Below are 144,179 nucleotides of genomic sequence, written 5' to 3'. Positions count from 1 at the left end.
ATTCAATATATCTATTCTGTTGGGAGTTGAAGAAGAAACAGTAAATGTTTACTCCTTACGTAACCTCCATACATACAGTACACACACACACACACACACACATATATATATATATATATATATATATATATATATATACATATACATATATAAAATTTGTCCAAACAATTTGTTGTTTGTGAAATGAACTGAGAATGAGAAAAAGGGAGGGAGAGACAGAGAGACAGAGAGATGGGGAGCGAGATGGAGACTCAATCACGACGTTTCTCTTCCCTTTTTTCTCTGTGGCCTTCACTGCACTAACAGCATTCCGAAGTACAAATGAACAGAAAGGGAAATTGAATCTCAGCACATTTCCCAGAATTGAAAGCAGTCCTTCATAACAGTATGCTATGCCTGTGAGAGTGTTTTCCATCAGACTAATTCATCTGTCGGTTCATAAAAATACCACATCCAACAACATACCATACAGTAACTTACCATATTAGACCAAATCTCTGCACTGCACCATCCCATCTGATGCTGGTTGTTTGACAGAACAACATTTATTTACTGCAACACATTTTACAACCAGGGTTCTCAAAAAGCGCTGTGCAGAGATTTTCTAGAGGGAATCAAAACAGAAAAAATACAGGGCAAATCTGGGAAAATTTTAAAATTATTCTCTGACCCCAAGCAAAGAGGCAATAGAGTAAATCCCCTGACAAATATTTCAGTGCAAACATAAACACTATACACTTATACAGTGAGGTAAGTGTTAGTGATCAGAAATGAATTAGTAGTCTATTAGGCAGTGGGCTAATCTCTCTTGTTCATCGGTGGTGTAGTTTTCAGGATAGCCCCATGGCTTCTGTCAGGTCAACTTTAGTACAGACATATAAAATCGGGTGTGTAACATTTGGGAGAACTGTTTTCATCTCTGTTAATGTTAGATGTCAGTAAGGCAAGAGCCCAAATGAGAATTTCACCCTGTTAGGATGCAGTGCAATCAGCATGGCGACCAATACAGCTTGGGACTCAATAAGTGTAGGGACCAATCATCAGTTCGCAAAGATAACTCGGTCCATGAGTAACAGTGCTTGGAAAGATGGCCATCTGAAATCGAAGGCAGACCTAGAGGAGGAAACAGGAGACAATCTAAAATGCAACTTTTCTTCGTATTCTGTATTCTCTGTTAAATTACCAGGTAATTTTAAAAATGTACAGGAAAAAAGAGGTGTGGGCGAGGGCGTACAGTGCACAAATCCCACGTAAATGGATTGATAATACCTTAAACCCTTAAAGTAAAAATGTGCTCTGGACAGCTAAAGTTCATCTGAATGAAGGAAATCTCTGTTTTCACTTCCTCTTGACATTGAAGGAATCTATTTTAGTTAATTTCACTCTAACTTCAGTCTGGTTGCTGTGGAAACCTGCTGTGCTGCATTACATAGCGGAATGGTAGAGACCTATGATTTGAATGCGTGTACCTTGGCAGACACTGGCTGCTGAAAGCTTCTTTGTGAAATATTCTTTGGAGAGAATAGTCAGGCCTCTGTGATGGCATTCTTTTAGCATTTCTATGCTGGACATAGCTGCCCAACGGGCCCCCTCCTTAGCCCCTCCATAGTAAACTATTCTCAGAAATAAACCAAATCTTTACAGCCATCCCGCCCTTGTCCTCTTTGCCCTTCCTGTGAGGCTGTTTATTCCTTAGAAGAGTCCAGACAGAAGCGTGTCCTTGGAATCATAATTTCAACAGGAAGAGTCATCAGGATCAATAGTAATAGTCATAACAAAAATGGATCAAATGATTACCTCTGACGTTAAAGGTGTCTTTGAAAATGCAGGAATGAAGGATTTAAAAAAAATTAAACAGGTGAGCGGGCGCAAGTAAAAGGACTTAACTAGTGTAAACTTTCCAAAGAGGCCTCTTGCTCTGTCCTCATGCTGCCTTCCTACCATACGCCACTCACATACACACCACCTGATCCTCTTAATTAGGAAATGTGGACAATTACCAGATCAAACAACTGTCAAATGTCTGCACAGACATATTTGCATGTACACAGCAATGCCAGGTGAAAATGATGAAGAAATGGTTCTCAAAACCATCTGAAAATAGGGGAGCCCTTAAAACAACTCACACTCCACAATAACTAAACTACAAACAGCGAGGGAAGCATTTGTCCATGACAGTGCAGACTGCATCATCTTCCGAGATAGCATTCATTTATTGCCTTTGATCTTAAAAGCACTACAGAATGAAGAGGAAATGATTCACCTCAACCACTAGCAGTGTGGATTCCTGGCATTCACATGAGGTCTACCACCCAAGTGCGAATTGAGCCCAGCCCCACTTAGCCTCAGTGAAAGGCAGGAGAACCACAACATTACCATACCATACCAAATGCCACCCAGTAAGAGGACAGATTTATTGTGTCTCCAAATAATAAACTCTGTATTTTTCCCTTTCAAAAAAGTGGGGTTGGGTTTTAGCCAGCATTATTTAAAAGGACAGTACAATTTAGTTTTGGACAACACTGTTTAAAAGAACAATATGGTTGGATTTTGGCCAGCATTGTTTAAGAGGAAAGTGTGTCTTGGGTTTTAAAAATCAGGAGTCCAGAAGCAAAAGCCTGCCATTCAATCACTGATGTTTCCATATGCATGCTGAGTGAAAAGAGGTTGTTATTCCAATTCCATTTGGCTGAACTTCAAGCAGGAGGCTGCAAAGGGCAAAGTCAGATGAATGGAAATTACCTTAAGGTTTTGCTTGATCTGCATGTCATTGCTGCTCAGACGCTCAGGAATAGGGGGTGGATTTTTTTTTTTACTGGGTCTAAAACCAGATCATTCACAGACAAGCCCATCAGTGTGTGAACAAGCTGATGTAAGCGGGAAGAAGGGGCAGATGTGTATTTGTTCCCTGACTGACAGAACCCATTGAGTAATCATTCAGGCCACTCTGCTGTAGTTACAGCAGAGTCCATCAGAGAGACAAATTACCTCCTGTTCTTTATATACATGACATACAGGGACTACACTAGTATGACATCCAATTGTTCCACCACACACACACACACATTGCACAAACATGTGCATGACAGACAGTTATGAATTGAAAATACAGAATAGTCACTTCATATGAGTTCCATCTGGAATTTGAAGATTCCATAATGTGTGAATAATGTGTGCTTTTATTATAATGTAATGTATAACCCTGCCAGTACAACAAAGACCATACCTGAACCTTTCTATGGTTCCTACATCTCCTCTCATCAGCTGACAACAGCGAATACAGGATGACCTGACCTTTACCCTATGCTTATGTCAAAATAAGAACAATGACATGAAACATGGTATCAAAACCACCACCAACAACATTAGTTTTCTCAACCATACCACCACCAAAAACAACAAAAACACAAACATCATCACTAGGAACAACACCACAATATCAACGCCAACCATACCAAAGTCCCCAGCACCACCACCATCAACAACATGATCAAATACCAACCAAATACCAAGAATACCAAGAAGGACAACAACACGGATAACAACAACACTGAAATGTTCAGGCTGCACCAGACAGGAAAGACTTTGCCTTAACAGGTCAGTGGGGGCAGCCAGTTAGCTGTGGATCATCAATCTCTCAAACAACGTACCCAAATAACACTGAATAAAAATGTGCCGTGCACTTGGCAACACTCCAGGCACAAAACACGACATGAACGAGGGAGAGAGAGGGGAGAGAGAGTTACAGTGTGTGTGAGAGAGAGGGCGGGAGAGAGGCTGAGAGGAGAAGGGGAAGGAGATTCTGAGTGTTTGAAGTCTGAAGAAGCTGCACCTGTGTTCAGATCTTCCATCTCCGCCTGCCAATTGGCTGGTGGAATATGTAAATGTCATTGCTTTAGGACTGTCACCCAGATTTCATCCTCTGTCACCTATCCTTATTCGCCTCAAAGCAAATGCCTGTAAAAAAAAAACTTCCACAACAAATGACAGAGTACCAGGGTATGTGTTAATCTAGGGTACAGTTTTTGGCAACGGCCCTTATTCAATATGGAATCACATTTTGCCTGTTCTGAAATTAAATGCAGTCGCTTCCATTCATAGTAAGAGCCTCCTCCACTCTGCATAAAAGTTTGTTAAAAAACACAGTTATTTTTAATAACAACAATATAATAAGGGAGCATTATCATTATTAAATATTTTTGTGACTGAACAACACCATTCATATATTTCTATAGCTGAACACTCCTGGAAGTTAGCTGCTAACAACTCACTTTTTTCAACACAAATGTCAGCAAACCAGTAAACACACACACAACCATGTCAAACGAATGCATTCCTCCTGTTAACTGAATTTCAACAGGCCTACATGCCACAACGGACACCGAACCAATGCATGTAGCTGCAAACCAATGTATTTGCCAGCAGACCAGGTTTTGTGGCACAGGGGGACTTAACTAGGCTGGATTTATTGAAACTTGCACCTGGCCCCACCAAGCAGTATGACACTTTATGACACTTATGTGTGTGTGAGTGCGTGTGCATGTGTGTGTGAATGTGTTTGTATGCCTAGTACGTTTCACTGACCATGAAAACAATATCAGGAGAAGAATCTCTAAAGACTTATAATGTTCAAGGTCTCTTTGCAGCCAGTCACAGAGATACTTCTTTTCACATCTATTTAAAATGGAACATCTGTGGTCAGATCATCATGGATTTTTCCTCTTACTCATAGTACTGTGCCTTCATACCATATAACAATGTCATAAAATAACATGATGTGACCTGCTCATACTAATTTGTGTGGGTACTAGTAAGAGTCAGACATACAGTACGTACTTGTTTGTTTGCTCTGAAACTCTGCTATTTGTGTGCTTCTGCTGAAACAGAAGATAAAACATTAACCCAAGCTCCTCCTTTACTAATGCGATTTGAAATATTCAATGCATTTAATTTCACTTCATTTCAGGAAAAAGGATTAAAATGGCCAAATACCAAATCCACAGTGTTAAAGTAAACATGGAAATTAAAATCTTGACACCTTTCTAAGTTGTGCGACTGGTTCACAATGGGTTCCTTCACCTGCAGGAGGGAAAGAGAGAGTTGAAGATTCATGAAAGGAGGGAGAAAAGGGAATAGAGGCTGGAATAGAAATGACATGTCTAGTGTCTAAAGATAGAGGGGAGAGAAAGGAAAGGGGGTATAAGTGAATATGAAAAAAGGTGTGTGTGGTTATGTATCACTGGGCAGTAACATGTACACTTAAGAGCTGTATTGAGAAGTTTGTGTTCAGGAACAAATTTATAACGATACATTTGAGAGATGTAAGGAAAGTCAATGTCTGCACTGGCAAGGAAATGTTGTTCAAGATTCAAGTGTTACAGTAGAACAACTGTTACTCATAATTGTTTTTTTTAATGTAAAGCTATTTTTTGAATCAATGACTGCTTGTGTTATACTGTTTTGCCTTTTGAAAGACAGATGACAGAGCATAGACATATTGAAAATTGGTAGAGGAAGTTTGTTCTGTATTTGATAATAAAATTTCATGGCTGAAGACGTACAATAATTTTCATAGTTTAGTGAATTATTTTATCAAAGGGCTTGACAATGATGAGAGTGCAGTGAGAGTCTGGAGTGAATTTTTAAGGACCTACAGTACAGACACACTCTTTGATGAAGAGTGAAATCTTTTGATGTGAGAGACAGGAATGCAGTAGGGCTGAGTGGAAAAAATGATTATGCAGAGGTGAGTGGAGGAAAAAGTGAGATAAGGACAGATTTTATAACCGACAAACAGTTTCTGAATTAGTCATTCAGCGAGTTTATAAATAATGAGGTTTGTAAGCCAGATGTACATCAAGTAGTGCTCCTAAATATTTGCAAACATTGATTATAGTGAATGGGTCATCCTTTAGTTGTGAGGGCAAGAGTGGTTCAGGAGTGAAAGTACATGCACTCAGTTTTTTTTCTTTTTATTTGCATTTATGCTCAAGTGATTGCCCTGAAACCAAACATCAAAGAAACTGAGATTGAGATAGAGTTCAGAATTTATCTTGTCTATGTTACTGTTGAAAGTGAAAATAATGTGATCGTCTGCATATAAAACAACATTAGATGCAGTGCAAACAGAAGGTGAGCCATTAATATAAGTTAGAAAAAGCAAAGGACCTGAAATACAACCTTGGGGTACCCCAGTGTTACTGGGGGAGAAAGTGGACTGTGCTTGTTCTATTTGCACAAGCTGAAATCTTTGTGACAAGTATGAGGCCAACAGAGAAATAGTTGACACTAAAAAAATCAACAGAGCAGAGTTTATCAAGAAAAAAGGAATGATTCTAAAGTATATAAATGAAGAGTTTCATTCCAAAATGTGATGTTAATTCTTCTACATTTGTATTTTTTCATCTGATATAAACACCTTTTTTATGTATATAAAATATATATGTATTTTTGCATACATTGACACATTCATTTTTTATCATAATGTGCTATATGCGTTGTTGAGGGTTGAATTGATATTGGTCTCAATTACAGATAGCAGTGTAATTGTCAGATATATCTCAGTGTGAGTTGAAACATCTTCCATTATGAGGGAAATTTGATTTTGAGAAGTATAGGTTAATTAAATGATGAAATAATGGTAAAAAAAAAAAAAGAATTTATGTGGGTAGTATGGAACTGTAGATTAATGCTGTAGAATTGGACTGATTAAGAGAATTAATAATGTTTAAATAGAATGCCCTGGATTGTTTCAGAAAAGAAAAAGGTTTTGATTTTAAACAAGGACCTCTACAATGTAACATGGGAGTGCATAAACAGTTCAATAGACAAAATGTAACATTTATTAAAAGTACAGGCAAGTCTTTGTGGGAATAATCCATCTAAAAAAAAACACTCTTTTTTACCTAAGCTTTTTTTCTTAGATCCTCCAGTAATTGAATCTAGAGCTTCCTATAAAGTTTTAGGATTGGAAGCAGGATTTATTATGAATGACTGATAGTAGATTGCTTTAGCCTTTTGTAGCTCATAGGAACATTTATTTCTGATATCTACAAAAGCCTGTTTATCCTGTGACAATTTTGTGTGATATTATCTCATATTTTTGTCTTTTAGTTGCAAAAATATCTTGGTTAATCCAAGGAAAAGAGGTTTGCTGTGCTTGTTTTTTTTTTGTGTCTTTATTGTGTATTTTGTCATTTCAGTGATTATTTTTGTAAATATCTGAGAAAACCCAGGGTTACCCAAATTTATCTCATCAGCCCAGGTTACATTATCAATATTATTTTCAAAGGCGATTAGTTTGGTTTTGGTATACTACTTGCATAAATATTGCATTCATTATCTGTAGGCTGTCTTATGCAATGGGGGGGGGGGGGGGGTGGGGGGGGGGGGGTATTACGCCAAAATGTAATTGGGTACAAATATCCCAAGACGTTTGAAAAGTATGACAATGTTACAAAATGATTAAATACACAACAATAAAGGAATCCCTTCAGCATAAACAATAATAAAACTATATAACTACAAACATTTACACATTTACACATACACATTACAAACATTTATAAAAATTGAATTTACTTCATTCTTTGAATTAAATACTGACAGCATTGAAGATAACAAAAGGAACTTAAAGACCTACAGGAAGAACCTTTAGATCTTTGATTTTTCATTTTGAAAACCTTATACGTCATCTGCCCTTAAATAATTACATTATTGTCTTAAAACTCCATTATGATATTGACTGATGTAGTGCATTATTGATTAGCTGTCATACTCCCGTCTTTCAAGAGTGAATCATCAATATTTTCATTTTGAAACCAGAAGAAATGCATAGGTCAAGAATTTCAAGATCAGATGTAACTTCCTTTCTTATGTGCATTGCAAGATCCTTGTCAATATGTTAAATGGGTGTGAGAAGTCATTATTATAAATATCCTAAATTCTAGAATCCAACTGTACTATACAAATTCTACAAGCCCTACAATATGAACACCCTGTTTGTATACTGACAAATTCAATGAAACATACCATGGAATGTCAAATCTGGTTGAGGTAACTCCAGTTCCTTTGAAATTATGCAATTGGTCTTCTCTGTCCCAGTACTCTCTTGCATCTCCATCCTTTCATCCTCTCCCTCCACTAGCTTCCAGTCTCTCTCTCTCTCTACACACACACACACACACACACACACTGAGAGAGAGAGAGAGAGAGAGAGAGAGAGAGAGAGAGAGAGAGAGAGAGAGAGAGCAGATTCATACTATACTCTCTGTACTCCCTATCACAAACACTTAGTTAATGAAATGAATTTTCATAGATATCAGGCAATGTCGTCTGGAGCAATCTGCGCCAATCATGTGGTGTTTTCAACGATAAAATGTATTCAGGTCTTCCTTTTCGAAGCCTGTTCACGCAAAAGAACAAAATGCAAAAAGAGTAATTTCTACAATATTTGTTTTCTTTGTAGATATAGGGCTCATTTGAAGAATGCAATTTCCATTACGTTCAACTGAACACTGAAAGACAGTGTTAACAGACTGATTATTGGATCGAGCCTGCGTCGCTCCTCAAGGACACAAGCCCCCCCACACGTGAGATATAAAAGCAGAGTGGGACTTCTTCAGGAAGCAGATGCGCGCATGCATTTGGACACCTTACCTGGCTCTCCATATCCTTCTTTCCCTTTTACTCCCCCTCTCCTTCCCCTCACCTGACCGAGTTCTATAAACGACAGAAACGAACGGTTTAATCTTTAATACTCTCTAACTAGTGATCTCTGGGAGACATGGGTTCGAATGACACGCTGCTAGTCGCGCGCAAAAACTTATTCGACTTTGGCGTCTTGGCGCAGCAACTGCTATCCCCGTGGAATCATTCTCAGTCCCCAGCCGACAATCACACGGAGCCCGAGTTGGAAGACAACCTGGACGTGAACACGGACATCTATTCTAAGGTGCTTGTCACCGTGATATATATCGCGCTGTTTGTGGTCGGCTGTTTGGGCAACTGCGTCACGCTGTACACTTTATTGAGAAAGAAATCTCTCCAGAACCTACAGAGCACTGTTCACTACCATCTGGTCAGCCTGGCGGTGTCCGACCTGCTCATCCTCGTGCTCTGCATGCCCATCGAACTCTACAACTTCATCTGGGTCCACCACCCCTGGGCGTTCGGAGGAGCCGTGTGTAAAGGGTACTACTTCCTCAGGGATGGCTGCTCCTACGCCACGGCGTTTAACATCGCCAGCCTCAGCGTGGAGCGATACATGGCAATTTGTCACCCGTTCAAAGCGAAGAGCATCATGTCCCGCAGCCGCACTAAGAAGTTGATTAGCGCCATATGGGTAGCGTCGTTCCTCCTCGCTACGCCGATGCTGATGACCATGGGACTCCAGCACGTGGGAGAGGAGAAGATCTGCACCACGACTGCGACCATTGTGACCGCCAAGACAGTGCTTCAGGTGAGGGTGTTTATTGTCTGTTAATTGTTGTTTTACTTCTTAATGGTGTCATTTTTTACTATCCATTAGCGCTAGTAAACGAGCCAACACTGAAAGTGCAGCACCTGGAGACGGAACTAATACGGTTCTAATACTTAATTACTTAAACCTTAATGTTATAATAAAGCCTTCAATCAGGTTAACAGCCAAAACACTAAATCACAGGTACATAGGTAAAGCAACATGAAGTATGTGGAAACTGAGTTATTGCATTAATAACCCCAACTTTGTTCCCTCCATTCCATAATGTTATATGAGTAAACTACAAAACAACCCTGACCACTGTACTTTCTCTCTCTCTCTTACCACACAGACACACAAAAGTACTCACGCCCACACACACAAGCACACACTCACAGGCACATACAGACTCCCACAGACATACACACATAGAAACACACACATGCACACACACAAGCATGATGTAGTGATTTAGTATTTAGTTTTATCTCTGTTCTTAGCCTACCTTTTTTGTATGCATTTTGTAAGTAGCTCTTGGTAAAAGTGCCTGATGCATGACTAAATGTAATGTAATATAAATGTAATGGTCTTCTCAACAACAGTAAGCTCTTATTGGTTGTGATATTTTCAACAGTAGTAACCTGGTAATACCAGTGCTATTTTAAACAGTTGTAGCCTGGTGATACTGTTGGTGTTTTCAATATCCATTGACCCAACAGTGAATAAAGGAGTGCAATCGATTCCTCTGCTATAGTTTTCAAACCTTTTTGTTTTCAAATTTAACTGAGAATCTCACACTGAACCAAAATCCTCACACCTCAGCTGAAGTTGTCAAATCTCAACCAGAATAATCACATATCACCCAAAATCCTCAAATCTCAAAATCCTCAGATCTTGGCTGAGAGCTGCAGACTTAAAACAAAATCATCATACCTCACTCAAAAGCCTCAAACCTAATGTAAAACTAAAATGATAGTAACTCAACTAAAAAGGCATCATTCCACATGCAGTCATGACAAAGGTCCTATTCCTGTATCAAATTCAGCTTCATCCAGAATCTTTCACATCACCTACTTGTACCTAAGGCTGGTTATGGGTGTGGGCTTTCCGTCTAGAACTATGACTGGGAATGGGTGTGGCTTTTGTCTGTCTTGCCAGGGTAGGAGATCATTCTGCTTCATATAAACCTAACATGGTTTATAACAGTTTAGGGTGTTTTGGAGGTTCAAAGGCACTTTTTTATTCATGGTTTCAGAAAACAGATACTGTTGTCTTGTTTACTACAGAGAGAAAGCCCTTACGGTTCCAGTGAGCAAGTTACCCTGGTGACCGCATTGACTCAAGGATCGAAGTCCTCACCCTTACAAAGACTATTGCCGTCACAACTGTCTTTTAAACCTGTATCTGTTGAGTACTGTTTCCCTGCTACTTTCCTTGGGGAAAATGGTGCATTTTCAGAATGTGTTAGAAGAAGCTGTTTTCTGACATCCACAGTAGTCAGTCCTTCAACGTTCATTCACACACACCAAACACACTTGCACTCTCACTTACTCTCTTACATGCACACACACTCACATACACACCCCCAACATACACATGCATGCATGCACACTCACTCACACACTCACACACTCGCACACATACTCACACACATACTCACACACACTCACACACACACACACGCGCACATGCGCACAAACAGACATATACTCACTTGCATACGCATATACATGCAGACACACAGAACCACACAATCTCACACAAGGACACAGACAGACCTTAAGATCTCTGTATGTAATATTTCTACATTGAATGGGAAACTTATGTGTCAGTAGTTGCTTCATATTTAATTGATTCTGACATTTTTGGTCATCAGAGTTTTACATTCATAGGTGAGGGATCCAACTGTGAACGAGAGCATAGTACTAGTGCAGATAGTGACACCTGTGTGATTCCCCCTACAGTTACAGCCTCTGTTCAGCCACAGACCTGTAACCATGGGTCCACACAGCCAAGAGCAGCTTTTCATCAGTGTGTTTGTGAGGCACAACAGCAAAAGCAGCAAAAACAAACCCAAATAGGGCAGAGAGGCATTGAAGAGCAGGAGACCTTACCCCAGAGGAAGGGAGAGAAAGGAACAATTAAGGCTATCAGTGGAGGACACAATGGCCTGGAGAGTGTCAAGGTGTTTCTGAGAGGTGAGGGAAATACAATTTACAAGTAAGAGTCATTAAGACACGCATGAAAGACTGACAACAATAACACAGGTGCTTGTATCCAGAACAAAACCTACTTCACTTCCCCATTCCCATCAATACCAAGATTGCCCCCCCCCCCCATCTTTCCCCACAATTTACACGTGAGGAGCATGTTTTTTCTAGGTGTACGTGACACAGCATTTGGAAAGAGCTGGAACTGGAGCTCAGTACTGGACTGCTGTGAGAGGCTAGCCCATCAGTCTGGGGACCACTGTCCTGTTGGCACTGGAAGTGTGTTTCTGTGCTCCAGCTAGAGTGACCAGATGCAAACAGACCAAATGTGGGACGAGAAGTAAGTTTGTGTGGGACAATGTGGGACATGTTACCAACGCTGAGAGGTAACCTAAAACTTTGATATAATGTCTGTCTAACTGAATAAGAAACATCTGAGGACATTGATGATCATTGGACGGTATTTTGGAACATTAAGCCACGTTAAGCCTTTTCCTTATAATGGGTATCAATGGAGAGCAAAACGCTTAATGTAAGATAACGTCCATACTTATAGGATTTCAGTTCTGATTTTTTGACAGGCGGAAGTGTTTATGAAAAGAGATGTCTGCTGCTTTTGACATGCTAGTTTTTTTTGAGTGCTATTAAAAGGAGTAGAAACTACGCCACAACGGCATAAGCAGCTCATATGCCGGGCGGGTAAAAGGAAGCATCCATGTGTTCTTATTTCTGACAATTAAAAACCGAATGACCAATGAAAATGCGGGACATTATCTCAATATGCGGGATGCGGGACAAAGGGTCAAAATGCTGTGCAGTACAGTGTAAAGTGGGACACCTGGTCACCCTAGCTCCAGTTCAGGTCCTTGCTGAAGTCTGTTTCCTTAATGTTTTGAGAGGCTTGATTGATTGAGAATTACCATCACTGTGGAGTTGAGCAGGTAAGATTAGCACTTAATTCTGTGAGCCCAAGAGGAACTAAGTGCTTAAAAGAAATGATTGGCTGGCCATGATAAAATGTAAGCAGCCACAGTAGTGGTAGTGCTGCTGAATTCAGTCTGAATTAGATGAAAGCCTTCACACACCAGATGAGCCAGACTGGTGATTGTCACACTTTACTTTGCAAGAAGCATTAAGTTGGACAGGACCAGTGGGTCTTCTTCTGAATCCACTTTGCAGGGGACACAAGGAGGTGAAGCAATTATTTTTGCTCTAATCCACACAATTTGGGATTCAAACACCACCCAAAATTCACACTTTGCACACAACAGACCTCATAATGATTCACAGGAAGAGAAAGCTATGTGCTGGATATCTGTTTAAATCCAGCTCAAATGGAGTTCGATTTACTGGGAACACCAGTCTAACCTTGTGCTCCCATTTTTATTTTAGGGCCAGTGCAAAAGCCCTACAAATAGGGTTGCTTTGATTGATTTTTAGAGTTTTTCATTGTGGCTCATTTAAAGCTGCATTCAGATGAAAGAAAATAAGAACGGCAGAGGGAAAGAAAGTAAGAGAGAGAAGGATGGGAGAGGGAAAGAGAAACTCTTGAACAAGCTACCTTCAATCAGCTTTCACACTTTCTTGTGTAGAATGACCTGCATGACCCTAATCAATCTTGCTTCAAGGCTGGCTGTTCCACTGAAATGGCTCTTCTCTCTGTCACAAACATCCATCCCTCTGCAAGGACTGCCTCCTAGTCTGCTGTCCTGATTTGGTTAGACCTTTCTACCACCTTTGGCACAGTAAATTGTGTCCACCAGTCATTTTGGGTGGTGATGGGCATCTCAGGCACACTTCTCCTCTAGAACGCACTTAGTAGGTGTCCTAGAGAGGTGATGTATCAACCCCTTGGAACCTCTCAACAGCAGTCCCTCAGTGGTCAGGCCTTGGTCCCCCTCTGTTCTCCTTGTATACAAAATCACCTGACCCTGTCATTTCTTCCCATGCCTTCTCATATCACTGTATGCCTTATGACCTGACTATCACCCTAGAAAACACCATGGTATCAGCTTCCCAGACTGCATGTGCGATAAAACTCCTGCAGCTCAATCAGAACGTTGCTGCTCAGTTAGTTTACAATGTCATCAGATTGTCTCATGTCACACCAATCATGATCTCCACCCATTTGCTACCAATGATGGCTTGCATCCGTTTCACAACATTGGTGCTAGCCCACTGCGCACAGGAGTGGAAAAAGGCCCCCTCATTATCTTCAGCTGATCATCACACCCTACACAGAAGCTGGGCCATTGCCGTCAGCACAAGCCAGGCCACTGTATTCCACTTCTTCAAGATGCTTGACTTCCCCCCTCATAATCTTGCATCCTGTTTGTGTACTCTGTCTTGGCCCCTGGGTGGTGAAAGAAGATCTCTGTTGGGGTCAGAACAGCAGAGACACTGGCCATCTTTCATCACACACTGAACACCTACCTCTTCCGGTTACACTTCAGCCCATAGAGAATGGTGCGAAAAACAAAAAACACCCAGCGAGCGGCAGTTCCGTGGGCGAAAATGCCTTGTCAATGACAGAGGTCACAGGAAAATGGCCAGACTGGTTCAAGCTGCGAGGAAGGCGACAGTAACTTAAATAACCACACGTTACAACAGTGCTATGCAGAAAAGCTTTTCTGTCGAACATTGAAGAGGATGGGCTACAGCAGCAGAAAACCCCTCCAAGTACCACTCCTGTCAGCTAAGAACAGGAAACTGAGGCTACAGTGGGCACAGGCTCACCAAAACTGGACGGTAGACAACTGGAAAAAAATCACCTGGTCTGACGAATCTCGATTTCTGCTGCGACATGCAGATGGTAGGGTCAGAATTTGACGTAAACAACATGAATCCATGGATCCATCCTGCCTTGTGTCAACTGTTCAGGCTGGAGGTCGTGGTGTAATGGTGTGGGGAACATTTTCTTGGCACCTTATTATTATTAGGCACCTTAAGACCAATTGAGCATTGTCCTGAGGATTGTTGCTGACCATGTGCATCCCTTTATGACCACGGTCTACCCATCTTCTAATGCCTACTTCCAGCAAGATAGCGCACCATGCCACAAAGCACACATCATCTCAAACTGGTTCCAGGAACATGACAATGAGTTCAGTGTACTCCAATGGCCTCCAAAGTCACCAGATCTCAATCCAATAGAGCACCTTTTGGATGTTGTGGAACGGAACATTCACAGAATGAATGTGCAGCCGACAAATCTGCAGCAACTATGTGATGCTATCAAGTCAGCACAGAGCTAAGGAATCTCTAAGGAATGATTTCAGCACCTTGTTGAACCCATGCCACGAAGAATTCAGGCTGTTCTGGGGGCAAAGGGGGCTCCTACCCAGTATTAGAGAGGTGTGCCTAATAAAGTGGTCACTGAGTGTATACCGTATGTGGAATTAATATTGCATTGGACTTATGTGTTGATCTACTGTAAACATGTACTTGTGATCTCAGCACTGTGTTTTACACTGACACTTGGGCATATGATTTGGGGATAGTAGTGTCCTGTTTGTGCAACTGTTCATGCCACTGTATGATATGAACTTTGCAAGTTACTCTGGATAAGAGTATCTATGAAATGATAATAATATGATGTAATATAATGACAAAGTGAGACAGATAGGGTGAGAGAAGGAAAATGGAGAGAGAGGAAGAGAGAGTGAGAGGAGGATTGTTAGCTGCTGTGAGTGTAGAAATGGATGAAGAGAAGCAATGAAGTACAGCTGAAGTGCCCTCCACAGCCATTAACACAGTTTATTGCCTATTGTCTCCATTTTCTGGATTAAAGTTGCCAGGCAACATTATCTCACTAGTTGTTTTTATACAGGGTAGACTCATAACGTTAATGGTGAGATGTCTGACGTACTGTACTAGATTCAATGAACAGCTCATTTCCATATGCATCCCAGGTACAGTACGACTGATGGTAAAGTCTAAGAAAGCATACTGCACATAGTGCAGAACAGTAAAGTACACAATAGCACAGTGCACTATAACACATCACATTACAGCACAATATAATACAACACAGTAAAACACAGCATGCTACAGCCCAGGTCCAAGTGAGAAGAGAGCAATAGGCCAGAACTCAGCTGTGTGACTCTCAAAGTCTGTCATTTCATGGCTATTAGAAAAGAGCACCTCTTACAGCATAGCATCCTCATCACTGTGCTGGTCCCCAGGGTTTATGAATTGAAAGGTTGTATGCATGGAGGCTAGAAGGGGTGATGTTCTGCATCTTAGGCATACTGATGGGCCAATGTCCATAAGAAGGTATGATTCGGTGCTTCTGTGACACTTGACAGGTATACCCTCTGTCTTGCTGCTGTATATAAGGACAGCAGGACGTATAAATGGCTGCATTAATTTAAATTCAATAAACACGCTACACTTCATTATTAATAATGACATTGAAAACAGCAGAAATAAAAACCTTGGAGAAGCAAAGCAGGGTAATGAGGGAGAGCGATGCGTGATGAGTGCATGCTTGTGTATGTCTATGCTTGTACTGTCTGTATATGCGCATGTTTAGCTTTGGCCAATTTGCATTTGAATTACCAGGTGAATAGCCACCCACAGCCACTATAATCCAAGCACTGTGTCAAAGGGCAATAAATAAATTCTCAAATGTCACATGGCAGGAGAGAGCTGTACAGACGCTGTCAGGTTCTACAAAAGATGAATGCACTTAAACACAAATAGGCTCCGACAGACACACAGCACCTGACCCCACACGTCCCCCTCAGCACTTCAGGTCAGACAGAAACAGAAAGCTTTCAAAAATGCGCTGTGCATAATTTAATGAGTGACTTTAATGTTTGCTGCTGAGGGTTGAGTTGTTTAAACGAGCCATATAATTAAGCGCAGAGATCAGTGGGGCCTCCAGACGGGTCTGTGGCTGTGTTCCTCGTTAGCGCAGTCTCCCTGGTTAGGCTCTCCATCAAAGGGATGATGTTTTTATGCATTTTGCAAAATTAACATACATGCGCTTTTTTTTAGATGAAGTGGCTTTAACATGTTAACACTGTAGCAAACTGCTTGGAACCAGTCAGGACTCTTCCAATCCAAATTGATAAATAAAGTCCCCTCATAGCCAGTGTCTTTACCTAGCCAGCACTCACTGATCCAGCCTTACTAATCCTTTACAGGTATTCACATTTCCAGAATTTACTGATCCAGCCCTACCTGATATACTTCATGTTTTCTTTATCCTATAAACTCTTTGAGACAAAGGGTCAGATCTCCTGTACTCCAGCGGGTTCTACACTTGGCTGTTGAAACCTGTCGAATTGTGGAGCTGGAGTGCCACATAGACATGTAAGGTGTTTCATCGCCACATGAAAGGAAATGCCTGGTCCACTTTACATGACACAGCTGTGGCAAAAACTGTTGGACATCTGCATCGTCCTCCTCATTGGAAATACTGAGGGCCACGCTGCAGTTGTGCTCTCTTGTGGGAGACCCCTTGAAATGTATTTGGAGCATTTCTACCACACTAATCTGGGTCAGGGGAGCCTTTGTTTTAATAACAGAAGCTGTTATAGGAGAAATCACTTGCAACCTAAATTCTGTGTTGCTTGATGACTCCTAATGGAGAACGATGGTTATGCATTGAATTTTTATGCGAATTGTGTTTATGCCACTTGTTCAATGTTAACAAGTTATTCTGAGAATAATCCAAAAGCGGCCTGATAAACCTTTTTGATCATTTGTTGTGCGTGTCAGAATTGTAAAACATTTTCCTGAACCATCCTCACTCTTCACTGGTTTGTAGTCCTGGGGTTGAAGTGTAATTACCATTATTATTGCATAGTTTCTTGGCATATGTCCATATACAGAGCAAATTACATACTCAAACCAGCAGCGTTTGGTTGAAAAGGGCCTATTCCTTCCATCTCAGCCCTGACGTCCTGTGTCCTTATCTCTTCTGTGTGCTTGCAGGTGAATGCCCTCCTGTCCTTTGCTGTGCCCATGGCGCTGGTCACAGCACTGAACAGCATTATCAGCAGGCAGCTGCTACGTATGTTCCTACAGGCTGCGCAGGACTGCCGAATCTGCGTTGTGGGGGGGGACCCTGCGGAGATGAGTGTTGCCATGGAGACAAACCGCGTGAGGTCACTGCGTCACGGGGTCAAAGTCCTGCGTAAGTACTGTAGTTCTCATTCTTCATGAATACATAGTCTTTACTAGAGAGATCTGTTATTCTTTATCAATACACTGTCTTTTCTGAAAAGACTACACTGTCTCTTAATAAGAGAGACACCTTTTTACTGGATACTATCTTTACTGGAAAGAAGCTTTATTTTTATGAATACACTATGAATTCACTTTTCACTAGTGAGACCCTTGTCTAAATAGTCAGCTACCATGTTTTTCCTTGCTAGTCCATCAGCATGTTCCCCTTTTGTACCTTTGTGCCTTCAGGCTATCACTGAGTAAGATGTGCCGTATGCCTTATAGAAACTTAGTGAATCAGACAGAATTACATCTTTACCAATGGCTATGCTGATAAAGGTTATCAAAGTAAAGCTGAAGGTGAGAACTGAATAAAAGCATTACTAGTAAGGCACCTATACAAAACCAGTGAAGCTCCAATACTCCAATTCTGTGGCACGTGTGAACATCCATCCACCTGGAACCTGGGGAGATAGCGTTCCCCGTTATTTGTGTGCATGTGGCTCTTTGAGCAGTGTTACAGACTACCCAACAAACCTAAAAAGTGGCATGAAGCAGACCTCCAAATCTTAGGTGATTACACTGACTCTCATGCCAACTCTGTCTTCTGGGCTGCCACAGCAGAGGTGTATTCAGTTTATTTGATGTGTAGTAAGAACAAAGACACCAAGGCAACAGTCCAACTCGAACTCCCAAAATGCTGTCTTGCGATACAAACAGCACATCAAAATGCTGTGCTAGGGTCACTGTAGGACCCCAACAAATACTGTCTACCAGGGCCCCGGGAAAAAAATAATCAGTGTTAACAAAACAACTGAAATTGCTGTAAGCCTCAAAACCGCATGCTGACTATCAGTCTCCCCATCCAGATAGTCACCAAGCCTCCCTCGAGTTCAAAGTTGCTAGCATTGTATTTTCCTCTTCCTCTTCAGGTCACCAGTTCACCTTTTTATGCTACCTGCAAAGGGCTGCCTCTTGCTGCATGGTGACGTTGTAGCATGTGCCAATTAAAAACCAAAACAAAAAAAAACCACGTGAGTGTGATATAGTCCTAATCCTAACAGCAGGTGTTTTCTTTCCCTTGAGCAAGACCCAACACTTTTTTGCAGCCATGAGTTTACATTATCACGTGAATTCTTTATGTGGGTGTGTACATCCAATTATCTGTTAATATCAGAAAATCTAAACGAGGAATGGGCATCACAATACAAGATTAGCAAACAGGGAGCGATTCTGCAACGGCTACTGTGTTTGCTTCCACAAGAATGACGCGTCTTCATCTCACTGTCCATGTTCAAACAGAACCACAGTTTGATGAATGTGCTCTTGGTATCACCGTGGTCATAAAAACAGCCATGGAATTTTTGTACGTGAGCAAGACCAAAATCAACGACCTAATCAACCACATCCATCTAAAGTTCCTCATGCGCTAAAATACACTCACTTTGTATAGAACCCAGGAAAATATCCTGTAGGATATTTATTACTGTAGGAACAGAGCTCTTTGCTTTGGGCTTGCTGTTCACTGTTACAGGATGGAAGTAATCTGCCTGACAGCTCTTTTTGGGTGTAAGCAAAGGGGGTGATAATGGCAGTGACGCCAAGGGGTTTGCTGCAGAATGTGTTTCATTAAAACTTTTCATGGGTCACTTATCAAACACACTCTCAGAATCATTATGGGCTAAATGGTTCCAGTTTAAGCACTTTTCTGAATTATGCATCATTATAAACCAAGCTTTTAAAAACATTGTGTCTTCGCAGTGTCTCATCTGTGTGCCAAATGGCCCGAGCCCATGAGACAGGCTTTTGGGGGGATAATGAAGGAGTTACTGGGGGTTCACCACTCACTTATTTTATTGTATGACTGTATTAGGGCCATGTGGGCCTTTCCTCCTGGCCTCTTCTCATAAGTACCCATTCATGGCAATACTTACTAATAAATAACTTTTTAACAACTGCAGCACTTCATGGCAGGTGGTATACAGAGGTAGAAAGCATGTTACATGCTACATGTTACATGATACATGTTACAAAAATGAATTCATGCTCATAATTGATTTTGAAAGTTGCAATGCCACAAGTGCTATGTATGTTTTTACAAGGTTCCAGTTAATATAAAGTGTGACAGTTAAAATGTTTAAATATTGTGTCAGCTGCCATGATGTACTGCAGCTGTTAATGAATGGTTTATTAAGTAGTAATGCCATATATATGCCTTATATATGCTTTTATGAATACATTATGAATACTTAATGTGTGCCCATTTTAACCACAATATACAGCCGTGAACAAGTTAAAAAATTCCCACTTTAGTGTCGCTAAATGTTGAGTGCATTCTGAAGGCATTGACGTCAGTTTTATTATGAATTCCAGTCAATGCTGATTAATTTATAGCTGGAATTGTATATGGACTTGCAATCAAATATGAAGGACCTTAAAAAATGAACCACTTTGGCTAGAGGTGGTTAAGGGAACCAGACTTATAATCGATTGGAAAGAGTCACCCCAAGTGTGAGGGTCTCCAGGGAGATTGTCGCTATGCAATCATAGCTTCCCCATTTCCTCTCTCTTGCAATTCCCTACACAGCGGGAGCCGGCAGCTCACCATGTGCCTCCATTTCATCTCATTTCCTATCATCATGGCAGCAGGCAGCTATGCTACCAGTCCCTGCTCCTATACCGCTTGGTCAGTCTGTGGTCCTTCAGTTAATCTGTTTTTTTTCACTGTTGCAGTCAACACATGGTCACTCAATCCATAATGCTTCAGACACAATCCATTCCATCCCAGAGAAAAAAAGCCAGCTGGCATATAGCAACCAGCTCCTGTCTTTAACCTTTGGAGAAATGTTTTAGAAGGCAACAAAAACCAAACACTTTTTGGAGAAGGAGCAGCTGGGCTTTTGAGGACACAGGAAATAACTGCAAATTCTAGTTATGTCGTACTGAAAGCAGTGTCCAATCCTTGATGCCAAAAACTGCTGAGATGCACTGGTTGTGGCACGAAGCACCCCCAGCCAAGGAACACTGCCAGAGGGGCATTACCCACAATACATCTCTGCAATGCTGACGGCCAAGCAGAGGCAAGCAGCAGAATGGAATGCAGGACTTGTAACTTAAGGACTATGACAGCTATGACAAATGAATCTAAGTGTTCACTTTGAATGTGAGCTGAGCTCTACAGCCCAGGTTCAGTCCCAGCTGTGTCATTTACTGAGCTGTGTCGCTTGCATTTAACCGGGGGCCCACGGACTGTAAGTCTTATCTCCACACTCAACACTGTACTTCTACGGTAGCACTTCATGCAAAATACCTCATGCACTTTGTCTGGCTGTGTTCACTTGTGTGCAAACTGAGGTTTAGTTTTGCACTGGACCTCAACTGCATTACTTTCGAACCAGTGTTGTTGCCTATGGTTACCCCTTGTTATCTGCAATGATTGTCCTTGCTATGGTGGCCTTGTATGTTGCTTTGGATAAAAGCATCTGCCTAATGAATACATGCAAACTCCAATGCTCCTTTCATCCATTTTAGGTGTGACAGCTTACTGGGAACCTGGAGGTCCATCAGAAAACAATAAAAAAGAAAAAGGTGTTGGTATGGCCAGGACTGTAGATGAAACTGGGCTCACGTGTTTTTAAAAATGGATGATATACTGCAGGATTTTAAGGAAATGGCAAAAGTATTGATTTGAATGAAAGTATGACTGATTATTAAAATAGAGCTCTCACAGGTAGAGCAATCTGTAGGGGAATAATGACTGGCCTTAAGTCAACAGGGACAATGGAGAAATCAATGAGCCACAGAAACCATCATAAGCCAGACAATCACAACAGCAAAAAAGTAAATTACAGTCATATTCATTTTACTCCACTCAGCAGAAATCTATATCCAATGCACCTGACTACATGATATCCTTATATACAGCAGCTAATTCGGGGCTGTGTTGCAAATCCTGGCCCTGACCCAGGACTCTACACTGCTGCCTGATCACAGGATGTGATGCATGCTGAAATCTCAGTTGAGTTCATATAAAACAGGTGATAAATTTCTGTTCATGTTATATTTTTATTAACGAAAAAAGTGACAGTTTTTTCCATCAATGCAGGAGGGGCTTTTATCACTGCTTGTCAGCAGTTCCTCTTTGCTCTCCATGTGTCCCCCTCCATTCCCTCGCTTTCCCTCTCATTCCCTCCCTTGCCTCTCTTTCTCTCTCTTTCCCTGCCCCTCTTAGCTTCCCTTTCAGGCCTTCCTACCCTTTCTCTCATCCTCTGCCTCCTCCATTCTCCTTCCCATGTACCTATTCAAACTGCCTTTAGTATCATGGCAGTTTATATGGTGTTGCCAGAGCACTTGATGTCATCAGCATACAAGAGTACCTCTCTCCCTTCTCCTGACAGGTGCTGTGGTCCTTGCCTTTGTGGTGTGCTGGTTGCCCTATCACGCCCGCCGGCTTATGTACTGTTATGTGACAGAGTGGACAGAGTGAGTAACACCACCCAGCGTGGTTATCAGATCACATGACTCCATTCTGTTATCCAATCACATGGTCATTTCCTACAGAAAGACAACACAGGGAAAGTGTTTATTTGGCTCAAGCCCTAATACTCTCCTGTCTAATGGCGTTATATGTGGTGTGTGCTTAGAATGTCCAACCAGTAATTTCCCTAGTGTTCAGTGTTTTTTGACAAAACAACAAATGAATAACTGGTTGACCATCATTACTTAATAAAAGTTAAAAGGAAAAAAATATATAAACATTTTTTCATGAGAAGAATTGTGATTTTGGAACTGGTCTGAAAAGTTGAAACTGGAGAAAACTGTGTGGATGATTTACCCTATGTCAAATTGACTTAATCTCAGTTTCACAATCAATGAAGGAAATTGGAAATATATATCTACTCATCTTTTCTCATACTTATTTCTTATTTGAAACATAAAAATAGAAGACAGAATGAGGAAAAACAGGCCAGCGAGCTAATCAATCACATGTTATATGGATTGAGTGGATCAGTGACAGTTTAGGCTTGAAGGATCCCACTGTCATTAACTGAGGTGTAAACCCCAGTGAGGTATTCTCTCTGTGGATTTCACACATTTAATTCGTTATTAATTTCTGTAGCATGTTTCTTTTTCCAAGACAATTTTTACAGATGATGCACTGAGACGTTCTCACACATACGGTTGGCTGTTTTTAGTGAAGCAGTCTACCTTCATTCCTTGGCTCCTCTTTCCAGCTGCAGCCTCCAGTGTGGTACTCCAGCCAGCACACAGGGGGCCAGTTCCACTTCATATCACCTTTCTCATACAGGATCGATCAGTTGTCTACATGCAATTAGGCCTCCGTGCTAAATCTTTTTCAGGGTCGCATAAGACACTAATGACAGTTGTAAATCGCAGGGGACTCTGTATAGTGTGTAAAAGAGCTCAACCACTAAGAGACAGAAATCGATACAGGTTTGGTTCAACCAAGTTGTTTGTTTGGATCTGTTCATGGCTGGAGGGATGTGTTATTTTGAGCCAGGCTGTTTAAGGAGATGCATCAAGTGTTTGTAAATAATTTAAAAACATTCACACTTACGTCATAAAAGTACAAATAAGATGTTAGGAGATTGATCGCAGCCTCCTTGCACTTTCCAAAAATAGGAGCACAAGGTGGGTAACAGGAAGCAACAGAGCTCACTCAGCTACCTTCAGATAAAGTCTGAATAAAGCCTTTAGAAATGAGGAATCAATGGAATAATGTAGCTTCTATTATTGTGAGTGCTGCAGTGCTTATTGCTGCGTCTGAAGCTGATTGGAAGAGCTGTACAAGTGTCAGATCTCAGGAACATTCAGCACTACAACCAGAAACAGCTCAATCTGCAAACACAGACGGTATTCTATTTACAAGCACAGTGAATACTCAGTTCTCAAACACAGTGAATATTCTCTTTGAAAACGTGACTGATACGACATTAGTTTTCCAGTCACTGCAAACATTGGTTAAGTAGGACTCTGCTTTTAAGGAGATGTGTAAAGCTGTGAATGTGGAGGGGCCAAACCAACAAAATCTACGGAACCATATTACAGGGTTGTTTAGAGATAAGAGCCAAGCATCATAGGGTTAGGCTGAATCTCAGCAAAAGCTGGTGTTCCTCTCTTACCATTGTACACTAGCTGGGATGCTGTGGTATGGACACATGTAGGCATTTTATGACAAACAGCTGCACCACTGAGGTGCAGGAAAGTCCCAGACTTTCTGCGTGGTGAGTGTCTAACTGAGAGTCAAGCTCTTGTGTCTATTTACCATATATAAATTATTCGGAAGGAGCTGTCAAAATTGGCTAGTCTCCTCCGACTTTATTTTTTCCATTTGAATTGGCCAAAAGTTGACAGCCATGAGTTGAAATGTAATGCAGAAACATAAATGGGTCATAAGAAATGAATAATTCATATGGGGCAATATTGTCATATTTAGAGGAACAGTGCAGCCTATTAGGGGATAATTGCAGTCTGTTCTTTCTGTGGAGATCACTTTGACTTTAAGGAGAGGGGTGAAACTGAGGTTGGAAATAGCACTGAGGTGGTATCAGTACCTGAACACAGACATTGACCTATCCAACAGCAAATCAGGTTCTGCATCCTGTCTGTAGAGTCCTCTCTTGATATTGTATAATATTACATTATAGAATTGCTGCTGTATACACAGCTGGAAAAATGTGGCAGATTTCTGGTTGCGATGGTAGAGTGAGGCTTAAAGCATCTCTGTTAAAGGGGTTGCAGCGTCAGCCATGGCTGTGACAGACACTCTGGGTTACAGATTGGGTTTAAATGTGGTTACACATAAACACATGCATATCAAAACATACAAAGAAAACCCCCTCCAGATACAAACAACCAGATACACAACCAACACATACACACACACACACACACACACAAACAGATTCCAGCACTCTGTTTACTGCCTGATGAACTATGGTGCATCACACACAATAACTGGCAGCCTTCTCTAAGATCCCAGTGAATTTGGCCTCCATAAAGAGGTGGTCGAGATTAAACCCAAAGAATCTGACAGAACTCACAGCCTATTCTGAGCGCTGCAGCTGATTCACATCCCTCCACAATTTCTACAACCCAAATTCTGCTATTGTTGTGATGAAATACTACAGTCTGTGAGCTTGCAAAATGTGGGGGCTAGGACTGGGTTGTTTACAAGCAGAGCTCACAGAGACTGTTTAATCGAAATTTTCTTTTAAAAATCATATTAATTTTACTCAGCATGATAAGATAATTAGCCAAGCTGCAAGAGACACCTTCAGCTACACACACAGAGCATCTGCTGAATGAGGGCATGTGTGACTCCATCTCCTGTGTGGTCTCTCCTCTGTGCAGCAGCCTGTATGACTTCTACCACTACTTTTACATGGTGACCAACGTGCTGTTCTACGTCAGCTCTGCCATCAACCCCGTCCTCTACAACCTGGTCTCCGCCAACTACCGCCAGATCTTCTTCTCGACACTCCACTGTTTCTGCCTGCCATGTTGCAGAACAAGTGCCGAACACAAGCGGCGGCAGCAGCAGCAGTGCCACCCCATGGCCGGGCCCTGCAACAGCACCAACAGCCACACCCTCTCCACCAACATTGTCAGGGAGACGGTCTATTGACTGGTGTCTTGATGCATGGCTACACACCCACACATTCTCCTGGACCAGGCATGGCGAGCAGCAAGTCATGGAGGCCCAAGCACTCCAGAACTTATCACAAATTCCCAAAATGGAAACTGCCAAAAGACAGAACTAACTCCAGGCAGAACATGGAACTTTGGGAAATCCCTCATATCAAAAACACCGAATGCTCCTCACGTCTGGCTCCATGAACCAGCTGGCATCACAAAGTGAATTTTTTTGCAGTTTGTAAATATTGTAATATGAATTTCCTGCATATTCATGAGTATGTATATGATAATTACAGATTACTGAGAGTATCTAGTCACAGTGGGACATGTCAGTGATTGCAGATGAATCCCTAATGTTCATTTATGATTTCAGTATGTGCATCAGCATGGGAGATTAGCGTCTCTGCTTACATCTCTGCTTCTGCTGCGGTAGAAATGAGTCAGAGCCTCATTGAGTGCCGTCCTTACAAACCTAACAGGAACCTAAGAATGAAGAGGAGGGAGGATGCATTGTGTCAATGAATGTCAATATCGTTCCCCTCATGAGGAAACCGGGACGCTAGCATAACATTAGAATAATGCTGCAGGAATGATTGAACAGTCGGCAGCGCGATTGTTGCCGAGGATGAGGAGGAGCAGGAAGGAGCTGCCGGCATCGACTCACAGCACGAAACGATGCCAATGCAGCCACACACACATGCAGGGAGGGAGGGATAGAGAGTGGGGGAGGTGGTGGCATGTAGAGACAATTACAGCACTTTGTTACATCCCCCACTGACACAAACTAAGAGACATTCTGGTAAAAAGAACTAAACTTGATAACTCACACTCACAGCTTAAACATGCTGTTTTGTTTGTGAAAGTCAGGGTGAGCATTTTGGATTTTCATTTCTGCCATCAGGCCAGCAAAGGCACTCCTTCCAGATGTTTATTACATGTCTTCTGCTGTAAAAATGACCAATACAGACGATTACCGTGGGAAAACCCCAGCGCTGGATGGCCACAGTGGCTGCAGGGCTGCAGATCTGCGCAGGGCAGAAATAACTGCCAGTTTTAGTCCCACCAAAGTACTTATCTATCTGGTTAATCAAATCACCATTACTGACTGAATCTGCTGTATCACACTAACAAGCATGAATCAAGTTTCCAGCTCTCTCCTGAGGACATTTCTACTGTAAGTCCCATCCTAATCCCATTCAATAGGCCAGACAGGAAAGCAGTTCTCCCAAAACAGAACAGCCCAGAACAGCCGTTCTCTCTCTGACTCATTCAGACAAAATGGAACTAATGCACTTTGCCTGGAAACAAGAGCCTCTTTCATTCATTTATTTGTTTGTGTAGTCATTTTAGTAAATTTTATTTATTTACAAACACCCTTAACCAGAGCGCCTTACAGAGCATTAAAAAGTGCCGTGCAGAGTGGTAAATTAGCAGGTGCTAATTACAGCCTAAAAGCCAACATGCAGCAATTTCATGCCATTAAAACCCAAATCCCTCCTGTGTTGTGTAATACCTCCAGTATTAGTAGTATTTACTGCTTTTCAGCTATCACTAAATCTAAATATAGCAGTCATCTGTGCTTAGCTCTTAGTCTAACCAGCAGATTAAGGTAGGTCAGAGGCAGGGGAACCTCCCTGTAAACTACAGCAGAGTAAGGGTTTCTGTGACTTCATTTTACAGGGGGTGGACCCACTCTGTTATTGGGAAGGGAGGGAGCTTATTTTCTTTCTTTCGTCACCCCCCCCCCCCCCCCCCCCCACCCTATAATATTGCGACCTAGCCATTCAAATTTTGAAATATTGAAATATACACACACATTCCTTCAATACAGCTAGCTGCAATGCTGACTGTTATTTTTCAATCAATTGCAGGATTCGAGCATCTGTCATGGGTGCCTGGTGAGTTGCTTCGTGGTGCAGACACAGTGGGAGACATCCTGGCAGATTTAAGGCCACCCTCTCCCGGTGGGGGAAAGCCAATCATGTCCTGTCACTGCAGACTCCCACTCAACACAGTAGGCTAGTGGCACAGCCCAGACTCAAATCTATGCTGTCAGGGTTATGTGATGTCAGCCTACACTCAGAAAGGGTGCCTAAACTTAGGGTGCCTAAAAATTTGTCATTGTATATTGAACAGAAAGTTCATCTAGCTCCATATTTCCATATTTTTCTTGCGGGTGATAGTAGTCTCATCCAGTGTATAAGTTTTTGTACTAACAGCGAAATGCACGAGATAAGGCCCCAACCTGAATAAGTTCCATTTTCCACTGAAGCAGGACTGCAATGCAAGGTGGTGTTTACTTTTTGTTTACTTTGGTAGTGTTTACATACTTTGCCAGCTGTCTGAAAGCTTTGAACTTTTGTAGAAGCTATGTCCATTCATTCTCTGTTTCATGGACAGATTGGAGGTATGCCCTCCCACCCCCAAGGGAAAACAAAAACTGCAGTGGCAAGCAGGTGAGGAGTGGAATACCTGGCTGTCAGAGTATCTGTGGAGAAGCACAGGTACTGTCTTTCTTGGACAGGGTTTCATATCTACTACATTTAAATTGCCAATGCCTTTAAGCTGTTCATGCTTTAGACTGTCAAAGCCTTTAAACTGCCAATGCCTTTTGATACTTAAGTGGATTCACCTTGTGACCCCCTGATATTATGTCTTTCTGTCTGTCCACTACAAATGATAGATAAGATGCTTTATTCTTGTTCTGGAGCTTTTGTGTTTGCTACAGTATACTGTAAGTGCAGCTCTGCTCTCTCTCTCGCTGTGTAAGTGTTAATATGACATGTGTGTAATACATTGAAATGATACTAAGCATTAAAACAAATGTAATACTCTATGTAAGCATAAAAAATAAAATATGTGGTATATGTGGATTTTGGATCAAATCCAATAAAAATAGGAGCAAATGAAATGTTTCTGGCTATATCATTCATGACAGTGACAACCTTGACTAGTGTATAAGTACTATATGACAGAATGACAGAGATGACTGTGTACAGGTGATGGGGTGATTCAACCTGTTGAACTTCAAGCCAGGTTAAAAAAATCATACAGAAAAACATAGAAAGACACAACATGTCCTGCTTCTTATGAGAACAGCACCTTGATGCCATCAGTACGACAGAGTTTAGCCTTTGTTAGTGCTTTCACTGATCTGATCTAAGAAATTAGTCAAACAGTCTGCATGCATAGACCGCAGTATAGAAGACCACAACACAGCAAATCATCTTCAACACAGCTTTATCTTCTCTGTAACCATCTTCACATCAGTTCCCCTGCATTGCATAGGCGGTTTTACAAGAAGACACAACAGACTACCCTGAGACATTTCATCTCATTAGATTGCATGGAACCTGTAGTTTGCACAAAAGTGTGTAGGTGTTTCCTAAAGGGAGGGAAGTTTGTGGGTACTGTTGGCTGTGTGAATGCATCTGGACATCTATTGCATGTTTACCTAAAGTGAATGTATCTTATTTATATTTAGTAACATATGACAGCTTATTCTTCTTTGATGTACTGCATTTTGAAGCACAATTTTACAAACTTCAGCTGTAAAATATTTGTCCCTTAACTAGACGGGAGAGGGAACTTTTTCCCCACAGGCAGCAAAACAATTATTTAAAAAAAAAAAACAAAAAAAAAACTGTAGCAGGTGATGTTGCTGATCAGGGGACACAATTTCCAGCAGTTTCGTTCATTTTTGTGGCAGGCAAAGCGGCTAATCGGCACAATTGTGGCAGTTTTGTTCATTTCTGTGGGAGGCAAAGCCACTAATCGGGGAGCACAATTCGCAGCAGTCCTCTTCATTAAAGTAGTAAGTTGTACACAGTGGCAACATTCAGAATGGTTTCATTAGAGAAGCTGGAGCATCTGTTTCAACAGTACAGTGGTGGCTCCAGCCAATTGAACACTAACACAGAGTAATTAGGCCTACCTCCACCTGTTTACGGCTACAATATATCCTGTGTATCTGCATCCAATTACTTTATACAAGTGTATTGATTGTGACTGTAGACTTTAAGTATCACCCCATTTAAAGCAGACTTGAAGAGCGAGTCACAAAAGGAACCTTTTCGCAACAGGTATCCATTAACACCACGTCACGTTTCATGCATTAATGACACAACAGAAATAATGAACAACATTTACATGCATTCAGACACTTGGAGAGGGACAGAGTTCCTCTATATGGTGAAAATAAGTGCCACTACAAATACATATGAGTGAACATTTAAGATGCTTGTCTAACTAACAACAGTCAAACTGGAGACTCCCCACTATGTAAGAAAGGATTGATTGAACGTGTCTTACCAGAGACGAACTGAGAATGGTTTCTCTTTGACATATCATTTAAACAGTTTGCAAAACAAAGAATGAGCTGGCAGGAAATGGGTGGTTAAGTTTCAAATTTAGGTTGTGCAATTATTTTCAAAGCAGCGTTTAAAACATGCACTTCTCATATCTTGACATTTTTCTTTTGTCAGGCTCTAACATTTATATTTATAGCTGAATATGATTTAGTCACTTCCTTACAATAGTGGTATTTAATAAATGGGGAAGAACAACTTTACTAAAGGTTTTGTATCAGTATAAAGAGTGGGACCCTTAATTTTATTGCAGATTATCCTTTTAAGACCTTTTAAGGGAAATGAAGGGCTTTCCCAAGATAGTCTATAACACATGGTATTTTCTGACTCTTGATATAAGATAAACAGGATTGAGAAAGAACTGTTTTAACTTTTGTCATGATTGATTAATTAATGAACTTAAAACCTTATTACATTTGTAGCAATCCTGTACTGCATGCTTCATTATTTTTCAGTCTGTCAAAATAGGAAGTTAGTAAGTGAGAGGTAAAAAATGACATGGAGCTACAGAATCATGTGCAAGATCCCATCCCTGCCCCTAACATGCATAGAAACACTAATCTACATGCAATGGGGACAAACTGATATACTTGATTCAGGGAATATAAGAACCTATCCAGATATGAATCTATACAACATCTGCGCTACATTGATCCCAATAAACAAAAAAGGCTGCACTTGGAGTTTGAGGCATTTTCAACTCTATTTTATAAGACATAAATGGAAATTCTCTATAAATGGAGATTCTGTGCTCTTCTTGTTAACAGGAAGTTCTCTTTTTTTATCACAAACAGGAAATTGTGTTTAGCTTTTGTTTTTTCATGTGATAAGTAGCCTGATACCCTTGAGAACCTTGCAGACCTCACACTGGCTAACACTGCTCTAATCACACGATCTGTCATCTCTGCTGGGAATGCACTCCCTGCTCTGAATTGTGAAAGCAATTCTGCATGAAAGCAAAGTAAATGACAACGTCTGCCAATCAAATAGTCCACAAAGTATTTTGAGCAAATCCATTCAAAGCACACACAGTACTGTAACAATATTATTAAATTACATTTACATTACATTACAGTTACATTGGGGAACGTTCTTATCTAGAAATACTTGCTTTTTTTATTAACATATTTTCCATTCATAAAGTAGGACATTTGAAGCACCTAGCTCAATGGAATAAGAGTAATGGGACAATCTTTGGCACAAGCCCTGCTCCTTCACTCTACACCACACTGCTGCCCTATAACTAGACTAAATATTCCACGAGTGCCTTCAAAGGGATGTTCCCTGAATCACAAGGCTGGCTAACTTAGGCCCTGTTCACACCTGTCATTAACATGCATCTTGGGTGATGTGATCACAAGTGGACAGCTCCAAGTACAGGTGTGAACGCACCCAAGATGCATTGAGGACGCATTGAGATCCGATCGCTCAGACCACATTCAGAGGTGGTCTGGGCCGCATATGGCCACATTCTTTCAGCAGTGTGAACGCAAATGTGTCCTGGGCCACATTGAAGGACCGCCTACTAAACTGACGTCATCTGCGTATGCAAAAGTACATACTCATTTGCACGCCAACGGCGTTCACACCGGTGTGATTAGCTGTTTAGCGCATATGCTAAAACCGGTGCGATTAGTACACGAGATTAGAAAAAATTCTAGCTAATTTTAGCTTTGAGGAAACAGCGATTTAACATTAAATATAGCAAATGCTAATTGAAAACTATGAGAAGCTTAATAATGCTAACAAAAACATAATGACTCATGTAACGTAGCCTAACACCCACGCTAAAAATAATTGCGAAAGGGTTTAAAAGTGTGACAACAGGCAACAACAACAACTAGTGTTCGCAAGCTAGCCTACCTCAAATGCTTCCAAGCCCCAAAGGTGTAATGCAATATATTACATGGAAATATGGTATCATGAATAATAAGTGAAGTGTTGTAGTTCTAGTAGTTCTGCAGTTAGATTGTGAGCGTTTTCCCATTATACTTTTTGTCTTGGTGTGGAATAATGAATAATGTATAATGGGGTACAATGAGCCAGTACTGTTTAGGTCAGAAATGGAAAAGGGGTATAATCAACCAGACTGGTTCCAGTTCTACTGTGGGAAAGTGGTGCAATGAGCTAGATCCTGCTCTACAGTGGGAAAGTGGTAGAAAGAGCCAGCCTGGTTTTGGTTCTACAGCAGAAATGGGGTATAATGAGCCAGCTAAATTCCAGCTCTATAGTGGGAAAGGGGTATAATAAGCCAGTCTGGTTCCAGCTCTACATTAGAAAAAGGGAAACTGGAGGGAAACTTTGAGTGGTCTGTGGTCAGCAGTCCTCCAGTATCTGAATGTCAATGCAGAGCTTTTGCTTTAAGCGTTTGTGTTAGACGCATATACAGTACATCATGCAGTAATCCATCTCCATAAATGCCACTCATATCGACCATCTGCAGTGCCAGTCTGTAGTTCATCTGCTAAATCAAGGCTGAGGCGAATGGGGCTTGAGCACAGGAAGCCTGTATTCTAGTGCCCTGTCTTGAGGAGAAACAGATGGCACCTTGTCATACACATTTACAGACAGCTTGAGAAGTAGGATGCTCCTCAAGTCTTTAATCCTGGAGAAACAAGTTTGACACTCAGTGGTACTGAAGATGGATTTCTGTAATATCACTCACACACATATACATGCTGGCACACAAATGCACACACAAACGTGCTCAAAGACAGAAATAGAAATACATATACAGACACAAATAGACACATACACAAACGCACATAGACAGAAATAGACAGAAACGCACAATGCTCAAAAACACACATACCCGTGCATATGACGACAAACTCACGCACAGCACATCTTTCCTTCTAAGCTCTGCGGCATGTATTTATCTGGGTTCCCCATAGCTACACTGTTAAGTATTTTTGCCTTGGCCAAAAGCCACACTAAAAGCACCATCACACACTCATCATGCAAACATAAACTCTCTGCACACTTCAAGCACACACACGCACACAAAAGCACAAACTCACCCCCAGTATCTGGCCTTTAAGTCTGGTCTCAACTCCAGTTCTCTAGGCACCTATCCATGTGGCTGATGGGCCTTTAGTTTCTATTATTTAGTGATATTTAACTAAAAGCCAGGTTTTTGGCCACAACTGCAATGATGTGTCTTAGTGAGCCTGACACCTCAAATGATGTTTGGGTCTTGATTCGAGCCTTGGTTTGGGTACTCTCAGATTCTGTCAAAGTCATGTGTAACCACACTAAAGACAGCAGAGCAGTCTCTGACACCATCATCTAATAATCCTCCAGGTTCACTCACTAAAAAATTCCCTCCTTAATTAAATCAATATAAAAAAGAAAATTGGTTCTCAGTTGACTACAAGGATATACTCACCAGAGTTCCCACAACCACATCTTCTGGAGACAGAGGAAAAGAAAAAAAGAAAGAGCATGTTGAAAATCAACTCAAAACAAAAAGACAGAACAGTCGTTATTCACATGATCCTCGTAAATATGCGCAATGCTGTGAAATGGAAGACAGGGAGGCGAGAGCAGTGCGTGTTTGACTGTAACGAGCGCTTGATTGGGTGGATGATCATAGAGAGAGGAGATGGTCCTGAAAGGTACTGTACTGAGTGGTGGTGGGGGGGTGAAATAAGATGAAAGAGAAATTAATTTCTGTGGGCTTAAGCAGTTGACATCAAAAGACCCTGGACTGAGTGAAAGAGAAGGGGTGTGTGTGCGTGTGTGTCTGTGTGTGTGCATTCGTGTGTTGGGAGGGGGGGGGATTACTGTGGTGGAATAAAACTTGGCTCTGACTCATCCTTATTTCCATCTGTGACTTCACTGTTGTTTGTTCAACAACACCCCCCCCCCCCCCCCCCAATTCTACATGACCACGTCTGATATTTTCAGATGATTTGATGTCACCATTGTTGAGTGCTACTATCCCTGTTCGTTTTGAAGCTGACATTTGGATCCAATCTTCCATGTTCCAGGGTTGCCAACACCCAAGCTTTCAGTCCCTCTCTTTCAGTCTTACTTTCAGTTTCTGAAACTCGTGTTTCCAGGCGCACTCTCACAGCCAAAAAAAATTCTTGTGGCTTTGACCAGTTATGCAGCAAGATTATCTGATGATTCTTGTTGCTTGCACAGACCCTTCAATTGTATTTCAGAATTTTCCTGTTAGCTGAACACTGAACTGCACAAAAAAGTATTGAAAGGGTGTAGCATTTTCACTGCTGACCCAAGTGTCAGATTGCAAGTATCAGTAGTACAGAACAGTCAAAACAGCTGTGGCTAGCTTCAAACTCCCACTTCTTCAGACAGCATCTGACCTCCCTGAACACAAATTCTCCTCATTCTGAGCATTGACATGCTTGACATTGCAGGTTCTTGATTACTGGAGCACTTTGTGATTGCTGCAACAGCACTTTGATTTCAGACCCGTTTTGTGCTGTCCCAATTACTATTGCACTTGTGTGACAGTATGTGAATCGTAACGTTGTCTTCGTTTTCAGTTGTGTTATGGACAATTTTTGTACCAACACATCTATCCATAATATTAAAGTCACTTCAGATGACTAAACATTAACACATACAAGTCTTTAATTGGCACGTGCATTTTGGGGACTGTTTGCTTACCGGATTAATCAATGAAAACGTAACAGATTTTTTATTTGTACTGATTTTCCTATCTTGCAGTTTCACTTAATGGATTCATGGCTATCTGATTTCCTTTTTAAATTCTTACTGCAGACGTTTACAGCATCAATGTACAACCTTCGAGTCCTTTAGTCAGACCTTAAAGCGGTTGTTCTGTCAAAGAAGAATCTAGCAATTCATTGGCATCACTCGTAAAGTTCTCACGAGTATCAGAGTTGCTGCCCCCTGCTGGCAAGTATCGCCAGGTGCAAATAGCATACTGCACAGGTCTTGAATGGTGTTAATGGGCTGGTGGCCTGCTTATTTGAGAATATGTCCTGGAGCTACAAACAACAACTCCCATTCAATCCCCCGTTAATTAAAACAGCTATCGGATTATTCTCCATGAGGACATCACCTATGGCACCGTGCGGCCGGGCACAGGGAAAGGAGCTTGGCGGGCAGCTCGGGAAGACGCCCTCGCGCATGAAATGGCGGGACGCGCAGACTCGAGCTCGCCAGCGCAGTATGAGTTATTACGCTGTCTGTCGAACTTTAGCTACTCGGCTGTAGAAGAACAGTAGGAGGTAAGTTAGCAATGTAAACTCCGCCAACCGTTCGTACGTCGTATCCTTCCGTTTGTAAAATGAACGTATTCGTGGTGACACCAAAGCCCAACATTTGTAAAAATATAAAATGAAAACTACCTTGCTATGTAAGGTAGTTAAGTGTTCAATTCTAATCTCTAGAAGACTCAGTTCAGTTCTAGAAGACTAGCTAGCTCATGTTCCTTCAAATTTATTAGCGAGCTAGCGTAATGTTAGCTACAGTATTTTGGTAGTCTCTCAAAAGACCCATTTAAAGCAATACAGTCATGAAGACTCCACTCAAGTTGTAGACACCAAGCTAGCTGACCACTCCAGAGTCTGTGTCAAGGGTACAAACCACACGAAATGAACACACATTTTTTTTCTAAAATGATACGCTAGACATAACGTTAGCTCTGTAAATGTAACTATCTGGCTGTTTTGTTTCTTCCTAGCCAGGTAGTTTAGCCAGTACTGACAAGGAGACTGTAAGCTCGTTGGCTATAGTAAATATCTTTTGTCTACTTGTTTGTTTTCTTTACGTTTACATCTTTGTTGTTTTCGCTTGCCTCGGCCGCTTCCCCTACCTTGGACCCCCAGTAGGAGCAAAGGCACACCTGTCTCGATTCACAGGAAAAGGGCTGAGAAAGAGAACGATCTCCTGGATCAATATGTTCTACACTCAGCTTTTCATGTCGAAACGCGGGCCGCTGGCTAAGATTTGGCTAGCAGCCCACTGGGAGAAAAAGATCACTAAGGCCCACGTCTTCGAGTGCAACCTGGAAACCACCATCAAAGACATAATGTCGCCACAGGTAACTGCGTCAGCGGGGCAGGTCTTTCGCTCTACTGTTACATTTTTATTACCCTAACTAATGAAGGATGTCTGACCTTTGTTAGGCAGTGAAGAATCCATCCATTATTGAAGGTGGTTTGCCTTCAGAGTGCCCGCAATTGAAACCACTAGAATAAATGAATTTAAAGTTGGTCACATGGATTGATTGATTAAAAACTGTTTTGTTTTGTTTGTTTCAGGTCACATCAGAGTTTTTCAGGCTTTGCAGTAAATAAGGAGTGTTTTGTTTGATAAGCCGGAGTCCGTTTGAGAGATGAGGTGCTGGCCTTTAAAAGCCTTTGGTGACTTTGGCTTTTTATTGGCCTACTTCTTTCCTTTGTGACGTCTTTGACAGGTCAAAATTGGATTGCGGACGTCAGGACATCTGTTGCTGGGTGTGGTGAGGATCTACTCCCGAAAAGCCAAGTACCTTCTGGCTGACTGCAATGATGCAGTGCTAAAAATCAAAGTGGCATTTCGTCCAGGTTATGTTTATATATCTTTATTCCTTACCGTTATTGCTTCTAAAATTAATTGTGCCTTTCAGTGCTTTAATGCAGGTATGTCCATGGCAACAAATGGAACATGAAATGCATTTAGTGTGTGACTCACCCAATATAATACACACACATGTTGGTTTTTATTTTGTTCCTTCTTTTCGTAGTTAAAATAGGAGTTTGGAGGGTTGGTTTGTGCATCTCTAGCTCAGCATGGTGGTCTTTGTGAAAGTTTAGAGCAGTTATTCCAACATCTTATACACTTAACACTGTAGCCTGAAAAATGACTCTCTTGTATGAATTTTTCTGTACTAAAAAGAGAGAACTGCCCCGGTGAAAACTTGTTTGTGCCGTCGTGTAGGGCCTCAAAACGACAACTCGGCTGTGTGCAGGGGAGTTCAGCTAGCTTTATGCAACTCTGGGGGTAGCTTTGTGCTAAACTGAGATAAGTATGCATGAGCTGCAGGGAGGAGCATTGTCTGTTTCCCTCTCATCCTCTCATCCCTTATGTCCTGCGTGCTGATTTAGCGGGTGGAACACTCGCTGCTTTTGGTTGCTCTGCCTTTTGCTTCACATTATGTCAGTTTACAGCATGATTGTCACCAGACAGATTCAGTCAACCCAACTTCAGTGATGACCTAAGTTATCAGACCAGGCCTGCTGCCTCCGTATTCCTCTGAGCTGGAGTTTGTAGCTAGCTGCCAAATAAAATCATGAATATTGCATAAAACTGGCTGCAAAGGCAACTTGGCTCATTCTATGACAAACTGAAATGTGTGGGAAAATTCTCAGTTGGACAAGACAAACATCCATACGTCTGTTTTGTGTAGTAACTTCAAGCAAGCGCTTTCTGCGGCGGGGTCATATTCAAACACTTTCTTTTCCAGTGAAAATTTAAGCTCCAGTTTGATATATATATGGCAGGTGACATTAAAGACAATGGCTCAGACTCTTCATCACAGTATCTGAGCTCTCAGCTCATTAGTCTTTATGTAGTATCTTTATGCTTAAGTAGCATGCAACCACTGGTGGTTAACTCCAGTGAGTTCTCTGAATTACATTCGTAATGTAATATGTTTATGTTCTAACAGTATGAAAACCACAGTGAGGTCTGGTGGGGTGTTTCTTAATTCTGGCTCTTAAGAAGCCTTAAGGGATTTTTTGTGACTGTCTCAGTTGAGCTTAATTAGTTATTCTGTTATTTAATCACATTGCCAAGTGACATGTAATTAATTGAGGGCACAGCAGAGTCAGTGCCCTGATCTCTCCCACAGGGGGGAGCCATGTCCTTCGTAACACCCCCCCTTTTCCCCCACAGGTCAAACTGATCTCCCCAGTGAAAATATGGAGGCTACCTTCAAAGCCATCACCCTGCCTGAGGAGTTCCCAGATTTTGACTCCCAGCTCCCGGACGTCAAGTACTGCACCGGCCTTTGCATCAGACGTTCCCTGTTCTCCCATTGTTCAAATGTATTTGTGCAAATGTTAATCCGACTGTCCTCTGCTGAGCACTCTGCAGATCTCTCACCAAAACATTTTCACACCGGTGGAGGTAGCCTATTCCTAGAACTTGGTGTCAGTATTCTACCCCAAGAGAGCTGTTCTACAAAGCACCGAAAAGAGCAGTGCATACTCAGTGTTCTTCTGTGGAGATGTTAAACACAGAACTAGTACGATGTCTCTGAGGCAGGCCAAGAGTTCCTGCAGCTCTACTGTTCTTCTGTTTTAGGTTTCAGGCAAATTACAGAGAACAGAGATTGATTACACCTCCAAATGTTTGTTGTTTTTTTTTCTCTTCCACATAATTCTGGGTCAGCGTTTTGGCGGTGAATGCTTTTTGTGACCGTGGCTGTCTGCTGCACCATGCCACTAATGGGAGTATGTGTACCATTGCCTAGCCTGTTTATCTTTTGAAAGTGTGTAAAACTTAACCTGGCTCTGGGTATTCTGGCTGTCGTCAGATTAAGTTACCTTAGGCTTGATTTACAGAGTGAGGTGATAAGGCTCGGACACAAGGCCAGGCTGTAGAACTCCTATATTATTGGCAGAGCTCTAAATCACTGCCCTGGTGTTTTGGTGGTGGTGTTAGCGGGGATGCATCAGTGTAAATATATGCAGATAATTAACTGATTGGGTTGTCTTTAAACATAGTAATTGGTACTACAACTAACATACAGGAAAGCTCTCCAGAAAATGAGAATGATCAAATGGTTATATTTATCTGATCTGTCCAAAAATTATGTCCTTAGTACATGCGCACACACACACACACAGAAGAGCTCCCTGGCATACCTCAATTTCAGCAGATTTACTGATTGAAATCATTCCTCTCTAGCATGGCTAGCTGCCAGACTCAGCGTGTGATTGCTGGGCTCAGAGGGATGGGCTCTAGTAACTCTGTGTGTGGACAGTTCCTATCCTTGAGGGATGATTACAGAGATCTTCTTCCCACAATAGATTGCACTCAGAGTCTGTCCAGTGAAGATTTAAAACATTGATCAGGTCCCTTTGGCCACCCAGTCTGGAAATTTGCCATGCAATTAAGTGTTCACTGTAAAAGAGAAGAGCACACAAGGAGCAGTTTCTGTCAGTTTATGTCATGCACCAGTGTATCATGCCTGTGTGTTAAACCTGTCTGGTGACTGATGGATGCTAGTGGCAGTGGTGACTCCTCCCTTGTTGCAGTGCGATTGAAGTTGCAGACCACTTTTCCCTGAACCAGTGCAGGACAGAGGACATCACTCTGAAAGAGGACTTGGGAAACAGCTTCCTCCTTCTTGAGACTGACTTTGGTAACTATTGTGGCTGCTGCTGGCGTCCATGGATTGTGTTATGGACAATACTTTTCACTGTATGGAAAAGCTAGTTTGCACACATTTTCAAGACGTATAGTCGTTGAACACACATGAACACATGCATGTACGCAGAAGTAGATATGTTTATAAACATATGTGGACATTCAGTTGAAGGGCTGAGCCTACATTAAAATGATGTGAATGATGCACAAACTGGGATTCAGTGCAAGTACTTGCAGTGAGAAGATTGTTTGTGGGCCTACTGTGGTACTGCTAACACTAATGGATATTCTCACTGGTTATATTGACAATAATACCAATCATCTGTGTGGTTTCTCTTTTTCCAGTCTTTTTATCTGCTCATTTCCTCTGCCCTCTGCAGGTGAAGAGTCACACCTGCATCAGGATGGCCTGTTTGATGTGAGCTTCCCTAGCCTGGCCACACCTGGCGATGGCTTTGGGGATGAAGAGATGGGCTTGGGACTCTTGGGTAGGGCTTTCCACACAGGCTATTCCAGTGCCATGTCCTCCCAGTGCCCTCTCAGGGCAGCATCTGAGCACCCCTCCACAGCTCCCGAGTGTTAGCCTCCCCAGCATTAGCATGCCCAGAATTAGCCTGCCATGCTGATGTCACATGTCAAAACACCTTTGTCTGGAAAGAGTGCTGCGGTTAATGTTTGGCCTTTGGCACTGTTTATATTGTAAGAGAGGTGTCCGGTGTCTGCTGTCAGTCACGCCTGCCTCTTGGCAAGGGTGGAAAAAGGCAGGGTTAAATTAAGCTGTTGTGATTGGGCTGTGGCTCAGAGAGTTAACCATATGATGGATAAACGGCATCCCGAGGCTAAACAGTGAATGTCGTTTGGCTTCCCAATCCTGATCCTGAGGCCTACTGTACTGCTGGTTTTCATCACAGGTTGTCATTCTCTTGAGCTGTTAAATGAAAAGTATTCTGTATTTGACTGCATATCTGCTATCAGATCTTTGTTATAGATATGGGTTGTTGGAAGTGAATGCTTCAACAGAAGTGTACATGTGTGATATTTATGTAAGATATTTCCATTCGGGTTCCTAAAAGAAATAAGTAATGCAAACAAGTATCCATCATAATTGATAAGGTGCAGTTAGCTGTTCAATGGGCACTAGATCAAGAAATCGAACAAATAGTTATACTTAAATGGGATAGCTGAAATAGATTTATTCAAGGAGCAGATATTCATAAATGTTGAACAAATAGTTTTCTTTATTCATATTAGAAGGAAATCTGTATCACCAGATTTCATTCATTGCGTGTACAGGTTAAATATATAGATTTAAACAAATACATGTATTTATTCAAATAAAGACTGTGATGTTCAGGTTAACAGCCCACTCAAATGTAAATAGGTCAGAGCTCAGCTGGAAGGAAAACCAACATACATGATGGTTATTGGGAAACGCTGGTCTAATTTATGATGTAATAGGCCAAACTGACACAGGCTGAGAAGTAACTGTCCTATACAACATGTCTGTCTGCTGGGCAGGGGACTCCAGCATTGCATGCCTGAAAAATACTGAGTCTTGGTTTAGTTGCATTGTGACATTTTTCCTCTTTGCGGAGTGTCATGATGCTCTGAAACACATCGGGCGACAACTTCTGTGTCACTGGCATCTTGTTAATAAATCCTGTCACATGTTCAGGCTGTGCTGTGAAGAGTGTGAGCTCCTTGAACAGGGCATTTTCTCTGACCTGCTTCCTGTAGCCCTCCTTCACCAATGATGCACAGCCCTATCTGGAGTCTGGAGTGTCATTCTCAACTCATTTATAACTAGTTTGTCTGCCTTAAACTTGTTAGTAGTTAATAAGCCACATACATTCACAGCTTTGCATTTTCCAAATGATCAGTGCATTTTGCTATTTCCTAAATGGTTGAGGCAGTTAAGTAGTTTAGAGCTGAATACGATACGATGCACATAGCCCTCAGGAGGCCACCCAGATCTTATCCGTAGGATTATTAGGTAATACCAACACCATGGCTCGTAATCCTGCTGTTTAAATACCCATGCTGTTTTTAACCATCAGATTTTATGGCATATACCACCGAAGATGCAATGCCACTCGTCTTTACTCCTGATGATGCCAAAAATGAGATACCTGCAACTCCACCTCCAACAGCTGTCAGCAAAGAGGGTAATACTGCCTTTGCTCCTTTAGTGATTTACCAGTGTTTCTTTTAATCTGTCATATATACCCCCAGTTCCCTAATGGATGAATGGTATAAAAGGGCCCACACAAACAATGATTTGTGCAGAGCTGTTTGAGGTACGCCCACTTTGATAAAACCCCCCCACCCACTCCCACTGTACGGGAGACAATCACAAATATTTAAAGGGGACTTACAAAATGGATGGACTGGTGGAGGAGTTGTGGTCTCTTCTTGTAAACTTCCTTGGATGTGCAATTCATGTAGTCCAAAAAAATAAAAAACAAGTTGGCTTTCTCTGGTTTGGGCTCTGCTGGCAGTAAGTTGTAGTACACAGGCAGGAGTCTGAGCGGTGCAGGTCAAAAGGACAATAACGGAGCACAGCAGGTGAGAATCGGGTACATCTGTAAAGCCTGCTCTCTGTTGTCTTATTTTGGTCGCGCTTCAACAATTTGAAAGCCTTCTATGGGTGATTGCTTTGCCTGTTTGATGAAGTACACATGGAAGTGGAGGCACTTTGTCTTTGTCGCGTACCCCCCATTCTGTTGAGTGTTGTAACCATGTGTTTCATGCACACCTCTAGAAGGACATCCTGACGCACCCTACCCCCAGCCCAATGCAGAAATTTCCACGCTGGATGAGACCACCTTGCTTGCGAACGAGGAGGAAGGTTTTGCTCTGGAGCCAGTATCTGTTACGCGTAAGCTCCCTCTCGCTTGTCTGCAGTGACTCAGTGTAAATCCATGACTCGGACGTGTGCTGTTTCAAACACCGTATTATTGATGGAATGATGACGGATACCTGAGTAATCCTCAGTCGGCCTTATTGACTGGGAAGCATAAGATCTATAGGAGAATGCACACGCCTGGGTGTTTCTCAGCCTCTTCAGAGAGGAAGAGGGTGAAGACGAAGAGGAGGCTGCTGGTGGACCGTGAGAAGGAGCTCTCGAACGAGGAGATCCGAAACCAGATTGCAGACTCCTCCGACCTGGTGGTCCCGCTGGACATGGCTCCACCCACTCGCCTGCTCATGGAGTGGAAGGAGACCGGAGGGGTAGAGCAGCTGCTTCGCCACCACTGCGTGCCTGTCATACACCCCTACCTGAAACAGGTAACACACACCTGTGCCAGGTAACACGTACAACTGGAACAGCTAACAACCTCACATGCAACAAACAATACACACCTCACCCTCATCTGACGGGTAACAGACACTCACAACAGGTTATACATTCAGGCAGACATGCAACAGGTAACGCACTCATACACATTTGCAACAAGAAACTCACACATGTACAACAGGTAACACACACGTCAGTGTATACGTACAGACCACCCACAATCACGTTGTGATTACTTGTGTTAATGAGTGTGTGGCCCGATCTGAATGCAGACAGTAACTGCCCGGTCACTGAATTTCTGTATGAATCAGCAGCCCTTCCTGCTTTTGCAGCTGTTCCCCAAGAACATGCTGCCGAGGAGAGGAAGAACAGAGGGGGGTGCGGAGGACCGTGAGCCAGAGAAGATGAGGACCCTACATGGTGAGGGAAGGTCCCAGTAGGTTTACATACAGAGACTGTCACTATCGTCATCATCATCATCATGTTTATCACAGCTGTCATGTCTCCTCTGTCATGCAGCGCTCCTAATATTGATGACACCTTTTATACGGCTTTGATTGTGTTGCATTCTGCTTCACTTGTAAGTCGCTTTGGATGAAAGCATCTGCCAAGTGAATAATTGTGGATGTCCCATGTGACTTGTCTAGGGCAGCTTGCATGACAATCACACAAACATGAAGACCGATTTAAAACCGCATTAATGATGGTAATAGTATTACAGGAAAAGATAAATGAGTCTGAGTATAAAGGGTGCTATATAGAGGCTGCCCTTTTGTAATGGCCACACTGCCACCTACTGCCTGCCACCATCCCATGGAAATATTTTCATCCATAGGAATTCGTCCTGTATAACCATTGTCTATGATAAGGTATGGAAAATTGTCCAAATCCATAGAGAATTTGATTGTGTTGTGTAATTACAATAAAAAAATAATCTCATCTGTGTTTCTTACTTGATTTCGTCCAGTCCAGCTGTGTCAGAGTGCTTGTGTTTCAAATTGACTGGAACATGAAGCCCGTTTCCAAAAGCTCTTGGAGACTGGTATCTTGTAGTGTTGTCTGCAAAGAATTTGTCAATGTAATGTGTTTCAAAATGTATTTAAATCACAATTCCATCCTCAAAATTGCCTACAATTTTGACTAGCAAGGCAGTAAAAAAAATGTTACTTATATATCCCCCGTAACCATGGAAAGTCACATAAAATGTTAATCTGATGTGACTGATTCCTGACCTGCACAGAGTCAGAGCAAAGCATGCTGGGAGTGGTGGACAACTCCAGCATCTTGCAGGAGACTCGGGACCGGGACTGCACGTTCTGCAGCCTGGAGGCCACACCCCTGCAGACTGCTGCTGGCAGCAAGAAACGCACCACACCCGACCGGCACAGGGAAAGTGTAAGCAAAAGGCCTCTGCCACCTTTACCCGAGTTTGGTCTCAAACAAACCACAGCAACTTCATTCATATGTGCCTGGCAACAGTGTGCCACCCTAGGTTAGTGAGTTACGTAGATGATAAACATATATTCACATGGAATACAGGGAGCTGCTCCTTCCTACACCTTCACCTCCCTCCCTCTTCCTTTCCCCACCTCTCTATGTCTGCCTTCCCCCTTTCCCTCCTCTCTGACTCTCTCTGTCTCCCTTAATATCACTCTCTCTCAGGAACAGAGCGTGACAGAGGTCTCACTTCCCCCCTCAGAAGACTCCATGTGTGTTCATCCATCTGGGCAGGAGAGAGAACCTCTGCTGAGCCAGTCTCAGGTACTGCACCTCACACTTGTCCTCACCTGCATCTGCGTGCGAGATACAGATGACAAGAAGCTGGTTCACCACAGCAAATGTTTGAGTTTTCTGAGCTACGAAGCATATGCCACAGTGTCCTTTGCAAAGCGTACTCTTCAGCAGTCTGTAGAAGGCTCTACCCACATAAACAGAGACAGGTAATAAAGATGAGTTGTACCAGCTTAGTAAAGGGATGTTTAGTGAGTTGTACTTCATTCCCACGCTTTGATGGTGTTGCTGTCTGGGGTAAGCTTTGTCAGTTAAGTATGAATTTCACCCTCCATGTTAGACTCTTGTTCATGTGGTTTCCCCATTTCGCCAGCAGAGGACACTGTTTACTACATAATCACTCACTGGGCATTAAAAATTAATTTCATATTAAATTAAATTTTCTTATAAAGTTAGCTGTGAACTGGAAAGAGCGGGGCATATCTGAAACTGTCACTAGCAGATTTCTGCAGCTGAGTCCTTCCACACTGATTGCCAAAAGTGTAGGCAGACCTGAGGCTCACACAGCAGGTGTGCTAGATAAAAATAGGCTATGAAAAATAAGCTGTTCCTCCTCTGCTTCTGTCATAAATTACCACCATGTTGGCAACTTCCTAACATTTTTCTCAGATACCCTTTTCTGTGCATGTTGGACTGTAAAAAAAAATGTGAAACAAGGGAAATGTGCCATTAATTAGGCTGTAATGTATCATCTGATACAGCAAAAGCATAATCAGACCTAGGAACAAAGGGGCCTCTGACATGGAAATGGTGTGTAATGTTTTGCACTTGTAGTATCGTTTAACAGTAGCATTTTATTCTTTTAAAGCGTCACAGAGTGAATCGGGCGCTTAAATAACATGCGGTCTGGTTTGGTTGCATATGCACTGTGGGCAGTCTGCGCTGGACAGTCAGGACTTGGAAGAGAAGAGGATCACCAGCAGGGCTCAGAACCTGCTTCACATTCTCAGAGTAAGAGCGCCTTTCAGACCACGCCCTTCTCAAAGGAAACCGAAATGCCTCGGCTCATGTTGTTTTCTTTGTTCTTTGTGCATCTTTGCTTCTACAGTGTGCTGTAACAGTGTTTAGTAAGAGTTTGTTTTTGGATTGAACCAGGAGGTTTATCAGAGGAGAGACGTTAACCCCACATCAGGTCCTTCTGTTTCCACCCACAGTGACTGATTGCTCCTTGTGTTGATATCCTGTCTGTTGATTTCAGTCTTTCTTATGAAAATTTATACTGGATCAGTGTAGCACCCATTCAGTTTAATGAGTACATTGTTACATTACATTATTGGCATTTAGGAGATGCATTTATCCAGAGCGACTTACATAGGTTACAATTTTTTACGTTACCCATTTATACAGCTGGGTATTTACTGAGGCAGTTCTGGGTTAAGTACCTTGCCCAGGGGTACAACAGCAGTGCCCCAGCAGGGAATCGAACTGGCAACCTTTCAGTTATGAGTCCTGTTCCTTACCACTGTGCTACACTGCTGTCCCAGAGTACCTTCTCAAACCTCCTGAACCTACCTTCTCAGACCTCTGCATTACTTAGTCTCCATGCTTGGGGCGGGGGGGCATTGTTTCCTGGTCCTTCCATATTTGTATGTTCCAGTCAGGGTATAAAAGGACCCACACAAACACTGATTTGTGCAGAGCTGTTTGAGGTACGCCCACTTTGATAAAACCCCGCCTACCTACTCCCACTGTAAGGGATACGATCACAAATATTTAAAGGGGACTTATAACATGGATGGACAGGTGGAGGAGTTGTGGTCTCTTCTTGTAAACCTCCTTGGATTCTGCAAGGTGGCAGTGTAGCCTCAGACTGTGGTGTGCTGCATTTCTCTTATAGGTAGAAAGGATCCTGTCGTTCAGACTCTGTTCTGCAACACTGATGGTGTTGGGAGATCAAGGGGAGGGATGCCTGCTTTAGAGCAGAGCCCAGAGATGTGTCATTGGGGACAGGGGAGTTAATCAGGAGGATTACGGATCACAAATGAAAGCCTGAGTTCTGAGAGAGAGCCACACAGTGTAAGGGATTGAGGGGGAGGGGTTCATTCTGGGATCACAGCCACCTGAATGATGCTGTTCTCCTGCAGGTCAACCTATCAAGTTAAAATAACCTCTGTGTTATTAAATTTGACTTGGTGTGTCATTTGCTCGATTGACAATCCACCCATCATATTTCTGTTCATTGTATTGAGTGAAACATCTGGGAAATATTTCCCTCAAACAGTCCCAGACTGACATCTGCACAAGCAGTAAACCCAAATTTATCCACTTTCCCAAGACTCGAAAGCCTTTTCTGGATGCGCTGAATCTGGCCTGGGACTGATACAAGGCCGTCTGTGTGATGTAGAGATGAGGGGATCCACGCAACTACATTTCAATTACACACAAGGGCACCTCCAGCACGGACGAGCAGAGCACCTGCATCTTTCTCACATGTTCACCTGCCTGTCAGTCTACCCGTTGTCTGTGCATTGTCTTTCCATCTGTGTGTCCACACGTCTGTCTGTCTGTCCACCTTGAGTGTCCTTGTGCCTGTGTGTCCATTTATCTTTCTTTCCTTCCACCTGTGTGTCGTCCTGCGTGCATGTGCAGAGTCAGAGCGCGGGCCGCAGTACCGCGTTCAGCCTGCAGGAGCTCATTGGCAGGTGCAGTCGGTCGCAGGCATCCGCTACGTTCTACTGCTTCCTGGTACTGAAGAAACAGAAGGCCCTGGATCTGCGTCAGGATGTACCCTACGCTGATATCACTGCCACACCTGGACCTGCATTTCACCTGCTGTAGAGCAGTGTTTCACATTGTTTACTGTAGGTTTTTTTAAGTTGTATTTTATAACTATTTATTGGACCTTGTTTGAACTGTGTTTTTATGTTTTGAACCGTTTTCCATTCTGTAACACTTGATTATTCTGAGAGGGATACATTTTCTTGGCAACCACTCAAATATGCTGAGGTTTCTGTTATTGAAGGCTGACCGGTTGGCTTCCTGTTCTGGCATTTCACTGCATCCCTTAAAGAAGTCCTGCACTTGTCCTGTTCTTTCTTTCTTTCACTGCAGAATGTTTCCTATTCTGCAGAAAGGCTTGCAGACATTAAGCTGACGTGTATTGTCACTGAAGGCTCTTGGCTAAATGCATCTACCTTAAGACTTCAGTAAATACACACAAGATTTTTACTTGAAAATCACCTTTTCTCCTTTACACATTCACCATATGCAGTGTTTTGGACATAAGGGATTGGTAGCACTGTATTTTCAATCATTCTGCAGGCAACATTGTGGGTGAAAAAAAATCTTTTTTGAAAAAATATAAAGTTGCATTTCTTATGCAAAACGTACATTTACACAGTTGATTCCTTTAGTCAAATTAACACATACTATTCTCTAGCATTTTGTAACTTGCTGCACTGTGTAAATGAGTTAATTTTGAGATGTTCATCACATTTCCCATCTTCTCTTACATGCACCTAAAGTAGTATGGTGCAGACTGTAGTATGGTAACTTTAATTTTAATGTGAATGCTGTTACACATTTAAAAAGGTTTGGGTTACAGATGGTGGTATACGTCAGCGTGGGTTCTGTGGATTTGTTTAAAGTTGACAAACTTGAATAATGAATAAAGTCTTTGACGCATATATATATATATATATATATATATATATATATATATATATATATAAACCCATTCTGCCTGGGCTGTGTTCCGTATTCACGAGGATCAGCACTACGCAATGCGCAGAAGACCTGAAGGAATGGTAAAGAGAGAACTGAATCTGGCAGGTGTCGAGTAGGATTGATATCAGTGGAAACGCAGAGGGTAATGATTTACAGTTCGCTGCACCAGCATCGGTTTTGTGTACTATTTTGTGGCTCCTTGCCCCACGCGTACAAAACAGTACAATAGCTAGAGCATTCCTTGAAAATTAATATTCATGAAATGACAATATTATGAATGCATGTTCTAGTGGTTATAAAGGATGCACAGAAGGAAAGTTGGAACAAACACTGAATCAAAGTCCTGAAGTTATCTGAATCCCAGAATCCATGACGTATTCCAAAAAATGCTGCCACACCGCTGTGCATCGTTTGCTACCGAAAACAAGGGCCTCAAGTCTGCTGTGCATCTGACAGACCACCGCAGAAGGACCGTGCAGATAGTATTCAATCCCATGCCAGAAAACGTGACCAAAACAATAAGACACACCCATTTTCATCTTGCCCTCACAGTGCAAAAACACTGCCGCTCTGCGCCCGTATCTCGGCATGAACGCTGCTATAATAACGTCACACGCATCTTTATCAACACTCATCTTGCAAACCCTGTCGACGCACAGGCACCGGGTGGCATCCGCAGCGCTTGGGGATTAACTCCACGAAACGGGTGGTTGAATCATGGGATCCAGGGGAAAATCGGTAAAGCTTCGCTGCGTTTTCAGTTTATGTTGTCTAGCTCACTACTCCATTTTGCCGTTTCATCCGCAGCACAGCAAAGGCTGACAAGTTAAATTCGCGGAAGATGCTTGTGTTATGTAGGGCATATTAAGGAGTAGGAGCAATCGCCGGGAGGTGCGTGCATCAATGGAATATTTTTGCGAACGAAAACAGCAATGGGACATGGCGTTCTACTGCAGCACACGGCACAACATTAGAAATGGGCATGGTAGTTTCGTTTAAGTGTAACATTTTAATTGATTGCTCTTTTTGCTGGTTTTATCCCATCACTTCACTGTATAGACTACGTCGTGTAGTCATGATTGATTCTGCACTGTAGTCCAGCACACGTTATATGAGCGGTTTACGTGTTGCGCCCCGTTTGGTGGTCTTTCTGTGGCATTCAGGTGAGTTCGGCATACTGACCAAACGTAAAATATAAGTGCGCAGACGGTTGTATGTTAAAGTGTACGTGTCGAAAAATGGGTTTTGAAGAAGGTTCGCTAAAATGGTAACCATGGAAACCTTTGGGCTATATTTTCTGTGTGATGCTCAGGGTTTGCTTGGCAATGTAGCTACAAAATCAGGACACGGTCCTCCTGCGCACAGTACTGTGAGCCTGTTACTGAAACCGATGCGACCACCAAGTAGGCTACGGCATAGCTGCACACCTGATGTTTATCATTGGCTGCCTGATTGCGGCATTCCATTTCGCGGTGCATGCATTTTAGGTTATGTCACTAAATTGTACCAGAATTATGTCTTCAGAGCTAAGGATCGTATATTTTGCATACATTCTTTCCATATGTTGAAAGGTAGGCCTACTTTAATTTTTTTCGAGGCGATCACGCATATATGGTTGATGTCATAAAATGAATGTTGGCAAATATGTCTTACCTGAAAAGGTTTTGTAAAAATGTATACATTTCGTATTAAAGCGATTATGTTTATTATTGAATACACTGCACCGTGTCCTGCGTTGGCACTCTGCATATAGGTCTCGATAAAGCTGTTCTATTTCTCAAACTGTGTGCCACCATGGGTCGCCAGCAACAGTAACGAGGTTTCCACCCCAGCGCGGTTTTAGTCACGTCCGTCGGTGTGGTCCAGTGTCCCGCTCGATCTGATCGGGCCCTGGAGACGCACGTCCGATCTTTAGTGCATAATCAGAATTTTTTTTTTTTTTTACACCTGTACCTCCGGGTTATGGTGGCAGTCTGGTCGTTTCCATTGAGACTGAACACAGTGCATTTTGTAGAGGGAGTTAAAAAAGACTGAAAACCCAAGGGCAACTGGGAAAAAAATGGAAAATTGTTCTCCTGGAAAAGGCAGCTAAAGAGACTCCTAGAAACAGTGGAACTTTTAAAATTGGGATAACATGAAAAAGGTATCTGTTCATTTTCATGGTGTTATATGTGTAGCCTACTGTATAAATATGGATGATACTTGTAAGGTGTGTGAGTGAACATTTGTTTAGGAATGTGATCAGTCTGATATTCAATAGGATGAATAATCTCCAACGTCACGTATGCGACTAACCACTCAAGTGGAAGATACAGAACTTTTCATTTTTTCACAATATAACAGGACAAATGATTTCAAACTAACAGTCAAACATAACATCTAAGAACAGTAAAACTACATAGATCAAATAAATAAATGTGTACATTATTGTATGTCAGTTTCTGTATTTATTTTTTTTGCCATGGAGAGGTAACATGAGATTAAGTACTGACACACTTTTGAATTGAATTGAATTTAATTACACCTGCTTTAAACCAGGTGTTAAAGTACTCAGGGCTGCTGTAAGGGAACGATCAATTTTTCAAGTTGGGGAGAGATTTTAACCAGGACTACATTTCCACAGTGTTGCCCCAAAACCCTCCATTGTCCAGAGTTGTAATGACCTTCCCCAATACTCTCCACTTCCCAGAAAGCTTGTGAAGGTTAAGTCAAGCACAAGTTAGTCTGCTTTTGTTTTGTATTGCCAGAGATGGGCTTTCTTTGAATGTTCTGCTCTAGTTTCAGACTTGGGCTGTCAAAATCAAAAAAGTTTTCCCTCTTCTTCATCTTACACTTGATGTCTGCCTCCATTTCAAAAAGCCTGGCATTGAGGGACCCTGTCTCCAGCCTTGATTCTCTGCCCTTTGGCTGGCATCATGGTGGTGTGGTTCAGCTATAGGGCTTGTGGTGGGAATGGTTTTTGAATGTCACAGTTCAGTCAGTGTTCAGGGCTCTTAGTGACTCTGGTGAGGCTCACGTCAGGGGTTATTGTCTCTGAGGGGTTGCTGGTCAGGTGATCATCTCCTGGAGCAGGCTGCCTTCTTCTGTTTCCTTCTTTGCTGTTCCCCAGCACATGTGTTGGGTGCCCCCTGTTCTCCCTCCAAACCCCCATCCCCCATCCCCCATCTGTGGTCCAGGGTGGCACAGTCTACTTTCTGATCCCCTGTGAAAACAAGAGGTGCTGGACTTGTCCTCCGCTTCAGCTCTGCATTTGACACGGCTCAGAAAGTCAGAAGTCAGAAGGCTCTGCTTGGAGGTTTCTGATCTGAAAGCCATTCTTGCCCCCAGTTTCCTTGCAGTGGTCTGCTGAGGATGATGCTGTCAAAAATCTAAAACTGTGAGCACTTTGGTTCTAGTGAGTCTTCTGTTGACACTTTTCCTACTGTCTCCATTTATCATCACCTTGTTCCTTAAGTATGCAAACTCTCAGTTCTGCAGTGCTGTTGCTGGAGTGCTGTTCACCCTAAGCTGGGAGTGACTGTAGAAAAGATCCCGCTGTTTTGGAGACTGTGGGTATAATCTAAGATGTGAGAGTCACGCTGGTGTATGGTCAGCAAATAATTCATCTTCTCTAATGTCGTGCCCTCCTACAAACTCTTCTGTGTCCTTACATCGCTACGGCCCTGTACGCATGTCAGTCAGCTAATAATCACATTTTGTTTGACATAGTGCATTCAAAGGCAATGTAACAGAGTGCCTCAGAAGCACACTTCATATTAAGAAATAATATTTTGTCAGATATACCTTAAATGATATTTTAACAGCATAAAGGAAGTGAGATGTGATTAATCTATGGAAAGGTTTTTTTTAGCTGTGTAAAAATTAATTTAGTAATCCTATGCGTACAGTTGTATCATATTTCACGAACTGTTGTACTGCACAGTAGAGGCAATTTGTTCCTGCAAGGTCAAAAAATCTGATACATTACTGAGGAAAAAAGAGGAAAATCCCACCTTTGTCCCCTTTAAGGCAAACAAGGTCAACTTTAAGAGTAAGCATACTCTGGATGGATATTAGAGCAGAGGGACCTGAACTTTAGTAGATGCAGACAGGATTCACAGTATTGTTGGTTTTCACAGCAGAAGCAGAGGGAAGGAGCGCTTTTGTGCTGGTCTAAGGGTTTTCAAAAGTGGAAATGAATGTATCGGTGGATGTGGGACACAGCATCTGACACAGAGAGACTGTGAAAGTGCTCATCATTAGCCCCGACCATGTGTTCTACCAGTACTTAAAACAAAATCCGGCAGTAATTGGGTGAATTCTGGTTATGAGAGTCATCTGTCTGAGGGTGAGGATGTCTTTTCCTTGTGAAAAAACTAGGACTAGTGTATGAGTATGAACACGAGTACTTTGAGTAAAAGCCTGTTGAAGCAAGTACAGATGAAAAAAAATGTTTTTAAAGGGATTACTCACTCAGTCAGCATGAATGCTGATTTGAAACCTGCAAAAAGCAGTGCTCTGTCTGCGTCAACTGCTAGATATGATTTTAAAATGTCTCCCGAATCAGGTCAAGATTTCATCAGGGCCTGTAGACAGCGGTGTGCTGCAAGTCTGCTGTGTGGTGGGTGCTGCATGTCATCCTTACAGACTAGTTATGTTCTACACAGGCAGTGAATTACTGGAGTGTACAGACTGTACCCTTCAACTGCTGCAGTGCCACCTCCTGCTCCAACACCTGAAACCAGGGGATGTGGAATATAGAGAGAATGCAGGATAACACTGAGTGCCTGATAGTGAAGAGGGAGTGTGTTTCCCCATCATAATCAGGAAATGCTCAGTTTAGTATTGTTAAAATGCTTCCCTACCCTGTGGACTGACAGCTTTCAGCTGCCACCTCATGTTTAGGATTGTCTATGCTCCATTTGTTTTCTTTTCCAGAATGATACTGTTCTGAAAGTGCTCTATGTTAGAAACTGTAGGGCTCAGAGAAATGCATGCCGGCACTGCTAGTATCACAGTGATTTTTGAGTCGATCTGCAGTCCTTCCTGTTTTAGCTCTGATAATGTCACTCTCTTTATTGACTGAACACACACACAGATAGGACTTTCGCTTATTGTCAACAGTTGTTTTTTTCTCTTCCTTCTTCCTTCTTAGTTGCACTGTGTGTGTGTGTGTGCGCGCGCGCACGTGCGATTATACTACAGTGTTGCACATTCTCTGTAATGTGGGTGCACTTTGCTGTGTTTTGCTGCAGCGTTCTCACCTGCCCAGTTTGGGATCAGTTTCATGCCTTCCTGAACCATGGTCCAATCACAGTGGCTAAATATGCTTGTGTTTGTGCCTTTCTTCGCTCTTGCCCGAGGTATTTGGTTGTTGTTCTGCCAGTCACAATCGGACACACCCCATTAAATGCAAGCACAGCGTGGAAGACTAAATTATTCGGCTCTCTAGATGGAGGTGTTCGGACACATGACATGAACAGGGCAGGTCTGCTCTGTGGGCGGTGCCTAGGTGCTCTGTTGTGTTCTATGTTGTGCCTCACTGTCCTGTTTTGTCCTGAGCTGAACCCACATAGATATCCCCTCTGACTGCTGCATCAGCGAGTCCTTCCTCATCAGGGAGGAAGAAGTGCATGATGGGAAATCAGGGCAGCATCTGTCGCTCAGCTCCATTAAATTACAGCTGTGAGGAAGAGGCGAAGGGATCATTTTCTCCCTGAGAGGAGACACACAGAAGAAGCATTTCTTGCTTGCATCTCTCTCTCCTGGGTTCCTGTTACGTTGCCATTCCAGCAGCTGTATGTGTGGTTGTGTCAATGCCTTTTATTTGCCCTGGTTTAGAAAGGCTCCTGTATATCTGTGTTTTTGCAGAGTGAAGTGCTTCAGATCTGTGGGACCTGATCGCTGGCAGATCATTTCATGTAGAAATCTTCAGGGATATTTCCACATTCGTAGAATATTCAAAACTGCCAGGCTTCATCTGTTCTCTGCCATTCATGTGCGTGTGTGCGCATGCGTGCATGAGTGTACGCATGCGTGCATGAGTGTGCTCCCCAGCTGCATGCGTTTGGTATTGGTTGGCTGCTTCGTTGTCCTGCACGTGTCTGGTCTGTTTCATGCTGCTCAGCTGTGGGTTTTGTCTTGCTTTATGCCTTTGTTCTCTGTGCATTGTGTCGGCTCGGGGGCATGCCGCACGCTGCTGTCTTTTGTCACAACGGTTTTCTGTCAGCAGCAGCAGCAGACACGTGCCGTCTGGCCTCAGAGCTTTCACTCAGGATTTTTCCTTTGTTTTACTGTGGGTGTTTTTTTTTTTTTTTTACAGAATTTGCACTGGGGGGTAGGTTGCCTAGCAACATGAAAACTGCTGATAGGGTACAGATCTCATCTTTCATTCAGAATCGGTTCTTTCATTCATTGACAAAACAATTCACATCAGACCACCAATAAGTTTCTTTACCCAACAAGGCATAACTTGTGCTTGCAACATCACAGCCAATGAGCTACAAATATAGGCAGCAGGTAACTCTCCTGTATTAGGTAATCCTCCTGGATGTGTTATGGGGTCTTTTGCGTAATTATTAACAATGTGATCAATCAGCTGCTGAAGAGGAATCCCATCCAGCCTGTTAATGTGATCATGATGTAAAGTAGGTTCTGGATCAGTATCAGTGTAAGGGGATACACTCTGCCTCCTCTGGCTCTGGCTAACTGGACTCCTCTGGCTCTCATAGCTTGAAAAACTCAGAAAATCTAAGAAAAATCAAGGCCAAAACATTTCCTTGCTAAATAGTACCAATTTAATTGAAAACCTTTGCTTTGTAACCTTGCCTTTATGTAGGAACATAAAGCTTGATAGTGTTTTGTGAGCGTTGTTGCTAGGATGGAGTAGTGGTTGCAGTGCTGAACTCTGGACTTGAGGATGTTGTGCAGAGGTGTGGAGTAGCAAATAATGCACAGTAGTGGTGCATTTATGTCCCAGGTTTTACTTCATTTACTTTTATGAAAATCCATCTACAGAAATTGGTACCGAATGTGTAAGATGTTAAACCGTTGGTGTTGTTACTTAAGGAAATAAACAGCAAGTTATGGATGTATTAATGGTGGTAATGAGGAAAACCACAGGACAGAGAGAATGACTGAAGGACTAGATAGGAGACTAGCAGACAGGAGTCTGTGGTTTTAAATAAGATGAATCACTGCATAATCAAACATGTTGCATGCTGGTAAATACAGCTCCATTGTTGGATGTTGAGATATGATGCTTCTCTGCTTGGAGGGGGATGTGACATCACAGTGGTCAGAGGAGAGTGGGTGGGGTGTGAGTGATGGAACTAAAGGATGCTGAATGAGGCTTTGTGGGCAGAGGGTCAGCTGTGCACCTGGATGTAGGGGAATGTGATTGTTGGTGTCTCTGTGGTGAATTACCCCGCTGGACAGTAAATGGTTTGGGGGATGGGATGGGGTATTGCAGATTTCACACAGGAAGAACAGTATGTGTTTGCATGCGAGAGAGAGAGAGAGAGAGAGAGACGTTGACATTGATTGATTGCATCAGGTTGCATAACAGAGCTTGAGCTTGTTCCACTATGAACACAAGGCCAAGAACTGAGGAGGTATTGTGTGTGTGTGTGTGTGTGTGTGTGTGAGATGGAGAGGGTGCGCAGTGCAGTGATTAGAAGGAGACGTGTGGGTTCTGTCTGTCTGTGGAGATGATGAGTCAGAACTGCAGCATTGTGCTGTGGCTTCCTAATACTCTAACACCTTCTCGACTCCCACCGCTACAGTACTCCACTGCCTCCCTTACCCCTACTACAACACTACTCCTACCCCTCCTCTACTCCTGCTACTACAGTACTTTTAAGTCTCCCTACCACCACCTATTGTAGCTTCAGGAGGACAGAGGCAAAGTTTATGGAGTATTGCCTAAACCGTGTATCTGACTGTTAGAAAACTGTTGAATTATACTTTTAACACAATGCTGGAACCTCTGACATATTGATGTAGCTTTGCACACCTCTGACACACTGCTGGCTGCATGATGTGGGGGTGTCCATCCTGCCCTCTCTCCCAGGCCAGGTCTCAGGCCAGTGCCAGTGTCAGCACCACACTGCAGCTCTGTCACCTGCAAAGGCCATGACCCAAAGGTTCAGGGGGCCAGAGGGTCACGGCCACATGCTGAGGGTTCTCTCACACTGTGCTGGAAATAGACTGAATACAGCGCTTCCATTCTGATTTTCAGTAGCCAGCTGATGAGTTTACTGATTTTATCAGTAAGAACCAAGAGCTGGTGTCTCTCAAGCTATGAAACACATTCAGTGCTGAGAGCTGTAAATGTGCTTGCTAATTTGCCCATAATATCAAATTCACCAGCTAATTCACCATCAACACAGCTTCAGACCACTTGGCCAGCTTTGCACATAGAATATTTTGCCTTATGACCCTGTTTGTGAATCGGCAGCTGTATCATCTCACAGGGACAATTACTGTATTAGCTTACATGTAGCCAATGGCGATTTTATCAAACTCCAAGGCATACAGTGCAGTGCAGTAGAATGGGTGCTCAAGAGAGGACAGGCGCTACTCCACTGGCGTAATTTGATCAACCCACAGGCACCTGGCGTATCTCAGGGTGCCTGAGAGCTGTGATACAGGCACAGCCTGGCCGACCTACACTCCCCCGCCCCCCCTGAAATGAAGTCAGCATGTTCTGCTGCTGTGGGCTCCCGGTCAAACCTGGGCCGTTGAGCTCAGTTTGCATTCAACGAACATCTTAACCACTGAGCTAGTCGGGAGCCTGAATATTAGCTCTTGTCATTACGTTGATGTGCATAGACTGGTTTTTATTTCTGTACAACTACCAGCAAGTGTTAACTGCATACAGTACCTGCTTGTTTAAATGAAGTTTGTGTGTGTGTGTCTGAGGATATGTTGGTTTCAAAAGCACTAAGACTAAAACTGATTGGATTATTTTCTGTCTGTGTGGCTGTGTCTGTGCTGTGTCTTCAGTCTGTCTGCGGCTGAGGTCACTGCTGTGAGTGAGAGGCTGTGCTCCCATGTCTGCTCCTGTCAACCGGAGGCCCTCTGCAGGATCTCGCAGGTACTGCACCTCTCCACCCTTCTTTTTTCCCACCATCACTCCCTTCCTTGTTAATCCCTCCATCCCCTCTCCCGCCTCCACACCCCCTCCATCTGTTCCCCTCCAGCAGCCTGTGCCTTGTTTCTTCTCTTTGTCCAGAAAAAGGAGTTCAATTTCTGCTTTTCCTCTCATATCAGGTTTGGTCCAAACCCTGTGCATTCTTTATTGAGTTCTGTTCTTGTATTAGTAGGTGACTCAGGGTAATCCAGTCCCTCTTTCCTCACCCTGGTCTCTCCTCTGTTCCCCACCCTGAGGTCAGGTGCGTGGGAGAGATTGCAGATTACCCCCATTTCTCCTCAACCACAACTTTAATCATGAGTTTCATCTCAGTTTGGGATGCTATAATTACAGAGCACTAGATTACCACCTCAATCAAAAATGGACCCGGTTTGGGGAAGAGACGGAATGGAAATGGAACAGGCAGATGTTTGTCTTCTCCTTTGTATTCCGACAGTAATTCATTCTGTGAAAGGGGGACGGAGACTGTGCTGTACCATAAATCTTCCTTGACCTCTTTTCTGCTGCGGTTCGTTTGGTTGGATTTATCAGCCGGATCCCTGCAGTGGCTCCAGCGGTAAACGTCACTCTATAATGACCTCTGACCTCTGCTCAGTTTTAATTATTGCAGGTATATAGAGCTAGACTGTGTTCCCATGGAGACAGGCTACATGGTGTCAATGCGCCCGACTCATGGACATGTGCCGCCACAAACCCCGGAGCGACACAGGCGGTTAGCATCTCTCTCTCTCTCTCTCTCTCCCCCCCCTCAATCTGTGTCTCTTCCTCTCACTGGAGCATGTATTTGATTTTGTGTTTTGTGATCTTGTGATCTGTGATTTCACTTCTGCATTTTAAGTTCTGTATGTATCCTGTATGCTTATGATATTTTTGGCTCTGTTATAAGTTTTTCCAGAGAGAGGACATTTTCAAGCTTAAATGTGTATTTTTTTTGTTTTGGGGGTTTTCTTGTTTGATTGATTCAGCAGTTCTCACCTCTCCTTCTCGATCAGATCTTCATTTCCTCCCACGTGTTTTAGTTACTGTATTGTGTTTCTAGTGGATGTTGAAGAAATGCATTTAAAGGAAGGGGGCCTAACCTTTGTGACGTCATATGTGTCTTCAGTGTGAGGGAGGCTCTGTTAGAGTGACAGTGTTGCCCCTACTGTGTCTTTGCCGCAGACGGACAGCTGTCCCAGCTAGTACCAGGGATGGCCACGGCCACTCCTCTCTCAGCAGCAGCACCTCGGGCTCATGCAGAGGCAGCGACAGCAGCCCTACAGCCAGGCCACACCCAGGCACACCCAGGTGAGACACAGCCACACCCAGGTAAGACACACTAACACTCCCAGGTAATGGACAGCCCATTCACAGGTACACCCAGGAACAACACAGTCTGCACCCGGGTAAGTCAGAAGGCACACTCATACACACCAGGTAAGACAGAACCTCACACTCATGTCACATCCTCACAGCCAGTTGAAACACAAGAAAGACTCCAATCTACAGAAGGTGTTCACCAAGCCCAGGTACCACATACCTAGTACAGGCCCAACCTCTTTAGGTATGACATGCGTATCTCCACAGGCGCACTGATCAACCCTCCCCCTCTGCAGGCGTAACGTGAAGTACACATCCTGTAGTGACAACCATGGGATCCGGCCTCCGCCCCCTGAGCAGTACCTCACGCCCCTGCAGCAGAAGGAGGTGTGCATCCGGCACCTGCGCGCCAAGCTGAAGGAGAACATCGAGAGGCTGCAGGACAGGTGGGACAGCTGCTCTGGTATCAGTTCACCTGCTGGATACTCCACTGTTAAAAGCATTACCCTTTTAATGTTACTGTAGCACATCAATTCACCCTTTTGGCACCACTGCACAGTTTTACCTCAGACAAAGCTGCAGTTTTAGTTAGGAATGTATTCCCTCACTTTGTGCTTCTGCAGGTGCTGATGTTAAGCAATGAGATACAGAGTCAGCAGCAATGCCCCCCCCCCCCCTCTCCCCGCAGGGATTCGGAGATAGAGGAGCTGCGGACACAGCTGTCACGGATGCAGGAGGACTGGATCGAGGAGGAGTGCCACCGCGTGGAGGCGCAGCTGGCTCTGAAGGAGGCGCGGCGAGAGATCAGGCAGCTCAAACAAGTGGTGGAGGTGGTCCGCACCAACCTGAGCAGCAAGGACACCAGCCAGGTGCACAAGTACTTCCAGGACATCAGCGTCCAGAACCGCAAGCTGGACACTCTGCTGCACAGCCTGGAGGACCAGGACAGGAGCATCGGGGGCGGAGGCCCGCGGGAGGAGGAGGAGGAGGGGGAAGGAGGCGGCGGCGCCGGCCCGGTTCGGCCGAGAATTTCACGGTCCTGCGAGGGCTCCCCGGCCCGCTCGCTCACCCGGAGCTCCACTTACACCAAGCTGAGCAACGATGCACTGCTAGACCAGAATGGGAACGGCGCCGACTTCCCCGGCCTGTCCGGAGAGGAGACGCAGGACAGCGGCTTTGTGTGCGGGGACAGCCGCGCCGACCTGCTCCTGGACACCCTCCTGTCAGAGGAGCCGCCCTCCGTGTCCCTGCTTGGGCCCTACGCCCCCCTGCCGCGCTCCTTCACCTACGAGAAGCTGTGCAGCCGAGAGGCGGTGCTGCCCGTGGCGCAGGTGAGCAGCAGCAGCCAGCCCTGCCTCTCCCACCACCACCTGTACCTGCACCATCTGCAGGAGCGCGCCATCCAGACGGAGCACAGTCCGCCCCGCCTGCACCCGGACCTCGACTCCAAGTCCCAGTCCTGTAGCCCCACCTTTACCTGGATCTCTGAGGAGGGCGAGGACCTAGAAACCGTCACCACGGCAACCGCCACCGAAGCCACCGAAGCCGCTGAAGCCATGAGCAGCCCCGCCCATCCCCTGCCGCCCGCATCCCCGATGGCAGGTCCTGGCGCTGTCGAGGTCCTGCCCACAGGCGGCGTTACGGAGCAGCCCAAAAGGCAAGTAGAACAGGTGGAGCCAGGTGGTGTGACAGTGGTGGTGGTGGAGGAGGAGGAGGAGGAGGAGAAGGAGGAAGAAGGAGGAGGAGCCGTGGGTGGGGCAGACGCAGGGGAGCAGTCATCATCAGCCCCCCAGAAGAGCTACTGGAGCAGGCACTTCCTGGTGGACCTGCTGGCCGTGGTGGTCCCGGTGGTGCCGGCAGTGGCCTGGCTCTGCCGCGGCCCGCGCCGACCCGGCCAGCCCATCTACAACATCAGCTCCTTGCTGCGCAGCTGCTGCGCTGTTGCCCTGCACTCTCTGCGCAGAACAGGCGCACCTGGGCGTGGCCCTGTCAGCGGGAGGGGCGGGACACAGATATGACACACCCACAAAACCTTCCACCTTGTTGTCCTGGTTTGGGGTAACCCCCCTTTCAGCAGATTGGAAGGGGAAAGTAACCTCTCATTCAGTCTCTGAACCCTGACCTTTGACCTTTACCCCTATCTCTCACCTCTCCAGGACCGACAGACATCATGTGATTGTGTTTCTGACACTGATTGTAACTTCTTCGCATTATGCAGCAAGGAGAGACTGTCTTATCACTCCCTTCATCCATGTATTTGTCAGAGATAGTGGTTAAGGTAAGAGGGTTTAATGTTTGGCGTGCGGGTGCGTGTGTGAGACTTCAGTGCTGTGCAGCCAAAGCACTTGGGTGAGGACAGCAGGTATATGTGATACTGTCAGTCAGGCAAAGGCTTACACCTGACATCATCTCCAGGTCTGCCTCACAACACATTGGCTGTCACTGTTCCTAATTTAGGATCAGATTTTAATCATATCTTCATCACAAATCCCACAATGTATCAGTGCATTTCTGCAGAATCTGTCAGCTCAACTATGTCTTAAGGCAAGATCTGGAGTAAGATATGTGTTTTTTGGTGCCTAATATTAATACTTTTATCATTGATCAGGAAATGAAACGGTGGATATAAAAGGACAAAGCTGATGATGATGATGATAATGATGATGATAAAGGTGATGAAGCTTAGAAAGTTAATTTCTGAGTTTTAACAACCTTGATCTTTGCTGTTGCACTTTTTCTGGAATAAAATACATAAAATTATAGCTGAGAGTAAATTGTAAGTGAAGATGGCCAATTCCCTTCTCTGTAACTCTTTTCTGAATTGGTGTTGCCATATTTATAGCCATGTTTCATTGTGAAAATGCTGTCCCAAACCAACCCATGTTATGTTGAGGAATGAAGATGTCACAGGAGGTTAAAACAAACCCAGGAAGTCTTGAAATACAGAATGATTATTATTTTCTGTTTATTTATTCATTTTTACCAAGTGTCCATTTCAATGGGACACAAATCTGACAAAATAAAGCTTGGATGTGGAACAAATGTTATTTACCTTAAGTAAGAAAATGATTTTATTTATGTTTTGTTTTTTGGTTGCACTGTAATTCACTTTATGAGGTGAGGTTACTACTTGAAGTTTAGATGGCTTTGCATGTTTCTAAATTCACACCTCATGGGAGCAAATATTCTTACTTGGAATATAGTTCCAGACCAAGATGTCAGTCCATATGCATAATTGTAAAACTAGTAAAAACAAAGTAATAATAGATAAATTTATCTGATAGCTGTCATGGCACACAGTCTATATCGTGCTATACAGTACGTTGTCAATGTGAATTGTGGGTAAGACAGTTTAAAGCTTTGTCTCTAAACTCTAAAATAGCAACTGCCTTGTTTGTTTTTCTTTTTGTAAATGTCTGCTGCTGTTTTTTTGTGCTTGACAATCCTTTTTGAGAGCCGTGTTGTAGAAGTATGACTGTTTATCAATGGTGTGTGCTTCCTCGCTGTGGAAATACAAGCACTTGGCTTGTACAAGTCAAAAATCCTAAACCATAAAAAATGAATGAATGAATAAAGATTGTAAGAAAATTAAAAAAAAAAAAAGATGAATCAAGTTAGAATGTAATAAAAATGGATGGATGAATGAATGAATAAAGAATCTAAATAAAGATATGAATGAATTAATCATTGTCTAGGAAGCCTCAATCTGAGGAAATTTCCTGCAAAATGTTTCCATTGCCAAAATCCTCAACAGAATAGTGCAAAAAATCCATTAAAATGAGCTTTCAGGGAGACTAAGATGTCATTGCATTAAATGAAGATCGCAAAACTGTCCTCTGCTCATTAATTACTGCTATTTGTCCAGTTTGATTTTCAGGTAGTTTATTCAAATTTTAAGAGGTGAACAAAAATGCAAATGTGAGTTTTCTCAGATCTGATGTGTGGGAACCTTTGGGCATTTATTTTCATTGTAGCTCCAATCATTTTAAGTAAATTCACCATCATCCATGTGAGTCGAGCTCACTCTGGGTGTGGCTGTGGTGGCGTTTGCTTCCCTGATTCATCTATTTTGTGCCTGATCCGCAAACAAGGCAGTGGGTTTTCTAAAAGGATAATTTACTAATTATGTTGTTCCTCACCTTAACTGAAGTAAAAGCAATAAAAAATGCAATAAATCAAGCTACCATGACATTCTTCCATGGCTCCATAACGAAGTCCATCACAGCAGCCAGGTTCCATACCCCAGAATGCACTGTGTTCTTTCTGTTGTGTACAACCTCACTGTGCATGCTGGGCGTGGAAGGCAGAGAGGAGCCATGCTGAAGGCATCACTGCCTGTGCAGTAGTAATTCAGATGTTAGAAAACCAGAGAAATTAGAATCAGAGAAACTGAAGTCTAACCATATTAGATGGAAAAAAAACCAACTCAACCCACAGGCCTAGATGAAAGGTGCTACCATGTAGAACTGTTCTGATAGGAAAGGACCGCACCTCTGCAACACACAGCTGACACAAGCAGCCAGCAACAGTAGCACTGAGTGCATTTCTACCCTTTCATTCACGTTCACCTGTTGCACCAGCTTTAATCAGGTGCATTCACTTTATGACAAAACTTCCTGCAGCGAAGGAATGAGCTCAAAGTCACATGACCAGTGGCAAGCGGGATGCCAGATGTGTAGTCAGTACTGCTCCCCACCAAAAGCCCTACCAAGCACTTACCAAAGCTCATCCAACGGAGTCCAGGATAGGGTCCATCGGCTCTAACGAGATCCATATTTCAATGGAAGTGTAATCTTTTCCTGCCTTTAGTTTGTATCCCTCATGAGACTTGAATGCTCTGGGTACACCTTTACGTACAATAGGTAATGTAACAGCCAATGACACAAGTGGTCACCTCTACTTTGGCAAGCACTGCGAGCCTGCATCTATCGGGATTATAACTCAGACCAGCAGTTCACCAGTTCACTACAGCTGTTCTAGTGTTACAAAGGTGATAGCACACATTACATTTATCTTAAGAGCAGGGATACAATCACTCTATTACTTTGATCCACAGGGAAATTCTGATAAAGAAGTCAGTTTCATTCTTAACAGTATCCATTCAAGTTTTTCAATAAAAAAGAACCTAATATTGGAAGTTCAGCTACCACAGTGCCATTGAGAAAAAGCAAATGCCCACCCAAGGAGTAGAACGGAAGTATTGGATACAATACAAAAGCAGATTTTTTTTGTTGGTCTGTCAATCTCTTAGAAAAAAATGGCATGTTTCCTCAATAGTTTTTATTGCTAAAGCACAATTACGCATGGTCTGACTGGAATTTTCCCACGTTTTATGCTAGACTGGAGTCTGATGGAGAGCAGTGATGACCAGCACTCACTTCCGTTTCCTACTGCTTGGGTTCACATTTCCCCAGAGCATCTCTCCAGTTCAGGGTTAAAACAGCCACCTCTGGCGTCCCTACAAGAAGCCCCCAAGCAACAAGGGCCACACTACAAGCAACATTAAGCAAGACTAGAACACAGCCCACTGCAGGGTTTAAGGATTTATTTGAGCTCAAAAGTTGGCATCTGAAAAATATAGACCACAGCATTGGAGACACGTGTAGGTGTGCAGGGAGGGTGAGGGTTAAGAACTGATCATTTATGAGGTCCACAGTCCCAGGTTTTTTTTTTTTTTTAAGATGCAATTCTTGAATAAAAACCTTGCATTTTAATGTGTGTGCGTGCACACGCATTCATTACAGGGACCAATCCATCTGTGGTCTCCGATTCAAGGCTGTCAAAACTAAAAAGAACAGGAAGGATGACTCAAACCAGGTTTTTAACCTGTGCAAGCTGACAATCCTGCATCTCCCTCACTTTGGCAAGGACATGTAGTAGTGGTGCTGACCCTGGATCAGTCAGACATGACTAAGGCTGTACATCACTTTACTGCAGCTGGATATATTAGGTTGCCTAGTAACGAGTTCCAAGCGTAAACACAGACTGTGAAATGTGGTAATTCATATGCAATTTAACTGCTGCTTTGATGCAAAGAATGAGGGAATTCAGTGTTTTCACTGGAATTCCATACCAATAAGACAACCCATAATTCTTCTAGTACATATTAAATTATAATTTTAGACCTTCATAGACTAATCAATGAATTTCCCCTCATTGCCAAACTGGGAGAGAATGAAAGCCCATGCATGCGCTTTTATCTTTGTTTTTTTTTGAAGTCAGGTTTGTGGTTTGGTATCACAGTGATGCCAATGTGTGCGTGGCAGGGACAAGGATTTGCTAGTGTGCCTTCACTCGCTGTTTCTGTTAAATTCATTCGATTTCATTTGGTACTCTTGATCATGCACAACTTAGATACTCTACACAAAAAAACAAACAAAAAGCACAGTTTAAAGTTCAAGATGAAAGAACATCACCAGGTTTGGAAGGTTATGGCCCATAGTTTAAGGAAGGTTGTGTGGAGAAGGAAAAAAAAAAAAGGTCACTAACAAGTACAGATTTTTTTTTTCAATATGGAGAAGATAGTGACCAAAGTGGTGGAACTATAGACTCAAGTCCCTTGTAGAATCAGGTGCATCTCCCCAAGGTTGGAGTCAACCTGCAAGAAGAAGGAAGGAGAGAGTCTGAAAGTGAATCAGCAGACGCAAGACAACCATTTAGCTTTGATCTCACCTCTAACCGTCTAAATTGCCTTTTTAGCTTGCCTTAGCTAAGACAGAACCTGTAGGGCTCAAATTTTAAAACAAATTTCAGCATTTCTGACTTACCAAAGAATATCGGTTTTTCTTACCATTTCAAAAGCGAATGTAAAAATGATTACTGACAATACAGGACCATTCTAAAGTAACCAGGAGATAAACCACCTCAACTGACTCAGTCCCTCACAGAGTAGGCCACCAGACACCCAGCATGGTTTCTCATGCTCATTCATTAACACTGAAACAATGAAGTCATTTAACTCAGCTCCAGTGGCAACAGAGCTTCAAGAGAGGACTTAATGTGCCATTCTGACTACGAAACAGAGGTTTAAAACTACAAAGTTGCAGGTTTGAACCTCAGTAGGCCACTGCTGTAGTACACTTTGAAAAGAGACTTGTGTTCCGATTCAGTTATTTATTCAGTATGTGTTCAAAACATAAATGACTAAGCAAAGTCATTTAGACAACGAGAGGCAATGTCTACTCTTTAGACTCTCACACACACGGGAACATACCCAGAATTCAAAGTGTGGTGGGGCGTGTCATTCGATGCTCAGTAGCTCCACGTCAAAGATGAGGGTGGCGTTGGGTGGGATGATCCCGGGGTGACCCTTGCTCCCGTAGGCAAAATCGGGCGAGCAGGTCAGTTTGGCTCGCTGACCCACACTCATCTGAAAGGGAACAAGGGCAAAATGGAGGGAAGGATCAAAAGGTCAGTGTGCTGAAACCCTGAATCTTCTAATTCCACCTCCTGCAAGGGAATTCTCTTGGCCAGCCAGATTTTACACTGCCAATCATACTTCTCTAAACAAAGCTCCAGTCTTACAGAAACATGACCATGGTGTATCATTGACCACATTTTAGCACCTTACAGCTGTAGGTGAGGAAACCACCGGCCACTAGGGATGTAACGATATCAAATTTTGCGATATCGCGATAAAAAAAAAAAGTGTCGATACTGTCGTGGGACTGTGACGACATCTACCAGGATATTACATGGTTATTTCGCTAGTATAGCTGCGTTCTACTCTCTCTCCTTTACCATTTGTCTTTGAGGAAATGCATCATTTCTGCACAAGATCTCTTGACCTGTTTCAGCTGAGCTGGAGCACAAAGACACCCAGAGGAAATCCAGAGCAGAGCTTCCACTAAGCCATGCCCATCACTATCACGGGCTGGAGGCCAGCTTTCACTTAGCCAGACCCATCACTATCATGTATAGCTAGGCAGCTTTCACTAAGCCACCCGTATCAGTACCACAAAGACACTGCCATACCTGTGAAATGCATCTGGTGCTTTGGCTTCTAATTTATCAATGATTTGTTTTGAGCACTTCATATTAAAAGAGGAGAGGCTTTTATACCAAAAATTCATAAAATGTACATAGAAAATACAAACAAACTGGCTGTTCCCAAGATGGGTTCCAGAGTTATTCCCCACATTCTCTCTGGAGCAATGTGGGTTGTCATTCCAGTGTCCATGAGAGGGAGCGGCTCTGGAACCTTAAAAATCATCATCCTCTCAGCGGGTTTGCCCTCTCCTTTACCATCCAATGGTGCACCTGTGTTTCAACACCATTTTCACCAGTTGATCAGAGTGTAATCTCCTGATATGTATCCCAAATCTAAGTTTATCTGTGACATTTAGCATTGCTACCACTGCTGCATTACAATGCACCAGGTCATACAGCTGACAATCTGCTGTGAGGTTTGTGGGCTGGAATGAAGGGCCACTGTCTGGGTCCTACCTATGGGGTCCTATTTTTGTCCCACCAGCAGGGTACAAAATCAGAAGTCATAGCAAGTTGAGAGACCTTAGAAAATGATCTCAGAAAAGGTCATGGGAAAAGCAAGAGGTGTACAAATCACCACTGAATTACCATTTTTAACCACATGAAAATTTCTGCCATTGGTGTAGAAATCCTGAAATGTCATTGTGGTCTCTGACATTGTAAAGAATCCGTAAACTAATATACATGCGCAAAAAAAAAAAAAATCACTCAATACCTATCCCATTAATAAATACATAGAAATCAATTGTTATTGTGATTTCATGTATTGTGTTTTAATTATGTTCATTTAATCAGACTGAAACAGCAGTTAAGCACACTACTGCCACCTCCTGTTTGGGAGGTCGATCTGAAACGAGTTCCCATTGGATGTGGGATTTCATTTCAAAGACCCCTTCCCACAGTTCTGCTTACTTTACCTCCATTGGCCATTTATTTGAGAGTAGGCCGTCAACTCCCTCCCTTCATTAAGGTGCTGACTGAGGGAATCACTTGGAAATGGTATTCCACCCCCACACTGTCATCCCAGACTATACCTGGCCAACTCCTTCCTCCCAACCACGAATCACTTCCTGCTTTCCTATCTTGAATTTGAATGGCTTGTCTCTGTCACGGGAGGAGTCAAACTTCTGTCCATTTGTCAGGGAGCCTGTGTGGAGACAATGGGACAGTCAGTCAGAAGGAGGACATCACTGACAAAGAAATACATCCCGCTTTTCCTAATGCCAGGGCACCGACAGGAGAGAACATTTAGCAAATACTTATCTAAATGCAGCCAGACACTTCAATTCCCCCCAGTCCCGTTTATATTTGGAAAAGCTATGAAGAGATTCCAGGAAGCGCAGGAATAGGTGCAGCAGCTGTCTTTAAGCGGGACAAGCCGTGGGAACGGGACGGAGTGTGGGGGGACACCACACTCGCGTCAGTAATCAGGGTGATGTAAGCGTCGGAGATCGCGCCGCTGGGCCAAGAACAAGGACAGCTCAAAAAAGGGAAGAGCACTGGGACAGAGGAAACAATCTATGCGAGACCAGAATGATACGCTTAGCCATAAACCGAAAAAAAGAAAGAGATACAAGTGTAATTATTTTTCAACAAACCTATGACACCGTGTCCCTGTTGGTAGTGCATTACCTACAGCAAACCATCAATTTGAAGAGAAATCTAAAAGGTGCATTTCCTTGTGAGAAGGTAACTGCATCCAGCAGCATCTCAAGCCGTTTTGTTTGCTTATACTTAACTGCACTGCCTTGGGCAGACCATGGGAGGGTCAGCGTGCTTAAATGTTGCGGCAGAATTTCCCTGCATCGAACGCTCTACTGAGCGCACTGCAATCCCCCCTTCAAAAAAAGGACAGGATGTGAAGGAGAAAGGGCTGCTGCCAGGCAGTGATGGTGGGAGAACACCATGCATGCGCATGCATCTTACTCAGAGCTGCCAAGTCCCACGCAACACTCATTATGTCAGGTCCACTCTCACAGCCTCAGCGGTCCAAGTGACTTTGAACGATTTGGCCCAGTTGCACAGCACGATTATCTACCGCTCACAGCCATTTGCACAGATCCACAGATCTTTACATTATCTGGATGGTCACATTCTGGACATTGATGTGGAAACAGCTCATCCACAAAACAGGAATTGATGTAGCTGTTAGCAAGTAAGTAGTGCCTGTGTGACATGAAAATAAGTGATGCGATTGGCTCCAAGACCTGGAGATCTCTTTACGCAAGGCTTATTTTTCATATGCATGGACAAGCCATTGAGGATATCTGCTTTCATCGTAATGGGAGGGGTGCATTTTAAATAAAAGAAATTATGAATGAACATTACAATTTTGCAACTTCATCATTGTTTTCCTGAAGACCCCATTCCACAATCGCTTAGAAATAATATGGTACTTTCTGGATAAATTGTCAATTAATGAAGGGTTACAAGCCTCTGTGAAGGATTTCATTTTCAGATTATCTGGTTATCCTTTCAAAATTTTGCCTGGTTCATGACTGCAGGGACAACAAGAGGTTCCTCAGACTTGTAGCTTGCAAGTGCAACTACTGCACTGATTTTATTCACTGTATCACCAATATCAAAATCTCACTCCTGCCATTTCAGGCATATCTTCTTTCAGCAATTAGTCTGCACAATCTCAGGCATTATTATTTATCCTTTATTTAATTGGGGGGGGGGGGGGGGGTCAACTTAGAACAAGTTCTCGTTCACAGTGACAACGTGACAAATAACTAGAATAAGTTCATAAGTAAGGACAGGATGAAATTAGCCGACTTAAACTGCTAGCTGGGTGATTAGCTGGCTAACCAAACGAAATAAAATCTGGTTTGACTGTAACAGCTGGAAAGTGCATTAATGTTACACAAGTATTACAAGGATTTCTGACTTGCTACAAGATCAACACAAAGCCAGGCTAAGCTAATCACAACCCATTAGCTACGCAATATAACATTAGCTAGCTAATCAGCCTTACAAACCTTGGCAAAAGCGTCAGATCTGTTGAAACGCCATTTCGCTATTACACGAATGAAAGTACAGCTAAAAATCAGACACCAATGCTCTTGCGAGCTCATGTGTTGAGAATACAAGTAGCTTGTCCAATAGCAACGTTAGCTTTTATAGAGAAAATACAAATGTATTGCTCCCACTTTAGATCCTGGTGATTCGCTCTATTGGTAAACGAACTGTTTTGTTAACAAGTGAAATGAGAGTCTGCTGTCTGATCAGATGAGCTTTACGGCGAAAACGGGACACTGTGTTTAAAAGCTACTTCGCTAGCTTACTAGCTAGCTGGCTCACCATTGACTTGACTGGCGAGCTGCCCTTCAACCAGCACCCCCAGCCCCCACCCCCGCCCGCCCAACAAAGAGAGGAAATGAGATGAGCCATTAGCCAAATTCCTCACCATCCCGTCTGTCTCGGCCTGTTCACAAGAGTGAATCCGGCGGCCTCGTTTCAATCCCTGTGCCGTTCACTTCATCAACCCACGCAAAGCAGACACCAAGACGTTATGTCCATTTGTTACACATAATCCTCCCACTGATCAGCCAGCAAAAATTTCCGGCGGGAGTAGCATTAGCGAACGTTGTGGTTTGCGCGACAGTTTAGCTAGTTATCTGAATTTACCAAGCCAGATACTTGGGTTGAAACATGACAAATGCATGCAAGGCGCCGAGTGGTGGCGGATACCCGTTTTATACGCAAGGTTAGCTCAGGGGCTATCCTGCTAATGGCTTAGCTAAATGGCTAGCTACATGACAGCGAGCCACCGAGATCGGTTTGCTCTTCGACCCTTTCCCCAAATTACACGAATCCACCCCTAAACGCATAAAGGCAAGCTGGATTGTTAAGAAGCTCACTCACCAACATAATGCACCACGCACGTCTGTCCTTTTTTGGGGAAAGTCCTTCCTGTGAAAACAGAGGAAAGCGAAGGCGGCCGCTCACAAAAAAAGCTTTGTAAAGGCAGCAAGTGAGCTGACTTAAAACATATAGAATTTACATCAACTATTGATTGCACATCGGAAAAAAATTAGTAGCGAAACAAATTGTTAATGTTCTCCTACCGTCGCCCGGGGTAATTGTCTCAATCTCGACTCCCATTTTGTTCGTTAGTATGTTTCTCCGCTCCCTCCGTGCTGAAGTCTGCTCCGCGCCCCGGCTCCCTTCATAAACCAGCAGCGGAAGCTGCATTTACGTCCCATGTCGGAAAAAGGAAAAAAGAAAAAAAGCTAGTGGGGGTGGTATTTTGAAATTTAACCCATTAGCCCCCACCTTTGCAAGACAAGCAATCAGGAAGTATATGAATATAATTATCCAAACAAAGAATATGAATACATAACTACCTATCGTTCAGACATTTGTTGTTTACATGTTTTTAGTTCCTGATTTTAACTTCTCATCCGCGCGTTTTTTTTTTGTTTCACTTTTACTTTTAGTAGCAGCATTTTACAAAACAATACAAAATCTGCACTTTACATACCAAGAAATATCAACATACTTCCACACACAATTTGACAGAATCGAGACATTTCACACACTTGAAGTAAAACTATGAAAAATAATACAGAAATAATGAAATATATCTTAAGGGATACTGATGCATTCTAGATACTGTTGTACTGTCTGATTGCAGTATGCAGACATGAACACTTGAGTGTTACTGTTCTGCAGGACAATGATTAGATGTATAACCTGTGCCTCATTGTGCCAGTCCCTTTCTGGATGAGACAGTGTGGAGGATGGGAGGTGTCGAGCAAGTCTGAGCAGCGACACTGCAGCATCCACTCATCACTCCTTCAGACATGGGAGAGTGAGAACTGTGTGGGATCCTTGTGACTGAATGATCCACACAGCCATGTGCTGTTTTCTCTCCAGCCTCTCTTCTTGATGTTCAGTGCAGTTCACAGACAGAATGTGCCCATACCCTGACAGGGACCTCATCAAAGCATAGAGTACAAGTAAAGAGTCACCCAAGACCTGCTAGTGTGAGCCAGCACTGGAACAGCAGTCTCTTTCATGATACCATTTACTGATTTTCCTATGAACAATACAGACTGGAGTCCAGTACCACCCTAGATATCAGGCCTGAGCAACTACAGGGACTTCCTGCTCAGATATGGAGGGCTTATCACTAGAAGTGTTTTTTCAGTGAGTGACACATACAAGTTTTTTCCATTTAGAATCTTTTCTTTTTTCCCACCTACCAAGGTACTGGGCCGGGACATTAGTAGCCAGATCTGGCTGTGGATATTTGGCAGACAGATATGTTGACAAGCTGATACCATTGGCACAACTAATGTTAACTGTACCGTTGAGAAGCAGGTACCTTGAACTCATGTATTCAAGAGATAAGTATAGAGAGAAAACACCCTACCACAACCCTCTTGCACCTGGATTTCATTGCATTCAAGTGGATTTCAAACTTTGGAGGGAATGATCTGGGTAAAAATCAGTGAAAATCTGAAAAAAAATCAGGATCAGTTTAACTATGGTGGAAAACCTATTTTTACATACTAATCTTTCACAGCAGAAACCCTTTCATAACTTGTATAATAACATACTTTTCACATAGTTTGACCAATACTTGCTAGTTTAGTTGCATACCACGTAATCCCCTAGGTATAGGTACCGCTTTTGCACTCTTACAGATGTTTGGCAAACGTGCCTTAGCATGTGATTGGCTGGAAAGGTGGCAGATGACAGGGGATATGGGATGCCATGTGGATCACCTGCCTACCTGCAGTTTATTTCTATGTCGCTTTGTAGATATTTTGCATCTTTCAGATATTGCTTCTTGTGTCCATATGCTTCACACCTGATTGTGCACAGATGTCTCTATGAATGGTGTACATACAGTATACAGCCATTGCCCTAAGATTTTTTGTTCTGCTCTTCTCTCATTTTTTGCTGTTTATTATGGAGTATTTTCTATTGTTTGCCTTTCCCTTACCTATGATTGGTAACTGTCTGTTACTGCAGACTTGATTTTTTTTCTGTCATCCAGATGCTTATCTGACTTTTGTAAGGATATACTTGTATCCAACATTGGTATTGCTGATGTGTTGAAAACCTCAGCCTTATTAGGGGGAAATGATGAGGGGAAAATTACTTGCATAGATGTCTATGACAGAATCGTTCTGGTGTGGCTTGGTTTTCATGTTTTATGGATGCAAAAAGTGACTACAGTGACAGTACTGCAGGAAATATTGCTGGAGCTATAGATTTTCATGCATAACCTCATTCTAGAGATAAATAATCCTAGCAATGACAATACAATAAAGCATAATGTGTTCACTAGCTTCCAGTGGGGACAATGTGCAACAAAAGGAAATGTTTCAGTTTTTTCATCCAGTTTTCCTTCATCTTATTACTATCCATTTGATAAGAACATCAAAGTGAAATAAATACACAAAGATCAACAAGTCATCAGAACAGGAGTAAAATAAATCCATACAGTTCTATATGATATTTAACAATATTTATTTATTCAACAATATTTATTTTAATATTAAACCATATTTATTAAACAATAAATCAGGTAACAAAATCAGACAAGAAAAAGCAAACCAATGGCATTACACATTGGAAACAATCAAGTTGTGAAACACATTTAGTTGCTATAAAACCCTCTGTCATTTAGCATTTAACAGAGATCAATATTGCCAACCAATTAATGAGCTAACAGGCTTAAAGAAAAAGAGGAAGTTATTTTGACAGAGCACATTATTTTGACAGTCTGCGATGTAATAGACTGAACAAATTTTTCAACTCATCAGGATATGATACTCAGTAATACATAGCTTTCTTTGTGTGTGTGTGTGTGAGAGTGTGTGTGTTCTATACACAGACATATCTTACCAGATGTTAGGGGACATTCCATCTGACTGCAGAAAAATGGGTGTGATTATCTGTGCCACTGTACATGGTTTGAAGAGAATAACATTGGAACATTCAAGTGGCCTGCACAGAGCCCTGACCTCAACCCAACATAATATCTTTGGGATCAAATGGAATGCAAAATTGGGGCAAGGCCTGGGTACCCCTCTTCACTTGTGGAGCTTGCTAATGTTTTAATGGAGGAGTGTAGCACAGTACCACCAGGTAAGGCCTTAAGGGCAGTGATGTGGAGCTTCAGTTGAGTGGCTAGATCCAAGTGACTTCAGATTTGTGATTTGTTTTGGACTCATGTGATTGGTAACTGGAAGCATGTGACTGGTGACTAGACCTCATGCCAGGTAAAGTGAGAGCAGCTAAGTTGATGTTCTCCTCTCTGTCAAGACAGAAGAATGCAAAGACAATTATTTTACACAGCATACAGTGCATACATACAATACCTGTATTGTATTGTATATTACCTGTAACATGCACACACTCCCACACATTCACACACACACACACACACACACACACACGCACACACACACACACACACACACACACACACACACACACACACACACACTTGCACACATTACATTACATTCATTTAGCAGACATTCTTATCCAGAGTGACTTCCAGCACAAAAGAACAGATATGTATCCCTTCAAGTTGAATGAGCAACAGTGTCAGACCAGGCTACCAACACTCCATTCTAGTGAATTTGAGCACAACACAACACACACTTACAGAAATGCTCGCCATGAAGACAAGAAGTTCATGTGCAATTATATATGGGGAAATGTTTTTCAGAGTTTTATGTAATTGGGTATGTGGAGGTTTACTTGCATGTGTGTGGTATGTGTCAGCATTATATTTGGAATGGTATAGTCCTTAAGTTGTACATATTGCTTTGCATTTACATATCAATCTAGGCACACATTTGTGATCTCAGCACTATGTTTGGTACTGATGCTCATTCATGTGTGGGTAGTGGTGTCCTGTCCGTGCAACTTTTTATACCACTTTATTAGATGCACCATGTAAGTTGCTCTGGATAAGAACATCTACTAAATGACCATAATGTAATGTAATTCAATACAAGGAAATGCTGTCCAAACCACCTTTTCCTGAGGTCAAGGAATCATTTCCCAGCTTCTCTCCAATTGGCTTAGGCTTTTCTGTTTTTGTGATTTCTTCTGGAAATGTGCTCTATTCAGAGCAATTTGTGATAATAAGAACAGTTTTGTAGACCCCATCATTGATTGATTGGTTGGTAAATTTTTGGATTACTTGATTTCTTGACTTACTTAAGTGTGCATTTTCTCAAAGGGTGACTCACCCAGTCTTCTCCAGCTCCCTCTGGTCCTGGCAGTGGTGTTCCTCACGGATGGGGTAGAGATAGAAGAACACCATTCCTGTGAACAGCAGGGCAAGGGGCACAGGGCCCAACAACACACGCAGGGTGGTGACCACGTCTGATCCATGGCTGCAGGCACCCGGCTCATACCCTGCAAAGCTTGGGGGCAGGACGGACATACTGAGTCACTCAGAGGAGATGGATCTGGGTGGATAGCAGACGTGCATGGGGTGGTAGCACGGCACAGTGTTTTGGTTTTAATACTATTCAGGACAATCAGAACAAGCTGAAGCTCGTACCTGATGTTGACAAAAGTAAAGTCATGTTATTCCGTTGATCTAAATTCCTGCCTGAGGCTCCCATAATTACCCTGGATAATAAATAAATTGAAACAGTGATGCAGTCCCATGGGCTTTGGCACAGTAACAACCTTTAGTAAAACAACTCATGTAGAAAATGTTAATATGAAGCTTACGGTAAAGCTGGGGCTTTACTTTCAGAATAAATCTTGCTTCTCGTTTTGGGGTCAAGAGGAAAAAGTCTTGGCCGCATTCCTTCTGACTTAGTTTCAGATAATTAAATAAATTATACACGATGGCAGATTATGGCAATATCATGTATATACATGTAGCTTTCTCAGCTTTATCAGCCAAGTCCTCTGACTGCATGGCTATCTGTCATCACATCAAGTCACTTTGGGAATGTTCACTGTTTACCTGCCCTGCTGTAGCAATTGATAATTATTTCATACATACTCCAAATCTCCATATACTAGAAAATCAAGTGGGGGGGGGGGGGGGGGGGTTGTGAGTAGCCTTGAGGTAACAAATCAGACATGGTAGGAGGAATATATGTCTGTCTTGTGCATTGATTTTTGTCTTGGAAGAGTGTTTCAGCCAATTGAATAATATACAATAAATTTTTACATTTTTGTCATTTGGTTGATGCGCTTATCCAGAGCCACTTACAAAGAACCAAATGTATTTAATAAACTATCGTTAAATGTACATACAGGACATTGCTGATGACATTTGAACATCCACCAGCCTCTTCCACAGTGCTGTGATAACTAATATATTCATGTTTCACTAAAATATATGTGCTACACATACGTTAAATAAAACTATATAAATAAGGGGAAGGTGAGTTATGCTTTGGTGTGGATGAGATTGCTTGGATGAAAATGCATTTTTTAGACAAATCTGTGGGTGTGTGTGCACCTCTCCCTTCAATATTCCATTCCATTCCATTTACTTAGCAGATCTTCTTCTTAGCAGAGCAACTGACAAAGCTTATGATCACAGCCATCATGTTCAGTCTTGGTGAGTGATCCTCTGTAGAGGAATTATGATAGCAAGATGCTTATAAATGCAACAAACACAGGTGAGGTAGAGCAGGGTAAGAGTGGGGCTGAATGGAGTGGTTGAGATAGGTGAAATGGAGGGGTGGGTCAGACTTACTGCAAGGCCAGGGTGGAGATCCCAACAGAGAGCCCTCCTCCAAGCTTGCTGCAGAAGACATAACAGGAGAAGAACAGGGGCTCCAGATCTTTGTAGCTGGGGTTCCTCACCTTAAAGTCATCCACTGCATCTGGCAGCATGGACCTGAACAGGACACGATGACCAATCAGAGCACGTCACAGCCAAGAGAGAACCAATCACAGTACATCAGGACAGCCAATCAGAGCACACCTCTGTGCAGAAAGCCAGCAACATTATAAAGTCTTGACTTGAGAGTCAGCCTAAGAGTTTATTTTCAGGTCTCCTGAAGGTTTTTTTTGCACCTTATTATAGTACCACTATTACTACTACTAGTAATAATAATCATCATCATCATCATCATCATCATCATCAATAACATCAATAAAGCTGTGCAACTACAGCCTCTTGCAGTGGTATGACTGAACATTGCAGCAGAGGCTGAGTGTGTTGGCTCCTCCCCTGCTGGGGTCTCACCATGGCAGCAGGAACAGTGCAGCTAGGCTGGAGCCGCACAGCACAGACATGGCCATGTACACTGGTAGGCTGCTGGGAATGGAGGGAATCAGCACCAGAGGAGGGAGAAACACCTACAGGAACACAGACAATGCCCACACCACAAACATTAATCTTCCCATTATTATGAGCTTAGCAGAGGCTTACACATGCTGTCCGTTTATATAAATGGATATTTACTGAGGCAATTCAGGCAAAGCACCTTGCCTCAGGGACACAGTAGCAGTGCTCCTTCAAGGGCTCAAACCTGCAAACCTGCCCAGCTCCATAACCACACTGCTGTTTGTGCAATAACAGGTGTGAAGAGCATAATTACATCTAAGGCAGCAATTATGTACTCGTCTAATCTATTCATTAATTCCATTGTTCATTTGTTATTAAAGCACTCATTGTGGTTTCAAAACAGGGGCATTGTAGTAAAAAATTGAATGACCTCATTGCTGTTCATGGATAAGCTCAAATGACCTTTTACCTCTGAAGGTCAGAGAGAGGTTGCTCATAATCAAGAGTGTAGTGAACTCATCATCAGTCCTATGGACAGTGCAGTGAACTCACCATCAGCCCGACTAACAGTGTGGTCTTCTTCCCAATCCGCACCTGAAGCATCTGCCACACCGGTACAGAGAAGGTGGCTACCACCTACAAAAACAAGATCTGGGTGAAAGGTCAACGATCAGCAAGTTGTATTCCATTCTTCCTGTCTAAGCAACATGCCACCTGGTAGTATACTGCTGGGTTTACTGAAGGCAGTGGCCTGTACTTACCAGTGCATTGGTGCTTACAAAAAAGCACCAATTGTGTGAAATTTTTTATAATTCTGCAGGGAGACTTTCATGGGTGGGGGGCAGATAGTTCTCTTGAAATTAAATGGTATGAAAAATGAAAATGGAGTGAGAGATTGCTTTGTGCTTGGAAACGGGCAGGGGTGGGATTTAGTGATATCTGCTGTGCAGTGGGATTCAGGGGTACAGTATGTTTACAATACAAAAGGCCAATTAAAGTACCTGTTTACCAGAGCTCAGCTGACGATGTACTCAAAGACTAACATTCCCATAAGCTTATGTGAGCATTACAGTCCTGCTACTGATGTACAACAATGGGATGATACCTCACTCACCAGCAGAACGAGGATGAAGTACTGGAAGTCGGCACCCAGCCCAGCAGCATGGGTAAAGAACAGAGCTAGGTTCCCCAGTGACGTCTGCAGAAGGAACAGGTGGAGGTAAGAATTATGGGAGACTGACCACAACAATTCCAATTGATGTGCCCTGTGCTGCTCCTGAACAGATACACAGGCAGCAAACAGCTCATGCCAGTAGGCTCTTCTGTTCCTGATGCAAAAAGGACATGCAGTTCTCCCCCCTTTCATGCTTCATTGCTTTTACTCATCACTTTTGCCCACTGGATGGGACCTGTCTAAATTTTCTGTGATATTTTTCCACTTAGTCTGTGATATAATGTTGGTACTCATGAACATATGGACCTGAGTGGTCTTTTTCCACTGATACACTGATAGATCTGATGAGAGACAGATGAATAAACTGTTCTCATTTGGCCACTGCAATTCTCTCCATTGTATTATCCAATGAGCAGTCAAGGTCTGAGTCTGTGGGCATACGGGGTTGAAAGGCTTATGAGTATTATCTGTTTAGTATTTGACTGTGCCAGCTCTACCACAGATTCTATAATGGTGTCCACCCATCTGACTGGGTGAAGGTGAAATTTGTCCCTTAAAGGCACCATATTACTGAAGTCAAAAGAGCAGTGTGGTGAGCTGGTCAGGACAAACCACATGCACCTGGAAGGCCAGTGAGGTGAAGAGGAATCCGAGAACAAGCCACAGGTAAGGGACGTGTCTGAGCAGTTTCTTCAGGCCGGCCAGGTAAGGCGTACGTGTCAACCCCAAGGAGCTAAGGGGAGCTTAGGGGGTGCAAATGAAAACATTTTAAAGCAAAAAGTGAACACAACCAGAGAAAAAGCTGCCTCTCATATCCTAATGAACAAGGGAGTCACGCCATCTGCAAACACCCCCCCCCCCCATCCCCCTTCCTGTCACTCACCTATCTGCTCCTTCACCCCCAGGAAGAGCAGCAGGCAGCACAGGGAGTAGAGCCCCCCCAGAACCAGTGCTGACATCAGGAAGGCCATTCGCTGGAGTATACACACACACATACACACATGCAAACACACATACATGCATATACACACACCACACACACACATGCAAGCACATTTACACACATACACACACCACGCACACACACACATACATACATACACACATGCAAGCACATTTATGCGCATACACACACCACACACACACACACACACCATACACACACATGTGAGCACATTTACGTGCATACACATGACACACACACATGCAAGCACATTTATGCACATACACACACCACACACACGAGCGCACGCCAGCACATTTACACATGTGCACACACTACACATACATACACATACACGCAAATATACACACAAAAGCCCATTTACACACATACACACACAACACAGAGAGTTTCACACACATACACATACACACACACACACACAAGCACACAAAAGAAGCTTTAGATTACTATGCATTGAACAAAGAACAACAAATTAGTGGGAAATTGGAGATCCCTGAGGCTGACAGGGAAATGCAGTTTAACCACTTTGACTTTCGCAGTGTGGGTTTGAAAAGCATTTTTCTTTTATCCTGCACTGCGCACCATGAACAGAACAGGTCGTTTCAGGTATCAGTTAAGCGGAAGGTGTTTGAGGCAGACTATACCGTGTCACGCAGGGTGCCAGGCTGGGGCGGTAGGGTGTGTTGGAAGAGGTATTCGTTCCTGTCCGGCTGGTTGCAGGCCTGATCCCTCTCAGTGTTTAGAACAGCCATGACCTGACCCTGTATTAGCGCCCCCACCAGCATGGCAAAGACTTCCACCCCCATTCCTAAGACAATGGGGGGGGGTTTGCAAATGGAGACAGACAGAACAGGTGGGTGAAATACATAATGAGAGAAAGACAGAGAGGGAAGCAGAAAGAAGGAACAGATCATCAGGAAACAGAGCAAGTACACAATGCAAAGGAATGTTAAAAACCGAAATATTAAAGCCTTTCACAGAAGGACTGCTTCTTGAGAGTACCTGGAAGTGCAATGTGGCATGATGGTTACGGAGCAGGGTTTGTAACACAAAGATTGTCCATTTAATTCGTAGACAGGCCACTGCTGTTGTAACCTTGGGATAGGCACCTAACCTGAATTGCCTCAGTAAACACCCAGCTGTATGAATGGATAACATGTTAATAGTGTAGGCTGTGTGAGTCACTCTGGATAAGAGTGTCTGCTTGGCAACTGTAATATAATGTAAATGTGGGCTGAGCTACTCATTCCTCCCTGACTACACTTCCTCCTTTCTGCACGGCTGACACTTCAACCTCCAAACATTACATACATTATAGTTCACATTTCCCCTTTACTGAAACACTGCTAATCTGAGATGACAGGTTAAAGATAATTATTATAGGGGATGGAGACTAAGAGGACTGTGTGTCTTACTGTAGGCTGTGGCTGAATCTCTGTCCCTCTGGTCTCCCCCCAGGAACATGTTGAGTGAAGAGTATGGTACATGGTAACACTGCAGAGCAAAGATTAGGGGATGCGGTAACCATGGTAACACTGCATGGAGTGAGAAACATAGTAACCATTGCAGGGAAGGACATGTAGAGACATTGTGGTAACACTACAAGCACAGGAAAAAGACTGAACCCAACAGCCTGGCCCGAAGACAGGAAGAATGAGGATGAGGGTGAGTGAGACAGATGAATACATGAAGAAGATGAATACTTGAATACAGATGAATACGCGATTCTTACGCTCATGAAGGTCTCAAACAGGCAGCTCATTGTGAGGTGCCAGAAGAAGCTGAAGACTGGAGATGTGGCGCCCTGTGGTGTGAACCACAACATGATGTAGGAGAACACGCCAAATGGCATGGAGAGCACTATCCTGAGGACAACAATCCACCAATGATTACAACAGCCCCTACAACAAACCTTTACAGTGATTACAACAACCCCTACAATAAACCTTTACAGTGATTACAACAGCCCCTACAACAAACCTTACAGTGATTACAACAACCCCTACAACAAACCTTTACAGTGATTACAACAGCCCCTACAACAAACCTTACAGTGATTACAACCCCTACAACAAACCTTTACAGTGATTACAACAACCCCTAAAATAAACCTTTACAGTGATTACAACAGCCCCTACAACAAACATTTACAGTGATTACAACAACCCCTACAGCAAACCTTTACAGTGATTACAACAGCCCCTACAACAAACCTTTACAGTGATTACAACAACCCCTACAATAAACCTTTACAGTGATTACAACAACCCCTACAATAAACCTTTACAGTGATTACAACCCCTACAACAAACCTTTACAGTGATTACAACAACCCCTACAATAAACCTTTACAGTGATTACAACAGCCCCTACAACAAACCACAGAATTTACATTAGTCCTTACAACAAACCACAGCGACTGCAACAGCTTCTGCAACAGCCACAGCTTTTACAGCAGCCAATAGAACAGACCTTACAGTGATTAGAACAGCCCCTACAACAAACCACAGAGACTGCAACAGACCATACAACAATCACTGAGATTACAACGGCACCAATAACCACACTGATTTCAAAAGACCCTCCAGGAGCCCAAGCACTGATAACAGCTACAGCTATTGGCCCCAACTGCAAACAATACCATGGCTGAAAGCAGTTGTAGTTTGCTCTCAGTACCACACCACATCCTATTTGCCACCCCCCACAACCCATTTCCCCCAACCCACCATGGGAGGAGCTTTCCAATGTGAGTCCTCGCACTCCTGCTGACCAGGTAGCCTACCAGGGGATCAGTGACAGCATCCCAGGCCCGACCCAGGAAGAGGATGAGGGAGACATAGAAGGCGTCCAGCTGTATAGACAGAGATGGCAAAAACACTGGTCATTGATTGGCCAAATAAAAGCTTGGCTATAAATTCCTCTAAATTCATTATGTATTGCAGATATTGTAAGATCTCTTATGAGAGAAAATGGGATAAGGCCTAGACAACAGTTAGGAAGCAGAAGAACATATTGTTCAGAGTGCTGGATTTTGAATATGATGGTTGTGTGCTGGGCATCTCTGTATCTTCCCTGGCTAAGGTGCAACGTTTTAAATGTGCTGGGGAATCTTCAGCATCTTGTAGGATACAAAAATACAATAGCTTACCTTGGATAACAGAGTCAGTTCAGAAAACAAGCAACAAAACAACTCAAAACCCAGCTCTGCTCCATGAGTCATACAGATATATCATAAAGTTATGAAAAGGGATTAAAGAGTCATGAAACATTCCCCTACCACCTGCAGAATATGTGAAGATCAGGACCTAATTAGGATCAATATCTTACTTTGTATATTTTTCTAAGAGTGTCTTCAACAATCTGGGACATTTTGAAAAAAGTAAATAGCTGAATCTTGTACCTTGGAGAAGCATACCAACCTTTCATAGGGACAGGACAGGTGTCTCAGGTAAACAGAGGCAGGTGAGGAAAGTGGGGGTGACTAGGCCTAAACACTCACCTGTACCACATCCAGCAGAAAAATCTGCAAGGAGAAGCCCAGGGCAATATTTGTCATTTGATATGGCGCACCCCCTATAGCATAGCACAGCTTTCTGGACAAGGGTATTATGGCAGGTTTCTACAGAGAGAAGAGAGAATGACAGGGGGAGAGAGTGGGAGGGACAGGATAGGAGGGAGAGAGAGGGAGGAAAGAAGGGGAGGAGAGAGAGAAAATTGCATTGTTTCATTTCCCCTACATGTGCCCAGAAATCTCAACAGGAAACAATTTTAAAAACAAGGAATCAAACCAGAACAGAATATATTGAGCCCTCAAAAGGACAAAAAGAAAAAAAACAATTTCTTCTACAGAGTAGATAGAAAATAGTTGTCTTCATATGTAAAACAGAAAAAAACATCAAATAATCTACCAAATAATCAAAGTTTTGAACTTTAGGACCTCACAGGAATTGTGGCCCCATGGGCGTCTTCAGCAGTGCCTGTTTCCAGATCCCCAGTGCACTGTGTTTCCACAGGGCCCCCCCGAGCCATGGTCCCCGCTCTTCTCTCTGTATCCCCCTGACCTGGCATGAGGCCTGCTCTGCCACAGCTCAGACAACCAACGCCACGCCCGCCGATTCCTTTTGAACCATTCCTGTTCTGCTGTTCAGCATTAACCTGCTCTTCAATGTGGCGACAGCCAAATGAACACACAGGAACGCCACCAAAAGAAATACGACAACTACAGCTCCACCCAAACCCCTAAACCTGTGACACTGGCCCTCCTCAGAGAGTTTTGTCCAATCAGGAAGAGGAACAGACATCTGAGGCACACCCAGAGTGGTACTATATGTATATGGAGTCGCTCGCCCAGGTTTAGAGAGCTCACACAGGGGTATTGCTCACCTTGCCAGACTACGCCTGCGCAGGGCAGGTTACATTTAATGTCTCACACTCAGGAAACCGTCACCATGGAACCGCAACCTGACAACGACACGGCCAGTGTGGGACCTGACTACAGGTAAGGTAAGCTCCAGCTATCCATCATCCAGCAACATGGCCATCCCCATCTCCAAGCAGGTGACTAGAGTGCACCTCCCCCCCAACCAAGACCTCCAACTCAATGTATAAATTTGAACTCAGGGTGGAGGAAAAATAACTCAAACTAATAAAGGTAATTGCTCAACCAGCCTAAAAACTTGATATTGAACGAAACATTTTGTAATTTTTGTGTGCTATAAAGGAAACAAAAAAGACCACCAACTAAAAAGTGTTATGTGATGTGCGCTAGGACAGCAGATTTTCATGTGTAATGTGGAGGACAGAGCCACATCTTCCACAGCCAACACAATAATTGTCCCTCTGTAGTGCCACCTAGTGGTAAGGGGCATTTTTAGTGCCCTTCATTGATGAGAGCCTCTTCAGCGTCTTAGCCTTCCAGTTCTTGCAACACTGCAGAGGAGTTTATACAGTTCAGCTGTGAAAGCAAAATTACTATGCATGGCTGTAAACAACTTAATTGTTCTTTTTTGACAATATCGTGATTGATCACGACTGAAGAAAATGAGTAAGCTTACTCATTTTCTTACCCTCATCATATCCATGCATTGTTACTAACAACCCTGTACACATGAGAGATTAGAAACTCACTGAGCTGTTACTTTAATTCTGTCTGGGCCTCTCCACCTGCCCTTAAAGCAAGCTATAATGCTAATGACATGGGGTGTGTGTGTGTGTGTGTGTGTGTGTGTGTGTGTGTGGGGGGGGGGGGGGGGGGGCACTATTGTGACCAGATGAAAGAATGCTTCAGGTAAAAACCAATCCAATTTCTTTAAAAATGTTTTATTTAACTAGCAATCATTTCAACCAAAATTATTCACACCATTTATTCCTTATACCATCATCTTCCTCCACTGTTGCCACCATCGGCATTAAAGTATTCACGACAGCCCACCCTCCTCCACCTGGAAGAAAACATATTGTTTTGCAAGCCACTGAGGAGGGAAATGCATCACTAAAAAGGTAACAAAAAAGGAAGTGCAAGTCCGCCAGTCCATGTCTCCTTGGTAAGGACTGGATGCTATGGTTCAGCCCGGCCAGCAGGGGGGCGCCTTCACTTCAGCCGTTGCACAATGACAGCGTTGAGCAGATTGGCGTCCTTCAGTGTCTGACTCTCGTCTGTTAGCTCCTTGTTGGGAAATGTGGTCATCAGCACAAACTCCACAGCAGCCATTGCAGGACGAGCACCCACTATAAACTGACGCACGTCTGACACTCTGGGGGAGGAAAAGAGGGAGGAGAGAGAAAGATGATGGCTGTCATCTTCTCTAGACTGTTAAAGCTTCTCCTTCAGCTTTATCCAATTCATAGTGTTTGAAATTAAAACTGACAATGTAGCTGCAATGACTGGATCAAAAAGAAGCCAGGCCCCATGTGCACACAATCCAAGACGGCAGCTGAGATGTATGGCCTATAGATATGGTGCCATCTGCTGGAGACTGGCAGGTTAACAAACAGGAAAAAACCTTAGGGGAGCTTGTCTGAAGTGAAGAATGGTTTTCAAAAGTCTGTCATTCATTCATGTCATTTGAGATTGTCTTATAGCTGATTACCATGGGTAAAGCCATGGAAGACGACTGACGTCCGTGTTTGCGCACATGAATTTAAATGAGAGGTGCAAGGCACCGACAAACATGTCCTGAGTGAGTGGAACATGTGGAGGAGGAGGGTGTGCCGAGGTGGGGCTCACCTGTGGCTGTTGTTAAACTTCTGCACCAGTCGGCCTCCATCAGCCAGCCGGATCTGGATGCTCGTTGTCGGTTGCGTGTCGTCAAGAGCAACGGAGGCGCTGGCCTGGGATTCATTAGCCACCTGGTCCTGTTGCCCGCCAAAGACTCCAGTGGCTGATACCAAATTGGGGGTTGCACTGGAGGTGGGGTGTCATAAAGAGACACACAAAGCATGTAAAAACAACTTGTATACAATGTAAAGACAACTTGTAATGTTTCCAAATCCACCTAAACCACCACACCCTCTACCTGTCCAGTCCTGTCCCACCCCGCCCTGCCCTCACCTCCCCAGCTTCTGCCCTTCTCCTGCGAAGGCTTTGAAGGCAGACTTTGGTTTGTTGAACTCCTCGTCACGGTGATCCTCCATGTCAAGATTAACCTGGCCCCCCCGGGACAGCTGCCTCAACTCCAGCGGGATCTCCCTGAATGGGGTGATCAAGACAGATTGGGGGGGGGCTCATAATTACTCACATCATACAGGGTACTGTAGCCACTCTAATACCAAACACCATCACATTGCATTATTTTCATTTCGCAGGTGCTCTTATCCAGAGCGACTTTATATTGGTTATAGGTTTTTTTTTATCCATTTATACAGCTGGATATTTACTGAGGCAATTGTGGATTAAGTACCTTGCCCAAGGGTACTGCAGCAGTGCCCAAGTAGGGAATCGAACCGGAAACCTATCGGTTACAAGTCTTGCTCCTTAACCACTATGCTACACTGTTGCCCTATGATAGCTATTTGTCAGCTTTTACCCTTCAGACACTGATGCAGCCTAAATACTATCAAATTACGTGTAACATCTAACTGAGGTTTCCCGATAATGCAGGCCCACAATTCCGCCCTTCCTCTCCCTGCACACTTGCCCTTTGCGGATGGACTCCAGGAAGAGGGAATTGTTAGGGTCTGAGTAGCTCCGGAGGTCTCCATCATCCAGGCTGAACCCTGTCTTCCACAGCTTCAGGACCACGTGCACCTGTTTCCATGACAATGATTCATGGTTCACACAGAATAATCATTGACAGTACTGCCAGTGCTACAATGCATTTTATTTGACAGATATGTGCTTATTATTACTAAAACTGCAGTCAAATTTATATTTACTTTGTAAATTAGTGTTTGTCAATTACTGTTATCACTAAAGATATTTCACATTTAGGCAATACAGTACTGCATGTGAAGTCTTGCCAATTTAACATACTTTGAATATGCCTTTGAATTTGAGAGAGGAGAGGTGAGGAGGGTAGGAGAAGAAGTGAAAGAATACAGTGAGAGACAAAATAAATAAAGAGGAGTAGAAAGATAGGTGACACAAGAGACAGGGGAAGTGAGAGTGAGAGAGAGAGAGAGAAGGGAACACACAGGGAGAAAGACAGAAGTGGAGAGGGGCAGGACTTACATCCTGTGCTGCATCAGAACGCCGTCTCTCTCCAGCCACATAGGCAGACTGCTCCTCCGGGGCAGCGCCCAGCCGATAGCCCCCACCTACAAATGGCTGAACACAGACAGGTACATACATTCATGTACGGCAGTGTAGCCTAGTGGTTAAGGAGCAGGACTCGTAACCGAAAGGTTGCCGGTTCGATCCCCGCTGGGACACTGCTGCTGTACCCTTGGGCAAGGTACTTAACCCACAGTTGCCTCAGTAAATATCCAGCTGTATAAATGGATAACATTGTAAAGAACTGTAACCTATGTAAGTCGCTTTGGACAAAAGCGTCTGCTAAATGAATAAATGTAAATGTAAATGTAAAATGTACAAACACACACACACATGCACACGCACAAATACAGAGAGCGAGAGGAACAGAGAGACAAAGGACAACCCTGCCTCCCAGGGACATTACCCACAAACCACCTCTTCTGCTAAGACGAAAGCACAGAAACCTGTTTGTGTGAGAGAATGCAGAGAAGGCGTGGCCTCGTACCTGCGCCCTGCTGGGCTCCCCGGGGCCCCTGCCTGCCTTCTCCACAGGCACAGCCCCATGCTCCTTCGCACCCTTGAACAGGTCCTCCACCACCTCATGGGAGCTTTTCTTCTTAGGGGGACCCACGATCTGCTGCCCACTGCGCTCTGATCCGCCAGCATAAAACCTGCGGGGGGCAGCACTGAGTCAAATCCATTGCACAGGCACAGTAAAAAGCACAAATGACCTGGTAATAACTTACTTTTAACAAAAACTTTCTGCTCTCCACCGCAAAACAATGATTGGTCCGGTACAACGAGTCACAGATAACTAATCTCAGAAAATCAGGCCTGAGCCACAGCAAACACTTCAGTGACACAAGATATCCAAGTTTGTTGGATATTAGCAAGTCAATTCTTGATGCAACACAATCTTCTTTCATCTCCTTTTCAAAACCAAAAGAGAATTTAATGAACTTTAGAAGACAGATATTTTGGTAACTGGACACACACTCACACATGTATGCACACATCTGTGGAACCTGCTGGCACAGCAGATTTGGACAGGACCCTACCACCCCCATTGTGTAAGGGTATGTTCCAGAACAGCAGCATGACAAACATACAATACACTGAAATGGCCACTTGAGGGCAGCATAAAGCCAGGAACATACAATCCTCCTACATTCTCTGACTGGCATCACCTTGTATTAGGTCCTTGTACTTAGTCACACTGACTCCACATATCAAACTCCAGCTGTCAAATTCATTTTTCAATTAGCAAGAATCTACTAAATGAAAACTAAGGAAAAAAAAGTACAGCATCCATGAAAAGACTTCCCAACAACTCTCAACATCTAAATTGTGTTAAATCTGTGCCCGCTTTACCTAAACCAGGACTCTACCATGTTATACTCTGCACGTCACCCTGCAAAAGTGTTTAAGAAAATTTTCACACAAATACCAAACATAACAATGACAACAGACCTATTAATGTAGTGTAGCCAAAAGAGTGAAGATGTTAGAGCAAGTGAAGGGAATGGACACACAGATAAACCACTCAAACCCACTGATCCTTTTTTCCAGCAGATGCATGAATATTCTGACCTTTGCCCCTCCTCATCACCGTCCTCCTCCTCTTGCTCCTGCACCAGATCCCTGAAGGAAGTCACTCTGGGTTGGCTCCTAGACACAACGAAAGATAATGCTCCACAAGTGCACCACAAACATGCTACTTTCACATCACAAATCAGTTTTCTTCCATCTGCTTGTGCCAAAAAAAAGATAGTGAACATACTGTGAACACATTATATTCAAAATATATTACAGAGTGGGGGCTCCTGTCTCTTGGTGCTGTGCTGTCATAACAAAAATGTTACTCAATGCCGCATCAGATTAACTCTGAACAGAACTGGAATGCGCTGCATTCACCTGCAAGCACAGCTCCATCAAAATGCCTGGCCTGGGGCCACTGCATCTCACTTACAAAGACTGCACCCACAGTCAGCAGACTGATCCTGGCACTTGTCTCTGCTCAGCTCCACGTTAAGTAAGATACAACGCCTGAATGGCTTCAACACAAAGTGTACAAATGGATGATATGCAAGTCTTCCATGTAAATAATATAATGATATACTCAGGTGGCTGCTGGAATTCAGTTTTAATTGTGTGTTAATACTGTAAATGTGACATTAGTCAAAATCAAAAAATGCAGCTGGAGATTAACCTATTTTTAACATAACTAATTAAAAAGGTAAAACATTGTTGGGTCTGTGTCCCGTGTAATGCTGGAAAACAGACAGAGATACTTCTCTGCCACATGCAATACTCTAACCCTGGGACAACAGTTGAGGTGTGTATCTATCATAACCACAGCATGTTCAGATGATGATGATGCTGGTAAGGATGATACAATAATGAGTACCTTGGACCAGCAGGGCGTGACACTGAGGCGCTTTCTGGCTGAGGTAGGGTCACAATGTCATCGTCAGCGCCATCTTCATAGAAACTGGCTAAGGCAAGCTGGGGAGAGAGAGGACACGACAAAATCACAGGGCTGTGATTATCCGCACTGCTCAACAAACCTGGTAATACAAGACAAGACTGACCTCACTACAAATCAACTGACACAGAAAACCCCCACAAGCGTTTTTTAAAACTGAGATAACAGCTCAGTTGTTCTATTTTAGGCATTTTGCCCTTTTTCATATTGACTTCGGAATCTCCACTTGTACAAATATTAAGCTTATTGAGCTGGTAGAGGGGGCCGGTGGGATGTGGAAAGAGGGGACCCTAGGTGATATAACCCAAGCTATCCAGATGGAATGGAGACAATTATGCTCCACCGCAGCAGACTCCAGACTCAGACATCTTTGTGTTGTCCTTTCCCCCATACCTTTCCATACATGCCTCTCTCATTCCACTCCAGTCTGTTCATCCAAACACTATGACAACCACTCTCATCACTGCAACCCCACCAAACTGGTGCACCAAAGTTACTCAAGCCTCTCCACTCTCAGCCCATCTACGGGCACTCAACTAAACATGGATATTTGACCCCAAACAGTGTTGATGCTCTCGTATGCCAATACTTCTCTCTATCCCATAGACCTGCTGAACGAGGCGGTGCACTGTTCTCTCCTGGTACCACTCTCCCCGGGGTCTACCGTCTTACCCTCTCTGGGCCAACTCACAAGCCCTTCTCCACCAGCCCGGTGGCTTCAGTATCATAATGCAAGAGCAGTCTGCTGGCTTGCTCTCTCTGCTTCACTCTCCTCCCAAACATAGGATTAGCAGGAAGGTTTTTCCTGTGTTGCCAACATGCTGCAGCATTCAGCCGCGTTTACCCTCTGTGTGCACTAGCACTGTTTTTCTTAATTTATATGCCTCGCTTTACTGAATCTCTGGCGGTTATGTTTCTACATTGTTGTTAGAGTTAGGGTTAGGGTTAGGATTATGGCTGCCACATTAACCAGGAAGCTAAGCATTGTAGCCCTGGAAATGAACTTCAGACAAATAAATAATAAACATACTAAGTTCAACGGAGGCACGAATACCGGTATAGGCATAACTGGATTAATCAACCTCGCTAACGTCACAAGAGGAAAGAAAGCTAGCAAACTAACAAGAAGGGCCTTGAATACGCTAGAAATCTGTTGATACTTCGCAGTAACAACATTCCCAGTGAGGTCATGTTAGAACATTATAAACGTATAGCTGGCTAGTCACTGTGATGGAGGTATGCCTTATAGCCAAGCCACGGTAACTGTAGGCTAAGGTTAGCCACATTAACTTATTCTGGAAAGGTAACTGCCACTAACGGCTAACGGGTCACTGGTTTCAGCTAACTGTTAACCAGCTATAACACAAGAGTGATTCTTTAGCTGGCTGATAAATCTAAAAATCCAGGTACCGACATTAATAAAGTTTGAACAAATCACATAACTGACAAATGACTCCTTCTCCCGATGCGCAAATTTTCAGTGCACTACTGCGGCTCACTATCTGACGTTAGCAGGCCAAAACGGTTCCCAAGCAACTGATTACAGAAAGATGGATGTGACGTTACATTTCAATTCATACTAGCTAGTTAAATGCACGCCACATTTAAAACGTTAGCTACAAAGACACAAGGATGAACAATTCTTATTGTATTTGCTAGCTAGCTAAATAATTTGCCGGTATGGTGCTGTGACGATGGTCAAAGCAGCTATGTGCCCACCGTCAGCTAGCACTGCTTGCTAGGTAGTGTTTCAGTAGCTGCCTAAGAGACGGTTGTTGTCATCGCTGTTGTCATTCATGTTTTTTGACTCTGAAGGATCGGCACATTTAATTTTCCTCAAAAGACGATGCCACTATCACCCACCTGTAAATCCCACCTGGCGGACTCTAAGAAAAAGCGGGCTCTTTCCTCATCTACATCGGTGACAGCAACAAACTGCTTCACTGCCTCCTCCTTGTCCGCCATTTTGAAATGACACAGCAAGTGTATTCCTCCTTGCTCAGAGGGAAACCAGCGTTAGGTAGCAATCTTAGTTCCGATCAAATATTTTGACTCGAACACAACTAAAATCCGAATGTATGACAGGTTTTTGAAAAAAAAAAAACATCAACACTATAATATTCAATGATATAACTAGATAACACTAACGCATATATGTTTTTACCAAGTTCAATTTATTGATTATGGACCACTCAGGTTACTCAAAGGAGGACCGTATTACAACGTCCCTTCTTGGGAAGTGTAGTTCAGACTGAGAGGTATGTGCGGTACCTGTTGTCCAACTGACATAATATCGAAGAAAATATAACTCTTTTGTTTAAAAATGTAATCGTAGGGTAAGTCACGCTGGATAAGATAATCCTTTAAACATGGAAGTAATGTAAAATAGTTGTACCACTCCAACACTGTGTCTGTTGTGAAAACAAAGCAAGCTCTTGTAGTAATCAGTTTGTCTGTATGTCTGGCCTATGAAAATGTGAAGTGAACTGGGTTTGTTTTCACACAACAATAGTTGGCCATCATCTAGAAAATAAAGTTGTGGGTTCTTGTAGCTATTTTTATAAGGTTATGATTTTTAGTTCATTTTTTGTACAAATTGATTACCTTCAGCTGAATAGCAAGTCAGCATATTTTTCAGCATAGGCCTATAACTGCAACTTCCATATAGACTCAAATGCTGTCATATCCTCAAAGAGGGTGCACTGACATATGGAGTATCTTAGGTTTCTTTTTCATTTGTCAAGTGAAAGTTGCAACTCAGCATCAATGATCAGTGTGTGGGGGAGGGCACTTCTGCCAGGTTCACACTCAGTGGCTAATCTGGCTATTTCAAGCTGACTGGGAACCAGTGAAAAGCCTCCTGGTACATATGTATGAGGCTGAGAGGTACAAACTGGCATCTCTGTCTGCTGCAAAAATCTATATAATAAATGTAAGATATTAACATTGGGCTGAAATAGAACAATGGAGAGAGGAAAGCACAACAAAGAAACCAGTGAGCTCTGTCTTCCTACCTGGCTAATATGGAGCACTAATTAGAGGTTCTGAGTTGCTCAATCAACAAAGCACTGGTCTTGAGCTCCCACTGTGGCCTAGGTTAAAAACTTGCCCTGCCATCTGCCAGCAATGGCCAGTGTTTTGCTGGATATGTTGGTCATCGTTGCCTTGCCTACCATGCTGTGATTCATTCACAAAAAATGTTAAAGAGAAAGACGTGGTCCATTTGAAGTCTGTCAATTCAGGAAATGAACTGAAATTCAACTGAATTTTATTTATAACTGAAATTCTTTATAGTAAATGATGCCCGATTCTCAATCCATTAATTAAATTTCAATTCATTTCCTGAATTAACGGAATTGAAACTGAATTGATCCCACACACACACGCACACACACATACAAATATTCACACACACACACACATATACAAGTGCAAATATGCACATACATATGCATATGCACACACATACCCACATACACTCACATTCATGCGCATGCACAAACACACCTGCTGGATAAAAGGAAGACAGCTGCTACTACTGTTTACAAATAACACACTGAACTCTGTAGTGCAATTCTAACATATATGGACACAGCTTAGTTATCTTTGTATCTCCTGCAGATGAAAAAAAAAACACTTTGATTAATAGGCCTCCCTCTGTAGGCATGCTGTAAACATGCTCCCTCTGTGAGCAAAGCACAGCAGAGGTGGGCTATGGTGGTATTGGGGGTGGGGTGGGCCGGGGGACAGGTGCTGTGGTTACAGTCTGATTCTAGAGCAGACCCTCAGTGTCACAGTCAGTTATGTCACATGATCATTTTGAAGTTTGTTATCTGTGAACTGCAGGCAACCACAGTGAATCTCTCAGAGGGAAAAAACTCACTTTCTCTAAATAAGCAATAAGCTGTCATGTGAAGTACAATCTTTCAGTTCAATCTCTGTGTGATTGTGAGCTGTTTTTTTTTTTAACCAAGATGTAGATGATGGGGTTCAGCAGAATCCTAAGCAGTATTTGACTGATTTAATTAGTATGGATGATTAATATTTGTATAGACTGTATATATTTTTCCTTTTCTCCATTATGGATTATGGAACCTATTTTGGAAGTCGTACAATAGGCCTGTCTGTTGTGAAAACTTTTACTGTCATGCAAGAGCTTTGAAGCGAAACAAATGCAATCATCCAGTACACAAGTATGCAGCCAGCAGCCTTTTTCAAACCACATGTCCCACAGTGCATTGCAAGTTAAGTAAGGACCAATTGGAGTATGTGGACAGCTTCACTGAGGCTGTCTGAGTGTCACCCGATAAGTTGCAAGGTGCCTGGGAGTGATGTAACAGAGGGACCCTGCTGATATACCCAACCCTACCCCAGCAAAATGAGGCCAATATGTGCCCCTCTGGGCTGCTGGTCATTGTCAGCTGATAACATAGATGAAGATGAGATAAGACCTAGGTCTTTGGACTCAACCTGCACTCAAGATGAGTGCCTTACCAGCTGAACCACTCAGGAGCCCTAGATGGTGTAATTTTAATAACGTTTGTGCATACAGGTATATTTGTCCTGTTTCTGTCTCATTTTAGAAATTTATCTCTATTTTAAAAATAATTAAAAAAAAAAAAAAAAAAAGAATATATATATATATATATATATTTTTTTTTTTAAATAGAGATATCTGTATTGACTTCTGTGCACTAGCTATTTCTCTACACCAGAGAGAGAACCATGTAAAGAAAGAGAACCACTACTTTTAGTCAAACAATACTTTATTTGACAATATATGTCATACATATCATGGATTTAATAATGATGCTGTCATAATAGAAAATAATGGTATTTTAAAACACTGAAAAACAAGGCAACAAGGCTAACAATCTTACATTAAGAACATTCCAGCAAAATATCAAATGTCATATCCATGAACATCTAGTTGTCTAAGGCTCTATAAAACTGCATTATTGCTAGGGCATTGCTCTTATAAAAATAATTAAAATATTCTGAAACATAAACTAAAAAGCTGAACAATGAAAGGTTGAATATAGATATGTGCACTGTCTACTACTAGTAACCACTATACAGTTACTCTCTTGCTCATCTTCTGTATAGACAAAAAGAATTTTAAAAAAGTAAACAAGCTAGAAGTAATTTTAAAAAGGAATGAAAAGATTTAAGGTAGAAGCAAGAGGAGATAGTAGCAGTGCTGAGTAGGTGCTCTCTGGCCCTGGAATAGCACACCTCCGATCCATACCTGGAAGAGATGCGGCCCAAACCATGTAACTACCAAAGACAGCAAAGTCAGACGAGTATATGTGACTTCACACTGAACTAGACCAGAGACACACTGTCACAAAGCTTCTATATCTCATTTATATGCATTGCCTCATGGATTTTGTCCATGTATTTTATTCATCAGAGGACTGTGCTAACTGTGGTTAGTTTCAATTTTTAAAAAAAAAATCTGATCTGATTAGCATCAAAAAAGCAGATTATTTGCTTTTTTGCTTCAGTGCCAGCTGTAGCTGTGGTATCAACTCTACACAAATACTAGTATTTCCAGTGTTAAGATATATACACTAGCTAAGAAACCTACATTCACAAAGTCCATGATTAATTGCACTGGTTGTTGAAGGGCTTGTCTGTTAAGATGTGGTTTCTATCGTGTTGTATCAAGTAAGGTACCACACAGTCAGCAAATAATATCAAAGTTTAGCAGAACGTTTTATTTCTGTCTGTTAACCATACTCTGTCTATTGATGGACTGATGCATTTTTTAAAATTACTACAGAAGATTAGTTGCTCATATATCACAGTTTAACAACTAGATCACCTGAATGATTGGCAAGTTTAGCAGCAGATCAAAAATGACTGAGGGTCTGATGGTTTGAAAGGATGTGATGCGAAACCTCTTATCTAGCTATTCTTAGAATATGAGAGAGTGCTTGGTTATCTACACCTTTCTGATTGTTAATGTTGGTTAAGTTCAGATTAATCAGTTGTTTTTGTACTGCATGCTGTATGCTGTCCCCTGCACTTCCTGTTTAGTTTGGTGCAGAAGGTGAAGTGATAAATCATATATGTATATAGCTGTATTCTGTAGTCACATGGTTTGGGTCAGAACCACACTTATCTGCTCTATAGTCTTCCTCAGACAGAATTGTCACTATTAAAATGCCCCTCCCCCTTCAAGAAGCCCCTCCCCCACATTATCTCATAGTCCGTCCCCTCAGAATCTGGAGTTGCCAGGAGTCTCTCCACTACAAAGATAATGTAGGGGATACAAGTTAGAGACACAGCCACAGACAGGTTAAAATACAGTACAGGCATGATACTGACATGAATGTCATTATTTAATTATTGAAAGTCATTGATTGCATTTCAGAAGATATAAAGAGATGAAGCAACATGGATATATAACATCTGTGTGTGTAGTTTGACCTACATTGTACAGGAAGCATTGCAGGAGAGTAGTTAAGGATGGTCTAAAATTATCTAGCAATTGCTATATCTCTACAAAAAAATTCACAGTAGAGGTGACACAAGATGGTGACTGTCAATCAGGATATTTGCTGTGATGGCTAGTATAAATAGGCTGATGGACTACATGGAATATAACTGCAATCTAAACCCATAAGCTAAAAATTAGCTTTCCAGCTTTGATGTTTGTGTTACCTATAAAAAACATTGAGAGTCTAGTGGTTCACTCCAACAATCACAGGTAAAGACAGAGTCTACCTGAAACAGGGTCTGGGCTCTGTTCCATAGGGATGACATCATCATAGTACTCTGTGGCATCTCCCTTCAGCAGCTCCCCTTAAAGAGAAACAGAGAAGCAGTGGTTTTAGATGTAATACTAGTTATACTACATATACTAGTCAAATTGCTTATACTGCCTATACTAGTCAAACAAATACTTCTAATAGTAGTTACACTGGTTATTCTGGTTATGCTTATTAAATCCGAAATAGCAATGCAGTGAAACTCTGTTATGACTCCAACTCCAAAGCAAGTAATATTCAATATTCAAAAACAAGAGATGCTCTTTGTAATTGAAATATTTCATGCATGTAAAACCTCTACTCCTCCAAAAAGCATACTACACTATAAAAAGCAGTTTCACCACCATAGAAGAGCAAAAGATTTCTAATACCTTACTAAATGTTCAATAAGGAGAAAGTATTGACCCATCCCCACATACAAGCCAAACAGACACTCACCTGCCACACTGCCTGGACTGTGATCTACAGTGATGACATCATCATAGTTGTCAGGTGTGTCCTCCATCAGCACATCCCCTGAAACAGACACAGGAAAGCAAGGAGCCTGCTGGGTCATGGCTGTAATTCACAACAGCTCTTGAGCATTCAGTGATAATATATTTGTCTCATTTACATTAGAAGATACCAGTTTTTCAGCATTTTTGCCATGCAGAGATGCCTTCAAAGACCTTGATACTCAGCTGTTATTCACACAACAGACTACCCCCACCTGACAGACTGCCCTTGCTTTCCTCCATGTTGACATCATCATAGTCTTCTCCCCTCTGTTCTTTCCAAGACTCTCCTGAACACAACAGAACACCACCACCAATCAGAAACACACTGAGTAACACTTCAACCATGGATTCACACTACTTTCAAAGCAGACCAGAAGAACGCAATGTTATTTATACAATGGAGGTGGAAATTCAAATCTTTGAATTTGGGCCTTTGGTTAGCAATCCAGCTAGTTGCTAGTAAATGACCAGACCAGATGCAACTAGCAGTTGCACTGGTTGGCGTTTTTACATCATCGTGAGAGAGGCTGTAAAGGGTTTCACACATGATGACCTTTATGGAGCTGACAGCACCTCAAAATAATGCATTGTTTTAGATGAACCCACAAGCGCTGGGGCCATGGAGACATGGTTAAATGTGAAGAATTGAAGCAGGGCTTTTAATAACAGAAAAACCCTGTAAGCATTAGGGACATTATTATAATGATTCCAATAAAACAGATGAAACATATGATCCTGTAACTTAACCCCCATAGTAACCAGGAACTGATAGCAGCACCGCGCAGTCCCCTATTACCTGAGAGAGCATCTGCCTCACTGCCCTCAATGTCTTCATACGCAGAGGGAGGGTCCTCAGACAGAACAGCTCCTGTAAACCAGAGAGAAGATCAGTCCTGAGTCTTCTCACACCACGCTAAGATGGCTACACTGACACACACATGCTCACATATAAGCACACACACATGCACATACATATACATTCAGGAGCTGTTCTCACCTCTTGTGAGATTTCTGTGCATTGATCAGATGCTTTCAGAGGGAAGCAAAGCTCAAAGCACTGATATTCTTGTCCGTAGGAGATACTCAGATAAGTAAAAGGTGGCCAAATATTTTAGAATTGCCCAGCAGAGCTCAGCTTGTGATTTATACTAGCTGTCTTCCTCCTCTTCTTCCACAGGTATGTGTGTGTGTGTGTGAGCGCACATGTGTCTGTGTGTATGTGTGTGTGCTCAATTTTGTATTGCTGAGTGACTGTGTGAATATTTCAAGAGTTGTAAGGTCAGAATGTTTGTAAGGGGTTTTCATTGTTGTTCTAAGAATGTGGAGGAATGATCGGACCAACTCACTCCTCTGTGGGGCAGCATAGGTTCCTCTGGCCAGATTGTACTCAATCTCCTCATAGACGGCCTCCTGCAGAGGGGCGTGGTCTCCCTCAGACAGGGCTGCAGGAGAGGAGTAACAGAGTCACAGAGTCATCTCTCAGGATCAGCTCTCTCTCTTCATAAGGTCAACACAGGTATATTGCACAGGAGGCTACACATGTATCTGTCACCTCTCCCAGCCCAGGTATCCGATTCACTCATGAAAAACAGGGCACAGAATGGCAGTCAGTTATTGTAACTTATACTTTGGATTACTGTTGGCTTTCTCAAGAGATTGATTAAATAAAAGAGTCAGTCATGGGTCTGCATCAGCCCAAATATCCCAGTGATTATGATTCTCCCACCGTCTGTCTCTACCTCTCTTCAGCATTCTGTTCTGGGACACCAGCACAACCAGCCCCACCAGCAGCAGGAAGGACAGCGCCCCCAGCACCAGGAAGGCCACTGCAGGAACGGACAGAGTCTGTGTGGGGAGCCTCGTCTCACCCGGGGAGCGAGGGGGGCTGCTTTCACCTGAGGGGCAAGAGAGCTGTACTGACTTTCTCCCCTTTACAACAGTTCTAAGATCACATTTCTCACCCGCAATCCTAACCCCAACCATTAAGGCTGAAACTGTGAGTCTGATCCAAGATCAGGTTTCAAATGGAAGTAACTGCCTACACCACGACACAGGAAGGAGCAGTAATTGGTTAGGTCAGTGGAAGCTGATGAGCATCCTGCTCTCTATAATGTGGTGTCAGGGGGGAGAACATACAGGTGTAGTCGTCGAGATGGTATTTGTGCCTGGAGTGGTCTTACCCGTGCAGGTGACCCCGGCGTCCTCCTTGTGGGAGCAGTCACTTTGGTTCAGAGGGGAGCGGCAGCAGTTCCACAGGTGGAGTTCATCTCCGCTACAGTCCAAGTCGTCCAGCCAGATGGTGCCGTTGCCCCTCCCGAATGTGGCGTTGCCCTCCACGCTCACGGCCGCCCCACAGCCCAGCTGTCTGCAGACCACCTGGGCCTCCCGCATGTCCCAGGAGTCATCACACACGGTCCCCCAGGAGCCCTCAATCCGCACCTCCACCCTCCCTGAGCACTTACTGGGGCCGACCAATCGCAACGCTGGAGGCTCTGGAAGAAAACAAGGGAGCAGGGATCACTGATTCTCCTAAGCTGAGGGTTGGTAGTATACTGGAGAACTGACAGACGAAACTCACCTGGGCAATGCTGCACCTGTCTCTGACTGCGCTGAGCTGATCCATCATTTGGGAGTTCCTTCCTGGGACCTTCCAAAAGAGACCACTGTTTTGTTTAAGGGTATTACTATCTCCTGCCAAAGCTAGTGTTAATTGGATTTAATTGTGCTACCCTGTGACTTTGGCAAAAGATTGTTTTTTCTTTCTAGCTTTCATTAAAAAAAAAATCAAGCAGACTGTACAGATCTTTACCTGTGCAGGTGACTTCAGCAGCCTCTGTGGACTCGCATTTGTTGTGACCCCATGTAGAGGAGGGACATTGCCAAAGCAGCGTATTGTGGCGTCTGCAGTCAATGTTGTCGATCCATCAGGGAGATCCAGCCGGAAGAGAAGTGGGTCCCATATCAAAAGTACCCCTGTCCCCACACCCTAACTGGCAACAGATAACGGTGGCAGTGTTTCCTGACATGTCATTGGCACAGACGGTCCCCCAGGTGCCGTTGTAGTAAACCTCTGCCAGTCCTGAGCAGGCGCTGGTGTTTCCTCCCATTCTCAGTCTCAGCTGCTTGAACTCTGTTGCAGAAACAGGAAACTGTCAGTTTGACAGAGGAACCTTAATGTTTAAACCTGGTGAAGAAAGTTCTCCTGTGATGGAGAGGAACTGACAGAGGAGTTAAGAATATCCAACTGGAACACTGACTTTCCCAAGATGCCAGAAATGGAAAATGTGTGAGAAACCTGATTTGACCTATATTTGAGTATGAAGGGCAGACTAGCACAACCTGGGTGTAGTATGTCCCTCTTATCATGTAAATCATGGAATATAGTAAAAATGGCATGTTGTTTTTGCCTTGCAAACCTCAGAAAAGAACCAACTCACATGCCACCTTTGACCCTGGGTACATTAAGAACCATTGGATAACGTTCAACATTCTAAATATATTATCTGAGGATCTTTACTCTTCTCATTGTAAATGCTGCCAGTGATGCCTGCATCTTTGCTCTAAATGTGCTATAAATAGCCAGTAGAATTCACAGATGTCATTAGAGTAGTGAGAGTAGCAATATTCATCACAGGCCAAGACCAACAGGTGAAGAATCCAGTAGGATTATGACACAATGTTGTCAGATCTCATGTGTTGATCTGTTTTATTCGAGTCTAATAAGCTTCGTGATTATTCATGCTTGGTTTCGTCTCTGAACTGTGTGCCCTCAGCTGGATATCTATGTATTTCACCTTCCCTGTAAATGTTTAATTTTCATCTAATATTTGCATAAATATTATTTTGTTACTTAATTCAGATCGAAGGCAATGAAACAGACAACGTTCATTTCAATTTAAATTTCAATTTTCATTTTATCTGTTGTCAATATTATAATTCATAACTACAATATGAATTTCCTGTTTTAAAATAAAACTAGTAGTCTAACCAGTCGTGCATTATGTACTTCTGACCTGGTGACTCCTTCATTGTGCTGATGTAGCATTGTTGCCTCTGAGCTAAAGATCACCCTCTGGATTACTGCAGAGCAGATTGACATTGAGCACATTCTTCTGTACCTGAGCAATGGACCCCCACGTCCTCCTTGTGCACACAGTCATGCTGTCCCCACTCTGCTGAGGGACACTCCCACAGGGACGTCTCGTTCCCCACGCAGTCCACCTCATCAATCCAGATAGCTCCAGTTCCTGACTCGTACTGGAAGGGTGGTGAGACACTGAGGGCCGTCCCACACTGGAGCTGCCTGCACACCACCTGAGCGTCCTCCAGGTCCCAGGAATCATCACACACCGTCCCCCAGGAGCCCCTGTGGAACACCTCCAGCCTTCCTGCACAGTCCCCCCCTCCCCCCACCAGCCTGAGGGACCTGTGCTCTGAGAGGGAGGGAGGGAAGGAGAGGGATGTGATACAGTCAGTAAATGTGTAATACATTTATGAAATGTACGAAATATATTTTAAAAGAAACATACAAAAACATTTGACAAATGGTAAATGTTATACATTCACTAAATTTTTAGTACATCTGAATTTTGAAAACTGATACCACTAAAACATTGATCTTAAATATTTCAGAATACCACTGGGGTGTTTGTCAGCATATTTTATCTTTTTCTCATGTTTCCTAACTAGGAAAACATTCATAGACATATCACTAATTAAGTTGTTACATATATTTTGCCAAATAGGGCTTTGTGAGGAAGTGGAAAGCTTCATTGGTAGTGCCTAAATACAGTCCCTAAAGTCAGTATGTTGAAATGATGGCAGTTCATTCAAACATCAAATAATCTGAGATGGATGTTTCTATAAAAATGAAAAGCTGAATGCCACAACGGTCCCTGCTATTGACCTCTTACTAATCTGTACTCACTGGAACAGACAATGGACAACTGTTGCCTGGAGCCACAGGTGAGATTATGTGGAATACTGCAGTTCCCCAGGTGAGACTCTCTCCCGGAGCACTGAAAACCAGTTAGACACACGCCACTTTCCCCTGTCCCAGACAGAGAGGAGCTATAGAAGCTCACAGCAGAGCCACAGCCCAGCTGTCTGCAGAGCACAGAGGTCTCACTAAAGCCCCAGGAGTCCGGGAGAACTCTCCTCCAGGTCTGCTGGTAGTACACCTCCACCTGGCCTTCACACTGACTCTCCCCAGACAGCTGCACCCTCCCATAAAGACCTGAGAGTGTAGAGCCTGCAGATGTCAAAAACACCCACAATGTGTTTTAGTAAAACAGGCAGTTTATGCTCGGATTACCCTTGCTGTGTTTTACCAATACACATTTAAAATGGCAAAAGGTTTACACTGAAAATACCGGCTTTATGTATTTTACTAGCAAACATAAAAACAGGCCAACAGTTTATACTCACGTGATTCACAAAAGATTCACTTTAAGTGCTTTGCTAATACGCAATTAAACAGGCTAACAGTTCATATACAAAACCAAACGCACGTAAATGGTGAATATAAGTGGTGATGTTTTTCACTTGTGCCCACCCAAAAACACACCTGAAGGATGTCGGTCCTCATCAGAACAGATGACTCCAACATCCTGTCTGTGTGAGCATTTGACTCGGCTCCATGGAGACACAGCACACTGTGAGAGGTGCGTCTCGTTCCCCTTGCAATTAAACACATCAGCCCAGACTGGCCCATCCCCCTCTCCAAACCAGGCCTGCCCCAGCAGTGCCACTGCACTCCCACACTTCAGCTGCCGACAGAGGACATTGGAGGCTTTCATATCCCAGCATGCATCACACACTGTGCCCCAGATACTGAGGTACTTCAGCTCCACTCGACCAGAGCATCTGTCAGAGGCATTAACCAGTCTGGACTCTGTGTAACCTACAGACACGAGAGTAGGGTTAGCATTTCACTAATGTTTGTACTTCAGTGTCATGATGACATCAACGCAGCACAAATTACTTCTTCTCAGGTGAATCTGGCAGCCACTGTATGATATGTAAAAGTCAGAATACTGAAACATAGAGTGTCCTGGTCTGATTATTTATCTCAGAAATCTACCCATCTCTAAATAAGGGGAGAGTTCTAGAACTGCCAACACAGCAGCCAGAATGCATGTCTTTGGACTGCTGAAAGGAAACTGGAGTTCTGTTATCTAACATTTGCGGACCCAGGGAGAATACACAATTGAACCCAGTAACCTGGAGCCCCTGATAGCTCTGTGTTCTACCTCTTCATGACTACAGCATGTTGTCTGGTTAGAGAGTTATAAGATGTTCTATCAACTTTTCTCATGATATACAGCCTTATGACCAATGACCAATTTTCCGCTATATGTTTTACTTACACCTTATATATTGCTAACACTACAATATTACAACATTAATGTTACCACTATCTTACAGCGTTTAACCAAATAAAAATGTAATTTTGGCCAGACAAGGGAAATTTTACTGGTATTTTCTGAATTAACAAAAATCAGGAGACTCTTACCAGAACACACCAGTCCTACGTCGTTCTCATGGCGACAGTTCTGTTTTGTTTTGGGTGATTTTGGACAGAAGTTAATTTCAGATTCACTGCCATTGCACTTTAGCTCCTCTGGCCACACCTCCCCCCCACCTTCACCAAATGCTGCTGCCCCCCGCACCTCTACAGGAACCCCACAGCCCAGCTCCCGACACACAAGCATTGCGTCCTGCAGGTCGAAGTCAGCATCACACACTGTGCCCCAGGTTTTCCCCTGGAGCATCTCTACCCTCCCAGAGCACAGGTGAGTACCTTCCACCAGCCTGACCTTTCGATGGCCTGGGGTTCAACAGGGAATAACCAGTGAAAATCGGTAATGAATTGCACCTCATTCCATATACAGCATCCAGTACAACATTTTTCAGCAAGGGAATGTTTAATTTAACATTAATATTTTATTTAAAATATTCCAACCATTTAAAATCAATTAATCAAAACAGTCTCTCATTGAGACAAGCACAATAAATTAATAACTGAAGTGATGTGCCTACCTGAACAGATGACTCCAGCATCATTATTGTGATTGCAGTAGCTCAGATCCCAATCTGGTGAGTGACAGTGCCTCAATGCAGACTCTGTCCCAGTACACTCCATGTAAGTTCTGACAATGGGCACTGATCCGGGTCCAAAATGAGCATAATTCAGTGCTTCTGCAGCAGCCCCACAGCCCATCTCTCTACAAACAACAGTAGCATCATTCATATCCCAGCCATCGCCACACACTGTCCCCCAGCGTCTTCTATGGTGAACCTCCACTCTCCCAGCACAGGGACTGTCACCATCCACCAGCCTCAAATCACCACTGCCTGGACACACCAGGGAGAAAAGCAAATTGCTAAAGGTCAGTTCTCATCGGCAGTGTAATGTTTCTGTCACTACAACCTGTGTCACAAAGCATAGACAACACCCATGGACCTGAGTCAAAGGACACTTCATGTGCAGCTACATGCAGGGAGACTTGGTGGTGCCTGATTGGCCAGCAGGGATCACTGATGAGCAACAGAGTGGACTGAGCCGCTGGCCAACCTACCCTCCCCTGTATCCCTCAGCAGAAAGAAGCCCATTTATTCTGCTGCTGTCATCTCCCAGTCATTGCTGGCTGATGACATGGCGGGGATGGAAACCTGGCCACAGCACTTAGTGATACTAAATATTTATATATAATTGAGCAAATGCATACATCCAGGACAAGTTAAAGCATGAGGTACAGAAAACAAGTAGAATATATATAGACTGTACACCAGCCGGAAAGAAGGGGGTCGGGGCTTAGTGACCGTCAAGGCCACTGTCCTGGATGAAACAAGAGGCATCCACAAGTATATCAGTGAAACATCTCCCAAGGATGAACTGCTAAGAGAATAACTCCAGCAGCAGCAGATCCCAAATGACAGTAACATCAAGAGGAAGGAATACGAGAAGCTGGAGAAATGTCAGGGATTGAAGGAGAAACTAGAGCGGAAGTGGAATGTAAGAGCCAAAGTCATCCCAGTAGTGTTGGATGCCCTCAGAGCTGTGACACCTAAGTTGGGAGAGTGGCTAGAACAGATCCCAGGAACAACATCGGAGCTCTCAGTCCAGAAGAGCACGGTACTAGGAACAGCGAACATACCCGAAGAACAGCGAAGATGTGCAGAACCCTCAAGCTCCCAGGCCTATATATATATATATATATATATATATATATATATATATATATATATATATGTATGTGTGTGTATGTGTGTGTGTGTGTGCGCGCGCAGCCACCACAACCATGTAAAGACATTAATACCCTAATACATAACAGTAAACCTATCAGCAGTGCTGTGGACCTCTGGGTTGCTTTCAGAAGGAAGACAGTTTCACTGTAGCTGCTGCCACCAGAGGTGTGTGCGTACACACACACACACACACACACACACACTATTTACTGGCATTAATGTCTCTACGTATATTCTGAGTTCATCTGCAATCCAACCAAAGGTACCACTCTATGAAGACTATGTCACGTTTCCTTTGTGTTAAATCCGAAAAGAGATGAAAAATGACTAAAATTTCAAGATGCATCTTACTATTCCAAAAAATACAGTTTTAAGCACACAGTGTTAAAAAATGAAAATAACATCCATGAAAATAGCTGTTTTACGTTATTATTGAGGATACATTTAGGAGCAACGGATATTATCTGCTCATTGCTCATGGCCATCAAGTGCTAATTTACGAATGCATGGAAAAGCAGACAAATTATGCAATATTTCCAAAGAACCTAAACAAACGCTCCAATATTGTTTCACTAATATATTCATTCTAACCCTTTCAGACATTCACAATTTTTATCTTTCACACAGTGCTAATCTTGTAGCTTTACTATGTCTGAAATTCCTCCATGTTTGACAGTAATAGTGTTAACAATTTAAACAGCTATTGAAAAACACTTTAAAACCAGTTCAGCTCTAAAAAAAAACACCAAATGCTTTGATTTGTCTTGACTGCACAATTCCAACAGAGATGATTCTACACATGACAAAATTAAAGACTAATTTCCAAAACAAACTGCAAATTCAAGGCTGTTTTAATTGTAACCCAGACTGGAGAGCACCACTTTGACCACTTTGTCCCTTCGACCCCTAGTTTGGAAGCCCAGAACAGATGGAGAAGAGGATGAAGTGAGTACTTACTGGCTTTGGAGAGCAGCAGCAGGGAGGAAAGAGAGAAGAAGAGCAGACAGCTCTCCATCTTCACCAGCAAAGGTAAATCCAACTCAGAGTCAAGCAGAGAGCCAAACCTTCACCTCTGAGATCTCACAGCAACTGAGTCCCTGTGCATCACCCTGCCCCACCAGAGAGAGCACACTCACCCCACCCACCAATCACACTCACTGCTGCCTTATAAGACTGACAGCAGGAAAACTTCAAACAGATACTATGACAAATCAGCGCACGCCATTAACATTTTCTCCATATATTTCTATTTTGCGTCAATGCTGCCTGTCAGGACTCCTCCTGCCAGCTGAAGTCCCCACCCAGGTGACAAACAGCACACGCAACATGCAGTGCGGGGAGAAACGCAGAACTAACCAGACATGTTTCTGCAAAGGAGAAAGGTTTTTGTGTAGAAATTGGGCTGTAAATGGAAGTACACTGAAGCTCTAATATCTCACATGAGTCAAACCGAAGGCTGAAATAATATTGTGCAAAGTCAGTGCATTAATTATTCGATTTTTAAAAGCGTTACATTTAATTCTGAAAAATTGCCTTTCATATAAATACCCGACATGTTCCTGGAAGTCCATCTCAGGTGTTTTGATCTACCAAGACCAGACTTGCATGTCAGCATGTCAGCCATTGCATGATGTGTGAGCAGGACTGAACTTCAGAAAGGTGATGGAGTTTAGCCCATAGAGACAGCACAGCTCCCACATCAACACCTGCCAACTGCACAGACATGCAAAGTAGCTCCCTCTAGTGTCTGGAATATTGTACAACTAGCACAGTCTCAGACTTGGCAACTTGGAGGATGTCAGAAGTTCAAGTGGAATACCGGTAAGGATACACTTTTTAGTACAACATGTAGAGGATTCAAAAAAGCATGCTACCTGTCTGTGTGACTCCCTGATGGACAACAACAACACAATTCACAGACTATTACAATTGCCAGTCATGGAGCTCCACTGGTTCATATTTATGGTCAAGTCCAATTGTGTTTTACTGCAAGTAAGTGTGCAATCATTAACTCTGGACATCAGCATATTCTTAGTCATTGTGTCATTGGTCAGTATGCCCAGATGGGCTGCAGTGCATCTTAGCTGAAGTGTGAAAACAGCAGAAGATCAAGCATCAACTGGAGTAATGGCAAATTACTCCAGTGTGAGCCTGTGTGAGCCTGCCCAGATACTTAAAATCAAATCTAAACAAAGAAAAATGTATGCCTTTTGGGTGGAGTTGAGAGCAGCGAATGTGCTGCATCCCTGGTCCCACAAATACAACAAACACTCAGCCAACCTTAGGCCCAGAGTGCAGGTCACAGCTGGTCATGTGACTCCAGCCCTGGGACTGCTGCATCAGCCAGGGTGCCCTCATCACTCTGCTCTCAGCTCCCTGGCACTCACCTGAGCACCCATGAGTTCAGAAAACTTGGTCATTGCTGTAGAAACAAGTTTAAATATAAAATTGGCAATTTTTAAACAGCTGTGCGAAAACGGGAGAAATGCAAAAATGCAAACAACAAATAAAAGACACAAAAAAGGAGCTCCTAAACCTCACAAAAGCACTTCAGCAAGAGCATTTTAGTTTACTGACCAAATCTTATTATGACAAAAATTATTATATTATAATATAATACGTAATGTTAAAAAGGAAATGGTTTTTATGGATTTTGAGCTAAATCAGAATATATATAATGCATGTGGGAGTATCTGCATTCACATGCACACACATATGAACACGCAGAGATATACATGCACATGCACATACATACATACACACACACACACACACGTGCGCACATACACAATCTCACACACACACACACACACACACACACACACACACAGGCCAACAAAGGAAAATCAGTACTGCTGTTTACAAATTGCAAAATGCATATTGAGTGCTGTTGTACCATGCTTAAGTATATGGGCACAGTTTACTTATCTGTGCATCTCTTGCAGATAAGAAAATCAGCTCTCTGATTAAAAGGCTCCCTCTGCAGCCATGTGATAAAAGCACAGCTGAGCTGAGCAGGACGGGTGCTGTGGTTACAGTATGAACTGGAGCGGATCCTCGATGTCATGGTGAGTTATGTCACATGATCACATCTGAGGTTTGTCAATTTTGAAAAGCAGCAGCCACAGTGTAGCACAGGCTTCCAAATTTGTCAGAGGAAAAAAATTCACTTTCTCTAAGTGGAAAACAATCTGCCAGGTGGTGTACAAGATTTCAGTTGAACCTCTGAAAGTGAGCTAGCCTTTTTTTTTCACTTTCAGAAAACAACATCATTCTCTTTAACACTGGTTTCTGTACGGATCTCAGCTTGCCTGAAAGACATTTCACAGTGAATGGTGGACCACACTGAGATGCTTTTCATCCCATAAAGGTCTGCCCCATTTCAAGATCCCCCCCCCATTAGACTTAACTGTACAAGACTTATCTCAATAGCACCGTCAAAAGCCTCAGTGTAATGCTTGAAAGCCAACTGTCCTTCTCCTCTCAGTTTGCAGCGGTTGAGTGTGTAGATTCTTCTTGTACAATTTCCAAAGGATCATCCCCTTCAAACATTATTCTCCACAGCTCCTAGTTCAGGCCCTGGTCCTCTCACAATTTGACTACTGTAACTCCCTCTTTGCTTGTCTTCCTGCCTGTGCCATCAAACCTCTACAGGCTGATAGGTTTGAACCAGTTACATTTTATTTAGCTTGCATTTTGTTTGAACTACATTTTGTTTTTATGTTCCCACACACACTCTGCAATAGCCCTCTGACTGTTAGAGATAACCCGCCACATATAGGGTTCAAAGGGATGTCCCCGGTAGCTGACGCAGTGGGTGTCCCCAAGTGTGACATGCACTTCCGGATGGGAATGTTCACACCTGCCATGTGGTACACCGCGGACAAGGTACTTAAACGCTCCTCGTGGCTATTATGCTGAAGATCTCGGTCAGAATGCATTGTCGCTGCTCCCACGCGAGTCCCCCTTTGCGCATCAAAATAAATCTTTTCAATTGAAGAGTGGTTATCAGTGTGTTACTTCGCTGGTCCCGACTTGGTCCAACAAAGTGAGAAAATTCCCAACAAGGCTAATCCAGAATGCAGCTGCACGTCTTGTCTAAAATCTCCCTAAACATAGTCAAGTTATTCCCCTTCTCACCTCACTTCATTGGCTTCCTATTATTGCTCGCATCGAGTTCAAAACCCTGGTGCTGGTATGCAGGACAATGAATGGGACAGCCCCCTCATACCGACAATCTTTCTTTTAATTCTAGGTTGCACCAAGATCATTATGATCTTCATTCATAGGGCAACTGACTGTCCCATCCCAATGGGGTCACTCCTGTCAGACATGATCCCTGCCTGTACTGGTCCTTCAGTGGTGAAATGAACTCCCAACCGGGATCAGGACAGAGGAATCACTGGGCATCTTCCGACGCAGACTGATGACCCACCTCTTCAGACGGCATCTTGGTTCCACCTCAGCCCCTCCCCCGTAACACCTGCTACTTACAGTACTTGCTGTTTATTTTAAATGTTGCATTGCCATGTGTTTTGGATTATGGGATCTAGTGACTTATGTATGGTAGTACACTTGGCTTCCCTTCTCTAGTCAGGTTGCACAAGTTAACTTTGCTTAGGGCTTGAAGCTCACACTCACTGGTCTGGGAGTGTTGTTAGCCTAGTCTGACACTGTTCATTCAATTTGAATGGATCCACTTATTTCTATTGTGCTGTAAGTCACACTGGATAAGAGCATCAGCTAAATGTAATGTGAATGTAATGTAATGTTGATGGTAGCGGTTCTCAACCGAGAGAATCCTAAACCATAGTTCACTGATTTATTTAGGGCTGATATTTGTTAGGATACTCTAATTTTATTTAACCTTTCCCCCTTTATGCAATCATTTTTGGAATGGTCAATTAAGCTTGTATCATTGTGACCAAATCTGCACTCATTCAGAGAGCTGAAGCAAGAGGAATGAAATACTTCAGTATGTTCAAATGTAGCCAACAGCTACTTTTCACTTTACAAGTGTAACAGTGTAATAGAGGTGAATCAAGCACCATCTGAAGGATAGGCATGTCTCCACCGACATCACCTGACAGCCTCAGAGGCACCTGATAAATTGCACAGTGCCTGAACATGAAGGGACCCTGCTAACAAACCCACTTCTACCGCAGTACAATGAGGACCATATGTGCTACCAGGGTCCCACCACCTGGTGTACCACTAGGTGTCAGTAGCATTGCTAATATGTATCTATTACACCCTTTTCACACGATATTTTTCAGTTGTTAAAGTAACCAGCTAGAATACAGCTAATGTAGAGAAGCAGCTAATGTAGACAGATATTTCAAATTCAATTATCAATGAATGAATGAATGAATGAATGAATGAATGAAATATAAAATATCTGTCTACATTAGCTGCTTCTCTACATCATTCAGTATAAATGTCCAAGATTTTATGAGGATGATTTTAAAGATTCTTGGAAATGCTCAGAGGTCTGCATGTGGATCATGTGAGTACACAAATGCATAATAATAAAAGCAAAATCAAAAAAAGATAAACATTCAGTTTAATAGATTTAATAGATAAGATACTTTATTTGAAAATGATTCAAATCAAGGATTTAAAAATGGAAAGTGTAAATAACATTTTGCTGCCACATTGGAAAATAATAGGATTTTAAACATTAAACAGCAAGGCTTACAATCTTATGTAAAGAACATTCCAGCAAAATGTTAAATGTTATATCCATGAAAGTCTAGCTGTCGAAGGCTCTAGAAAACTGCATTATCACTAAGGCTCTTACAAACATAATTAAAATATTGTAAAGCATAAACTATAAAGTTGACCACTGAAAGGTAAAAACACATGTGCACTGTCCCACAGCCCCTCTCCTCTCTCATCTCATCTCTCACCAAAAACACACAAAATCAGGAATAGAGTTTCCATATGAACCTACTGGTTATTATTCTACACTTTTCCTGTATATATTGACATAGTGAAAATTACTCATTTTAAAACACCCACAGAAAACTAATGAAGGGGAATTTACTGCATGAAAAAAAATGCTAAAATTGGCTGTATTTCCAAGCTGTCCCATTGCTCACTGAACCCTACTTTTGGGCACTACAATCACTTGGATGTGATTAAAAACACGTAATCAGTACACAGTTACTCTACTGTTCCTCTTCTGCAAAGATGCAAAGAAGGATAAAATGATAAAAAAAAACTTAAGCCTGCATAAACTAAATAGTAATCTTCCAAAGGATCCTAAATGTTCAAGGGGAAAATTAGAAGAGACATTCTCATTGTTGAATAGGTGCTTTCTGGCTGTGAAATAGCACAACTCCACACCTGGCAGAGTTGTGACCCAAACCATGTGGCTAGCAAAGAGGCCAAAATCAAAGGAGTATATGTGATCCCACACGCAAATATGAACAGACACACTGTCCCAAAGCTTCTGTCTAATTTATATAGATTGTCTTAAGGATTAATTCATTTATTTATCTGAAGCCTGCACCAACTGTGACAGTTGTGGCTGTGGCACCAAATCTATACAAGCACCAGAATTTCCACAGCTGAAATGTATTCACTAGCTAAGAAACCTACTTTTATAAAGTCTGTGATTCACTGTATTGGTTGTTGAAGGGCTTACCTGCTGAGATGTATATTCTATCATGTTGCATCAAGTAAGGTGCCACAATGTCAGCAAATAATATCTACCAGATAGTTGTTTTTTTATCTGTTAATCTTAGCCTGTCTATTGATGGACTGATGCATTTTTACATCATTAAGGATCATTAGTTGTTCGTACACCACAGTTTAACAATTACAATAGCTGGATGATTGGCAAGTTTGATCTGCAGCAGATCAAAAACCATCTGGGGGTCTGGTGGTTTGAAAGGATGTGATGCTGACTTAAGTATTCTCAGAACATGAGAGGCTACTTCAGTAATATGGGTATCTACACATTTATTATTGTTAATATGGTTCATTTCACAGTTATCATGTTGGGTTTTTTGCTTCTAAGACTCCTGTTGCCTGCACTCCCTGTTTAGGTTGGTGTAAAAGGTGATAAATCAGATGTATACAGATGTATTCTCTATTCACATGCTTTGGGTCAGAACCACCCTTATCTGCTCCACAGTCTCGCCCTGTGGGTGGAGACTTCCTCAGACAAAGTTTAAAATGCTCCTCCCCCTTCAAGAAGCTCCTCCCCCACATCATCATACTCTGTCCCCTCAGGATCTGGAGGAACCTCAGTTTCCAGGAGTCTCTCCACTGCAGGGACAATGTAGGGGGTACAAGTCAGAGAGACACATTCCCAGATGCTACCACTGAAAACATGTAAGAAGATAGAAGGAGCCAATGTATGTAATTTGCATGTCTATAACCTACACTGTGTAGGCAACAGTGAGGCACAGGGCTTAAATAATCAGGAGCGCAACCTCAACTGCTTTCGTAAACATTCAACAAATATACAAATGGATAATATATGAAAAAAGTATCCCTAACCCTAACCCTAATTTTGTAAATTTCCCTGGATGATTTACATTACATAAGTTACTTTTATGTCTTGGACCTTTTGTCCAATTTGTCGTGGTGAAGTAAAAACAGAAAAAAATTCAAATATTCATAGATATGCAATGGATAGATTTAGAATCCACTTCAGGGAAAAAGTATAAAGGTCTAGTAATTGCTGTACCTCTACAGGGAAAGAAGAAAAAGCGCGCCGGCAGAAAGTGACACAAGATAGTTACTGGAAGTCAGGACACTTGTGATGGGTAGCACAAACAGAGTGATGGCTCGCATGAATACAACTGCAACTAAACCCTGAAGTTAAAAATGCAGTTCACTCCAACACTTGCAGGTAAAGACAGATCCTACCTGAAACAGGGTCTGTATTCTCTCCCGTGGTGATGACATCATCATAGTACTCTGTGGCATCTCCCTTCAGCAGCTCCCCTTAAAGAGAAACAGAGAAGCAGTGGTTTCAGAAGTAATACTAGTTATACTACATATACTAGTCAAATTGCTTATATTGCCTATACTAGTATAATTGATACTGCTTATACTAGTTATACTGGTTATGCTTATTAGAATTGACATAGTAGCAGAAACACAGTGAAACACAGTGAAACTCAGTTATGACTCCAACTCCAAAACAAGTAATATTAGATAATAAGTGATTTGTAATTAAAGGATTTCATGCATGTAAAAGCTCTATTCCTCCAAAAAGCACAAAAAGTGATGAATCCTATATAACCCTACTGGTCATACAGCACACATCACTAAGCACAATAAAAAGGAGCTTTATCACCTCAGAAAAGCAATAGATTTCTCTTAAACCATGTCAGTATAATTTCATCAGAATGGCAATATCAATTTCTATAGAAGTCACGATTTGTGTCTAATACCTTTTTAGTATGTTCAGTAAGGAGAAAATATTGACCCATCCCAACAATCAAAACAGACACTAACCTGCCACACTCTCTGGACTGTGATCTACAGTGATGACATCATCATAGTTGTCAGGTGTGTCCTCCATCAGCACATCCCCTGAAACAGACACAGGAAAGCAAGGAGCCTGCTGGGTCATGGCTGTAATTCACAACAGCTCTTGAGCCGCCAGTGAGAATATATTTGTCTAATTTACATTAGAGGATACCAATTTCAACAAAAAGTTTTTCAGCCTGTTTGCCATGCAGAGATCCCTTCTAGGACCTTGATACTCAGCTGTTATTCACACAACAGACTCCCCACACCTGACAAACTGCCTCTGCTCTCCTTCATGTTGACATCATCATAGTCTTCTCCCCTCTGTTCTTTCCCAGACCCTCCTGAACACAACAGAACAACACCACACAGAGTGACACTTCAGCCATGGATTTACACTACTTTCAAAGCTGACCAGAGGAGCACAATGCAATTCAAACCATGCAGGTCGATATTCGAATCTGTGAAGCTGGGCTTTTTGTAGCAAGCCAGCCAGGTGCTAGTCTGTGATCAGATGCTAGAATTTTAGTTTGCTAGTTAGCAGCTGCACTGGTTGCTGGTTGTACATCATTGTGAGAGAAGCTGGGCAGTACAGGGGCTCACACGTCATGGCCTTTATGGAGCTGGAAATAACATAATGTTTGCGAAGCGCTGGGGCCATGGAGACATGGTTAAATATGAGGAATTGAAACATGGCTTTTAGTAACAGAAAAACCCTGTAAGCATTAGGGACATTATTATAATGATTCCAATAAGACAGATGTGAGATGGCCTTTTAACTGTCACTGCTCATAAACCTTACTATTATAACTGAAGTTTTAACAGTTTAACAGTCTGCCCTCTAGAGGGCAGCCTAACTGTTACCTGAGAGATCATCTCCCTCATTGTCCCCCACATCTTCATACCCAGAAGGAGGGTCTTCAGAAAGGACACTTCCTGTGACACAGAGAGAAGATCAGTCCTGATTCTGCTCACACCAGACATAAGCTAGTCTCACACACACACACACACACACACACACACACACACACACACACACACACACACACACACACACACAAACACACAAACACACACACACATACACACACACACAGGTCATACACACATATGAGCTGTCATCACCTCTTGTGTATTTTCTGCACATACATCAGATTCTATGAATCAAAGTTTTGATATTCCAATCTGCAGGAGATACTCAGATTAGCAGTTCCAAAATATTTCAGAATGGCCCAGCAGAGCTCATTGTGTGATCTGAGGTAGCTGTCTTTCTCCTCCTCTTCCGCAGGTGAGTGTGTGTGTTTGTGTGTGCATGTGTGTATGCGTGTCTGTCTGTCCATCTGTTTGTGTGTAGTCATTATTATAAAGCTGAAATCGTGACCATGTGATTATTTAAAGAGTTGTGAGGTTATGTTTGTCAGTATGTTTAGAAGAAATGTAACTATTCTCAGAACAGGAGAGACTACTTCAGTAATATGGGTATCTACACATTTATTATTGTTAATATGGTTCATTTCATATTAATCATGTTGGGTTTTTTGCTTCTAAGACTGAATCCTGTCCCCTGCACTCCCTGTTTAGGTTGGAGTAAAAGGTGATAAATCAGATGTATACAGCTGTATTCTGTATTCACTCAAGTAACCATTCAAGTGGGTCAACACTTATCTGCTCTACAGTCTCACCCTGTGGGTGGAGACTTCTCAGATGGAACTTAAAATGCTCCTCCCTCTGGCTGAAATCGTGACCATGTGATTATTTAAAGAGTTGTGAGGTTATGTTTGTCAGTATGTTTAGAAGGAATGTCCCTTTTGTCCTAAGCTTGTGGAGGAATGATCAGACCCGCTCACCCCTTCGTGGAGCACTGTAGGTTCCTCTTTTGGCAAGATTGTACTCAATCTCCTCATAGACGGCCTCCTGCAGAGGGGCGTGGTCTCCCTCAGACAGGGCTGTGGGAGAGGAGTAACAGAGTCACAGAGTCATCTCTCAGGATCAGCTCTCTCTCTTCATAAGGTCAACACAGGTATATTGCACAGGAGGCTACACATGTATCTGTCACCTCTCCCAGCCCAGGTATCCAATTCACTCATGAAAAACAGAGCACAGAATGGCAGTCAGTTATTGTAACTTATACTTTGGATTGCTGTTGGCTTTATCAAGAGATTGATTAAATAAAAGAGCCAGTCATAGGTCTGCAACAGCCCAAATATCCCAGTGATTATGATTCTCCCACCGTCTGTCTCTACCTCTCTTCAGCATTCTGTTCTGGGACACCAGCACAACCAGCCCGACCAGCAGCAGGAAGGACAGCGCCCCCAGCACCAGGAAGGCCACTGCAGGAATGGACAGAGGCTGTGTGGGGAGCCTTGTCTCACCCGGGGAGCGAGGGGGGCTGCTTTCACCTGAGGGGCAAGAGAGCTGTACTGACTTTCTCTCCTTTACAACAGTTCTAAGATCATGTTTCTCACCCCCAATCCTAACCCCAACCATCAAGGCTGAAATTGACTCATTATGGTTTCTTGCTTGTGTTGTAGTCTGCCTCACTTGTAAGTTGCTTTGGATAAAAGCATCTGCCAAATGAATAATGTAAATGTAAAAACTGTCAGTCTGATCGAAGACCAGGCTTCAGAGGGCAGTAACTGTTTCCATATGAAAAGTGAGAGGAGGGAACAGTGATTGGTTAGCTCAGTGGAAGCTGATGAGCATCCTGCTCTCTGTAATGTGGTATCAAGGGGAGAACATGCATGTGCGGTCTTCGAGATGGTATTTGCGCCTGGAGTGGTCTTATCCGTGCAGGTGACCCCGGCGTCCTCCTTGTGGGAGCAGTCACTTTGGTTCAGAGGGGAGCGGCAGCAGTCCCACAGGTGGAGTTCATCTCCGCTACAGTCCAAGTCGTCCAGCCAGATGGTGCCGTTGCCCCTCCCGAATGTGGCGTTGCCCTGTATGCTCACGGCTGCCCCACAGCCCAGCTGTCTGCAGACCACCTGGGCCTCCCGCATGTCCCAGGAGTCATCACACACGGTCCCCCAGGAGCCCTCAATCCGCACCTCCACCCTCCCTGAGCACTTACTGGGGCCGACCAATCGCAACGCTGGAGGCTCTGGAATAGAACAGGGGGTCGGGGATTACTGATTCTCCTAAGCTGAGGGTTGGTAGTATACTGGAGAACTGACACGTGAAACTCACCTGGGCAATGCTGCACCTGGGTGTGATTGCGGTGAGCTGACCTATCAGTTGGAACAACTTTCTTCGTGGAACCTTCCAAAATAGACCAATCACATATTTAAGCGTGTTACACTCTGTTGTCAGAGCCATCATTAATTTCACTGTCACATGGCAACCACCTAAATTTGACCCAAGATCTGATTTGCCTTCTATAGATCATCACACTAGAAAGCAAGTAATTCAGCCTATTTTGGAGGTATTTACCTGTGCAGGAGATTTCAGCAGCCTCTGTGAATTGACAGTCATTGTGACCCCATGGAGAAGAGGGGCATTGCCAAAGCAGCGTATCGTGGCGTCTGCACTCAATGTTGTCGATCCATCGGGGAGATCCAGCCGGAAGAGAAGTGGGTCCCATATCAAAAGTTTTCATGTCCCCACAGCCTAACTGGCGACAGATAACCGTGGCTGTGATTTCTGCCATGTCATTGGCACAGACGGTCCCCCAGGTGCCGTTGTAGTAAACCTCTGCCAGTCCTGAGCAGGCACTGGTGTTTCCTCCCATTCTCAGTCTCAGCTGCTTGAACTCTGTTGCAGAAACAGGGAACTGTCAGTTTGACAGAGGAACCTTAATGTTTAAACCTGGTGAAGAAAGTTCTCCTGTGATGGAGAGGAACTGACAGAGGAGTTAAGAATATTCAGCTGGAACACTGACTTTCCCAAGATGCCAGAAATGGAAAATGTGTGAGAAACCCGTATTTTGACCTATATTTGAGTATGAAGGCTAGACTAGCACAACCTGGGTGTAGTATGTCCCTCTTATCATGTAAATCATGGAATATAGTAAAAAATTATGTTGTTTTGCCTTGCAAACCTCAGAAAAGAACCAACTCACATGCCACCTTTGACCATGGGTACAATAAGAACCATTGGATAGCAATTACAATTCTAAGTATATTATCTGAGGATCTTTACTCATCTCATTGTAAATGCTGCCAGTGATGCCTGCACCTTTGCACTAAATGTGCTATAAATAGCCAGTAGAATTCACAGATGTCATTAGAGTAGTGGGAGTAGCAATATTCATCACAGGCCAAGACCAACAGGTGAACTGCCATACTGGATTATGACACAATGTTGTCAGATCTCATGTGTTGATCTGTTTTATTCGAGTCTAATAAGTTTCGTGATTATTGGTTTGGTTTCGTCTCTGAACTGTGTGCTCTCAGCTGGATATCCATGTATTTCACCTTCCCTGTAAATGTTTAATTTTCATCTAATATTTGCATAAATATTATTTTGTTACTTCATTCAGATCAAAGGCAATGGAACAGACAACGTTCATTTCAATTTAAATTTCAATTTTCATTTTATCTGTTGTCAATATTATAATTCATAACTACAACATGAATTTCCTGTTTTAAAATAAGACTAGTAGTCTAACCAGTCGTGCATTATGTACTTCTGACCTGGTGACTCCATTGTGCTGATGTAGCATTGTTGCCTCTGAGCTAAAGATCACCCTCTGGATTACTGCAGAGCAGATTGACATTGAGCACATTCTTCTGTACCTGAGCAATGGACCCCCACGTCCTCCTTGTGCACACAGTCATGCTGTCCCCACTCTGCTGAGGGACACTCCCACAGGGACGTCTCGTTCCCCACGCAGTCCACCTCATCAATCCAGATAGCTCCAGTTCCTGGCTCGGAGGGGAAGGGTGCTGAGACACTGAGGGCCGTCCCACACTGGAGCTGCCTGCACACCACCTGAGCGTCCTCCAGGTCCCAGGAATCATCACACACCGTCCCCCAGGAGCCCCTGTGGAACACCTCCAGCCTTCCTGCACAGTCCCCCCCTCCCCCCACCAGCCTGAGGGACCTGTGCTCTGAGAGGGAGGGAGGGAAGGAGAGGGATGTGATACAGTCAGTAATTGCGTAATACATTTGTGAAATGTATGAAATATCTTTTAAATGAAACATACAAAAACATTAAAAATGGTAAATATTAAACATTCACTAAATGTTTAGAATATCTGAATTTTGAAAACTGATAGTACTAAAACATTGATCTTAAATTTTTTTATTAATCCTTCATTATTCTTTTAATATTCTGACAGGGCTGATCACTATTTTAAAAGAAAGTGAATGTGTATCTATTAATAATTTTCAAATAGGATCAAATATGAAATGTTTAGAAAATGTAAAAAATGTTAATGAAATGTCAGAAATGTCAACTAAGAAAAATAAAAATATTTACAAATGATAAAATTTACTAACCATTTTGAATATTTCCAAAATTTTAAATAATGCTAGCTACTACATTTGTTTTAAATATTCATTCATAAATGATATCATCAGCTCAGATCTTTTAATCAAAACCTGTTTATATTTGTATAAATTATATGTATATGTAATAACATAACATTGTTATAATATTACAATACAATATTGTACAGAATGTCAATATACAGTAATACAATGTAATTTTTTTTTACTTATTTTCTTGCGTTAAATTGAATTTTGAAAATTCATCTAGTATATGCGTGTAGCTAAAAGGCAAGCAGAATGCCAGTAGAGTATTTTTCAGCTTTATCAAATATATTTAATCTTTTTCACATTTTCTTCACTAGCAAAAGCAAAGGAAGCAAGAAACTTCAACCAAACCTTAGCCCTCCACCCTACTGTCCACTGACATTACCACATGCACATTCAAACTTCAAATAATCTGAGATGGATGTGTCCGTAAAAATGAAGAGCTGAATGTCACTAGGGTCCCTGCTATCAGTATTGAGTCAGTTTTGGTGTGTTATTGGAACTCAGATCTTCCAATAACATACTAATACATGAAAAATTTTGAGACAGGATTAGTAATCTGTACTCACTGGAACAGACAATGGACACCTGTTGCCTGGAGCCACAGGTGAGATTATGTGGAATACTGCAGTTCCCCAGGTGAGACTCTCTCCCGGAGCACTGAAAACCTGTCAGACACACGTCACTTTCCCCTTTCCCAGACAGAGAGGAGCTGTAGAAGTTCACAGCAGAGCCACAGCCCAGCTGTCTGCAGAGCACAGAGGTCTCATTGAAGCCCCAGGAGTCCAGGAGAACTCTCCTCCAGGTCTGCTGGAAGTACACCTCCACCTGGCCTTCACACTCACTCTCCCCAGACAGCTGCACCCTCCCATAAAGACCTGAGAGTGTAGAGCCTGCAGATATAAAAAACACCCACTGTGTGTTTTAGTAAAACAGACAACACACATTTAAAACAGCTAAAAATTCATACTCAAAATACACATTTTATGTATTTTCCTAGCACACATATTAAAATGCAGGTAAACAGGTTATACTCAAAATAATCACTTTACTAACACACATTTAAATAGGCTAAATGTTTACACTTAAAGAAGCTACTCTGCATTTTACATTACTAGCATTTAGCAGACTCTTATCAAGAGCAATTTATATCAGTTACGCTTTATTTATTATTTTTTTTACAGTGTTATACATTTGTATAGCTGGATATTTACTGAGGCAATTGTGGGTTAAGTACCTTGCCCAAGGGTACAGCAGCAGTGCCCCAGTGGGGAATCAAACTGGCACATGTCTGGTTCTGTATACATTTACATTTATTCATTTGGCAGATGCTTTTATCCAAAGTGACTTGCATAGGTTACAGTTCTTTACAATGTTATCCATTTATACAGCTGAGGCAATTGTGGGTTAAGGACCTTGCCCAAGGGTACAGCAGCAGTGTCCCAGCAGGGATTGAACCAGCAACGTTTCAGTTACGAGACCTGCTCCTTAACCATTGTGCTACACTGCTGCCCCAAATGAACACCCCAGATGGGACTTGAACCCACAATTTCTGGCTTAAGAAGCCAGTGCCTTATACATTAGGCCACTGGGGCAAATTTTACTGATGTGCATTCAAACATGCCACACACACTTAAACAGGCTAACAGTTCAGAAAGAAAACCTAACAAACTTAAATGGTTAATGAAAGTTGTGACATTTTTACTTGTACACACCCAAAAACACTTGAAGGATATTGATCCTTACCAGAACAGATGACTCCAACATCCTGTCTGTGTGAGCATTTGGCTCGGCTCCATGGAGACACAGCACACTGTGAGAGGTGCGTCTCGTTCCCCTTGCACCCAAACACATCGGCCCAGACTGGCCCATCCCCCTCTCCAAACCAGGCCTGCCCCAGCACTGCCACTGCATTCCCACACTTCAGCTGCTGACAGAGGACATTGGAGGCTCTCATATCCCAGCATGCATCACACACTGTGCCCCAGTTACTGAGGTACTTCAGCTCCACTCGACCAGAGCATCTGTCAGAGGCATTAACCAGCCTGGACTCTGTGTAACCTACAGACACAGGAGCAAGGTTAGCATTTCACCCGTGTTATCCCTGAGTGCTCTGTGTAATTCCTCCTTATGTATGGCTACAGCTTGTGAAGAGGTTGAAGGGTAATAAGCTATTATATTCAGTGTTCTCGTGACAGACATCCGTACATCTATTGACTTGTTTCACTATATGTATAGCATGCACAGCATTACGCATACACTGCAATGTTACAATACTGGAGTCACCACCATTTCATAATTTCTAACTAAATAAAGATGTAGGTGTAATTATTCAAAGCATATATTTACATCTAGAAAATAAAGATCATTTTATTTAAACTGAAGTCTCTAATCCACTAACAAAAATCAGGAGACTCTTACCAGAACACACCAGTCCAACGTCGCTCTCATGGCGACAGTTCTGTTTTGTTTTGGATGATTTTGGACAGAAGGATATATGAGATTCATCACCGTTACACTGAAGCTCCTCTGGCCACACCTCCCCCCCACCTTTGCCAAATGCTGCCGCCTCCTGCACCTCTACAGGAACCCCACAGCCCAGCTCCCGACACACAACCATTGCGTCCTGCAGGTCGAAGTCAGCATCACACACTGTGCCCCAGGTTTTCCCGTGGAGCATCTCTACTCTCCCAGAGCACAGGGTAGTACCTTCCACCAGCCTGACCTTTCGATGCCCTGGGGTTCAACAGGGAATAACCAGTGAAAATCGGTAATGAATTGCACCTCATTCCATATACAGCATTCAGTGCAACATTTTTCAGCAAGGGAATGTGTAATTTATCATTAATATTCTCTTTAAAATATTCCAAACATTTAAAATCAATCAATCAACACAGTGTGTCACTGTGACAAGGACAATAAATTAATAACTGAGATGATGTGTCTACCTGAACAGATCACTCCAGCGTCTTCACTGTGAGTACAGTATTGCGTACCGTCATCATATGAGGGACAGGTTCTCAGCGTAGACTCTTTCCCAGTACACTCCATGTAAGCCCTGACAATGGGCACTGACCCGAGTCCAAAATGGGCATAATTCAGTGCTTCTGCAGCAGCCCCACAGCCCATCTCTCTACAAACAACAGTAGCATCTTTCTCATCCCAGAGATGACCACACACTGTCCCCCAGCGTCCTCCATGGCGAACCTCCACTCTCCCAGCACAGGGACTGCCACCATCCACCAGCCTCAAATCACCACTGCCTGGACACACAGGAGTGAGAGACCGACAGTTTAGGGCCATTTCTCATAAACGCTCACAGAGTTCCTCATTAAATACAATGATGGACTTGTTACAGAACATTACAGTGCTTTCAGGACCAGAGATCATGTGAAAAGCATGGCTATATAACAGCCCACCATTCTGTCCTGCTGAAATACTCACCAAGAAACAGGGAAACAAAGTAATCCACAGCATACAGGCTCAATCAATATAAGTGTGAAAAAAAAACACTTTCTCTCTTTGTTACATACAAACATGCTAAGAATGGGTGTAATCTCATTGTGTTTGTATTTAGAATTTTATACAAAACATAAACTGTTATTATTATCTATTTGTTATCATTACAGTATCAATCAGCACCATGTGTAGACTCCCTTTTATCTGTGTTCTTTTTTAATGGAAATTTGGAGAAATGAGTATGATATACAAACAGTCATTAAAAACCTCAACAAATTTCTCATGTTTGTTGCTCATTATGGAGTTCTCCACATGTGTAAAATGCCATTAATCTGTGTAATTCCTCCTTATGTATGGCTACAGCTTGTGAAGAGGTTGAAGGGTAATAAGCTATTATATTCAGTGTTCTCGTGACAGACATCCGTACATCTATTGACTTGTTTCACTATATGTATAGCATGCACAGCATTACGCATACACTACAATGTTACAATACTGGAGTCACCATCATTTCACAATGCCATTAATTTGACCTCTTGGTGATGTCATGAGAGATGTGTTTTTAATGTTTTAATATGATTAATATGTAAATACGATCTAAATATAATAACCATTGAGTGTACTCTCAATAAATATGGAATTTCATGCCACAATTAAATCAGCTATACATTATGGGTAATACATTTTGAGAGGTCGCAGGGTGGCAAATTATCTTTTTTGTCAGTGGCTAGTGAATGACAAAAAATTACCACTCACCGGTGGCTGGTAAAATCTGAGTGATTGGTTTTATATAAATTATTGCTGTATTGCAATATTGTTGTATTTAAAAGAGTTAGTGAAATAATTTATTTTTAACCGATCACATTTTTGCTAGAATTTTTAATAATACTATTGTCGTTTAAAAAATTATAGATTAGATAATTACCTATGGAGCTGTATTATGATAAATGACTTTCCAGTCGGACATTATTGTATGCTTTGTGCCTGTCTTTAAAACATGAAACTGGTGTGCTTAGTTGGACGTGAATTCAGAATGCATGATTGGCGTAGCATATTTGGTGGCATAATGAAAGGAACTCAGGTTGTGATCTGAAGATTAGAATCACATAATTTCCACATAACTTCAGAAATACCTCTGTAATGTTTTTGCAGACACATTGCTTTGCTTTTGCTTGGCCCCCATAATCAGTGCTTCCAAACATATTTACTATTTTTATTATTAGCAGTATTATTATTATTTACTAGTATTGCTGTTAGTACAAAAAGTATTATTAATACCATATTATTAAATGCTATGGTGGGAGCATTGGAGTCATAACAGTGCCGGTAATAATATGCCCTCATCCAGGACGGGATAAAAGCATTAAGTGCAGAAAAGCATTAAGGAGCATACAACAGACTGTACAAGAAACTACTAAAATCATTTAAAGACATTCATACTTTAATAAATATATGTAAAACCATCATCACGGTCATAGGCCTCAGGACTGCTTTCAGATGGAAGACTGTTTCACTGCGGCTGCTGCCACCAGAGGTTATGGATCTTATCAGCTGACACTCAGTCTGCCTTTTTAAGAATTTCTGCACAGGAAGCCTGACTGGAGCAGCGCTATTATAACCCTGCCTCTGGGCTCTGAGGTTGAAACAGGTGTTGCGACTAATGCACTGAAGTGCAAGCAAAAAAGTACTTTTAATCTGCAGCTGATCATCAACAGTTATGAAGTACGCCAGATCTGCACATTCAGTATGTATGAAAACATCAAAACATGGAAATGCCTCTCTAATTCATATGAATAATGTTAATAAATTATAAATTCTTTAAAGGATGAAAATAAAAAATATATACACACACAATTTTATACCATTTACTGGTAATGAAGACTTTACTAAGATCTCTACGAATATGAGAATATGATGACATTTCAAGTATTTCAGTAGCGTCCCATACAAAAAGAATATATTGAGGATATATTATAGAGACTACATTTTTTAGCTAAAATAATACATTGAAAAAATACATATATTATTGCCATTTAATATATGTAAATATTTTTCATTATCTTTCACAGTAACAGTGATTTTAAACAGCTGTTGAAAAGAACTAGTTAAACTATAAAAAATAACAAAGCACTGTATTTGCTTTCTCTTATCTGCATCATTCTAACAGAGATGAATATACCTAGGAAACCTACACACCACCAAAATATCAGCACATTTTTAAAATAACACTATAATCTGTAATAAAGCAGTTTTAACAGTATATTCAGAACTCCGTCTGTGTTGCCTAAAGCTTGCCCTGACTGGAGAGCACCACTTTGACACCTTAACCCGAACCCCTTTAACCCTATTCTCTGAAAGCAGAGTATTTGTAGAAAATGATGAAGTGGGTACTTACTGGCTGTGGAGAGCAGGAGCAGGGAGGAAAGAGAGAAGAAGAACAGAAGAAGACAGCTCTCCATCTTCACCAGCACAGACAAATCCACCTCAAAGCCAAGCAGAGAGCCAAACCTTCACCTCTGAGCTCTCACAGCAACTGAGTCCCTGTGCATCACCCTGCCCCACCAGAGAGAGCACACTCACCCCACCCACCAATCACACTCACTGCTGCCTTATAAGACTGACAGCAGGAAAACTTCAAACAGATACCATGGCAAATCAGCGCACACCATTAACATTTTCTCCATATATTTCTATTTTGCGTCAATGCTGCCTGTCAGGACTCCTCCTGCCAGCTGAAGTCCCCACCCAGGTGACAAACAGCACACGCAACATGCAGCGTGGGGAGAAACACAGAACTAACCAGACATGTTTCTGCAAAGGAGAAAGGTTTTAGTGTGGAGATGGGCTATGAAGTCTTCAAACCTCTGCAGCAAATTCATTCAAGTCAGATTAACCAAACAATTAAATTATATAGATAAGGTTAAAGTACTTATTGCTTAAAGTATTTACTACAAAATAGATGAATAAATTGATTGTTAAAATTTTAAACTTAAGTCCAGTGTCATATAAATACTCCTATAAATACTTCCAGCATGTTACTCATAAGCAATATGCTGGAAGTGGATCTCAGGTGTTTTGATCTGCTAAAACCAGAATCTCATGACAGCATGTCAGCCATTGCATGATATGTGAGCAGGACTGAACTTCAGAGAAGTGATGGAGTTTATCCTTCAGAGACAGCACAGCTCTCACATCCGCACCCTCCAACTGCACATACATGGAGAGTAGCTCCCTCTAGTGTCTGGAATACAGTACAACCAGCACAGTCTTAGACTCAGCACCCCAGAGCAGTGTGCTGAGGGGCCCGAGTCTGTAACAATCTGCAGGTTTAATCCAGAGAAAGGGCTCTGTTGTTGTACCTTGAGCAAGGTTAATGAGGTTAATAATACCAATAATAACAATAATGATAGCAAACAGGATTAGAATCTGAATTACACAATACTACAAATTGCCAGGCCTGTGCCATAGCAGCCACACAGAATTTACAAAATAAAAACTTGCCAATTAATATATTATGTGCTTGAAAGCATTCTATCTGATGTGACATGTTCAAAGGGACCTTTAATCCCTCATCCCCCACCCCCCAAAAAAAGAACAGAGTCAAAACCAAAAGTATCTGTCTTGGATAGCTTGTCTTTATTAAGTTTTATATTATTTCAAACATTAAAGCAGGCTTCTAAGACATCAAATTTGCTCATCAAATGGTGTTCTTTCTAAGACTTAAATGTACAGTTTATCAAATAATAATGGAAAAAACTTTAAAAAAATATTTTCTGTTGAAAACAACACAAGGAACGTGGACACTTTAAGCAGACACTGACTAATGGGGAGTAAGGCAACAGGAGCAAACACTAAATGCTTTACCCTCAATATTTGCTTTTTTCTCAAGAGTTTTAAATATGTTGCTAAATAAAGCTATTCTAATTGTCATTTAAGTTAACTAATATACATAATGTTGTGACAAGAATAGTTCTGTTAAAACTTGAGCCACAACTTTTTTTATCACAATATCAACACACGCACACATACAAGCATGCACACATGCACATGGGCATACACTCTCCCTCACACACACACACACACACACACACACACACACACACACAAAGAAAGGTAAAGGCACACAACATACACGAATGGGTAAAGGCACACACTTGCAGTCACACGCACACTTGCAGTCACACACACATGCACACTAACGCACACTCAGGTGGGGCAGTGTGGATGTCCATAGTACAGGTCACAATTTGCCATGAGGCCTGAATGGGACAAACAGGCCTACTCATTTGCTACTAAATAAAACGTACAAGGTAGAAAAAAGGGACCCTCAGCTAATCTTGGCGCCTGGTCATGTAGCAGGTACTCCTTGGCTAGAAGTACCAAAAGAACTCAAAAGAACAAAGCCTGTACACTTTCACATGGTGCCTCAGTTGGTCTAAGTCTACAAAATGTTTCAATTAATCAGAACAGTAACCAAACCTATTAAGACGTTGGAAGGACGAAGCATTAACAGAAAGATGAGACAACATAAAAGCAACGTCATATGATAACGAGGCCACGCCCAGAGCAGTGGGCATGAACACCCAAGGTGGGGTCAAAGGTCAAAGTATTTCACAGCTTCAGGGACTTTCAGTACCTGTGCTACAATGCTAACCAGGGTCCTGCAGCACGTTCAAAGACCTCACCTGCCTACCCCACCCCGTCAGGGAGGGGCGTGGCCACACCTGGGGAGATTCACTGCAGTTCTGTGGATTCCTCTATTCAACACACACACCTAACAAAAATTCTTTAGATGAACAGGGTTTCCTTTAAAAATGAGGAGTTTTCTGTAAATATCTTTTTATTAAAAAGAAAATGATACATATTAGCACTGTTTCAACATATATGATGACAAAACAAACAAAAACAAAATGAAACAAAACCAAAACACCTGCTAATATACTGCAAGTAGGTGACTACAGGGGTCAAATGTGTGTTTCTATAGCGCAAATGGAGGGGAAAAAAAACAAAGAGAAGTAAAGTTGCCACCATATAGTCCAGACAATGCACACCAATAAAAGAACCCTGACAATGAAAATCTAACGTTCTGAAAACGTTATGAGAGTGCTGGGGAAACACACGTGTCGGGAGGTCCCATACCTCAACAGACAGATCCCAGGCCTGTCCCAACAAGTAACCCAGGATCTGCTTATCCACCTCTACTTCTAACACTTATACAGAATGTTTGAAGATGGATGCTGATTTGGGCACAGTTCTAAGGGGCATTTACCACACTACCTAAGTAGCTGAAGTTGTTTGGGACAAAGACCAGGGGTTGCGAGGTACAAAAAGGTTTTGTGTCAATAACATGCTGACTATGTACTTCAATCGCCCTGAAACCTGCTGAGTGATATGGAAAAAAACCCACACAGCACTGACAGGGGTTACTCAAAACGGACATCTTGGACAGGAGGACCCCTCTGAAGAGCTTGTTGACCCACACATTTCAAATTACAGCATTTTAGCAGGAGCGGTCTGTGGGAGTTGGGAAAGAGCAGGAGAGTGGGTCGCTTTTGCTGATTGGCTGGAGTTCTGCTTCTGTTTCCGCATTCATTTTCACTTACATTTGCAGTCTTTTGTGATGAAGACCTCACACCACTAGGAGGAGGCAATGCTCCCATGAAAACAAATGTGCATGTCAAACAAAAAAAACAAGCTTCTCCAACATTTTTTAAACATGAAAATTTGCTTTTTTTCTCCCCATAACTGGCATTCTTTTAAATTTCCAAAATTATGGCAGCATAAGAAAGACTATGAGAAACACAAAGAGACAGAGTTCACTTATTATAGAGAAAACGTACAAAGGTCTCCGTTACACTTATTTAGAACTCAAATTAGCGAGTGCATGTGTGGAGTCACAAAAACCTATCAGGGCATACTGGAAGTAAACAAGATTAAGTACTTCAGATAGAACTTTGGACAGCAAACAAGACAACAGACAAAAGAGAAAAACAAGCCATGGTATGAGATGTCAGGTATGTCATGAGCAGTGTGTGTGTGTGTGTGTGTGTGTGTATGTGTGTGCGCTTGGGAACTTTGTAATAGGGAGAGAAAACCTATAAGTAAACTAAAAGAAAACATCACACAATCTGTCTCTTTGTGGCAATTTTCTGTATGATAAAGACTTCTTATCAACAGTGTTTTCAATTGGTCCCTGCTCATCAACAAATGCTTTAATTGGTCACTGCTCATCAGTAAATGCTTTGATCGGTCCTTCAACATACTCAGCATGGATGAGGTTGGGTGTCCATTATCATGGACAGAAAGCATCCTCTGATACGATGTTTTTCCATACAGACGTCTCTATATGCCTGACCACAATGCTCAAAACATCTTTAAGATACTTTAGGGAAAAGGTTGAAAAAGCCAAAAAAACCTACCTATTCAGTGCTTCCCCCTTCTGTCTGAGAGGGAACAGTACAATCGAGGGTTCTTACTGGGGTGAAGGAGGAGCCATGTTTATCTCCTCTCTGTCCTCCTTCCCTCAGTTTCTAAGAATACCAAACAGCACACGTTCACTCAGAAACAGCGCTGCACACTTCCACTGCCCCGACCCACACACAAAAATAAATAAAATAAAAATGTATGCAATATATTTAAAAGTCTTAAGATAAATTTGACAATAATCTACATGACCATGAGAGAATGGACAAAGACAGGGAGGAGAGAGGAAACACTGCGTTCAGTCCTCTCTTCGGGTGTTTGGTACGGTGTGGGTAGTGTGACGTTAGTCTCCCATTGCATTGTGGGTACTGGTGAGCAGACATCTTTGCGATGCAGACGATGATGCGGAGCAGCAGCTGGGTCTGTCTCTCTCTCAGTGCTTTAGGATGTGGGACACGAGTAAACATGGAAACACTTGGCAATTTCTCTTTTTTCAACGTTCCTTCATGTTTGTTGGAGGGCTGCCAGGCGGTGGCGCTGTTCGACGCACTACCTCAGTGGCGTTTGCTGGCAATGAATGAGCCAATCAGCAGCCCGGTGGCGAGCGTGACTCCGGCGAGCAGCCATCTTTTAAAGTTCTCCTGGGAGCGCCGGGACTCCGCCGCTGCGTCCTTCCCGAAGATCTCAGCAAAGCGATCCTGCAGAACGACACAGAGAAAGAGGGAGATGGAACGTGGCAGGACCCACCAACCCCGCCCCACCATCCTCCCTCCAGCTTTTCACACTCACTTCTTTTTCCCAAAGCATTTCCAGCCAAGGCTCTGCTTGCACTCTGACTGGCCTTGTGCATGTGTGGTGCAGTCAATGATGTGACGCGGCTGTGTGTGTGAGTTGAGCAGAGGTCCAGCTGCGCGTGAGGCCCCTCCCTTCACTGAGACCGAGGCTTCATGAGTCCCCAAATGGGGGGGGGGGGGGGGGGGGGCACTGACTTATCTGAACTAATCAAGATGTTTTGCCATGAAAAGCCACGTCTGGTGGGTGAATGCAACTAAGTGACTGACAGCACATTACCATCTACCCATAACCAGACTCCCATCTCTGCTATGTACAGATACCTCACAGGTGAGTTGCACAGAGACCAGTGTCCAAGCTGGTGTCTGTGAGTGAATGGTCATGGTAGACTGAGAGTACAGGTAATCCCCTGCCATTGTTATGCGCCTCTACGATACCTAACAATAAAAACTGCTCTTTCAATTTCACTGGCCTGGGAATACCCACCACCCTGTGGCAGAAGCTGAGTAAATGATTAAAGCCATCCAGCACTGGCTGTGCCCTCTCCTGAATCAACACAGCACTTTCAACTAGTTGGCATCAGTCCGGAGCTCCTGATTCCTGAAGAGGTCTTTGTAAAGTGTAACTTCAGGAGCATTCACCAGCACGCTCTCCAGCTGAAACGCATAATGAGAAAGCACAGCAAAGGAAACACAGTAAGCCTGCGCGGCCCCAGCTTCTAGAAACGATGACAAAGAGCCTATGACTCTCTGCAGGAATTCCTGGCATTTGGGAGAGGAAGTGAAATCTGCTGCTGAAGTCACCTCCCCCCGCCCCCGCCCCGGCCCCCACCCCCGCCCCTGCCTCCGTTGCGCAGCAGGGTAATTCCAGGAAAACGAGACATTTCCAGAGGGGAGAGGAGTCCAGTGAAATAAATAAGAGAAAAGGGTGGCAACATCAATGACTTAAATATTGAATATCCTGCTTACTGCCCAATAAAGAGAGGACAGAGCTGCACCCGAGACTAAAAGAGCAGGATGTGCAGATATCAGCAGAGAGGAGACGTGGACAGAGAGCAGCGTGGTGTTGTCATGTACCTGGTATCAGGTAAGCCCACGCACACCCAGGTGAGCAGGGCATAACAAATGTGGGCAAGAACCTCGGTGACATTCCATTGTAAAATACAAGCCTGTAGTGACGTGTTCTGTGGGGAAGAGGGCTTTGAACACTCGAGACCACAAAATGTTGCCTCACGTGGCTTTAAGGCCACATTGGCTGAATGGGTTATTCAAGGGCAAACTTCATGCTGTAATCATCTCTCTCCAAGAGCAACCGTGTGGAAAGGTTTGCTAAAACCAAGCGGGCGCGGTCAACAAGGGAGTTATTTATCAAAGAGCGACCAAAAAAAAAATAGCAGAGATAAAACAACAAAGCAAACTATGAACAGCTTTACACCCCTTCTGCCTCCCCACTTAAGATCAAGACATGCCCGAAACATTCCTATAACAATCTCATAATACTGCTGCATTGCTACAAACACAATGATGCTGACAGTCTGCCGCCAATGCACATGTCATCTAGATAAACATGCAGAGACCTAAGGTGTTCTTGCAACTGCGGGGCCTGCACACAGTGATGATGTCACAAAGGGATAGTAGCCATATTCCTCCAAAGCTTCATTAGGTTACCTTACCAATTAATACAAATCCACTTCTAACTGAACTCAAGATATAGAAATTTTGGCCATCTTGGATCCATCTGTTTAATAGCACAGCTGTCTCACATTCTTAGTGCATAACTTCACCGCTGTGCTGAATGATCGTGATTGAACAACACATGCTCAGGTGATAAAATGGTTGCTATATTCTTTTAAAGCAGGATTATTAAAAAGTCTCAGTGGATCTGTCCAGTGTGAAGACCTCTCTCCTTGCCCTTCCCCACTTTGGCTGGCTTGCTGTTCAAATGAGTACAGCCACACAGCAGTTCCTCTTTGGCAACTGAAGAAAGACAATGGATCTTTATCACTGAGGTGGAGTTTCCCTGTGCCATTAGCATCTGCAATCTGAAAACCAATAAGCCAAGTGATTGGTAAGTTTCTTCATCCTCTTTTGCATTTCTTTTGAGCAAGAAGTGCACCTGTCCAGCCACTTCACATGGACCTATGTCTGTACATGCACACACATGCACGTATACATGCACATGTGTCTGAGAGGAGCAAGGAGAGCCAGAGGAGGGAGAGACAGAAAAGCAAGCAGGCAGTGCCATTTCTGAGATCACACACTGCAGTTGTGCCTTTTATGATGAAGGAAAATCTAAGAAGACTCTGTCAGAAAGATTCTCGTTTAGTTTCCCTACATATCCTGAGGCTTCTTGTTGTACTTCAGTTTTTTGCACCTGCATTTATCAATCCAAGGGATGTACAAAGAAGACATATGGACAGAAAGTCATGGCTTTCAGTGGCTGGAGGGACCTACATCCGGCCCCTCATGCCCAGAGATCACGTCCCATTTATGCAGTCCGCACAACTGCAATGCTCATCTTCACCATAGAAGTGCTTTACCTCCCCAAAGCATATGAATTACAGGGAACAGCAGCTTCACTGTATGACAGGAAGCAAAGAGGCCAAGGAGAGAGAAAGGGCAAATGGTAACAACTATATACCTACACGTACATGAATGCGAGTTCGGCTGTTCATTGGTAAGAGCCATGACTACTGCGCTGTATTATTCCAGGATCCTAAAGAGCACACATTTTCACAGGTGCTTTTCAGGATCCTGGGTGCTCTGGCTAGTCTTCAAGCTTACTGATGGGCTCTTACTCTGGAAGGTAGAAATCACCAAGCAAAAGGAAAAAAAAAAACTGCACTGGGCCAGGAGATTACACAGAAAACAGAAGGTCATGTGAAGACAGCTCTTGCAGCGTGGAGGGCACCATTCACTCAGATGGAATGTGACCATTTTCTTCTAAACCCACCCACTGGTGAGGAAGGTGTGAAATCACTTGTGACCTAATGCTCTCATTCAGCCAGAACACAGGAGAACAGACAGTGTGGAAACTTTCTAGAAGAGGAACCTCAACACATTTCTTCATCTTTCTGTTTGTTTCCAACTGCAAGTGAAGGTGCCCTGCTGAATAATTCACACAGACAAACACTAAGGCATGCACAGGCACTTCCACCTAGGTAAAAATCAATCAAAGATCTCAATATTGACCTCCACGCTGGATTGCAAAGGTCATGAAGATGAAAACCATTATCTTTCAGGCTTTGCAGACAGAAGGAGGGGTGTTCTGGAGGAATACAAGAGACCCAGCCCTAACAACAAACAGGAAAAGCCTGTTTACTTTCATACGCTGCATGTCACACTCACGCTCAGTCCAAATCAATCTTTGGCGTTTCAGACTATTCACATACAACTTGATTATGTGGGTACAAGCCAAGCAGGTCCTGTCCAGCTCCTGGAAATATTGGGGTTTTCTGGAAGACTAAAAATGTGATTTTGCTGGAGACAAATTCAGCACTAAACCCAACCAGAGACATGGTCAGGGTCCCTTTCCCTCATGCCAATAACTGTATCCTGCTGCAACACTCCCAAAGGACCAGCAGGAAGCAAACTACATCATTTAATGCTGGACAGGCAGAAACCATTAGAAACATGGTCAAATGGCACTAGGCTGGCACTCTCCAGCCCCCACACATCTGTCCATTGTCTTGCTGAACGAGACAAGCATGTTCTGTTTATGATGGAAAGAACAGACCTGTTCCTTTTTTGCTTAATGATCCAAGTGTAACCCACCTTGAACCTCACTGGCAGGGTACTTAGCCCAGAATTGCCTTGGTAAATATCCAGCTGTGGAAATGGATGACATGTAAAGACTGTAGCACATGTAAGTCGCTCTGGATAACAGCATCTGCTAAATGATGATAATAATAATAATAAATAATAATTTCACTTCTGCTCATCTCCAGGTTACTGTGGGAAAGGGGACAGAGTGGGGTGGCGGATCAGCTGCTTTTAGAACAAGTATCTCAAGGGGCTGCCTTTATGAGAGACAGCGCACATTATTCCAGTAAACTGCACCTTGCTTCGGGCTACAACAGTAGCTCCTTACCCAACCCACACTGCAGCCTTCTGGGAGCAAGCCCAGGAGAATCTCCTTGCGCAAGGCACTCAACCTGAACTGCTTCAGTTACCATCCTGCTTACATGGATGATATGAAAAAATGTAACCTATGTAAGACACACTGAGTAAGCAGAGAAGTTGCAGGTGTGGCGGGTAAGGGTGGGGTGTGGCGGGTAAGGGTGGGGTGGGCTGGGCGGGCCTGTGGTTTTTCTGTCTGTGTCCAATAACATGTCAGCTTCTCACAAAGGGAGAAGACAAACGATGAGTTTACTCTGTGTGGCTCGGCTAGTGCAGTGTTAACAATATGAGCTGATCCATATCAGCGAAGGATCAGTAGGGTTAGGGTTAGGGTCAGGGTCAGGGTTAGGGTTAGGGTTAGGGTTAGTGGCTCGGCTAGTGCAGTGTTAACAATATGAGCTGATCCATATCAGCGAAGGATCAGTAGACATGTGCCGAATCTTTGCAGCTTTTTTCCAGAAAAGTAGAGATCTGAATCTGCTTTGCATGGAGACATCATACGTGTATGTGTGTGTATATATATATATATATATAGTTTACTTTTGACAGACACAACACAACTGCACAGTGCTCTTAGGGTGGGTCTGTGTGCTGGTCTGCAAGTGTCTAGTGGATTTTTACCCAGAGCAGAAATTGTCAATATGTCAAATGGAATCAACCTGGCCAATGGTCCAGGGAGAGAGTCACATGGGGACAGTGGGATGGAAGTAGAAGGCTGCATGGTGACAACGGGGCAGGGGTAGGAGACACCACTAACTATAATGTAAAGCCCTGCAACCCAACACAAACCTGACCATACCTGACAAAAAATGTTCGGTTTGGGTCAGTTCGGACCTATACTGCATTATGGCAGTTGGGTTTGGGTCGAGAAGGCTCAACATTTCGGGATGTCAGTTTTTAATGCAGTGTTGTCCAAAAACTGGGCTGATTTTTAATGAATGACATATACACAAAAGGAAATACCATTTTTTATGGGTAATTGCCATATTAAGTTTTTAAATGGGGGATAACATGCTTAGACAGGAATAACTTATTTTTGCTTGTGTCCTTCATTTTCCTGAAAATCATTATTTCATTGAGGTATTGAGCTGAATTTTCAGATTTTTGTTTACTTGTACAGACTTTACTCAACATATAGTGCACCATTTTCAAAACAAAGACCAACTGTGTTGTGTTCATTTGTTATGCCGCTGAATGTTACTGTGGGACTTTTGTTTTTTGTACAGATCACTATTCACTAAGAGCACTGCATTTTACCAAAAAGGAGGGTTCTCCCCCAACATACACACCCATTAGTTCAGGTTCAGGCTGGGTCAGGTCGAATCACAGATTTGTTTTAGGTGTTAAAATGCACGGGTCAGGTCAGGCATCAGGTTTTAGTTTCAGGTCCACGCAGAACTTTACCATAATGGTATATAACTGTATATTACAGCGACAATCACCCATATGTAGAGGGCATGTTACGTTCAGATTCAGACATCAAATTCAGCACAGTACACCACAGGTGTAACCATCAACCTCACCTATGATCAACAGAACTGCACATTATAACCACAATAGGACTACAATATGACCACAACTCTTAACAGTCTCCGGTGAGAGTGCTGTTTTTGTTCTCCTTGACAAAATGAGGAGGAGGAGAAAAACACCCGAAGGACAGGCAAAGGGCTTTCTGTGCCAGTGTCTTCTCCCACCAGTCTCAGTTTTTCTTCTGTGACTCACATGTGACTTTGATGAAACTGGCAATCAATGCATTGAGGGAAATTTGCTTTACTTGATCCAGGGCATTTCCCACTTGGTAATTTGAGCTTGTATCACTTGGTAATGAGCATTTCCACGCATCAGAATCAATCCAAAACACTAAACATTCTTTAACAATAAGGTAAATTATGGCAACAATATATTTTTATTACTTTATTGCTGACCGTATTTTCATAAATATACTTTTATTTTTTTTTAGCTTTATTATAAGAAGGGGTTATATTGTTTTATAACAGACTGTTTGAGAAATACTTTTAAATGCAGTTTTGTGCTTTTTCTTCTGTGTAATCAGAATTGGAAAAAATAAGTTCCAGAAATTGGAACATCAGTAATTGAATATTCTGGCATTGTAGCATTGTGGTAAAGAGCAGGGTTTGTAACCAAACGGTTGCTGATTTGATTCTGATTTGATGCTGTTGTAACCCTGGGCAAGGTACTTCACCCAGAATTGCCTCAGTAAATATCCAGTTACATAAATGGACAATATGTAAAAGCTGTAACCTATGTAAGCTGATCTGGAGAAGAACTTCTGCTAAATCACAACAATGTAACAATAAATACAGTGTAATCTTAAAAAAATTGGAATTACCATTCTGTAGCTCAATACTATCCCCTATGAGCAAGGACCACTCAATTAGAAAGGTCTGCCCCCATGAGAGAAGACTGCCCCTCTATACTCCTGCCTGCCCACAGACTCATGTGTCCACTCACTCTGCCAGGTGGACATAGGTGGCAGCCACTGAGATCTGGAGAAAATGGGTCAATTAAACAAAGCTGGGGCCCGTGCTGGACTCACCCTCTAGTGGCAGGACTGCACACCCCTGATCCAGTGCTGCCAGAGTATTGCAGCACCTGATGGACCTGAGACCACCGTATATCCTTCCTCAATGAAACACTTACCCATCCTCCCTGGAGCTGGATCCATGGCTGGATATGGTTGTCCAGGTAGACGGTCATCCAGTCAGCGATCCTGGCCACCAGGGGGCTCATCTCCTTCTCCACGCACTCCACGCACAGGGCCCCGCCAAAAGCAAACAGGCCCACCACTCGACCCCAGTTGACGCCATCTCGGAAAACCTCGTTCATCACGCTCTCGAAGCTCTGGTAGGCGGTAGCCGGTGTGATGTGCAGCTGGGAGGAGAGGTCGCTGAAAGCACGGCGGTATCGCAGCTCGAACTCGTTGGCGGAGTCCCGCAGCGCCTCCTTGACCGCCTCAATGCCACGCGGGGACGGCGGTGGCTCCAGGCTCCCCCCGTTCACTGACCCGTTCACGTGCCCTGCCCCAGCTGCCTCCTCGCCCTCCGCCTGCTCTTCTCTGGCCCCGCTTGCACTCGTCAGTCCTATGTGGCTGCAGGAATAGTTCCTCTGTGACAGTTTATAGCTTATATAAAACACCACCAGTTCTCTGTTGCTGTAAGACATCTTGGCTCTTGTGATTCCCCTCTCCTTTCACTGTTCCCTTCCTGATACGACTCCACCCCTCTTTCCCTCTCTCTCTTTCTCTCGACACCTCACACTGTCGATTTCATTACTGCCCCCTCCTGGACGTCTCAGTGGCTGGCTCTGGTCTATGTCCTTCTGTGCCACTGCAATCTGTTGGGGTTACATCAAAAGGAGAGAACAAGCCAAGTAAGATGTACATTCATCAAGTCATGAGTCATTTTTACATGGACCACCTATGGCTTGGAAAGGAAAAGTTTAAGGAGTTCTGAAACAACATGAAGACATGACAATTATGATAGATTAATAAGTCAATTTACATATAAAGATATCAAGGCATGCCTAAGAGAGAACCATTTTTCATTAGCGTTGTCTGAAAGTGTGACTGCAATTAAAAAAAAAACCTCATCCTTATCAATGCACCTTTAACTAGACAGTTTAAAAACCTAGGAACTGTCTGATTTAAACTGTTCACAAGAGGACACCTAGCCTAACAGATTTCAGAGCAAATGGAAACTGAAATGCATTATGTGACTTTACTGATTAACCACCTATTTGTGTGGCTATGGTTTCCTGCAATTCAACTCCCACTGTGAAAGGTCAAAGCAGTATTAAAGGCGCACCAATGACACTACCCTAATGCAATGTTTCCTACTGGAAAATAACTAAACCTGCGCGATGGGTGGGGATTTCATGCACAGGAAACCAGGGTGGCTCATATTCGTTTGGTTATCCACAAAACCAAGTTATCCTTTACCGTAGCAATCGTGCTACTTGTTGAAGTATTTTGGGATTAAGCTGGATTGAACGTCAGTAAGCATGACTTCCTGAAACAATAATGATTTAGGTGACAGTAAATGATATATGTGACAAGAAGAAACCTGAAGATGAGTATGACAACATTCAAGGTGCTAACAGCGGACTTCGTTTGCAAGCGAATAAAAATGGCTCAGTATATCATATGTTTGGCCTAATATAGCTAACTTTTAAAACAGCTGAACAACGAGCTAACATTAGTTGCTTCTAACATCAGAATAAGGCTAACTAACGTGGTGGGAATCAGAACAAACTCTTAGTTATGCTCCAATTAGCGAGCAAGCTAAATACTAGCACAGCTCTGAAAAATGTTTAGCTAGCTAACGACTACGTCGTTAACGTCAGCTGGCTCGATAGCTGGTTCGCCTGCGCAAATATTGTGCAATAGCCAAATAGCTCCCTTAGCTAGCTGTACAGCCATGAAATCCAACAAACAGTCACAACAACGTGTCCTGGCCATCCTTAGCTAGCTTTTTAGCTAAATGTGTAAGGTGAAGTATACAAGATCACCTACCTTGAACAGCGAACCCTTCAATGTTGTACGGACACACTTTTCATTTAATGGTTAGCGAGGCACTTGTTTTGCCCAATTCAAGCATCCAGATCTTCACTGACAGACCAAAAGCTGTCAAAACCTAAAGGCAGAGAGTAAAAAGAACCTGCGTTTTGCGAGCTGTACTGTGTTTAGGCCCTGCCTTCCCATCTAACGATAGGATGCACCCCACTCCCAATCATACCTACCGTACATTTCATAACAGAAGCGCACATTCGTAGTTCTACAAAATTGACTGGCCTTGTGCTATGACTGGAGCTAGCTAGCTACCCGTCACAATAAACACATCTACATCTAGCGAACTTACCCATCATCTAAGTAATGTAATAAATGCAGACCATCACCACCAAGGAGTTCCATAACACACGAGTCTAAGTTAATTTCAACGTCGCTTTTGATTTTTCCTCAGATAACGTTACTTGTCGACCATAATGCGTTTTAGTCTGCTAGCTAGCGAACTAACGATACATCCACTGACGCGTACAGTGTAGATTACTCAACCATGTAACGTTAGCCATCTAGCTAATGCTGCTTTTCAAGCTGTAGTAAAATTATATGCGTTCGATGAGCAACATATCCCAGTTTATTCAGTCTTAGCTGATAAACCGAATATGCAATTTAAATTCCCAGATAATACTTAATTCCAAAAAGGAATCGCGGTAGCAGTGTCACCTAAGGTTAGCCAGAAAAGGTAACGCTAGCTACATGAACAATTGCCCACGTAGGCTAGCTAGCTAGCAATCTTTCTAGCTAGGCAACCAACCAGAGAGGAAGCGAGCTAGCAAAATATAGCTAGGCTAACTATGACAGCAGACGACACAAGAAATATTTTTCCTGCATGAACCATAGCGAGCTACTCAGATCAGTATATGATATAACGTTACTTACGTTAGCAATTCTAAATGCACAACCTCATCAAACAGCATGACCGTGTTTACCAACACATAGCTGGCCGTCGGGAATGCGAGCTGGCTAGCTGGCTACATATCCGACATTCCTACTACTGAAACAAGAAGGTTGGCACAACTAGATTTGTGATTGGCCAGTTTCGTTGTCATATAAATTCCTAAGTTCCGCCCCCCTGTCAAGTCATGTAACCAATCACATGAAATTTAAACGGAAATATTGTAGCAAGATTTCCCTTCGATCTCCTGTCAGATTGATAAAAATATCAATAAAATATATACCATTGCCATAGTAGACTATGAGGCGGCCACTTCAGATATATTAATCCAGTAATGCATTCATTTATTTATTTAAAAATAGGCTTTATTAATTCAGACATTTAATGTAGTACTTGTACGTACAGATCCAGCAATATAAACACCATATGTAACGCAATCAAATCCAACACTTTAATTAATTTGTATCTACTTATTAAATCAATATACATTAAACTAACGCATTTATTATGTATTTATTAGTTGATGTATTCATTTGTTTTATGTTTATAATGTTATTGCTCATTGCTATTTCTATTATTTCTATGCAAACCTTGCGTTGTTTGTAGGCTAATACATTGTCATTGCAATCTTACTTTTGAATTTAATTTAATTATATCGATTACTGCATGAAAACAGTAATTCAGCCATTTCATTCATTATACCACTAGCATTCTCAAAGTATGCTATGATAGATTTATGAAATATTATGTAGGTAGTTTGTAAAACAGCTCCAAATAAGCCGGACAATAGCAGCTAGATGGCTATATATAATATATATAGCCTATATTGCCCACTGACAATATACTGCCCTTGCTTAAAAAATAAATTATAGAAGCAAACTCCTCAGACAATATCCTCTCACTCCTGGGATCTGTATTTGGAGCTTTAGGGTCTTCTAATTATCTCAGTTATTTTATTTTATTTTATTTTTGTTTTGTCGATTAAAGCAATTGGTCAAAACATTGCTGTAAACAGTAAATGCATGGAGCATATTCACTTACTGCCTCTGCAAAATCAGTTTTCAAGCCAGCTAGTCCCATGCTTTGATTATTAATTTTAGAAATATTAAAGGTAGGCCTACATGATATATGTACACAGTAATTATTGAACCTGTCACCATGGAGAATGCATGCATAAAATAATGGCACCCACACTAATGTTAACAATAAATAGACCATATTAGATGTGTTTGTTATTCAATGTTAGCACACTAGGGGTCAAGGAATCTAGCACGGGGCAATTCTGTATGCTAAGAAAACTGTATAGAAAGGTCATGCTTTAGCTGTAGTGTAGACACGATGAGGCTCACTACACCCACACATTTCAGTAAGATCATAAGATAATAAAATTTCATCTTCTCTTAGTATCTTTTGGCAGTCATTCTTTTGTCATGTTTTTAAATGCGGGCAAGAATCGAGTGTCAGGTAAAATAGGTCTATTATTCAATAGCTAAGGGCAGTCCTTGTTCCAACAACGCTCAAATCTTGCTATGATTCATACGTGCTTGTATGTCTATGGTAAAGATGGCGGCATGGCTTGTAAGGTCTGATGATCTGATATCGGATATTAAAATGTAGTTATGCCATGAATGTCTGAAAGCATCCAGTTGAAACCTAAAAAATATGTAGGCCTATTAATATCCTACAACTTACACTGGCCTTGTGAAGAATAAAAAAAAAACACATTATATTAACAAAGCAGAAATGACACTGGGCACCCAAGCCACTCAGCAGGGTGAGAATTTAACAAAGCACATATGTTTTTAGGATTTTGTATGATTTTACACTTTGTCATATTCTTCAGGCAAAATAAGCAGTGAAAGGAGAAGTAGATAGCGGGTGAGTCGGATGAGAAAAACTCTGAGTATATGCTTCCAATACTACCACGTTAGGTTTCATCCCCCATCTGCTCAAACTGGCATCTCTGAGAGAAGTTATAAATCATAAATTAAGTTTTTTTTCTGAAGACAGATTTAATTTTGAATGTATCTGGTGATGAAAAACAGCCATTTCAAATATATGGGAATGGGAAACGGGAAATGGGAATAACACAATGAAGCATTTGCCCTTATTTTCCTGAAGGTCCAATGAAATGATATAAATTAATACAATCAATATAAACTATTCATTCATTAATAATAGACAACTAGATAAGACAGACTACATTCCATACACATCTTTTAAAACAAGTGTAATAGAAAATGTATAAAAGAATTTTGACAGGTGACATGAATTTTTTACATTTTTAGTGATATTTGAATTTTTTATGAAGGCTTTATATACTTAAAGGAAGGTCATTCCAAAGCTTGCCGTCTGTAAAGAAACATCAATTTCCTTTACTCGAGTGATAACATAAGTTATATTATTACTTCTTTAATAATACCATATGATTGCAACGTTTGAAATGAGCTTGAAAATTTGCTCTGTGACCTTTAGAGTGCTGAGGGTAATTACATATCTTAGCCAGAGGGTGGTGATATGTCATTACTACATTTGTACATATGTCTGTGCATATACAACTCATGAGACAGCTAAAGCCAGACATGACTGTTTAGTTTCAATTAGTTCTGCCCATTCCATTTGCCTTAATACATGTAGATGCAAATACATACACACACACCTTCAATTCAAAACATACTGTAATACAAATGTACCTTTTTAGATTACTATTAGACTACTTTCAGTACAATTTAAATATTAAGATATTGTTTGCATTTTAAAAAGTCTCTGAGAGAAACTGTAAGAATTGTAAAAATTCCATTAAAGAATCTTCTGTGACACACAGATCACTTTCAGAGATAAGAACATTCATAGTATGGCAATAAACACAATTTGTTGCAAACATAAAACTATGTTCCCCAGCAATCCCTTAGCCTATAATTACGGTGTTAAATAACATCACTCCAATGCTTATCACACACCCTTATCCAGGGTAACTTACAGTGCTTTTGCACATAAGGAAGTGAAATATAAGTACTTTGCTCAATGGTAGTGTGGTTGTATTCCATTGTAACTGGTATTTGAAACCCATTGGTCTGAAAATTCCACTCATGATTGAGATCAACATGAAGACATGTGAGAAAATACCTGTATGCTTAGTATGCATGCCAATTCAGACACACAACAAACACAACATCTATTATATGAAAACATCAAATCCTAAAAATGTTTATGATAAAATGAAAAGCTCAAACTTTCTGTCTTGTGTGTGGGGGCTGGTTAGCCATAAATGTTAATCTCTTAAAAATCATTCCCAGTTTCCTGTCCATTGTGCTTCTAGTTCATAACAGACATTTCTTCTCATGACCATACAGGCAGATCAGTTTCAAGGCAACAGAATTTGGACTGTTGAAAACAGAGGAAGAAAAGGTATGGTAATTTTAATTAAATTCTATACATAGAAATGAATTGCCATTGATAAGCACCTACCCAGTGAATGCCTGCAAGACAATAACATCCCATGCTGAGAACACAGAGAAAACATTCTGTACCAGGTGAAGGCTGGCTAGGACACACCTCTGGTAAAGCTATGCGGCACACTAGGACTTCCCCCACATGATTACCGATGAATGCCGAGGGCCCACCAGACAAACACCTTACAGCAACTTTATGATCTCTCCGCAACAGCTCTATAATAATCATAGAGCATTTGCACACATGCACACACATTCCCCACAGAGTGGTTATTGTGTTCAGGTCCTGAGCTAAAATCAGACAGTCAAAGCTGTGGAGTCTAATCCACCAGCACCATCACTCAAACTGACATCTAAGTTCCTCACAACAATGTTGTGATGTTTAAAATGCTGTTAGACAATCGCAATGTATTCTGTGTGACCCTTTTGCTGTCCAAGTTTGTAGTTCAAAACACAGGATATAATTAAGTGCTACTCAGTTTGTGTTCCTTTGCTCCTAAGTTAAGTCTTCTTGCTCTTCCACGCATGCATATTCACATATATGTGTTCCTGCACCTTAGCCAATCATCATTACTGTAGCAGCATTGTCAAAGCATGGTTCCATATCAACAGGTGCTCTGGCAACAGTGCCACTCTCCTATAAAATCTGTGACAGAGTTGGGGCAGGGCAGAAAAAGATGAAGTGCTACCTCTTCTCAGACACCAGCGGGTGACTCCATGCACAGTGGACACAGTGACATGAGCCTTGGTATGTTCCCTGTGTCTGCGGTTTAGTGTTTCAAGTTTTTCCATTACGAACGCAATGTGACAAAACTGGGCCTTGCCATTCTTTTCCCTTCCTATTTTGGCTCCTTTGTTGTCTCATCACTCTCAAAAACCCTGCTATTCGTCAGGCACCAGCAAGTTTGTCAGATGATATCCTCCAATAAGCACTCACTTCACTGTGATACACTGTCAGATTATAGTGTGAAAAATAGCCTCTGGCTTGCATGCAGGTGGACTGCATTTATCTCTTGCAGTAGTATTGCATAATTGCAGAAGTTGTTGCTGTGGGATATGCCCAATGTGTAATTTGCAATTCAAACAAATGTTATTTACAGGGGAAAAGCTTTTAAAATGTATATATCTTTCTATCTTTGCTTTGGGTGTTGAGTGCTTAGTCACCAGCTGAATATCTATATCATGTGATCGTCTATAAAAACAAATACAATGCTAGTAACAATGTTGGCAGTAATACTGCTAATGATAAGAGACACGGCCAGATCAGTGCTGTGCAGAAAGCACTACTGTAACAGGAGCAGAGGACGTACCTTCTCAATGGCTCGGTTCTCCCAAATTCCACACCCAGAACACTCACCATTCCTGAGAAACTCAACAGGAGGGATAGCATTCCCAGGTTACTCTTCCTAATCATGAGCAGCAAGAACATTCTGCTCAGCTCCTCACAGCAGTAAGTCAAAGGAGTCAAAAGCGAGACATAGGGGCTCCACCTCAGTCAAACAAGCCTGTGTGTGCTTTCATAGCTAGGCGTGTCGGTATCTTTGTGCATGTATGCATTTATGGCTGGATTTCTTTGTGTGGTTGTGTACAGTGTGTGTACACACATGTGTGTGGATTCCTCACAAGTTTCTCCTAAAAACTTGCAAATGTGTTAGGGTTGGGGTTGGGGTTAGGTGCTTACCATCCATCCCCTCTATGAAATAAAATCCTACCAGTGTTGCCCATTGGTTGAATTACCTGTACATTATCAGATGCAGGAAGGGACACTTTAGAACTGCACTGACTGATCTTACGTTTCAGAAGCAGGCACTGCAACGTCTGTCACTGGAAGCAGACACTGACACTGTCTGCATCATTGCTGAGAAGTGCAGATCCTAAAAGTGTTTCCCAGCATTTCATTACAGCTGTTCACATGTGACATTTATGAATCAGGCATTATATCAGGCATTAGTTCTTAATCAGTTCACCCAGCGTAATTACCTGATTACACACAGTGGAAGTGTGTGTACATTTT

General features: G+C 42.7%; 7 protein-coding genes and 1 pseudogene across 12 annotated transcripts; 3 read left to right on the top strand and 5 right to left on the bottom strand.

Annotated features, from left to right (window-relative positions):
- Positions 1–8,785: 8,785 nt before the first annotated feature.
- LOC118778651 (neurotensin receptor type 1-like) lies at positions 8,786–25,520 on the top strand. Its single transcript, XM_036530248.1, has 4 exons — positions 8,786–9,460; positions 17,614–17,815; positions 22,245–22,329; positions 25,222–25,520. The coding sequence occupies exons 1-4, from the start codon at positions 8,786–8,788 to the stop codon at positions 25,493–25,495; spliced, it is 1,236 nt and encodes a 411-aa protein (XP_036386141.1). The 3' UTR covers positions 25,496–25,520.
- A 10,249-nt stretch (positions 25,521–35,769) lies between these two features.
- Positions 35,770–47,094, top strand: rad21l1 (RAD21 cohesin complex component like 1). The gene is made up of 13 exons (XM_036530824.1): positions 35,770–35,913; positions 36,289–36,418; positions 37,749–37,848; positions 39,116–39,222; positions 39,608–39,715; positions 41,285–41,392; positions 41,989–42,105; positions 42,286–42,515; positions 42,858–42,945; positions 43,766–43,920; positions 44,188–44,286; positions 45,193–45,267; positions 46,906–47,094. The coding sequence occupies exons 1-13, from the start codon at positions 35,770–35,772 to the stop codon at positions 47,092–47,094; spliced, it is 1,650 nt and encodes a 549-aa protein (XP_036386717.1).
- Positions 47,095–48,558: 1,464 nt separating this feature from the next.
- Positions 48,559–61,339, top strand: LOC118779878 (syntaphilin-like). Of its 6 annotated transcripts, none has more exons than XM_036532191.1 (6): positions 48,559–48,720; positions 56,968–57,058; positions 57,711–57,827; positions 58,277–58,402; positions 58,711–58,860; positions 59,103–61,339. In XM_036532191.1, the coding sequence occupies exons 2-6, from the start codon at positions 57,015–57,017 to the stop codon at positions 60,430–60,432; spliced, it is 1,767 nt and encodes a 588-aa protein (XP_036388084.1). In that variant the 5' UTR covers positions 48,559–48,720; positions 56,968–57,014; the 3' UTR covers positions 60,433–61,339. The 6 variants fall into 6 exon arrangements, with proteins under 6 accessions (XP_036388084.1, XP_036388085.1, XP_036388086.1 ...); XM_036532192.1 differs by lacking the exon at positions 48,559–48,720 and adding an exon at positions 49,409–49,553; XM_036532193.1 differs by lacking the exon at positions 48,559–48,720 and adding an exon at positions 50,073–50,125.
- A 2,603-nt stretch (positions 61,340–63,942) lies between these two features.
- Positions 63,943–70,604, bottom strand: LOC118779148 (peptidyl-prolyl cis-trans isomerase FKBP1B-like). The gene is made up of 5 exons (XM_036531079.1): positions 70,474–70,604; positions 70,271–70,318; positions 67,438–67,550; positions 65,628–65,783; positions 63,943–65,012 (listed from the first exon to the last, which is right to left on the bottom strand). The coding sequence occupies exons 1-4, from the start codon at positions 70,598–70,600 to the stop codon at positions 65,655–65,657; spliced, it is 417 nt and encodes a 138-aa protein (XP_036386972.1). The 5' UTR covers positions 70,601–70,604; the 3' UTR covers positions 63,943–65,012; positions 65,628–65,654.
- Positions 70,605–74,624: 4,020 nt separating this feature from the next.
- Positions 74,625–82,751, bottom strand: LOC118779004 (sodium-dependent lysophosphatidylcholine symporter 1-like; the record flags this gene model as incomplete). Its single annotated transcript, XM_036530823.1, has 13 exons — positions 74,625–74,805; positions 76,107–76,250; positions 76,602–76,714; positions 77,196–77,279; positions 77,758–77,841; positions 78,439–78,560; positions 78,701–78,791; positions 79,429–79,592; positions 80,200–80,278; positions 80,517–80,649; positions 81,511–81,635; positions 82,284–82,403; positions 82,722–82,751. Coding segments are annotated over 13 exons (1,470 nt in total), but the record flags the coding sequence as incomplete, so codon positions are not given.
- A 1,399-nt stretch (positions 82,752–84,150) lies between these two features.
- LOC118779580 (NSFL1 cofactor p47-like) lies at positions 84,151–90,928 on the bottom strand. Its single transcript, XM_036531750.1, has 9 exons — positions 90,826–90,928; positions 88,885–88,982; positions 88,068–88,145; positions 86,983–87,148; positions 86,454–86,549; positions 85,921–86,030; positions 85,335–85,472; positions 85,011–85,187; positions 84,151–84,537 (listed from the first exon to the last, which is right to left on the bottom strand). The coding sequence occupies exons 1-9, from the start codon at positions 90,925–90,927 to the stop codon at positions 84,375–84,377; spliced, it is 1,128 nt and encodes a 375-aa protein (XP_036387643.1). The 5' UTR covers position 90,928; the 3' UTR covers positions 84,151–84,374.
- Positions 90,929–95,671: 4,743 nt separating this feature from the next.
- On the bottom strand, positions 95,672–124,365 carry LOC118779002 (annotated as a pseudogene).
- A 1,650-nt stretch (positions 124,366–126,015) lies between these two features.
- bcl2l1 (BCL2 like 1) lies at positions 126,016–138,801 on the bottom strand. The gene is made up of 4 exons (XM_036531684.1): positions 138,698–138,801; positions 137,771–137,891; positions 135,901–136,593; positions 126,016–129,027 (listed from the first exon to the last, which is right to left on the bottom strand). Exons 3-4 carry the CDS (start codon positions 136,420–136,422, stop codon positions 128,884–128,886), a joined length of 666 nt encoding a protein of 221 aa, XP_036387577.1. The 5' UTR covers positions 136,423–136,593; positions 137,771–137,891; positions 138,698–138,801; the 3' UTR covers positions 126,016–128,883.
- Positions 138,802–144,179: the final 5,378 nt, after the last annotated feature.

The sequence above is a fragment of the Megalops cyprinoides genome, chromosome 6 (genome assembly GCF_013368585.1).
Source record: "Megalops cyprinoides isolate fMegCyp1 chromosome 6, fMegCyp1.pri, whole genome shotgun sequence".
Classification (NCBI taxonomy): domain Eukaryota; kingdom Metazoa; phylum Chordata; class Actinopteri; order Elopiformes; family Megalopidae; genus Megalops; species Megalops cyprinoides.
This window is presented reverse-complemented; position numbering and strand designations above follow the sequence as displayed.

Excerpts from the sequence above, each read along its gene's own strand:
- LOC118778651 (XM_036530248.1), top strand. The coding sequence starts at position 8,786 with ATGGGTTCGAATGACACGCTGCTAGTCGCGCGCAAAAACTTATTCGAC. Across the intron at positions 9,461-17,613 it reads CCGCCAAGACAGTGCTTCAG|GTGAATGCCCTCCTGTCCTT; the intron begins GTGAGGGTGTTT and ends GTGTGCTTGCAG. Across the intron at positions 17,816-22,244 it reads TCACGGGGTCAAAGTCCTGC|GTGCTGTGGTCCTTGCCTTT; the intron begins GTAAGTACTGTA and ends TTCTCCTGACAG.
- rad21l1 (XM_036530824.1), top strand. The coding sequence starts at position 35,770 with ATGTTCTACACTCAGCTTTTCATGTCGAAACGCGGGCCGCTGGCTAAG. Across the intron at positions 41,393-41,988 it reads AACAGCTGTCAGCAAAGAGG|AAGGACATCCTGACGCACCC; the intron begins GTAATACTGCCT and ends GCACACCTCTAG. Across the intron at positions 42,946-43,765 it reads GAAGATGAGGACCCTACATG|AGTCAGAGCAAAGCATGCTG; the intron begins GTGAGGGAAGGT and ends TGACCTGCACAG.
- LOC118779878 (XM_036532191.1), top strand. The coding sequence starts at position 57,015 with ATGTCTGCTCCTGTCAACCGGAGGCCCTCTGCAGGATCTCGCAG. Across the intron at positions 57,828-58,276 it reads ACCCCGGAGCGACACAGGCG|ACGGACAGCTGTCCCAGCTA; the intron begins GTTAGCATCTCT and ends TCTTTGCCGCAG. Across the intron at positions 58,403-58,710 it reads CCACACCCAGGCACACCCAG|GCGTAACGTGAAGTACACAT; the intron begins GTGAGACACAGC and ends CCCCCTCTGCAG.
- LOC118779148 (XM_036531079.1), bottom strand. The coding sequence starts at position 70,600 with ATGCAGCTTCCGCTGCTGGTTTATGAAGGGAGCCGGGGCGCGGAGCAG. Across the intron at positions 70,319-70,473 it reads GACAATTACCCCGGGCGACG|GAAGGACTTTCCCCAAAAAA; the intron begins GTAGGAGAACAT and ends CTGTTTTCACAG. Across the intron at positions 65,784-67,437 it reads GGGAGGAAGGAGTTGGCCAG|ATGAGTGTGGGTCAGCGAGC; the intron begins GTATAGTCTGGG and ends GTTCCCTTTCAG.
- LOC118779580 (XM_036531750.1), bottom strand. The coding sequence starts at position 90,927 with ATGGCGGACAAGGAGGAGGCAGTGAAGCAGTTTGTTGCTGTCACCGAT. Across the intron at positions 88,983-90,825 it reads CCGCCAGGTGGGATTTACAG|CTTGCCTTAGCCAGTTTCTA; the intron begins GTGGGTGATAGT and ends CTCTCTCCCCAG. Across the intron at positions 86,550-86,982 it reads GGGAGCCCAGCAGGGCGCAG|CCATTTGTAGGTGGGGGCTA; the intron begins GTACGAGGCCAC and ends GTCTGTGTTCAG.
- bcl2l1 (XM_036531684.1), bottom strand. The coding sequence starts at position 136,422 with ATGTCTTACAGCAACAGAGAACTGGTGGTGTTTTATATAAGCTATAAA. Across the intron at positions 129,028-135,900 it reads TCCAGCTCCAGGGAGGATGG|GATCGCTTTGCTGAGATCTT; the intron begins GTAAGTGTTTCA and ends GTCGTTCTGCAG.